Source organism: Bos taurus, chromosome 10 (assembly GCF_002263795.3).
Source record: "Bos taurus isolate L1 Dominette 01449 registration number 42190680 breed Hereford chromosome 10, ARS-UCD2.0, whole genome shotgun sequence".
NCBI classification, from domain to species: Eukaryota; Metazoa; Chordata; class Mammalia; order Artiodactyla; family Bovidae; genus Bos; species Bos taurus.
Genome location: NC_037337.1, coordinates 4,658,121 through 4,802,299, shown reverse-complemented (window position 1 = coordinate 4,802,299; position 144,179 = coordinate 4,658,121). Strand labels below are relative to the sequence as shown.

At 39.4% G+C, this 144,179-nt stretch overlaps 3 protein-coding genes across 10 annotated transcripts; 2 read left to right on the top strand and 1 right to left on the bottom strand.

Annotated features, from left to right (window-relative positions):
- Positions 1 to 23,689: 23,689 nt before the first annotated feature.
- On the bottom strand, positions 23,690 to 99,443 carry AP3S1 (adaptor related protein complex 3 subunit sigma 1). 8 transcript variants are annotated; one of them, XR_009496055.1, is made up of 8 exons: positions 99,243 to 99,419; positions 68,521 to 68,612; positions 65,104 to 65,215; positions 50,949 to 51,020; positions 33,616 to 33,723; positions 30,428 to 30,468; positions 25,689 to 25,736; positions 24,337 to 24,409 (listed from the first exon to the last, which is right to left on the bottom strand). XR_009496055.1 is itself a non-coding variant. In XM_059890525.1 (7 exons), the coding sequence occupies exons 1-7, from the start codon at positions 99,309 to 99,311 to the stop codon at positions 24,281 to 24,283; spliced, it is 630 nt and encodes a 209-aa protein (XP_059746508.1). In that variant the 5' UTR covers positions 99,312 to 99,419; the 3' UTR covers positions 23,690 to 24,280.
- A 339-nt stretch (positions 99,444 to 99,782) lies between these two features.
- Positions 99,783 to 122,090, top strand: ATG12 (autophagy related 12). Its single transcript, NM_001076982.1, is given in 4 exon segments — positions 99,783 to 99,961; positions 111,944 to 112,080; positions 120,292 to 120,354; positions 120,968 to 122,090. Coding segments are annotated over 4 exon segments (423 nt in total). The 5' UTR covers positions 99,783 to 99,798; the 3' UTR covers positions 121,028 to 122,090.
- Positions 122,091 to 131,057: 8,967 nt separating this feature from the next.
- On the top strand, positions 131,058 to 142,578 carry CDO1 (cysteine dioxygenase type 1). The gene is made up of 5 exons (NM_001034465.2): positions 131,058 to 131,438; positions 134,092 to 134,169; positions 135,723 to 135,877; positions 140,847 to 141,016; positions 141,855 to 142,578. Exons 1-5 carry the CDS (start codon positions 131,269 to 131,271, stop codon positions 141,882 to 141,884), a joined length of 603 nt encoding a protein of 200 aa, NP_001029637.1. The 5' UTR covers positions 131,058 to 131,268; the 3' UTR covers positions 141,885 to 142,578.
- The last annotated feature ends 1,601 nt before the right edge of the window (positions 142,579 to 144,179 follow it).

Here is a 144,179-nt window from a genome sequence, read left to right as displayed (position 1 = left end):
GCAACCCACTTACTCCAGTACTCTTGCCTGGAGAATCCCATGGACAGAGGAGCCTGGTGGGATACAGTCCATGGGGTTGCACAGAGGTGGACACGACTGAGCGACTAAGCATGCACTCACCAGTTGCTTAGGTGGCCCAGGCACAGCAGAGGACACAGAGGCTAAGACTCAGCCTCTCATCTCCTATAATTTGCATTTAGTTGGAAAGACAAGATTATGTCATTTAAAAAAGAAGCTTATATAAACCTATGAAAACTTGAGTTCAATATAACTCATACACATTGTTGTTGCTATTACTCTAAGAACCCACTCAGATGACTACACTGAATTAAAGATTCACGTCATCCTAAGAGCTCTTTCATGAGATGAATGGCTATGAAATGCTCAAGCTGACCTTCTCTTCTCTTCACACCTTCTCTCTCAGATTGTGGGCTCTTTCTAAACAAATCAGAACAGATCCATCAGCTTTCCACATATGATCTCAATGTTCCCCTCACAAAGTTTTATAGTCGCATTCTTGACGTTTGAATTCATTTTACATTTGGTTTCTGTGAGTCCATCATGGTTGTGAAATGTTAGGGGGCCTAGCTTGTGTTTCATTGACTTGCCCTCAAGCCTGCTGAGATTTCTAGTCTGCTTAGGGCATGTGGATGTGGGCCAGACACGCAGATAAGAGCTGTGTACTGACCCTTTCTAGAAAAAACCCAGGAGCATTCTCCACGCAGTGAGGAAGGCAGGTCTGACGGACAGGAAGAGGGAGGGGATGGGTGAGGCTGAACAGCAACAGGTCTTCCCAGAAGTGGAGGATTTGCCCAGGGCCTTCCTGGGACCCAGGGCCCACCAGGAACACGGTGCCCTTTTTAGCCCCGTTTATACCAGAAGGGCACACAGCCTCAGCATCATTCCCTCTGAATGAGAATGTGCGGGAACAGAGAGGATGTGGACGAGTTCTCATCTCTCAGAGAACTGTTGTTGGAGATTCCATGGGATATAATCCTGGCCACACAATCCAGGAGGAAGCTCCACCATCTGCTCCCTTTGTCTCTGGGCCCAGTCTGGATTCCGTGAAGTCAACTGGCAAAATGCGTCCTTTCCTCTGGCCAGAAACACGGCGTCTTTAGAAATCTGAACTCACCTTGACTCTTCTTCCCTCTTTTTGTTCTTGGGCTTTGCTTTTCTTAACTACTTCAGATCTGAAACTTGGACACCCACTAAACAAGAAAAACCCTGTCACTGCAGATTCTGTGAGGCTGGGAGACAGGAGCTTCAGGAATAGAACTGGGAACAGATGCATTTTGAATATCTATTATTTAGAAACGTACCTGGATGTTTTATAAACCTTTGAATCGACTCTCCACAAAGCTCCTGTTGGATCTGTCTGGATCCCTCCATCACCGTCACAGACCCAGGGGTAGCAGTGCTGTGGTGTAAGTGACGCTTTACTTTCATCATCACAACCCCAATTATCAGCCCTTTACAAACGATCACAGTCACGTGCACATGGTGTGCTGCTGCTGTAAACGAAGGAGAAATTACGCTATCTTTTCATTTTAGTCCTAGCCCTAGAGTTGGTCTGTTGGTTACAAATTCTCCAGGAACTGTGTCAGCCTGGGATCATCTGCAGGCAAACACCTTCTCAGGGTGGAGGCTTCAGAAGAGTGTTGGCTGACACTTAGGTGGGCTTTAACACCCTGCTAGTAAAATCTTAACATACTCCTAAGAAGACAAAGAGCAGAGTCATATCTAAACCCAGAATGTAACAGTTTCAATAATCTGGGTGAATTAAAGCATTAAGACACACACTCACTAAAAAGTCCAAAATAAAGGCCAATTGAAAAGTAAAAGATTTAGAAGAATTTTAATATTTTCTACTTTCAAATTCATTTCTGTGTAGGTTGGTTTATTTCCTTGGAAATATACATAAGCAAACACTTGACTTGTTCTAGCCAGACATTTGTGGGCTCTTGGCCTGATGTACAGACAGCCACGATGGGGAGGAAGGTGGGGACGCCAGGGAGTGGAAGTGACACTCAGATCCTGGTGGTTGTTCCTTGTGGATGGACTCTGATGATTTCTAGACATTGTATCAATCTGTCCGCAGGATCAGTGTTTTCTCCAGGGTCTCCTATTAGTTCACAGTGGAGCTGGAGTCTGCTTCTACCATGCTTGCAGTGCCTAGCACAGAGCTGTGTCCACAGGAGACATTCCAGGAATGAATTCTAAAGGTTGTGGGTGAATTCCACTTTTATAAGTTGAATTATACTTTAAGAACATACGCAGGGGGAGAACATATGGGGAACACATTTAAAGGAATACTGCATTGGACCATTTTGTAAAGTTAGAATAACTTCCTGATTTATTTGTTCCGTAAGCAGAATTGGGCTTATCAGGTTTCCTTAAAACTGAACACACAGAACACTCTGTTCCTCCATTGTAACGTAAAGGGATCAGGCTCAATGATTTTGAATATTTTTCTTTTTATTGAATATTTCTTCCAGTGCTAAAATTTTAAGGTTTTAGAATCTTCCTTCAAATAACATTGAAGTTTAGAAATTGAGAGTTTTGGCTGCCTTTTCTGCTTTGAGGGACAGAGAGAGAAAAATTGAGTGATTCTTCTCAAGTTTTGTCTTCTTTTCATTTATTCACAATCAACTCCTTATTGCAATTATATCCTCCTGAAATAGTTATTTGTATTATGTCAGCCCTACCTCTCCTATTAGGCAGAGCTGTATGGCACCCCACTCCAGTACTCTTGCCTGGAAAATCCCATGGACGGAGGACCTAGTAGGCTGCAGTCCATAGGGTCACTAAGAGTTGGACACGACTGAGCGACTTCACTTTCACTTTTCACTTTTCACTTTCATGCACTGGAGAAGGAAATGGCAACCCACTCCAGTGTTTTTGCCTGGAGAATCCCAGGGACAGGGGAGCCTGAAAGGCTGCAGTCCATGGGGTTGCTAAGAGTCGGACACGACTGAGCGACTTCATTTTCACTTTTCACTTTCATGCATTGGAGAAGGAAATGGCAACCCACTCCAGTGTTCTTGCCTGGAGAATCCCAGGGACGGGGGAGCCTGGTGGGCTTCTGTCTATGGGGTCGCACAGAGTCGGACACGACTGAAGTGACTTAGCAGTAGCAGTACTCTGGATTAAATGTATTGTTTGCCTTTAGATATGCTTTACTTCTTGACCACAAAAGAAACGAACCCTATTGGGTTGAAGTGGAAATAACAGAGCACACCACCTCCCACCCCCCATCCCCGCCCCCGCCTCTGCCCCATCGTGGCTGGCTGTAAAAGTCATGTATCTTGGAAGCAAAAATCACACAATTAAGACCCTTTGTGTGTGTGGGAGGGGTGGGGGGAGGGAGTTTCCACAGGAAAAATGTTTAAATGCTTTTTGTTTTTTTAGATTATGAAAGTAACAACAAAAAGGTAACAACATTAAATGTACCGATGGATTATGATAATTTAGCAAGCTCTCTCTTGAGCCAAGTATCCTATAAATCCTTATAGAAGGGAACTACGTTGGTTCCTTTCCTACCGTAACTAAGATAGCATCGAGTTCTTGATGACTGGTACTTCTCTCTTCAATGCCTTTATTTAAAAAACATAGTGACTTCAATACTTTGATAAAAATAACATGATTATTAAAAATAATTCAAGTAGTTCAGAACATCACCACAAATTTCATTAGTTAGAAACAGTAGTCCTTAAAATGTGGTGGACAAACCCTTGCGCGCTCTTGGAGAGAACGTAAACTGGCGCAGTCATCACGGAAACCAGTACGGCGGCGCCTCAAAGTTTGCAAATAGAATTTCCATACAATCTAGCGATTCCACTTCAGGGTATTTATCCGGAGAAAATGAAAACACTAATTAAAAAAATACATATATGCACCCCCACGTGTGTATGTGGGGCATTGTTTACCATCGGCAAGGTATGGACGCAGCCTGCGTCCATCGACAGACGAATGGATAAAGAAAAACAGATCACACACCAAAGCGAAATACTACTCAACCATATAAAAGAATGAAATTTTGCCGTTTGCGGCAACATGGATGGCCCTAGAAGGTATTATTATGCTTAGTGAATAAGTCAGAGAAAGACAGATACTGTGTGTGTTCACTTACATGGGGAATCTAAATATCTAAACGAAACAGAAACACACAGATACAGAGAATTATACATACAAACTTCCTTCTGTGGCTGCCAGAGGGAAGAGGGGTGGAGAGAGGGGCAAAATGGTGAGTGGAATCAAAAGGTACAAACCACTAGCTATAAAATAGCTGTTACAAGGATATCATGTATAACACAGGGAATATAATCAATCTTTCATAGTAACTTTTTATATGGGATATAATCTATAAAGTTATTAAATTACTGTGTGTATACCTGAAACAAATGTAGTATTGTCAGCTATATTTCAATTTTTTTAAGTGTCATTTCGCTGGTCAGAACAGTCAAAATCAATAAGTTTACAAATAATAAATGCTGGAGAGGGTGTGGAGAAATGACTCCTCCTACACCGTTGGTGTAAATGTAAACTGATGCACTGATGGAGAACGTTATGGAGGTTCCTTAAGAAACTAAAAATAGAGTTACCATATGATCCAGCAGTCCCACTCCTGGGCATAGAGCTGGTAAAAAGGGAAACTCTAATTTGAAAAGACACATGTACCTCAATGTTCACAGCAACACTATTCACAATAGCCAAGACAGGAAAGCAACCTGAATGCCCAATGACAGATGAATGGATAAAGAAGATGTGCTATGTATAAACAATAAAATATTACTCAGCCATAAAAAATGACACAAAATAGTGCCATTTGCAGCAATATGGATGGACCTGGAAAGACAAGTATATGTCACTTATTTGTGGAATCTAAAAAAGACACGAATAACTTACAAGACAGAAACGAGTCACAGACGTAGAAAACAATCTTACAGTACCAACGGCGAAGGCACGGGCGCGATAAATCAGGAGTGTGGGGTTAGCTACTGTATATGAAATAGATACACACTACAATACACCCTGGGCTTCCCCGACGGCTCAGCGGTCAAGAATCTGCTTGTTACGCAGAAGACCCGGGTTCCATCCCTGGGTCAGGAAGATCCCCTGGAGAAAGAAATGGCTACCCACTCCAGTGTTCTTGCCTGGAGAATTCCATGGACAGAGGAGCCTGGCGGGCTACAGTCCGTGGGGTCACAAAGAGTCGGACACAACTTAGCAACTAAACAAAAGCAAGAAGCAAGGATTGTACAGAGAGTTCCCTTATGCCCAGCTATCCTGCCTCCAGTCGTCCCCATTGTTAACAGTCCCCACTAGTCCCCATACTCCGTTAGTATCCTCCATTAGGATACTGCTGATGAGGGGGTAATTTGCCCCCTATCCTTCTTAAGTTCTTTCAGCTGGTCTGGTAATTAAACTGATACAAGACAGAAAAAAACAGGAGGAAAAAACAATTTAATTTGTATGCATGGAGGTCTCATAGAACTAGAATCCCCGAAGTGACCAAAGCAAACTGTTTATGAATCATATTTAGACAAAGAAACAGTTATTTGTGAAGACTTGACAAAACAAAGGGGCTTGTGCTTGGAGCAGCAGACTGAATGAAGAAGCAACAGTTTGTTTACACAGCTTTCCCAGCCCTGAATTCCCTAACTGGTGACCAGGATGCTTTCCATCCTCCTGGTGGGAGGACACCTTCACTTGGGAGATTTATTTCCTGCTTTCAGAAAGACGGGGTCAGAGTCAGTTTTAAAAAAAAAATTTTTTTTTTCACCAGCAGCTTCTCAAGTAACTTTAGTCCAAAGCAATCAATATGCCATTGAGGTATATTTTTGGACAGCGCTAAGTGTGCTCCGTCATGTCCGACTCTTTGCAACACCCTGGACTGTAGCCCGCCAGGCTCCTCTGTCCATGGAATTCTCCAGGCAGGAATACTGGAGTGGGTTGCCATTCCCTTCTCCAGGGGATCTTCCCAACTCAGGATTGAACTCAGGTCTCCTGCACTGCAGGATTCTTTACCGTCTGACCTACCAGGGGACAGCCCTGGACCTCAACAATACATTTGTCAAAACTAATGATAATTTGTCAAGGCTAATGAACATTATTACTGACAAAATTCCATACTTTATTCAAACTTCCTTAGTTTTCACTTGATGTCCTTTTCCTGTCCCTGGGACTCATCTGTTGGTCGGACACCACATTACAGTAAGTCGTCACTTCTCTAGGCTCGTGTGGTCCGTGACAAGTCCCTCAGGTTCTTCTGGTTTTTTAGACTTGAGAATTCTGAAGAACGTGGGTCAGAATACTTCATAGCTTGGCCCTCAGTTTGGGTCCGTCTGATGTTTTTCTCATGATTGGAGTTAGCATGCTTGGGAGGAAGACTGCAAAGATAAAGTGCCATTCTCATCCACCATGTCCAGGGTATATGCTATCAACATCGCCGATGATGTTAACCTTGACTACATCTGCGGCCGTGTTTGCGGTGTTTGTCAGATTTTTTTCCACCTTGTCCTCCTTTCCAAACTGTACCCTTTGGAGGGAAGTCACTCTAGGCAGCCCATATTTAAGGGATAAAGAGTTATGTTCTATTCATTTCAGAATATAGCCCCTACATAAATTATTTGAAATTGGTTTTTGTTTTTTGCCACAATGCTCAGCTTGTGGGATCTTTGTTCCCCAGCCAGGAATTGAACCCAGGCCCTCTGCAAGTGGAAGTGAGGAGCCCTAAGCACTAGACTGCTAAGGAATTCCTTGAAATTCTTTTGTGCAGAAAATTTGTCTGTTCTTATTTATTTACCTACTCATTTATTTGTGTCAGTATGGATTCAAAGGTATTTATTTTGTACTTTGAGTTATAATCCAATACTACATTATTTATTTTGCTGTTCCAATTGTTTCAGCTTTGGCCATGGATACTGCTTTCAGACAGTCCTTGACTCCCTTTGACATACACCCAGTGTCTTTTTTTTCTTTTTGAAGGATAATTGCTTTACAGAATTTTGTTCTTTTCTGTCAAACGTCACCATGAATCAGCCATAGGTACACATATATCCCCTTCCTTTTGAACCTCCCTCCCATCTCCCTCCCCAGCCCACCCCTCTAGGTTGATACAGAGCCCCTGTTTGAGTTTCCTGAGACATACAGCAAATTCCCTTTGGCTATCGATTTTACATATGGGAATGTAAGTTTCCATGTTACTCTTTCCATACATCTCTCCCCCTAAGTCAGAAAGAGAAAGATAAGTATCGTATTCTAATGCATATATACGGAATCTAGAAGAATGGTACTGAAGAATTTATTTACAGGACAACAATGGAGAAACAGACTTATGGACTGTCTTGTTTTTCTGAGCATTTCTTTACTTTCTGGCACCATAAGATGCTCCAGGTTCATCTTGTGTATTCCCGTCCCAGCCCTACGATCAGACATTTCTCCAGTGAGTCCTGTTCCCCTTTATGGAAAGATGGTATTTAGAATCCAAGATCTGGTGCTGGGTGTTCTCTTTGTTATTGGAATCTAGCACTTCTTTCCTTTTTGTTTCTTCTAGACCCTCTCAGCTGACAGAGTAGAGAATTTTTTCTGTGTATACTAACCAGTATATATACACATATCCCTTGGACTGCAAGGAGATCAAACTAGTCAACCCTAAAGGAAATCAACTCTGAATATTCATTGGAAGGACTGATGTTGAAGCTGAAACTTCAATATTTGGCCACCTCATGCGAAGAGCTGACTCATTGGAAAAGACCCTGATGCTGGGAAAGACTGAAGGCAAAAGGAGAAGGGGGCAGCAGAGGATGAGATGGTTAGGTAGCATCACCAACTCAATGGACGTGAGTCTGAGCAAACTCCAGGAGACAGTGGAGGACAGAGGAGCCTGGCGTGTTGCAGTCCATGGGGTCACAAGGACTTGAACAACAAAAATATACATATCTATAAATGTTCTTTATGCATCTGTCTATACAGTATGATAAACACGAGTCCATACTAATGTCTACAAGTCTAATCCATTACCATACATTTCAAAAATACTGCGACAGTAGAGAAATATAAAGCCAATGTGATTTTTTTCTCTGCTTTTATTTAATTCACTTTTCATAGCAATTTTATCTTTGGCATTCAGTAACTTTACCAGGCCCTGCATTAGAGTTGACCATTTTGACTGAACCCAGGCTCCATAAGTGGGACAGAAGTGTTCAGAGGACAAGACAAGGAGAGCACCCACCTTCTCCACAATTTCCGGGCTAAGCTCTACGGTGGTTGCTCCATTCCTGACACGAAGATTTCTCTTTGGCCTCTCGTATTGTTCAACAAGTGTAAAAACTCTTCCAGGGCAAGTAACTTAAAGTAAGGAATTGTAGTTCACTTAGTTTTAAAATATATGTTTACATTTGTGCAGAGTAAAAGTCACTATTTGTGATGCGTAATTCAGTGTCTTTTCACAAATGTATAGAGCTGTGTATCTATCCCAACAGTCATGATACAGAGCAGCTCATGCACCCTCTAAACTGCCCTATTTCCTTTCATGGTCAACCTTCCTTCCAGCATTTGATAACCACTGACCTATTCATAAGCCCTATAGTTTTGTCTTCTTCAGAATGTCATATAGCATGCAGTCTTTTGGATCTGGCTTATTTCACTTTGCAAAAAATGCATTTGAGATTCTTCAACATTATTATATAAAATCATAATTTTAATATTAATGTCTATATGTACTATATCAGCATAGCTTAGGTTTTTGCTCTAGTGAAACCCTAGAACACCTCTTCTAGCTTCCTTTTGCTACATAACAGATCAGCGCAGTCTTAGGAAGTCTAAACATCAGTCTGGACTTCCCTGGTGGTGCAGTGGATAAGAGCCTGCCTGCCAGTTCAGGGGACACAGGTTCGATCCTGGTCCAGGAAGATCCCACACACCGTGGGGCAGCGAGGCCTGTGAGCCACAACTACTGAGCCCAAGCTCCAGAGCCCGCCAGCGGCCATGACTGAAGGCCGCCCACCGAGAGCCCGTGCTCTGCAACGAGAGAAGCCACACCAATGAGAGGTCTGCGCATGGCCACAAAGAGCAGTCCCCGCTCACTGCAGCTAGAGAACGACTGTGCAAAGCAACGGAGACCCAGTGCAGTCATAAATTCATGTTGATGTATGGCAAAACCAATACAATATTGTAAAGTAATTAACCTCCAATTAAAATACATTTATATTAAAAAAATTAAAAAAAAATTTTAAAGCCCAATAAAAGTATATTACAAACCCTCCCCCCCCCCCCCCCCCCCCCCACCAGTTTATTAACTCAGTTTCCATGGGTCTGGAGTCCAGGCTCAGTGGATTCCTCTGCTCAGGGTCCACAGGCTGCAGCCAACATGTCAGTCTGGGTTGCCACCTCACCTGAGGCTCACAACCCTCTTCTAAGTTCACCTCCGGCAGAACTTCAGTTCACTGCAGCTACAGGGCTGAGGTCCTCGCCCTGTCAACACTTTGACTTCAGTGCTGTGAAACTGATTTTGGATTTCTGACCTCTCAAATTGTAAGAGAATAAACATGCGTGCTTTAAGCTACTAAACTGTGGTCATTTGTTATAGCATCAATGAGAGACTAAAACTGCGCACTAGGAGAGAAGGGTATGGCCAGAGGATGTGTTAACAGAACAGGGACTCTCAGGCTCTTCTGACTGTCAACTCTTGGTAAGAAATACGTTTTATATTATATCCAGTATGAGCAAACATACACAGTTAGACACAAAAACATAATGCAAAGTTTTACAAATCAATATTTATTCCACAAAGTATTACCGTGACATTTTCAGAACGGTTTTATTCTATTCCTTTTTTTTTTTTTTAAATGCTGGTTGAAAGTGAAAGTCAAAGTCGCTCAGTCGTGTCTAAGTCTTTATAGTCCATGGAATTCTCCAGGCCAGAATACTGGAGAGGGTAGCTGTTCCCTTCTCTAGGGATCTTCCCAACCCAGGGATCAAACCCAGGTCTCCCGCATTGCAGGTGGACTATTTACTGTCTGAGCCACCAGGATAGCCCAAGAATACTGGAGTGGGTAGCCTGTCCCTTCTCCAGGGGATCTTCCTGACCCAGGATTTGAACCTGGGTCTCCCGCATTGCAGGTGGATTCTTTACCAGAACCCACTAAATAGATTTCATAATCTCCTGAGTATCTTGAAAAACACTCCTGTTCAGGGAAGAGTCTACCACCTAAGAAACGTAGACTAGAACCTAATTGAGATGGGCTTTAAATGTCAACCTCTTGGGAATTCCTTGGGCGTCGAATGGTCAGGACACCACGCTTCCACTAAGATCTCACAAGCTGCACGGCACAGACGAATTAAAAAGAAATGTCATCCTCGTGACAGCATAGGACAAATGCTTATAGTTGGTGCTTACAGTAGCTTATAGTTGGTGCCACTGCCATCTGGGGCCCAAACAAAGTGCAGACTTTGTTTAGCTTTTCTCTGGAATTCCAAATGATTCTCTTCTCCAGTGGTTCTCAACTGAGGGTGATTCTGCAGCCCTGGGGACACGGGGCAAACATGTCTGGAGACGTTTTTGTTGTTGCAACTAGGAGAAAGACTGCTACTGGCATGAAGTGGGTGGAGGCCAGGGCGGACACTGCCGACCATCCCACAGCCCGCGTGACAGCCCCCACGACAATGAATTATCCAGGCCTCGTGTCTATGTTGAGGTTAAGAAGCCATGCTCCACCTGAACCTTCTCTTAGTCTGTGGTGTCCAAATCAGCTGTGTCTGTCTCCCGAGAAGCCCCTTCCAGGCCCATCCTCCCTTACTATGCCCTATGGTCTAAAATGTTGCCTTTCCTAGCTGGCCGAAGACAGTCACAAGCTCTTAAGAATTATGTTTGTGTTTTAGTCCATGAGGGCTGCTGTAACAAACACCACAAACTGGGTCGCTTATACACAAATGTGCTTCTCACAGTTCAGAGGCTGGGAGTCCAAATCGAAGTGCCAGCGTTACGGAGTGAGGTGGTCCTCTTCCGGCTTGAGACTTTCCAGCAGTCCTGGGTGGTGGAAGAGGAGAGGGAGGCCCAGGGTGCCACCTTTATAAAGACATGGGCCCCATCTGGGAAGGCTCTGCCCTCGTGACTAAGTGCCTCTCAAAGGCCCCGTATCCTGATAACATCACCTTGGGGGGGTTAGATTTCAACACATTAACGTTGGGGGAACACATTCAGACCACAACAGCTTGTGATAAACGGCAGCTGCCTTTAGAAGGGCTTACAAATGGAAAGCAGGGATTGGTGAAAAGTGCATGAGCTCTTCTTGGCACACAGCGGCTTACTCCAGACTGCAGCGCTCAGTGAATGACTCCACCACACCTACAAACTGTTTCAGACTTGCCAAACTACAAAACAGCTCATCTGGCCATCGTTTTGCTTTATTAGATTTTACTACAGTCAGACTTAGGGGCTTCCCTGGTGGCTCAGACGGTAAAGAATCTGCCTGCAATGCAGGAGACTCAGGTTCAATCCCTGGGTTGGGAAGATCCCCAGGAGAAGGAAATGGCAACCCACTTCAGTATTCCTGCCTGGAAAATCCCACGCACAGAGGAGCCTGGCAAGCTACAGTCCATGGGGTCACAAAGAATCAGACACAACTGGGCAATGAACACACACAGTCAGACTTTACAGTTGAAAGCCATCTGAATGGGAGACAAGCAGCACTGGTCCATTGAAAACTGAAAAGATAATGACTTCCATATTATAAAGCTGTTTAAGAGGTTTTTCATTCTAAAAATAACTTTACAGTGTCCCTAATTGTGTACGTTCCATGGGCAGGGCACTGGAAAGCAGTTTAAGAGTAGAAGGGAACAGTCAATAACCACCTTCTGTTGCTGCTGCAAGTAAGTGGTGTAAAGTATACCGTATGTTTAGGAAGTGACATCTAATTAGAGCTGATGGGGGACAACTTTCTAAGGGAGGTGCAGGCCATAATCGCAGGGCCTTGGGAGACATCAGGAGTGACATGCATAGAGGAGGGCGTGGTAGTGTCTACTGTAAAGGGTGGGTTGTGAAAATAATCTATTTCAGCCTTCATATTTGGGGTGGTCTTTAGGGAAAAAGTACCACATGCATTGTTAATTCTAGAATGAATGGTTCTGTGGTTTAAGTATGACTGTCTCGTCCAGTTTCAGAGAAACATGAAAGCACCTATAAAAATAAACTCCAGGAAGTGGAAGATACGTTACAAAGAGGGCTTTAAACATAATAATTAGAATTCCTGCCTTCCGAAACGAAGATAGCTTTACTGTGGAAAATACTCCGGCCTGAATTTCTGTGTTGCAGTATGCAGCCCTCCCCCAGCCCCAGGGGAATCTGGAATAGTAGTCTTGGCAAACCAAGCATCAGGAGCTTAAATGGTTAAGGAAGGTGTCTGAAAGGGAAAGTTCCAGAAGGGCACTGTTCCAAGCAGAACAAACCTTGAAAGTGAAAAATATTCTTTACTAGCCAGCCAGGATCCTTCTGCACTTGTATGTATTTCGCCCCCTGGAGCAAAAACACATTTTTTTTTTTTAACACAACCATTTCATTAAATGCCAATCTTGTTTGGCACTGTGCTAGGCACATTACATAGATTATTCATGGAGTTTTCTGCTGTGTAGTTGTCATGTCCGACTCTTTTGCAACCCCATGGACTGTAGCCCACCAGGCTCCTCTCTCCATAGGACATGTTGGGCAAGAATACTGGAGTGGGCTGCCATTTCCTTCTCCAGGCGATCTTCCTGACCCAGGGATCGGATTGAAACCACGTCTCCTGCAGCTCCGGCATTGTCAGGCATACCACTGAGCTACCACGTTAAGCCCAGTTCATATAGTCATCCCAGTAATTCTATAAGTACCATTGACATATTCTACTTACATGTGAGAAAACAGGCTTGGCCGCCTTGCATATTTGGTTTAACACGAACAAGCTAGAATTAAAAATCTGATGATTTGCGAGGAAACCAGAATTGAAAGAGACACGTGCACCCCAATGTTCATCGAAGCACTGTTTGTAATAGCCAAGACATGGAAGCTAAGAAAGCTGTGGTACATATACACAATGGAGTACTACTCAGCCATTAAAAAGAATACATTTGAACCAGTTCTAATGAGGTGGATGAAACTGGAGCCTATTATACAGAGTGAAGTAAGCCAGAAAGAAAAACACTAATTCAGTATACTAACGCATATATATGGAATTTAGAAAGATGGTAATGATGACCCTATATGCAAGACAGCAAAAGAGACACAGATGTAAAGAACAAACTTTTGGACTCTGTGGGAGAAGGCGAGGGTGGGATGATTTGAGAGAATAGAATTGAAACATGATGCACGTGAGTTTGGGTGAACTCCGGGAGTTGGTGATGGACAGGGAGGCCTGGTGTGCTGCGATTCATGGGGTCGCAAAGAGTCAGACATGACTGAGTGACTGAACTGAACTGAACTGATATATATTACCATATGTGAAATAGATTGCCAGTCCAGGTTTGATGCATAAGGCAGGGTGCTCAGAGCTGGTGCACTGGGATGACCCTGGGGGATGGGATGGGGAGGAAGGTGGGAGAGGGGTTCAGGATGGGGGACACATGTTCACCCATGGCTGATTCTTGTCAATGTATGGCAGAAACCACTACAATATTGTAAAGTAATTAGCCTCCAATTAAAATAAATAAATTAATAAATAAAAATCAGGTGATTTGAATCTAGAGATCATGAAATTAATCATTGTGGTACCTGCAATCTTTCCCCAGTGGCTCTCCTGCAAAGCAGGAGCTGCTGGAGGCATGGGTTTGATCCCTGGATTGGGACGATCCCCTGGAGGAGGTCATGGCAACCCACTCCAGTATTCTTGCCTGGAGAATTCCATGGACAGAGGAGCTTGGCGGGCTGGGTGCTCAGGGCTGGTGTCACAAAGAGTTGGACGTGACTTCTTACCCTTAAACATCTCTCATTCCCTCAACCCCGAGCACCTCCACGGGGTCACAGAGTTGGACGTGATCTTTTACCCTTAAAAAACATCTCTCGTTCCCTCAACCTCCAGCACCTGGTAACCACCATTTTACTCTGTTTTTATGAGTTCTGCTTTTTTTAGATTCCATCCTCAGGTGTTATCATACCTACTATTTATCTTTCTCTACCTGACGTATTGCACTTAGCATAACCTCAAGACCCACGGGGCTGTAAATAGCAGGATTTCCTCCTTCTCGTGGATGAGTAATACTCCACTTTGTGTGTGTGTGTTTCTTCTTTTCCATGTCCTCACTGACACACACCTCTTGTTGTCTTCATAACAGCCATTCTAACAGATACGAGTTGATATCTCACTGTGACTTTTTTTAACCTTTTTAAAATTGTAGTTAACTTCCAATGTTGTATTAGTTTCAGAGGTACAGCAAGTGATTCAGTTATATACATATATATACAAACATATTTTCCTCAGATTCTTTTCCATTATAGGTTATCATGAGCTACTGAATATATTAATAGTTCCCTGTGCTACACAGTCGATCCTTGTTGCTTATCTATTTTATGTACAGTAGTGTGTATCTGTTAATCCCAAACTCCTTGTTTATCCTATCCCTTTCCCTTTGGTAACATAAGATTGTTTTCTATGTCTGAGTTCCTTTTGTAAACGAATTTCTTTGCATCATTTTTTAAGATTTCACAAGTAAGTGATAGTGATACTCGTCTCTGACTTACTTCACTTAGTACGATAATCTCTAGGTCCGCCCTTGTTGCTGCAAATGGCACGATTTCATTGCTCTTTACGGCTGAGTGTGTGTGTCTGTGTTTGCCACATCTTCTCTCTCCATTCAGGTCTTGATGGACACGTACAGTCCTTCCGTGTCTCGGCTATTGTAAACAGTGCTGCTGCGAACACTGGGGTGTGATCTTTTTGAATGAGAGTGTCCACCCTTTTTGGATATATGCCCAGGAGTGGGATTGCTGGATCAGATGGTAACTCTGTTTCTGTGGAAGATGTCATTGGAACGTCCACAGTGGTCACTTTGAATCTGTGGGTGGCTTTGGGAATGGGGGGTTGCTGTCAGCATCAGGGCGCCACGAGCTGCTCCTTTTCCTCTCCCCTTTTATTTGCAGCAGGTTGGTCATTCACAAGCAAACGAGAGTGCCTCTTTATATTACACCAGGAAACAGAGTCGGGTGGGAGAGGGGAGGTGAAACTGAATGCAAAATAAGGCGGACCAGCAAAGGAAAACAGAGAAACCTGTGGAAGTCCAGAGAGGCCGTCAGGAGAATCAGGAATGGGATGAGAATGGAATGGGAGAGAGTCAAGTTTGGAAACAGAGGAGGAGAATCTCAAAAAGGCAGCCCTCCTTCCCGGGGTAACACCGCCCGCTCTGGGCTTTCCCTGCATTGACAATGGTGATTCCCTCACAGTTCAGTTCAGTTGTCTCTGACTCTTTGCGACCCCATGAATCACAGCACACCAGGCCTCCCTGTCCATTACCAACTCCTGGAGTTCACTCAAACTCATGTCCATCGAGTCGGTGATGCCATCCAGGCATCTCATCCTCTGTCGTCCCCTTCTCCTCCTGCCCCCAATCCCTCCCAGCATCAGAGTCTTTTCCAATGAGTCAACTCTTTGCATGAGGTGGCCAAAGTACTGGAGTTTCAGTTTTAGCATCATTCCTTCCAAAGAACACGCAGGACTGATCTCCTTTAGAATGGACTGGTTGGATCTCCTTGCAGTCCAAGGGACTCAGCAGTGGCCACAGGACTGGAAAAGGTCAGTTTTAATTCCAATCCCAAAGAAAGGCAATGCCAAAGAATGCTCAAACTACCACACAATTGCACTCATCTCATACACTGGCACCCCACTCCAGTACTGTTGCCCGGAAAATCACATGGATGGAGGAGCCTGGTAGGCTGCAGTCCATGGGGTCGCGCAGAGTCGGACACGACTGAAGCGACTTAGCAGCAGCAGCAGCATACACTAACTGCTGCTTAGTCGATTCGGTCGTGTCCGACTCTGTGTGACCCCATGGACGGAAGCCCACCAGGCTCCCCTGTCCCTGGGATTCTCCAGGCAAGAACACTGGAGTGGGTTGCCATTTCCTTGTCCAATGCATGAAAGTGAAAAGTGAAAGGGAAGTCGCTCAGTCGTGTCCGACTCTTAGCGACCCCATGGACTATAGCCTACCAGGCTCCTCCATCCATGGGATTTTCCAGGCAAGAGTAATGGAGTGGGGTGCCATTGCCTTCTCCGATACAGCAGTAAAGTAATGCTCAAAATTCTCCAAGCCAGGCTTAGCAATACGCGAACCGTGAACTTCCAGATGTTCAAGCTGGTTTTAGAAAAGGCAGAGGAACCAGAGATCAAATTGCCAACATATGCTGGATCATGGATAAAGCAAGAGAGTTCCAGAAAAACATCTATTTCTGCTTTGACTATGCCAAAGCCTTTGACTGTGTGGATCACAATAAACTGTGGAAAATTCTGAAAGAGATGGGAATACCAGACCACCTGACCTGCCTCTTGAGAAACCTATATGTAGGTCAGGAAGCAACAGTTAGAACTGGACATGGAACAACAGACTGGGTCCAAATAGGAAAAGGAGTTCGTCAAGGCTGTATACTGCCACCCTGCTTATTTAACTTCTATGCAGAGTACATCATGAGAAACGCTAGGCTGGAAGAAGTACAAGCTGGAATCAAGATTTCTGGGAGAAATATCAATAACCTCAGATATGCAGATGACACCACCCTTATGGCAGAAAGTGAAGAGGAACTCAAAAGCCTCTTGATGAAAGTGAAAGTGGAGAGTGAAAAAGTTGGCTTAAAGCTCAACATTAAGAAAACGAAGATCATGGCATCCGGTCCCATCACTTCATGGGAAATAGATGGGTAAACAGTGGAAACAGTGTCAGACTTTATGTTTTGGGGCTCCAAAATCACTGCAGATGGTGACTGCAGCCCTGAAATTAAAAGACGCTTACTCCTTGGAAGGGAAGTTATGACCAATCTAGATCACTTTGCCAACAAAGGTCCGTCTAGTCAAGGCTATGGTTTTTCCAGTGATCATGTATGGATGTGAGAGTCGGGCTGTGAAGAAAGCTGAGCGCCGAAGAATTGATTCTCTCACAGGGAGATGGAAACAAAAGGGTGAGTGGCTAACCAGTGGGCTGCATGGGTCACAGGAGGATGACCTGTTTCTCTAGCAGCATGGATTTCTGAGGAAGTCTCTGTGACTGAGGGGGAAAGTGGGTGAAGGAGGAAAGGGAAAGAGGCAGACAAGTAGAAGGAATGGCCTTACAGGAACAAGAGCCCTGCGATCTGCTTCAAGATTTTGGCAGGAGGTCTAACCCGCAATCAAGGCGCTCCCTGCTGCGGAATGGGCATCCACAAAGCCCCAGGTGCTAAGCCTACACTTCCCCAGTGCGCTGCTAGCTTTTTCTATGCCAGATTCTATTCTACCAGGAGCTCCGAAGTGCAGCCCCAGCGCTCGTTTAGGTAAGTGGAGCCGAAAGTTTGACCTATAGCGCCACCATGTGGAAAACAAAAGTTTCTAATCGCCCATCTGCTAAATTGAACAAAGGAAAACAAGAAAGGTGTGTGGTATTTCAAATGCAACCATACAGGCGCATTTCATCAAACACTGTAAAAAAAAAATCATGGTAATATGGTATAACAAAACGAAAACAATAATTCTGTAGCAACGGAGCCCACAGGTACAGAATATTGCAATCTGATAAAGAATTCAAAACAGTTGTTATGAAGAGATTCAATGAGCTACAAGAAAACTCAGAACAGCAATTAAAAGAACTCAGGAGTAAAATTAATGACTAGAAGGAGTTATTTACCAAAGAGACTAAAAAAAAAAAATTTTTTTTTTAACAAACAGACAAAAATTCTGGAGCTGAAAAAGTCAATGACTCTGATAAAGAATACATTTGAGAGCTTAGGAAAAGACACAGAAAGATAAAAAAGGAATTAGTGATCCAGAGGATAAGAACGTGGAAATGACTCTGAAGAGTAAAGACAAACTAAGATGTTTAAAAAGTAAAGAAACCCTATGAGAACTATGAGTTATGATGAGAAAAACAAATAGAATAGTTGGTCTACCAGAAAAGTGAAAGAGGGAGCAGAGAGTGTATTTAGAGAAATAATAGCTGAGAACTTCCAAACCCTGGGGAAGGAACTGGATAAACAAGTCCAAGAAACTAGTAGACCATCCTATTATCTCCATGAAAAAGAGAGCTTCCCAAGACACATTATAATGGAATTGCTGAGAACTAGCAAGAAGGAAAGAATCTTAAAGGCAGCCAGGGGAAAAAAGGAAGTAACCTACAAAGGAACTCCATTAGGCTATCAGCAGGATTTCTCATCAGAAATGCTACGGGATGGGAGAAAGTGACATACATATTCAGAGTGCTGAAAGATAAAAACTGCCAGCCAAGAACACTTTATCCAGCAGTTATCCTTCACAGATGAAGAACAAAGGCATTTTCAGACAAACAAAAACTGGCGGAGTTCATCACCATGAGACCTGCCTGGCAAGAGAGGCTGAAAGGGGTTCTTCAAGTTGAAATGAAACGATGCTAATTAGTGACATAAAAGTAAATCAAAGTGTGCTATACTCTAGCAATGGTGAAAAATAAACAGAATATAGATGACATTTTAAAGTTTTAATTCTTTAATTAAAATTTATTAATTCTATTAAACAATTCTTTAAAGATTAATTTTTAAAATTTAATTAAAAAATAATTCTTTAATTAAAGAATTACTCCAATCCACAAATTTCCATTTGTCTATGCCTTCTTTAGTTTCTTTCAACAGTCTTGTAGTTTTCATTCTAGAGATCTTTCACTTCGATTAAATTTATTTCTAGATATTTTTCTGTTTTTGAAGTTATTGTGAAAGGGACAGTTTTTTCAGATCTTTTGTTACTGTATAAATGCATCTGACTTCTGTATGTTAATCTTGTGTCCTGCAACTTAACTGAATTTGTTGATTAGTTCAAACAGCTTTTATTGAGTCTCTGGGATTTTCTCTATTTAAAATCACAGCATATCATCTGCAAATAATGTCAATTTTATTTCTTCCTCTCAAATTTGGATGATTTTATCTCTTTGTCTTGCTTAACTGCTCCAGCTAGGACTTCCAGTACTACATTGAACAAGAGAGTTGAGAGTGATACTTGCTCCTGATCTTAGGAAAAAAGCTTTCAATTTTTCTCCATTGAGTATACTGTTATAACGTTACCTGTGGATTTCTCATTTTGGTTTCGCTGAAGTATGTTCCTTCTATACCAATCTTTGGAAGGTTTTTATCATGAAAAGATGTTATATTTTGTCAAGCGCTTTCTCTGAATTTATTGGTTACTCTTCAGTTTTCTCTCTCATATATATATGGCACCCCACTCCAGTACTCTTGCCTGGAAAATCCCATGGATGGAGGAGCCTGGAGGGCTGCAGTCCATGGGGTCGTTAAGAGTCGGACACGACTGAGTGACTTCACTTTCACTCTCACGCACTGGAGAAGGAAATGGCAACCTGCTCCAGTGTTCTTGCCTAGAGAATCCCGGGGACGGTGGAGCCTGATGGGGTGCCGTCTCTGGGGTCGCACAGAGTCGGACACGACTGAAGCAACTTAGCAGTAGCAGCAAATATATATATATATAGAAATATTTAATATCTAGTTTTGGAGTCACACTGAATGAGCTGTGTTAAGTCAGCAACTGCAACACTAGCAACAGAATCCTAATGAAACTTGTCCTCAAAATAGCTGTGATTTTGAATCACTAGACAAAACATGATTGCTATTATTTTTGGTGCCCTGAAATATACTTTTTTTGGGTCAGACTTCAATGAGCTGAGGAGAAATGGAGGATGGGGACTCCTTTCTTTGCAAACAAGATGTTTTGATATGAGGATCCTGAAGTGAATGCAGGGCTGCTGTAGATGAAAGAGATACAACCCTTGTTGCACCCCTAGAGGAAGCATTTCTGGGACCCAAGACCTCTAGACCATAATAGACCCTAGAGTTGAGACGACAGGAAGCACACTTTCCCCCGGCAGGTCATGGGGAGTGGGGTGAGTTTGGCCGCTCCTACTTCTGCCCCGTGGCTCGCCTGCTGGGAACAGAGCAGCACGTGCTGACTGTCGCCTGAGGCACCCAGTGCCCCAGCTGTGCTTTAAAAAGGCCATGACGTGGCCCTAGCAGTCCAGCAGCTTGAGTTGGGCGGCAGGTAACAAAATCGGTTGATCAACTGTTCTGCATTCACTGCAGCACCTCCTTTGCTGTAAGGCAGATGCCTTGGTCCTTTGTGATGCTATGTGGGCCCTCCCGTGTGAGCTGATCAAACTCTTTGTAGGTCCTTCAATAGTGATGCTGGTTGAGGACATGCAGCCTGGAAACAAAAGCCCATATCCAGAATATGCGTCCATTCTGTCAGGATTAATTCACTCCGCTTTCTAAAACGGAAGGGGCAAAAATTACTTGCCACAAGCGGCTGCTGGGTTTCCTCAAGGGAAGGTGCTGCATCGGGGGCTCAGCACTGGTCTCTGTTACTGGTAGAAAGACATCTGACACAATCAGTGGCTAAGTTAGCCTTGATGAGCAGGAGCTCATGCTGCTGGGCCCACGTGTGGCCTCAATCCCTGGATACCCCATTCAAGCTCCACTGTACCAACCTGAGGCCGATGGCAGAAGCACAGGAACACTTTGCTGAGCCATTCTGCTGTATTTGTCAGTACAGCATTTCTTCAGATGATTTCTATCGTATTTGATGGTTTGAACGAATTCTAGCTTTTCAGATGATTTGAATCGTCTTTCTAACGATTCAAAAATCTTCACATTTTCATGCTTATTCCGATATAAATCTATCCACAAGCCTCCTCCCCAAGCTTCCTTACCCTGATCTTCCAATCTCTGTCCTTCTGGGGCTTTGGCTAGCCCCTGCATGCTCCCACCATAACGGGGACAGAGGCACGTGGTGAGGTTAGATTGCTAGCTGGCAGTGTCAGCTTGGGAACCGTGCCCAATAATCCTCAAAAGGTTGGGTATTTTCCATTTCCCAGTGTCTGGTTAGTCAAGTAAGTCCCTTTAAAGGAAGTCGTGGAAAAATAATTCATCTATGCCCTTGCCATGCTTTGCTGGGTTGTCCTCCTGGAGACTCGATCTTTCTGTGAATCAGTGAGTTCTGGGTCTGAGAACCGGCTCAGGATCAGAAACTGGACCACGAGTCATGCCTTTTTATTGTGGTGGTTACTCTCAACCTGGTCATCCGTTTTTTATTTCTTTTGATTATGCAGATTGGGCAATGCCCTCACTGGCTGACCACCTATCTTGCACCTTTCATTTAAAAGTACACACACACCACTCATTCTCCCTTTTTCTTGGGTAATTTGATAACATGCTGTGATGGTTAATTTTATGTGTCAACTTAATTGGGCCATGGGGTTTCCCAGACATTTGGTCAAACATTCTGGGTATTTCTGTGAGGGTGTTTTTGGTTGAGATTAACATTTAAATCAGTAAACTGAGTGAAGTATATTGCCCTCCCTTGTGTGAATGGGCCTCACCCAAACAGTTGAAAGCACGAGTAGAACTTAAAAGGCTGATCCTTTTCATTGCTCCTGTCGGAGTGCCTTCAAGCTAGGACATCAACCTTCTTTTCCTTGCCTTCTCATTTAAAAATGATCACCAACAAATGATGATTTTATTTAAAAATATTTATCATAAGGAACAGGCCCACATGAGTCCCATTCATTATAAGTTCCAAGGTCTGCAGGGTGAGTTGATAAGCTGGAGACCCAGAGAGCCTAAGGTGGAGCTCCAGTCTGAACGCTGGCAAGATTGAGATCCAGGATGAACCCTTGTTTTATTTCAACTCTGAAGGCAGAAAAAAGCCGATGTTCCAGTCTGAAGGCAGTAAACAGGAGGAATTAAAAGAGGCAGCCTTTTCATTCTATTCATGCTTTCAACTGACTGGGTAAGGCCTGTTCACATTAGGGAGTGCAACATGCTTTACTCAGTCTACTGATACAATGTGAACCTGTCACACACACACACTCACACCCTACTGGTTCCAGAGAACCCTAACTAACACACATGCCACAGATACAGATACCCTTTTTACCTAGATTTTTCTCACTTAACATTATATTCTAGGAATCAATTTTATCAGTGTTTAGCACTAGAGAGGGATATCTCATTGTGATAACTCCATAAGACATCCTAATGTGGATGCAATCCAACTTCTCAACCAGTCTCCTTATAAAGGACATTTGGGTCACTCCAGCCTTTTGCTGTTAAAACTAGTATGACAGCTACCATTATTTATTCAACCATTTCCTTACTGGTGGGCAATGAAGATATTTCCAGTTTATTATATAACTATTATTTTGCTTTAAAAAGGCGATGAAATAATTACCTTTGTATATAAAGATATCCAGGAATGCTACGAGAATACAGAGTCTCCAAAGTGAGTCACAGGGTATGTATGATATGTGTATTTTTAAGTTTTTAAAATTTTCACAGAACTTGGCATATACATTTAAGTTACAGTAAATTACATTCCCACCAGCAATATATGACAGTTTTCATCCCTCACATGCTCTCCAGCACTGGGTATTGTCACCCCTCCTAATTTTTGCTAGTATGACAGAAGAAGTGGAAGTGTCAGTCGCTCAGTCGTGTCCAGCTCTTTGCGACCCCATGGACTGTAGCCGCCAGGCTCCTCTGTGCATGGGATTCTCCAGGCAAGAATACTGGAGTGGGTTGCCATTCCCTTCTCCAGGGGATCTTCCCGATCTAGGGATTGAACTCAGGCCTCCTAGATCACAGGCAGATTCTTTACTGTTTGAGCCACCAGGGAAACCCATGACAGGTGAAAGAAAAATCTAATTGTTCTTTAAACTTGCATTCCTAGGTTACTAGTGAGATTAAGCATCTTTACATCTTAAGTGATCACTGAGATTTTGTTTTCTATGACTTGCTTATTTTTGTCATTTGCACATGACTGGGTTTCTTTCTCATATTAGAATATAGTGAGAGATAAAACCCTTTCCACTATTTAGGTTAAAGCATAATCTGGCCTGGAAGTTTCCCTAATTTTGGTACATTCTAACCAAACAAAAAATTTTTCCATAATTCACACCTCTCCCCCAGAAAAATGAAAAAAAGAAAACATACATATTGCCAGGCACTCTTGTGTGGTACTGCAGATAGCTCCATTAGGACAGGGACTTGTTAACCTGGCACATTTGTCAATCGACTGAAGAGCAGGGGCTTCCTTGCATGTTCTGCTTTGCATAACTTTCTTCAAGAACTTTGATACACTTCTGAACTGATGGAAATCCCAATAATCACAGACTGAATTTCCTGAATGGGGCTTAGAGTCAGATTAATTTTATTAAAAAAAAAATAGTGACTTTTCTTATACCCCAGACCTTGGAGTAAAATTCACACATGCCACAGACCTAAGGAAATATTTCAAAAAAAGAACATTTGGGGAGAGAGGACTATAACTACAGGGAAAACCTTAGTCTAACTGGAGGAAGAACCTCACTCATGGATCACAAGATAAGACTAAATATGAAAATGTGGGCAAATTACGTGATACACTGCTCTTGACTTGTGAAATAATTTAATTTTACAATGAGCTTCTGAATGTTAAAAATATAAATTAAATAAACCAACATTAACAGCTGCTTAACAGTGATAAAATATACTTTTATTTTTTTGTTGAGTCAGAGGGTCGTAAAAAAAATTATTGCTAAAGTAGATATCAGGCAAACAGAACAGTGCTTTGTAAGTCCGGTTACCTTGGAGTTTATTTAAACTAAGAGAAATAGGTCATAATGTTTTCATGCAATACATACTTCGTTCTTTAAATAACAATTGTGACAAATAACAGAAATTATTAAGGAATGTTGCACTTGTGATCCATACAAAACACCAACATTTTGGGTTGTACACAATTTAAAGAAATGTCCTGAACAGTTTTCGAAATACTGTAATAGCCAATACATACAGGCATGCCTTAGGTGGCCACAGGAATGCAGTTTAAAAAATGAAGAAAAAAAAATCACACTGGAACTACTTAATTTCTTCAAAACCACTGAGCAAGAAAAGCAACATTGAACTTCCACACTGATTTTATATAATGTCTATACAGTACCTTGACTTAAATCCAAGAGTAAAAGTTAAGACTCTCCTCCTTTATTTTTGGTAAACAACTGCATGGTAAACTTAGATGACTTTTTCCCCTGGATTTTACCTGGGAGTGGCCTTTTTAATTTTTTATTTAAAAGAGGGCAGGTTTGGCACTTTTATACTGATGTCACCAATGTTAATATTTCTTGGGATCTCAGGAAGATTCATATTCTTTACAGCTGATACAGCACGGGCTGGAGCTCCTGCTAAGCCAGCCTGTATACAGAAGCAAATAAAAGAAAAAGAAAATGAACAACTCAGGTGTAGCTCATCAAAACACACTAAAACTGGAGGACAATGGTAAAAGATTTTCATAGAACAAGCTTAGAGACCAGATGGTAGTTTGAATTGGTATGGAATGGTTACTTTGAAATACTAATCTATAAAGAGAAAACAGTTGACACATTAAAAAATACAGTGAGTACATGCAATGATAACAATGTAAAGATTTAAATACAAATTAACTTGTACTATGGAAACATCACACAAAATATTTAAATTGCATAGCTAGATCTTCACCTTTATCTTGATTTAACTGACTTATGATATAAACATGAAGCATATTTTACATTACTTTCCTTATTAGACACCTCTTGCAACAACTGTGATAGATTTTGGGTTTTTGCTTTTAAACTGTCATTTATTATTAATATATGCTGTGAAATAAAAATTGAAAGTAATAAATCATGTTTAGTTACTTAGGGCTAAACCCTTAAAACATTTCAATACAATAAAGCTTTTTAAAATATGTTTTACAACTGTAGAGGTTCTTCTAAACTTTTCTAGGAAAGTTCCAGAACATTAAAAAACAAAATCAGGCTTTTAAAGTGAAGCCTCAATCCAAAGAGAATGGTTCTGTCAAAAAATGAAACTGTAAGAGGATCAATCCAACCCTTCAATGCATTAGTAAAAATATAATGATTAAAAATATTTTGTCATATAAAGTAGATTCAACATATGTTCAGTTTATAATATACAAATTTGGAGAAAGAAACAGCATAAATGCAAAAGGTAGGATATATATGAATACATGAATTTAACAATTTCTTATGCCATTAATGTGTACAATATCTGGCTTTCATCTTAGAAGGACAATTTGTAATTTGTGAAAAATTTTGAGAGAAATTTTGAGAGAAAACATGCTTAAAATTATAAGAAAAATGCATATACATCACTTTTCTCAAAAAACTACATCAATCGTCATTATGTTTTTAAGGTTTAATTTATATATTAATTAGATTTCATCAATTTTTACTCAGTTTATATAAAAAAGTCAACAAACATATGGGAATTCAGTACCATACATTATCTTGCACAAAAGCAATTAAGTAACAAAAACAAATCTTCCACTTTGCTTAGGTTTCATATATGAGACAGTGTCCATGTTATTAGAAAGATGAGTTTTAATGTCCCTTTTTGTAATTTAGTTTGTTTTTTCTCTTATGTAATCCTACCTCTTTTGTTAATTAAAAAATAGTAATAATAAAGCTGTTACCTGAGAAAAATCTTGACTGATACAAAATAGGCCAGTGTAAACTATTAGCTGAATAAAGGATACAAACATTGTTAAGCAATGAAATAAAAGCCATGGATTATCAAGTCAGAATTGGAAATAATAGAAAAATCAGCAAAATAGTATTAATAATATATATGGTCCACACAGGCAATGATAAGGGTGATATGGATGAAAAACTCCATACCCAATTAAAGGCTAAACAGGGCCGGAGAATTCAATTTTTATAATTTAATGGAGGTTAGTTGTTTTTGATGTATAACTAAAAATTTGATTGACCTCTACATTTATACCTACCTGAAATAGTGCAGTTTTTGTTATACCCCACTTCTCTCCAACTGCCCCCCAAAAGATGATGGAGATACAGATGAATATTATTTGGGCTTCCCAGGTGGCCTTAGTGGTAAAGAACCCGTCTGCCAATGCAAGAGACATGGGTTTGATCCCTGGATCGGGAAGATCCCCCGGAGGAGGGCATGGCAACCCACTCCGGTATTCTTGCCTGGAGAATCCCATGGACACAGGAGCCTGGCGGGCTACAGTCCACAGAGTCGCAAAGAGTTAGACACAACTGCAGCGACTTAGCACACATGCCAACTTGGTGTTTTCAAGTTCAGTGTTTAGCTACCAGAATTTAGAATGGTTTAGAATCAGAGAAGACTCTAATTCAAAGAGCTTTTACCATGTTGTAGGCTTTCTTCCTTTTACTAAAAAGTATGCTGTTTTCTGAGGGAACAAAAATTATTTAACAAAATTACAGACAACCTGGAAATAGTTATCATTTTTCCAGGTAAAAAGGTTTTATATTTTTTTCTATTTAAATAAGCAACTTGCTCCTATTTCTACTCTGGAATTTATATACCAGGTGCTAGTTATGAGTAGGCTATAGGAAAGCACTGACAAAGTATTTAAGTATAAATACTTTAAAACGCATGAATTATTAGAGGATTTTTATTATTGAGAAAAAGAGAGAGAACAGGTAGGGGTGCATGTGTGTGTATGTGTCCATCTGTTTTATTGGATGCTATGCTTAACATTTATAAGTAGTAAAAATACATTTTTGTAGTATTAAATGTCATTGTCAAGAAGCTTTCTTTCCCTATAATACCCTGTATCATAAGCATATCTCTAAACTAGAGAATAAAATTGCATCCTGTTAAATTTCATTAGATTAAGTCGTTTCTTTGTGACCACAGACGGTGTTGACTGCTGGCTGCTAATAAGAATACATAAAGTCAATATAGCAATTGATTTAAATAGCATATATGTGCCAAATTCATATTACGTAAAACCAAAAAGTTTCTAAGTCAACAAACTACAATTCCTCTAAACATAAGCAGCAAGCCATAGACATGCAAAGGGTGGTAACTACTCAGAACATGCAAATGAATTTAGAGAATCAAATTATTTCTCAAGCATGTTCAATACTTCTGTGTAGTATGTCACAAATTTAAATGATAGAAAACTTAAAAATTATAATGTGTACTTCAATTAAGTTTTAATTAAACTAACATTTTAAGAAATCAGATTCTGTAGAATATAAAATGGAAAGAAAAACATGAGAAGGACTGTTGATCAGTAAGTAGACGCTTAGCAAATGAGCTGTTAATGTACAAAAATTCAGACTTTAAAAAATAATAGACCTCATGTCACTCAGATAGTTAACACCAGAACTGCTATAAACACATTTCAGTTTCAGACTTACATGAACGTGAAGTCTGAAACATTTTTATTAAAGAATAAAATGTAAAAGAGGTAATTTGCCATTAGAAAATCAGTTTGCCAACAAAAAGGTATAAAGGAATTTTCATCTGAGTTGAGCTCTTTTAGATATACTCAAAACAAGATAACATTTATTAACACAATTTTTTAACACTGAAATTTACAGAAATTAAGTTTACCTGTCTTGTTAGTAGTATGTACAGTTTAAAATGTAAAAATAAGATACTTCTGACAGTACAACATAGTTCTTATAGATTTAAGATTACACAGTTGACATAAAGCAGAAATAAAAAGAATGAAACTCTACTGGAGAAATAACTTGTTTCCATCTAAGCTGTTATACTCGAGCACCACCATAGCAGGTAAACTGCAGCAACTTCACTAACAAAACAAATACATGAATCCAAAGCAGTTAAGAGTATGAATTGGATGGAGGAATGAAGTACAGTATATAAAAGAATGATCATGTTTTCTCTCCCATGAGATTAAATAAATTAACAGAATTAAGAGAAAGAAAACAAAATGAAGTCTGCAAGTATACCAAAATGAGGCCAAACAGATAGAAGACTTATACAGACATACTCTCAGAAATTTCAAGCACTTGAATCACAAAGATAGTAATGGATGGATATGATTCGTTTTTGATTTTTTTTTTAATTGCCAGACCCAAAAATAAACAAAATGTGTGCAAGCAAAACTGAAAAAGCAGCATTATAAAATATATTTCATTCAAAGACTCTGAAGGCTCCCTTTTCCTCATGCAATAAGCAATTAGCTTTCTCCAAGGGAAAAGGAGAGAACCTAGATATTTACTTCATCTAACACATAAAACATTCTACCATCTTAAAATATTTTTTCAAGCTTGAAATAGACCATAATAAGATGGTAGTTGGAATAATTTTTACATACTAAAACCTTTACCCACCCATCCTGCTGGAAGTTGCTATATGCACAATTCATAATTTTGACCTAACAGCAAAGTGAAAGAACATCAACATTAATAAACACAGTATTAAATGGTTTCAGACTCAAAATCATTAACAAAATAATGGCAGGTTTTGAAAGCATGTTTTGAGCAGAATGGAAAATGTCAGTATTTTAATTTCTGATTTTAAGGCAGAATAACTTTTAAACTGGGGACAGGCTTGCTCTTTGCTTTAAAGGCAGTGTTTTAAAACTGCAATTATAAACAGATTAGAAATGCTGCTGACAGTCCTCTAGTGAGCAAGAACGATGGCATTTTATGAAAATTTTTATCAAAATGAGAATATTTAAAAATTGTAAACCTTTCAGGTCTAGTAATTTTATGTAATCTTAAATTATAGTTTTAATTTCTAGCATAGGATTTACCTGTGTGAAATAAATATAGCAGACTGACATCATTTATGGATTTAATATAAATAGTTTTGACCATGACATGTGACCTCCAAGGTCCTCACCATAATTCTGAAGGGGAGAGTAACTGGGCATGTCAAGGTAGAGGGGCAGAACCAACCCACAAGCTGACTTTCTAACATCTATATCTGAGGGCCACTTTTCTTGTTCTCTATTCTTTGAAAATAGATACTTGATTAAAAAAAAAGCAAATCAGTAGTTTTACTGATAGATGTTATAAGACCCAAGTTACTGATGGTTCTATGCTAGAAAAAACAATTTAACATAAATTAAAGGCTGGAATGTAGAAATTGGCAGTGATTTGAGATTAATGGAATAAACAAGACTGATTATGCATTTTCTGTCCCTGGGATACAGTAATACAGATCTGGGGTTCAAAAGTGTGTCCCCAGCTTCATAAGATAAGGCCCACAAGCTCAGGATAAGAAATTATAAAACCACCTGTATGGTGCTGCTTTCTAAACATATCCAGAAAGTAATAATCTAGTGTCTAAAAAACGCTGCCAGATTCTCAGTGGCATTTTTCTAATTACTAAAGTGGCTAACCTAAGTTTATATATTTTTCCCTGCATGAGACTCAAGAAAGCATTTTCATTTGAAATTTTAAATGGAGGTATGTAAACATTTTCATTTTTCCTGAAATGGCTCTGTACAAAAAGTTGTTCATTATCATCTCTATATGGAAATTCACACAGGTAACCTGTGGTGTGAAAAATTCACAGGAAATAGAGAAAATTTAGTTTTGTAGGGCTAGGAGTCTATTTAAAACATTTTCAATTTTTGCCAATATGCTTTGCAAAAATTTTCAAGGTTTACAATATCTTATTGAGTCATATTATGATATATTTAGATATCAGAAGCTTGCTACAGTAGAAATCCATTTTAGTTTGGTCAATATATTTAATTCCATGTTTTAGAGCATTTAGTTCAATTTTAGAAAATTTCTGATTTTACTTTGCTGGCCACTTTCAATATTCATCTGTCAGTCAAAACTGTAAAAGCAATTCTGTTAAGACTTTGGAACTGAAAACCATTAAGTGGGAGGAAAGGGACTATTTAACAGTCACTGTTCTAAGCCTTTGTGGGTTCCCACTTTGTATCCAAATCTCTAAAGGTTCAGCTTTTGGTTTTTAAATTCAGAGCTTCTAAAACCCAGCAGGCAATTTTATGTTATTAATAGAATCCTAATTTAGAAAGATGAGGGAAAAGTATCTGTGAGAGTTAAATTAAGATCGGTTCTGCCATATGGTGCTCAAAATAAACTCTATAATTTATATGCACAAAGTAAATTGTCATTTCTAGAAATGTAATTAATCAGTTAGATGACAATGTTTTTAAAAAAAGAACAAAAAATTTAAACTTTCCTTCACAATGCAGGCAGACAAAACAGAACAAAGATGACATCAATGATATACTAATAAAATACACTAAGTCCAATAAAAGATGAGTAACTACAGGGAGAAACGAGAATGGAAAATAGCTACAGGGACTATATGGGCTCATTAACACAAAGAATTTTTGAGTCTGGCCTAAATAATTAATTGCCTTTGACATCATTTTGCTTTCCCTTTGTTAAAGTACATTTTTCTCAAAGTCAGCAATACCTTGTCTACCTGTCCTGTCTGGGAGATTGAAAGATAAAGGTCTGTAAGAGAGAAGAATGGAAAGAGCTAGAAAGATCAGGATGTTCGGAAAAAAGAGGACTGACTTTTAAAAAGTAGTGACTAAATTCAGACCCATTTATTCATCTTGAAAATCACATGAAATACATATGTTCCCAGCCCCACCCCTCCACCTCCACACCCAGGGAGTCTTTCCACACCTAGGCAGATCCTGAGTGCCTCTTCCAGGTCCCCAAGTCCCAACAACCTCCCAGCTTAAACCCTCCTTTCCCAAGATCCCAACCTTATAGTAAACCACTTATCTATTAAAGCAGGAGAGAGGAAAATCTATTCAGAGCATTATCTTTGATTCTCATCTTTTAAAAGATCTGAGTCATCTTTGCTTCTACTTGTCTAGATAATTAAACTGGCTCACTTTTGACTGTTACTGGAAATACACTACTTTTAAAATAATAAAATCTTTTTATTTCTGACAAAGTTAAAGGGACCTTGAAACATCCATGTTATATTTTAAAAGCTGTACTGTAACTACATCCAGGCTTTTTAAAAGACACATGATATTCTAAACAATAGTCAATTTTTAGAATATGATAAATAAGTCTTTTCATCAATCATGGTTTTCTGAACTTTAAGATTTTCTTTGTAAATTTTTGCTTATATAGTACATTTTAACTAAAATTTTGTTAAGAGTAAGATTAATAAAAGCTTACAGTTTACTCACAAATAATTTTGGATTATTCTGCAGTCATATATTTGGTAGATATAACCAACTTAAATAATACGGAAATGAAACCCTTATGAAAATCTTTAACATTTCCCCGTGTCTGGAATAAAGCTGGCAGCCTTCCAAACACATTTAACATATATGAAAATTACTGGAAAATTACACAAAGTCAATGTTTCTTCAACACAATTTCTTAAAATGTGATCAGAACTAAATTATGGCTTCACTATGACTCAAAATTCTATCTTGTGAGTAAAATATTAGCAGACATCACATATAGGGAAATGCTTGATAAATACATAACATTAGTTTATCCCATCAGATTTAAAACATATTTCTCTGTAAAGAAGAAAAAGAAAACTAATTTGGCAGTAGACAACAATTGATTATACATGTTAAAAAATGATCAGTGGATGAAAAACGGAAGTATTCATTCCCTAGGATTCAAAACCAGTTTCAATAGCACTGTTTCGGTGAAAGGACATTTTACAAGTTGTAATATTCTTATAACCATTTCCACTGAAAACATCAATTCTGTATTTTACTGCTCTTTATAGATAAGAAAAACTGGCTTATTAACAAAGTTTTACTGGACAATCAAAAAGCAAATTTCCATTATGGAATAATTATAGGTCTCTTATGACTTCTATCAATATTACAGATGGCAAACTAAGGAGGAAAAGGGGTGAAGGGCACCACCAATGGAAAGGAATTAAATACCTGGAAAGGCGAAAATTCCAGACAAGAAGTTGATATGTTTTTACAGATGATTACATAGAATTTATAAATTACCACATACCACTCATTTTGGACTAGTTATTAAGGGACTGTATCACTGTCTGTGTCTTAGCATTTAAAATCTATATCCATACAGTTTTGCAAAGCAAAGTTTAAGATTACATAAATTATCATTTTAAGACCTTAAAAACTATAGCTTAGAGCTTATAGTAAATCTTTTGCCATACTGAAAAATCCATTGCAAGCCAACTCTAAATATTCTAAATATTCTGAGCCCTTTTCCTTGTCCTAAAATGAAATTTTTTCTATTAATCTAGTTTGTTTTCCCTTTTCAAAAACCAGTATTTTAAAAACTGGTTATAGAACATATAAAATATATACAATTACTTAGAAGAGTCATAATTTTAAGTTCTTCCCCATTTCAAGCCCTTCCTTTGGGAAACCAAGAAGGATAATAGACTGAGGTAAGGAGGAATGTAGGACTTACTTTAATTTAAAATAGAACATTGGAAAAGGCTTTTATACAAAACTTCAACTGTTTCTAATCCTCAGATTTCAGATTTATCCACCATCCTGTATTTCATTTAATTACAATGAGCACAGCATTTTGTTATGCTGATCCTTTAAAGAGCCAACAAGATAAAAATTCTTCACAACTCACCTGTTGTAAATCAATACTAGCATATTTTTAATATCTCTCTGCTTTTATAGTAATATTTACTTTAGATTACCTGAACACCTCTACTAATAATTATAAATAAAATTAGTTTTCTACTCTGAGTTATGACTATAAATATCAGAGGTAAGGGTATCCTCAAACATGTATAGTGCTAAATGAGGTATCAAGACTATTCATCCTTCTAAATTTCTTCTACAGCAATAAGAGACCACTAAAATAATGCCCACTTGAGTGGTTCAGCTTCAGCACCTGTTATATTCAGTCTTGTTATTGATAAATTCAGCTTTGTTATTGATATTCAGCCTTGTTATTGAGGGAAGAAGCATGCAATTATAAAGTAGTTTTACACAAGGCTAAAGTGCTGGTTGGTCCTCATTCACTCAACCTAACAGCACAAAGTCAGCTGTATATCACCAAATCTTGCTCTTCTAGAATTCAACAAAAGCCATGAATACATGTGTCATTGTATCAAGTATATATGATTTAGCTAACGTGTCAGTGACCTTTGACAAGGATCCAGAAATAAAAGATTAGAGTGCTGAATTTCTTTTTTTTTCAATGTACATCCAGGCCTACTAAGCACCTATTATTAATATTACTTCCTTATGAGAATTCCATTTTCTCTCCCTTCCTTTTTCAGAAATAGTTTTATAAAACATTAAATTCAAGTATCTTTGAAAACCAGTTCTAAGATTTCTTGGATAATTAATGACTAAGAACATAACAAATACTGATTCCACTATTCAAGTAAATGACTTCTTTTTTAAGCAATAAGAATTGGAAATTTTATTTATTACTCAAAGCAATTATGACTGTGGCTAAAAGAATACACAAAACTATTTGGTGGATAGTGGTCACAGAACATTTAACATACTAAAATGTGTATATTCCATTTATTTTCAAAACCGAATAAGCCTACCAGCTGTACTAAAGGGTGATACTGAAGGACAAACAGTGAAAACTACAAACCATGCATAGTTTATGATCACGCTCACTCCCTTCAGTAACTAGAGCACTTTCCATTCTCACCTCAGATTTCTCCAGTTTATTCTGTGCGTCAATTTGTGTAACAATCTCATTCATGTTGGTCTCCAATACCATTCCCCCCATCACCATTTCTGCAAGAATATTGTGAACCTAAAGGAAAATATAATACACATCCATAAAGAAAACTATGTTTCATGATTCCAGTAATTTTTCTTTCAAATACTGCTGTGTCTGTTTTATGAGCTGTAAAATAAAAATAATTTGGAGTGAGAGTTTATAATACACTATGTCACTGCTGTGAAGCCTTAGGTAATTATACAAACCTCTTTAAATCTTAGTTTAATGAGCTGTAAAACACGGATGATAATAATAATATCTCCTTCCTAGAGTGTTGAGAAGATTAAGTGAGGTCAACCACCATGGAAGTGCCCCCAAAATAAATAATCTACAAACATTAGCTACCATGATTATAGAATCAAAATTAAAGCTAAAAAAATGACCTATTAGGGCCTTATATACTAGATTCTTCATCAATAATTATTAAGTTGTTTTATGCTCGAGGTACTTAATAAGGCTATCTGGCCTTACTACTAGCTCTAGATTTAAAATGAAGCAAATTTTTTTTTTTTTTTTTATATTGTGCTTATTTGCTCCATCATGTCTGACTCTTTGCAATCTCATGGACTGTAACCCATCAGGCTCCTCTGTCCATGGAATTTTCCAGGCAAGAATACTGGAGTGGAGTGCCATTTCTTTCTCCAGGGGATCTTCCAGATATCAAACTGCTGTCTCTCCTGTCTCCTGCATTGGCAGGCAGATTCTTTGGCGTTAGTGGTAAAGAACCTGCCTGCCAATGCAGGAGATACAAGTGATGCAGGTTTGATCCCTATATTAGGAAGATTCTTCTGGAGAAGGGCATGGTAACCCTCTCTAGTATCCTTGCCTGGAGAATCCCATGGACAGAGGAGCCTGGCGCACTACAGTCCAAAGGGTTGCAGAGTCGGACAAGACTGAAATGACTTAGCATCCTGTTAGTATAGTGCTGAGTATTCCTGCCTGTCATACGGGAGACTGGGATTTGATTCCCGATGGGGAGGCAACACACCCTTTTTGAGTTCCTGGTGGCTCAGATGGTAGAGTCTGCTTGCAATGCAAAAGACCCGGGTTCGATCCCTGGGTCGGGAAGATCCCCTAGAGAAGGAAATGGCAACCCACTCCAGTACTCTTGCCTGGAAAATCCCACGGATGGAGGAGCCCGGTAGGTTATAGTCCATGGGGTCACAAAGAGTCTGACATGACTGGGCGGCTTCACTTACTTTTCTTTCTAGCATAGCATAGCATAGCGCCACCTGGGAAGTGGCGCTTTTGTTATTTTATAGGAAGTGGTGCTTTCTTTATATTATAGGTACTTTAATGATACTTTTGGGCTTCTCTGATAGCTCAGTTGATAAAGAATCCACCTGCAATGCAGGAGACCCTGGTTCAATTCCTGCGTCGGGAAGATCTGCTGGAGAAGGGATAAGCTACCCACTCCAGTATTCTTGGGCTTCCCTTGTAGCTTAGCTGGTAAAGAATACTCCTGCAATGCAAGAGACCTGGGTTTGATCTCTGGGTTGGGAAGATCCCTTGGAGAAGTAACAGGCTACCCACTTTAGTATTCTGCCTAGGAGAATATACAGTCCATGGGGTCACAAAGAGTTGGAAAGACTGAGCACCTTTCACTTTTAATAATACTTTTACCCCAAAGCTCTCTCTACATATCTAATTACTCAGATTTTTCATGATCAAAAACATTACAATGACAAAAATATCATTTTCCATTGGGGAGAAAAACTATAACCCAGATGTTTTATCATAAGGAATTTACTGAATCAAAAATCACCAATTCAAAGCTGAAGTGGGTGTCAAGAGCAGTATACTGTGCTATAATACACATTTTTTAAAATAATGTGGCAGCATTAAGAATGGAGACTGTGAAATTAGATAGGTGTAAATACCGACTATCACTTATTAGCCATTCACCCTTCAGTAGTTACTTGACCTCTCTGTCTGTTACCTGTAAAACAGAGTTAGAACAGTATGCACTGACTTTTCATAGGGATTCAACAAATTCATGAATGGTACTGTAGCACAGTACCTTACAGGGTTTTCTTTTTAAACAAAAACTTTAAAAAAGTTAAATATAGAATTAAGCTATTCAATTTTCATTCTTTTAGGATTTCATGCAAATATATTCATGATTTTTAAAATATCTTATCATTATTTACTAATGTTTCATTTTGGAAAGTTGGACACTTCACACTCCAATTCTGAAAAATTCTACAAATTATTCTTCCTTAACAAACAAAATAAAACAAGAAGCTACAGAAGCTTTAAAAAATAGTACTAAATATCATCACTTCAACTAATATCCTTTCTGTTACTAGATAACATTTATTAAAACTCTGTTTTGATGCTGCTGGACTTACAATATCTGACTTAATTCTCACATTAACCTGTTACACTGAGAGAATAAACCAGCTTACTCAAGATACATAAGCTAATACGTAGCAAATTAATGACTCAAACCTAAATCTGATTGATTCAAGTCCAATACCTTGTTTTCTTCTGTTAACAATAATAAATGAAATAATTTATTCATAATAAGTACTATTTTTTAGTCAATCTATGAAAATCAGTTAAAGGTTAAGAAGGTAACTAGGTGATAAAATTACCTTATAATAGCTAATAAGAACTGTATGTGTAAAAAGTGTTCAGAAAGAAAAGTCACGGCAGGGAGAAATATCAATAACCTCAGATATGCAGATGACACCACCATTATGGCAGAAAGTGAAGAGGAACTAAAGAGCTTCTTAATGAAAATGAAAGAGAAGAATGAAAAAGCTGGCTTAAAATTCAACATTCAAAAAATGAAGATCATGGCATTTGGTCTCATCATTTCATGGAAAATAGACGGGGAAAAAACAGAAACAGTGACAGAATTTTATTTTCTCGGGCTCCAAAATCACTGCAGATAGTGAGTGCAGCCATGAAATTAAAACACGCTTGTTCCTTGGAAGAAAAGCTATGACTTAGACAGCATATTAAAAAGCAGAGATATTACTCTACCAACAAAAGTCCGTCTAGTCAAAGCTATGGTTTTTCCAGTAGTCATGGATGGATGTGAGAGTTGGACTCTAAAGAAAGCTGAGCACCAAAGAATTGATGCTTTTGAACTGTGGTGTTGGGAGAAGCCTCTTGGGGGTCCCTTGGACTGAAAGGAAATCAAACCAGTCAATCTTAAAGAAAATCAGTTCCTGAATATTCATTGGAAGGACTGATGCTGAAACTGAAACTCCAACACTTTGGCCACCTGATGCTAAGAACTGACTCACTGGAAAAGACCCTGATGATGGGAAAGATTGAAGGCAGGAGGAGTCGGGGATGACAGCGGTGGTTGGATGGCATCAATGACTTGATGGACATGAGTTTGAATAAGCTCCGGGAGTTGGTGATGGATAGGGAAGCCTGGCATGCTGCAGTCCATGGGGTTACAAAGAACCAGACAGGACTTAGTGACTGAACTAAACTGAGGGGAAAGAGATTCATTAAAACTTCTCTTTTAGCAGTAGAAATTCCTCTCTTTTTTGTAAAACAAATTCTCATGAGACAGCATGACTTCTAACAGTGATAAACGTGTAGCAATTCCACCAGTCCCGTTTTGCTCAGGCTTTCTTGTGGCTTCATCCCTACACACATTGTTCTACTGCCTTTCAAAACATCTTAGATCACAAGCACTAGATTGGTAGAACTGTAGATTTCAGTAATACTGAAACGTCTGCTAAGTTTAGAGGTATCAAAATACGAGCAGCCTACCAGTGTGAGTTGTAAGCAACAAATTCTAAGAATGTATGCAAATTTGTCCTCAAAGTTAAAAAAATCCTTATGAAAGCAAATTTAGATCCTGAAAAGACAGAAAATACGAGCTAAATTCCTAAACATAATCTCAGTCATTACAAAGATAATAAATGCATAAAGATGGTATTCTCAGTGAGGAGGTACCATAAGTTATGTAGAAATCCAAGGAGATGAACAGTTTGGGAAAGAGAACTATCAACTTGGAGGCTGCTACTGCTGCTAAGTCACTTCAGTCATGTCCGACTCTGTGTGACCCCATAGACGGCAGCCCACCAGGCTCCCCCGTCCCTGGGATTCTCCAGGCAAGAACACTGGAGTGGGTTGCCATTTCCTTCTCCAAGGCATGAAAGTGAAAAGGGAAAGTGAAGTTGCTCAGTCGTGTCCGACTCTTAGCGACCCCATGGACTGCAGCCCACCAGGCTCCTCTGTCCATGGGATTTTCCAGGCAAGAGTACTGGAGTGGGGTGCCATCACCTTCTCCAAACTGGGAGGCTACTCCAATACTATCCAGGTTGCTGTTGTTAGGTTGCTAAGTCGTGTCCAACTCTTTGCAACCCCATGGACTGAGCATGCCATGTGTCCAAAGTAAGGTATGGCATATGAGGAGAGGAAATTTAGAAGGTGAACATGTCCAGTGACAGAAAAATTCATGTTCCAAGAATTGGGAAGAATTTTGGCTGACTTAGTAAGAAAAAGAGGATAAGCTCTGCCTTCAGCTTAGCCCTAACTCATATGGATGACATGTTTCAGTATTTTGTTTTATAAATCTTACTAAAACCAGATTTTTAAGGAAATAAAAGGGTAACAATATGCTTATAATACAACTCATCTACTAAACTGCTTTGATGTTCACCTAAAAGTTCAATAAGTTTTCATTCTCTTTTATGAATTTTTTTAAGTGTTTAAAAAGTGGCAAATACCACATTAACGATGTATTTTTGCTTTAAAGAAAAAAATGCCCTATCTACCCAACCACACAGCTTCTTCTGGACATAGACCATAACTTTTAAATTTCATTTTTACTTTTTAAAAAATTCACCATATAAGAAAAACATAAACATATATAAAAACAGTCTCTACCACCCTCTGCTTCTGTTATTAGGTCCCTCTATTCAAAGATAATCACAGTTACTTGTATCTTATATATCCTTCCAGAAAACTGACGCACATACTCGTTATATGTGTGTGCATATCTAATGTACACAAATGAGATTACATTGTACACACTATTCTCATAGTTCTACAAGAGAATAAAAATTGAATTGAAAGTTACAGGCAAGAGAAAACGAGCCTGTCACTTAATAAAGTAATAAAACTTACTGGAGCCAGATACATGTATAAAAACGATCAATGAAACTGTTGGTAAGAGCAAACAAAAATATAAAATTAAAATGGTGAGTCTACCATATTATCACACACCTTATAATGAGAGAAATATACAGATTCTTCAGGAATATAGTTATTAAATGAACAAATGAGTGGGACAGAACAATATCTATAATACAGTCCCATTGAGGTACACTAAAAACATTACATACATTCACACACTTGGATATACCCAGAAAAATTCTGGAAAGGCACATAAATCATTTTTAAAATAAGACTTTATCTTTTAAGAGCTGTTTTAGGTTCAAAACAAAATTAAGAGGAAGGTACAGAGGCTATCCCACACATACAGCCCTGGCCTCTGACAGACACTGCCTACTGAGAGTGGCGAATCTGTTAAAGCCAATGAACCTACACTGAGACAAGATCACCCGAAGTCACAGTCGCTCTCAGAGCTCTCTTCTGCTGTTCTACATTCTATGATAAACAGCCATCACTGTTGTGTCCCGGAGAGTACCCAAAATACCCTCTATGGTCCATGTATTCATCCATTCCCCTCCTTCCCCAGCTCTGACAACCACTAATCTTTTCAGTATTTGCATAGCTTTGCCTTTTCCAGAATGCCATACCGTTGGAATCATACAGTACATAGCCTTCTCTGATTGGTTTCCTATACTTAGCAATATCTATTTTAAGGTTCATCAATGTCTTTTCATAGTTTGATAATTTGTTTTTAGCACTGAATAAAATTCCACTGATTGCATGTAACACAGCTTGTTTTTCCATTTACCACTGAAAGACATCTCGGTTACTTTCAAGTTTTGGCAACTGCAAAAAGAGCTGCTATAATCATCCATGTGCATGCTATTGTATGGACCGAAGTTTTCCACTCTTTTGGGCAAACACCAAGGAGCACAGCTGCTGGATTGTATGATGACAGTAGGTTTACTTTTTTGAAAAGAAACTGCCAAACTGTCCTCCACAGTGACTACCTTTTTGTATTCCCACCAGAAATGAATGAGAATTCCTGTTGCTTCACATCCGTACCAGAATTTGATGTTATCGATGTTCTGGACTTTAGCCATTCAAATAGGTGTACAACGTGTTATAAATATTTTTTAATAGATAGTAGTTACCTAAGCAATGGGACTGGAGGACTGAGGAAGAAAGAAGACTTACTTTCTTCTATAGATTTTATTCATTTGTCTTGAAAACTTTTAACACAAGCATATATTGCTAGAGGAAAAAAAAGCTTCTCTTTGGAAGCTTTTTGGAACTCTTTGGTTCAGAGGAACAATATTAAAGGCAACAGCCACGTATGTATTTAAGTAATTTAAGAGGTAACTCAAAGGTGCTGAATATTTGTGAGTGATAAGAGAAGACAAGCATGCCACCTTTTACATTGTTGAACAATAACTCTTTTTATGAGTCAATGAAGAACATGACATCATGAGAAATGCTGGGCTGGAAGAAGCACAAGCTGGAATCAAGATTGCCAGGAGAAATATCAGTAACCTCAGATATGCAGATGACACCACCCTTATGGCAAAAAGTGAAGAGCCTCTTGATGAAAGTGAAAGAGGAGAGTGAAAAAGTTGGCTTAAAGCTCAACATTCAGAAAACGAAGATTATGGCATCTGGTCCTATCACTTCATGGGAAATAGATGGGGAAACAGTGGGAACAGTGTCAGACTATTTTTTGGGCTCCAAAATCACTGCAGATGGTGATTGTAGCCATGAAATTAAAAGACACTTACTCCTTGGAAGGAAAATTATGACCAACCTAGATAACATATTGAAAAGCAGAGATATTACTTTGCCAACAAAGGTCCGTCTAGTCAAGGCTACGGTTTTTCCAGTGGTCATGTATGGATGTGAGAGTTGGACTGTGAAGAAGGCTGAGCGCTGAAGAATTGATGCTTCTGAACTGTGGTGTTGGAGAAGACTCTTGAGAGTCCCTTGGACTGCAAAGAGATCCAACCAGTCCATTCTGAAGGAGAGCAGTCCTGGGTGTTCATTGGAAGGACTGATGCTGAGGCTGAAACTCCAATACTTTGGCCACCTCATGTGAAGAGTTGACTCATTGGAAAAGACCCTGATGCTGGGAGGGATTGGGGGCAGGAGGAGAAGGGGACGACAGAGGATAAGATGGCTAGATGTCATCACTGACTTGATGCACATGAGTTTGGGTAAACTCCGGGAGTTGGTGATGGACTGGGAGGCCTGGTGTGCTGCGATTCTTGGGGTCACAAAGAGTCAGACACGACTGAGCGACTGAACGGAACTGAACTGAAGAACATGAGACTTCTGCTTAAAACTACTACAACATATACGTTTAAGTGGTCTCTGTATTATTTTATTATTATTTATACAGCATTATAATGTCCACTCGGAGAAGGCAATGGCACCCCACTCCAGTGTTCTTGCCTGGAGAATCCCAGGGATGGCAGAGCCTGGTGGGCTGCCGTCTATGGGGTCGCACAGAGTCGGACATGACTGAAGTGACTTAGCAGCAGCAGCAGCATAATGTCCACTGTTGGCCTCTAATAAGTGCATCTAACAAGTATTAGATGACAATATGACAACACTTTTTCTTCTTCAAAATCATTTATCTCAATTATCTTAAAATTTAAAAAACATGGCATTCTTTTTATATGTAACAGTTTACCCCATCAATAAACCACATTTATTAGATATTTATATATAGTGCTACAGACAGCAGCATCTTGGTTGAGTAAAGCCTATATAATCATTGGAGAGTAAATGAAGATTAAATCAAACAGATTTCACTTTTTAACAGTTACAAGTCAAGTAGAAACAAGCATCTAAAACCAAAGAAATGGAAGGAGGTCAAATTACATAGAGTCCTTTCTATGGACTGTCACTAGTTTTCAAAACATAAAAGCTACTTTGTTGTAATTTATGCTAGAAATGAGGTCCTTGGCACCAAACGTCTTTTAATTTGACTACACTAATATCTTACTACAGGGGTAGTCAAGTAAAACATGGTATATACAATATTTCACTTAAGAATGAAGCTGATACATATATATTGATATGGAAGGATCAGAGAAGGCAATGGCACCCCACTCCAGTACTTTTGCCTGGAAAATCCCATGGACGGAGGAGCCTGGTGGGCTACAGTCCATGGGGTCACTAGAGTCGGACACGACTGAGCGACTTCACTTTCGCTTTTCACTTTCATGCATTGGAGAAGGAAATGGCAACCCACTCCAGTGTTCTTGCCTGGAGAATCCCAGGGACGGGGGAGCCTGGTGGGCTGCCGTCTCTGGGGTCGCACAGAGTCAGACACGACTGAAGTGACTTAGCAGCAGCAGCAAAGAGAGATGAAGACAAAAGCAAGGCATAGAACATTATGTGAAATAAAAACATAATCATTCACTGAACCAAGAGAACTATGCATATCCTTGAAAATAAATACAAAGTATTTATTTTATAAATACACTATTAAGAGGAATGACTTCTGGGAGCACCGTGCGGTAGGGGTGAGTTGGTGCACGGAGGGGATGAGGGAAGAAGAGCTTTCATGTTTAATCATATAGCCTTCAGTGTTATCTGACTTGTTTCTAAAGGAAGGTAAGCATTATTATTTTAATTTTAAAATAATGAAACATATGAGTAACACTGCAGTGTTAATGGCTGTCTGAGTGCCTGTGAGAAAAAGACAGAGGCACACAGGTATCACACGTCCTCCTAAAACAAGTGTGAGCTACTTGAGGACTGGGGTAAGGAAATAGTTTTCACATAACCCTGCAAAGTGTGAAGGACTCAATAAATATTCTGTCAAATGTGTTTTGCAAAGAACATCTTCTTCTCCTCTTGCAAAAGGAGCAGGAGTTTTGAAAAGGGGTGAAGAGGAGGCAAAGCAGAGTTACAACTCTACTCTAAAAACTATAGTACTGTTTAGATTTTTTAAGTGAGACAGAATAGCCAATTAAGATGAAATGACATATTTAAGATATGCTAGAACATTTCCACCTATGTACTTACGTGGGTCATATGCTTACTAATTTGATAATAAAATGCTAATATACATATTTGCTAAGACAAATTTAAACAATGTACCTAAAGTCATCTTTAATACCTGTATTTATAATTCTAAGTGGTCTAAATAAATCTCACTTCACATTTTGGTATTTCTTCAAATGTAAGTATAGCTCAGTTCAGTCACTCAGTTGTGTCTGACTCTTTGTGACCCCATGGACTGGAGCATGCTAGGCTTCCCTGTCTATTACCAACTCCGGGAGCCGACTCAGACTCATGTCCATCGCGTCAGTGATGCCATCCAACCATCTCATCCTCTGTTGTCCCCTTCTCCTCCCGCCTTCAATCTTTCCCAGTATCAGGGTCTTTTCCAATGGGTCCATTCTTCGCGTCAGGTGGCCAAAGTGTTGGAGTTTCTGCTTCAGCATCAGTCCTTCCAATGAACACTCAGGACTGATTTCCTTTAGGATTGACTGATTTGATCTCCTTGCAGTCCATGGGGCTCTCAACAGTCTTCTCCAACACCATAGTTCAAAGCATCAATTCTTCAGTGCTCAGCTTCCTTTAGAGTTCAACTCTCACATCCATACATGAATGCTGGAAAAACCATAGCTAGACTAGATGGACTTTTGTTGGCAAAGTAATGTCTCTGCTTTTTAATATGCTGTCTAGGTTGGTCATAACTTTTCTTCTTTTTAAGCACCTTTTTATTTCATGCCTGCATTCACCATCTGCAGTGATTTTGGAGCCCAGAAAAATAAAGTCTGACACTGTTTCCACTGTTTCTCCATCTATTTGCCATGAATTGATGGGGCCGGATGCCATGATTTTAGTTTTCTAAATGTTGAGTTTTAAGCCAACATTTTCACTCTCCTCTTTCACTTTCATCAAGAGGCTCTTTAGCTCTTCTTCATTTTCTGCCATAAGGGTGGTGTCATCTGCACGTCTGAGGTTATTGATACTTCTCAAGGCAATCTTGATTCTAGCTTGTGCTTCATCCAGCCCAGCATTTCACATGATGTACTCTGCATTAAAGTTAAATAAGCAGGGTGACAATATTCAGTGTTGACATACTCCTTTCCCAATTTGGAATCAGTCTGTTGTTCCATGTCCTGTTCTAACTGTTGCTTCTTGACCTGCATACAGATATCAGGAGACAGGTCAGGTGGTCTGGTATTCCTATCTCTTTAAGAATTTTCCACAGTTTGTTGTGATCCACACAGTCAAATGCTTTGGTGTAGTTAATAAAGCAAAAGCAGATGTTTTTCTGGAACTCTTGTTTTTTTTGATGATCCAGTGGATGTTGGCAATTTGATCTCTGGTTCCTCTGCCTTTTCTAAAACCAGCTTGAACATCTGGAAGTTCATGGTTCATGTACTGTTGAACCTGGCTTGGAGAATTTTGAGCATTACTTTGCTAGTGTGTGAGATGAGTGCAACTGCACAGTAGTTTGAACATTTTTGGCATTGCCTTTCTTTGGGATTGGAACGAAAACTGACCTTTCCCAGTCCTGTGGCCACTGTTGAGTTTTCCAGATTTGCTGGCATATTGAGTGCAGCACTTTTACGGCATCATCTTTTAGGATTTGAAATAGCTCAACTGAAATCCCATCACCTCCACTAACTTTACATTTGAATACTAAAAACATCATTACTTTATGAACCACTGAAAAGGAAAAATGCTGCTAATTAAATTATGACAAGCTATAGAATTGTAAATGTATATTGATCTAAATTAAAAGACACTTGCTCCTTGGAAGAAAAGTTATGATCAACCTAGACAGCACATTAAAAAGCAGAGACATTACTTTACTGACAAAGGTCCATCTAGTCAAAGCCATGGTTTTTCCAGTAGTCATGTGTGGATGTGAGAGTTGGACTTAAAAGAAAGCTGAGTGCTGAAGAATTGATGCTTTTGAACTGTGGTGCTGGAGAAGACTCCTGAGAAGAATCCATCTCTTGGACAGCAAGGAGATCAAACCAGTCAATCCTAAAGGAAATCAGTCCTGAATATTCATTGGAAGGACTGATGCTGAAACTGAAGCTCCAATACTTTGGACACCTGATGGGAAGAACTGACTCATTAGAAAAGACTCTGATGCTGGAAAAGACTGAAGGCAGGAGGAGAAGGGGATGACAGAAGATGAGATGGTTGGATGGCATCATGGACTCAATGGACATGAATTCGAGCAAGCTCTGGGAGTTGGTGATGGAAGGGGAAGCCTGGCATGCTGCAGTCCATGGGGTTGCAAAGAGTCAGACACAACTAAGTGACTGAACTGAACTGATCTCAAAAATGTGAAAGAAAATCAGCATTTTAGAATCAATGAAATATGATATTTTCTTATCATGCTTTAGCTCCACAGGTATTTATAAATAAAAGAAAAGCTATAATGAAAAACTTTAAGTAAGAAAATGGATGTCTTTGGGTTTTACTGGAGTCACACCAACATTAAAAAAAGAGCTTACCTTCAGAAATAGATCTTCTCAAAATGTACTTATCAGAACTTTATTAAATCTAAAAATATGTTAAATTTTTGTATAATTAATTCTCCAACAGGTTAGCTGACATTACAAAGTATTATACAAATCAAAACTTTCACTTGGTAATGTCATTAAGCTGAAGAAAGTACTTGCTTGTTTGCCTAAGGAAGTACCTGGTTCTACAGGCATGTGGTCAACATTGAGATTGATGCAACTGAGCAGGTTCTGCTGCTCAAGAGCACAGTCTCCACATAGACTTCTCTCTTCTTTAACATTATATCGTGAAAGAAAAGTCTACAGTATGATAACTTTGAAAATGATTTTGAAAGGAATTAAGAGTATATTTTGCTAGTCCATCAAAATTTTGATACAATTTTCAAGGCAAAATGGACAGGGAAAGCATACAACATACTTTAATATATTATAACATACTACTAATTAATACATTTTTAAAATTGCTGAATATGCCTCAGTCTTTCTCTCTTCTATATTGGATATTTCTTGTTCCATTTTCCTTGACCTGTAAACTATCTTTCCATTTTCAATCTTTTTGTCTCTCAAAATATATTAATTAGAACTTCATTAAATCTAAAAATACATTAAATTTTTGTGTAATTACTCTTCAGGAGGATAGCTGACATATCAAAGTGCTATATAAATCAAAACTTTCACCTGATAATGTCATGAACCTGAAGAAAGTCTTCGCTGAGGAAGTAATTGGTTCTGTAAGTATGCAGTTAATACTAACCACATATAACTTTTAACCATGAACATATAACATTAACCACAGATAACATTTTCAGTCTTTCTTGACTTTTTATGCTACAATATGGACAATGGGTTCTACCTTTCTATTTACTCAGACGTGTCTGTTTAAATTTATCCGTTGAAAATTTTAATTTTGATATTTTTTTCCTTTTTCAGAAATTTCATTAACTCCTCTAGTAGTTACACATGCTTTCTCATGGAGCATATTTACTGATTGTTCAGCCTATTTTTCATTTCTCTTGTTGAGATGGCTTTTTTTTTTTAAAGAAAACAAGCAATGGACATCAGTGTAAGATTTTGTGAAATTTGAGCAAAATCTGTTAAAAATATTGCATCACATGTTAATTTTCTATTTTTTTTTATAACATAGTATTTCTATTTTTTTTTTTTCTCTGCTTACTCACTGGTACTTAGGCGTGGTTGCTGAAATCTCTTAAAGGTTCATTTCTTCTGTTGGTGGAAGGAAAAGAAGACTCTCATCGTATATCCTGTGGTTTAAGGACTGGCTATGAAACTCCTTAAGTGAGAATGGGCTAGAGGAAACCACCTTAGCTCTTAATTCTTCATTCTTCTGGCCCGAAGGGTAGGAAAGATACTGAGGCCTCCAATCAGATCTCCCTTACTCTGATCTTTTTCTTTGCGGGGTGGGGCGGGTAAGAAGCAGGGAGAAATAGAGCATATTACAGCTGTCAATGTCAAAGTCATACATGTTCCAAACCAAGCTCTTTATAAATCTTCAGCTCTACCATCTTTGCCCTGGGATTTGATGGTGTGTTGCGGTAGCAGCAACAACCTGGGGCTGCTCAATTAGAGCCAGGCTGTGCAGGAAATGGGCAGGTAACACAACTGAGCAAATAAGCAGACCTTCCTAGTAAACCCACAATGGCCATGTAAGTAAGAAATAAACCAAGTTACTCATATTTTAGATCTTATGACTGCAATATAACTAAACTGTAATAAAGAGTCTGACTCTATTTTTGATGTCTGCCTGCTGACAGCTTGCAAGCCCCACTGTTCTCCCTTCTCCTCTCCTGCCCACATCTGGGAGAACTGATAAGAAAGTCCATGTGCTCCTTCCTTTACACTGCCAGGAAATTCAAACTGTGCAAGACCTGAGCTACATGTGGAAACCCTCATTCTAGTCCCAACCCGCTAACCACATAAAACCTCAAGATAGTCACTGTTCTTGTTCTCCCCCTAAACGCTTATTATGTGACTGATAAACCTTCTCATATCAGATCTTCTTGGTGTACATGTGGTATCTTCAGTCTCTACATCCAAATAAATTTGGGTTGGGGGTACTGTTCCATTCTTCAGGGTGACTACAAATATTAGTTTATGTGACTGATAAAGAAACTGTTACTTAAAGGCTGGTAACGAGAAGCTCAACAACAATCACAATAAAGGAAAAGACAATGGCTTAGGGGTTGGTTGGTAGATCACGTGGAAATTATCGTATGAAAGTTAGTGATCCAAGTTTGTAGTGGTAAAACATTGGCAAAAAAGCAGATAAATTTACCCATGAAAACTCATTTCTCTCTAACATAAAAACTGATACTGTTACCATGGATCCCAGAGAGACAGCATGTAGCACAAGATAAACATACTGCATAAATTAGAAATAATCTGGTATTTGTTACTGCAACATAAACTAATCCATCTTGATTGATAACAGAATGGGTATTCTTTACAACTTCCTTCTTTCCTTTACCCAAATGTGGTCTAACAGCACTCACAGGGTTGTGCAGAATTTGCCCCTAAGAAGAAATGAGCTAAGATATTTAGGAGATCCCTGACTGCTAGAAGGTCCAGGGCTGCTTGGCAGCTGAAAACAAGCCTACTTTCACAGAAGTGATTAAAAAAAAGACTAGCATTGTTTTAGATAGAGAGTATTGGGACAGAAAAAGACCCTGATGCTGGGAAAGACTGTAAACAAAAGGAGAAGGGGGCAGCAGAGGATGAGATGGTTGGATGGCATCACTGACTCAATAGATATGAGTTTGGGCAAATTTCAGGAGACAGTGGAGGACAGAGGAGCCTGGAGTGCTGTAGTTCATGGGGCTGCAAAGAGTTGGACACGACTTAGCAGCTGAACATCAACAACTAATAGGGACAAGAAATGTCTACTTGACTGGTCTGTAACTTCTGCTAAACTGAAACTTTTTCTCATTGCATTGAAGAAAAATTAAAACAAGATTTGAGGCCAGAAAGAAGAGGCACAGCTAATTTTGGCAGGTTCCAAAACAGTGATACATGGTTGTGTGATATGAACAGGCTACTTACTATATATATGATCCTATAAAGACATATTTGCTTGTGTACTTAATTGTACCAAAAAATCTAGAAATACACATACTCTAAAATGCTAACACTCTTGAGAGTCCCTTGGACTGCAAGGAGATCCAACCAGTCCATTCTGAAGGAGATCAGCCCTGGGATTTCTTTGGAAGGAATGATGCTAAAGCTGAAACTCCAGTACTTTGGCCGCCTCATGCGAAGAGTTGACTCATTGGAAAAGACTCTGATGCTGGGAGGGATTGGGGGTAGGAGGAGAAGGGGACGACAGAGGATGAGATGGTTGAATGGCATCACTGACTTGATGGACATGAGTCTGGGTGAACTCCAAGAGCTGGTGATGGAAGGGAGGCCTGGTGTGCTGCGATTCACGGGGTCACGAAGAGTCGGACACGACTGAGTGACTGAACTGAACTGAACTGAGTGTCAATTAAACAAGGAGGTGATTAGACCGGGGTGGTTCTAATACATTAACAGTCTGCATGAGCAAAGTGAAACCTAAGCCTGAAATGCCTCAAGGTTAAGAAATCAAAACCTAAGACCAACCAACATACACAGCCAACCTGGCTTTCCCAAATAATGTAACTGCTTAAGCAACAGCCAGGGTTTCCCTGATAGCTCAGTTGGTAAAGAACCTGCCTGCAACGAGGGAGACCTGGGTTCGATCCCTGGGTTGGAAAGACCCACTGGAGGAGGCAAAGGCTACCCACTCCAGTATTCTGGCCTGGAGAATTCCATGGACTATGTAATCCATGGGGTCGCAAAGAGCAACTTTCACGACTGAGCAACTTTCATGCAATAGCCATTCACTTTCACTTTCAAGCAACTTTCATTTTTTTCACTTTCATCAGATAATTCCCTTGCTTTGCTTCTGCTTCTTCTCTATAAACGCCTTTCATTTAGCTTGCATCAGTGGAGTGCTCATAACCAATTCTGGTTAGGTGCTGACCAATTTGAATCCATTTTTATGCAAATAAACTTAAAATGTTTAATGTACCTCAACTTATCTTTTAATACTAGACAATCTCTGAAATTGAGATGGCTTCTATTTATTTTCTTATTTGCTTTTTCTGATTTTTCTAAAATGAATGTATATTAATGTAAAATAGAAGTTATAAAAACACCGTGTGTCATGTATGGAAGGTATATATATGTAAGAGTTTAATTTTTCTATTAAGGAAAATTTTTCTATTACAAATGCAACAACTTTATTCCTACTGCAACATTTTACAATAGAATCCTCCATTTTCTCAAAAAATTGCTACATGTAACATATAATGATTTGAGCAGTCATTTGATCTAATGATCTCTGAGCAATCATTTTAAAAATAGAATTTTAAACATTTTAGCCATGTACCAAAACATACTTTAGAATATTGTGAACCCTAAGGCCTAAAAATAACAGGAGTCTTTGTAAGTGCAAATAGCATAAGATAGATAATAGAAAAAAGCAATAGAAAACTAAAAAGAATTCTCTTAAAAATATCCAGGTTAAGTTCTTTATGCAAAATGAGTCAATATATGAAAGTAAATGACTTAGATGAGAAATGTGACCTAAAGGACTGGCTAATGGTAAATGTATTCTTCTGATGTTCACAAATAATAAAATGCATTTTTTTGTTATGTCTTCATTGTGGTAGTGTACATAACTAAATGCATTTGCCAAAACTCAGTAAAATGTATGCTTAAAGCTGCTGAATTTTAATGTATGTGAATTACATTTCAATGAAGCTTCTAAAAATCACAATTTTTTGTTAAAGTTTTCATATTTCCCAACAATTTTATTCAATGATTTAGCCATTCAAAACAATGTTATATTTTATCAACTTAACAGAGAAAAAAATCCATGTATAGTAGAAGTGGAATCTCTCATAAATTCCCTATCCCCAACAGCCAGTAACACTAAAGAATTCAGTCATTCTCCCTCGCTCTCACCTCCTTTCAATAGACCATCAAGTCCTATCAATTTACCTTCTTTCATCTCAGCTCTACTGCCTTAGTTCATTTCTTTCTGGACTACTGCAGTACACTTCTAATTGATTTCCTTGTCTTTACTCTCCCACCTACCAATCCACCACCCTTAAAGCAGAAAATTATTTTGTTTTGTCCCTCCCAAAATGAACAAACAAAGCAACAAGGCCAAAAAACACTTGTTTTAAGAAATTAAATTGGTTCAGAATGAAGTCCCAAATCCATGCGAGTAAAGGTACTTTAAAATTAGATTTCCTGATCAATATCAAATCTTCCCCTCATAAAAAGCATGTATTTTATATTTCTGCCTGTAGAGTCATCCCCTCCTTTTCTGTCTGTGAAATATCTATGAACCCTTTAACCTTTTTTTCTAAAACAAAACAAAAAAAATCCAGTTTAAATGTAATTTCCTTCATTCTCATCTCATCCTCTAGATATGAATTCCTCTAGGTCAGGGTCTGAAGCTTCTTCACTAAACACAGTGCCTGGCTCGTAGTAAACACAACTAATGAACTGAATAAAGGATTAAAAATAGCATTATTCACTGAATTTATTTTTACTTTGACAAATATAAATTAACATTTTTCTAAGATAAAAATTTTAGAAAATTTGATACTACAGAAGCTGTACCTTGTCTACATGGAAAATTAAATCCAGTTCACAGACGTTTTCAAAACACTTGTCTAGTGTTTCCACAAATACCTAAAGAAAAGAAAAAAGGTTAAAAGCTTTTGAGAACTATACAAGTTCATTCAAATCTATTACCTACAAGGCAGACAATTTGTAACTGAGAACTAAAATGTCTAACTCCACTATCACATTTCTCTTTTTTAAAATGAAAACTGTATTAAGTACAAAAGGAATAATTATAGACTACTCTTCTAAACTAATTTTCAATATGGTAATAACCAAAATAAACTTCACTGAAAATTATTAAGAACCAGAAATTGTTAGCACCATTACTTACAAAACTACTGACAAATACTCAAATCAGGCTCCCTTTCTTCACATGAGGAAAAAAGAAAACCTGTCATAAGTGTCTGTCAAGCTGGACAGGCACGGTCCAAGTCTCAGCCACATCTAACAGAGCCAGCAGTTTTTAATTAGCGAAGCAGGATAAAAGATTATTAAAATTCAAACTCACGGACAGAGCACAGGCTTTTAGAATCAGACTGACCTGGACTCAAACTCTGGCTAGAATTCCTGTATGACCTTGTATGGGAAAAGGGTAACTCAGTAAGCCTGGCTTGGTCAACCCTACCCATTCCCCAAAATGGACTGCTTACAGACTAGTCTCTGACTAGTTCCTGGGACCCCAGCTCTGAGCCCTTGGAAGGTTCTGTTTGATAAGAGTGTTTCTGCATGCCTGAGAACCTGGGCCACACTGTACCAGCATGACCAGACAGTTTATGCTGACAACGTGATTTACGATGAACACATTTTTTTCTCTCAGGTTCTGAAGCTTAAGTAGTTCAGTCACAGAGGTATCACACGCCTATGTGACTGACCCCTAATAAGCACCTAACACTGCCCAAAACACATCTACTAGCCAAAGTCACTACTATTTACCTGTTTGTTTAACATATATGATGATTACAAGTTAAAACAAAAATAGAAAATTCTAATTCTGCTAATAAACATTGATATAAAAGTAGGGAAATTATGTGGTTGCCAAAACTTTGGAATTTGCTTATAACTTAGAAAAAATGTTGTCAATATTTAAACCAGAGTAATACCAACTATTGATTATATTCTTTGCAGCCAAAGATGGAGAGACTCTATACAGTCAGCAAAACCAAGACCGGGAGCTGACTGTGGCTCAGATCATGAACCTTTATTGCCAAATTCAGACTTAAATTGAAGAAAGTAGGGAAAACCGCTAGACCATCCAGGTATGATCTAAATCAAATCCCTTATGACCATACAGTGGAAGTGAAAAATAAATTTAAGGGACTAGATCTGATAGAGTGCCTGATGAACTATGGACGGAGGTTCGTGACATTGTACAGGAGACAGGGATCAAGACCATCCCCATGGAAAAGAAATGCAAAAAAGCAAAATGGCTGTTTGGGGATGCCTTACAAATAGCTGTGAAAAGAACAGAAGCAAAAAGCAAAGGAGAAAAGGAAAGATATAAGCATTTGAATGCAGAGTTGCAAAGAATAGCAAGAAGAGATAAGAAAGCCTTCCTCAGCGATCAATGCAAAGAAATAGAAGAAAACAACAGAATGGGAAAGACTAGAGATCTCTTCAACAAAATTACAGATGTATGGCACAACCAATACAATATTGTAAAGTAAAAAAAAATAAAAGAAAATCAGAGATACCAAGGGAACATTTCATGCAAAGATGGGCTTGATAAAGGACAGAAATGGTATGGACCTAACAGAGGCAGAAGATATTAAGAAGAGGTGGCAACAATACACAGAAGAACTGTACAAAAAAGATCTTCATGACCAAGATAATCACGATGGTGTAATCACTCACCTAGAGCCAGACATCCTGGAATGTGAAGTCAAGTAAGCCTTAGAAAGCATCACTACGAACAAAGCTAGTGGAGGTGATGGAATTCCAGTTGAGCTATTGCAAATCCTGAAAGATGATGCCGTGAAAGTGCTGCACTCAATATGCCAGCAAATCTGGAAAACTCAGCAGTGGCCACAGGACTGGAAAAGGTCAGTTTTCATTCCAATCCCAAAGAAAGGCAATGCCAAAGAATGCTCAAACTACCGCACAATTGCACTCATCTCACACGCTAGTAAAGTAATGCTCAAAATTCTCCCAGCCAGGCTTCAGCAATACGTGAACCGTGAACTTCCAGATGTTCAAGCTGGTTTTACAAAAGGCAGAGGAACCAGAGATCAAATTACCAACAACCACTGGATCATTGAAAAAGCAAGAGAGTTCCAGAAAAAATCTATTTCTGCTTTACTGACTGTGCCAAAGCCTTGACTGTGTGGATCACAATAATCTGTGGAAAATTCTTCAAGAGATGGGAATACCAGACCATATGACCTGCCTCTTGAGAAACCTATATGCAGGTCAGGAAGCAACAGTTAGAACTGGACATGGAACAACAGACTGGGTCCAAATAGGAAAAAGAGTATGTCAAGGCTGTATATTATCACCCTGCTTATTTAGCTTATATGCAGAGTACATCATGAGAAACTGTGGGCTGGAAGAAGCACAAGCTGGAATCAAGATTGCTGGGAGAAATATCAATAACCTCAGATATGCAGATGACACCACCCTTGTGGCAGAAAGTGAAGAGGAACTAAAAAGCCTCTTGATGAAAGGGAAAGAGGAGAGTGAAAAAGTTGGCTTAAAGCTCAACATTCAGAAAACTAAGATCATGGCATCTGGTCACATCACTGCATGGGAAATAGATGGGGAGACAGCGGGAACAGTGTCAGATTTGACTTTTCTGGGCTCCAAAATCACTGCAGATGGTGACTGCAGCCATGAAATTAAAAGATGCTTACTCCTTGGAAGGAGGGTTATGACCAACCTAGATAGCATATTCAAAAGCAGAGACATTACTTGCCAACAAGTCTGTCTAGTCAAGGCTATGGTTTTTCTGTGGTCACGTATGGATGTGAGAGTTGGACTGTGAAGAAGGCTGAGTGCCGAAGAATTGATGCTTTTAACTGTGGTGTTGGAGAAGACTCTTGAGAGTCCCTTGGACTGCAAGGAGATCCAACCAGTCCATTCTAAAGGAGATCAGTCCTGGGTGGTGTTCTTTCAAAGGAATGATGCTAAAGCTGAAACTCCAGTACTTTGGCCACCTCATGCGAAGAGTTGACTCATTGGAAAAGACCCTGATGCTGGGAGGGATTGGGGGCAGGAGGAGAAGGGGATGCCAGAGGATGAGATGGCTAGATGGCATCACTGACTCGATGCACATGAGTTTGAGTGAACTCCGGGAGTTGGTGACGGACAGGGAGGCCTGGCGTACTGCAATTCATGCGGTCGCAAAGAGTCAGACACGACTGAGCGACTGAACTGAACTGACTGAATACCACCTATGAAAAATGTAAATACTTTTTTTAAAAGTGTCTTGCAGCAAAATATCATTATAACTATATGCTCCTAACTTAGGAAAAGAATTTTTAAGATTAAAGCTAAGTTTAGTTGAAAACTTAAAAACCTGTTTCAAAAAACTCTTCCTTAACTTTAAAGTTAGCAAGAATTACTTATAATTAGAATCGAAAGCCCCAAGGCAGACACATACTGCGAATCTGTTACATGGACAAGGTCAATAGAAAACTAATAATCTACAAACTGAAATTAAGAAATTAAAAAAAAAAAAAAAACAAGTTAATGGGCTTTGGGAACAGTAAAAAAATAATACAGTTGTTGCTGCATTGTATTTCACAAAGAGAAAGATAAAAAGTAAAAAACCAGAAGTGGCATGGTAAATGGCACCCTCTTGTGTTTCATTTTTAATGATAAAAGTTTAAAGTCAATTTCAAGGTAACTGTTATCTTCTAAGTAGCTACTCATTAATCTCTGGCCTTAGAAATTCAAAAGCTGGTGGGAGAAAAATTACTTTTAATTTACTAAGAATAATTTTTTAGGTTTTCCCACATTTTAATACTTGTATAGCTTTCTAAAAATAAATATAAACATAAGATATTCAGAAAAATGCCACATTCACATATAAACTGAGTCTCCCTTACCAGTGCCCTTCTAACAACAAAACTTCCTTGGGTCTCCTCTCTCTTTAATTACAAACTTATATGCCTGGGTCTGTATTTCTTGGGCTCTAAAATCACAGCAGATGTTGACTGCAGCCATGAAATCAGAAGACGTCTGCTTCTTGGCAGGAAAACTATGACAAACCTAGACAGTGTTCTGAAAGCAGAAACGTTACTCTGTAGACAAAGGTCTGTATAGTCAAGGCTACGGTTTTCCCAGTAATCACAAACAATTGTAATAGCTGGACGGTAAAGAAGACCGAGCGCCAAAGAAATGATGCCTTCAAACTATGGTTTTGGAGAAGACTCTTGAGAGTCCCATGGACAGCAAGGAGATCAAACTAGTCAATCTTAAGGGAAATCAACACTGAATATTCATTGGAAGGACTGATACTGAAGCTGAAGCTCCAGTATTTTGGTCATCTGATGCAAACTGTTGACTCATTTGAAAAGTCACTGATGCTGGGAAAGATTGAGGGCAGAAGGAGAAAAGGGTGTCAGAGGATGAGATGGCTAGATGGCATCACCGATGCTGTGGACATGAACTTGGGCAAATTTAGGAAGATGGTGAGGGACAGAGAGGCCTGGCGTGCTGCAGTCCATGGGGTCGCAAAGAGTCGGACACAACTCGGTGACTGAACAACAGCAGTAATGCCTGGGTCACAAAGGGTAACAGGAATCTATCACAAGCTTAGTACCTAAGAGTGCTTAGTACGCTACTAAAATTACAGCTTAGCCTCTAACAATGAAAACCAGGGCAAGTTATTCAACTCCAAGCCTCATTTGGGCATAATAATGGTGCCTATGCCACAGAGTTGTTTTAATGATTAAAAGAATAAATATAAAGGGCTTAGAACAGTATCTCACCAAAAAAAGTATTTGATATATGTTAGTAAGGATTAAAATATGATATACAGATGCAGAAATAAAAATGTGCACTAGGTAAAATAAATGTCATGAAAATTTCCTTAAGCAGTATCACTGATTTGGCAGGCCCTTCTTTAGACTATCTAGGTAAAAATATAAAGAATTTCTAGGCTTACGGACTTCTGCTAAATTTCAGGAGGAACCAATCCTACTGTTTCTAATCTATAATATTAAATAAAATACATAAGTGTTAAATACATACATAAATATGACATACATAAATATCATGAAAATTTCCTTAGGCAGTTATCACTGATTTGGCAGGCCCTTCTTTAGACTATCTAGGTAAAAATATAAAGAATTTCTAGGCTTACGGACTTCTGCTAAATTTCAGGAGAAACCAATCCTATTGTTTCTAATCTATAATATTAAATAAAATACGTAAGTGTTAAAATACATAAGTGTCATGTTATAAGACAAGAAATGCCTTAAACCCAAGAATACAGGGCATAAATTTAAAAATATGCCGAGATCAAAAAAATAATAATTTTGTTCAGTCAGCAGCGAGATGTTCTAGAGAAACACTGGCTTAGTTCAAATAAAGAATCAAAAAACATCAATAAAAATGTACTAACAAAGCTAGGGAAGACAGACTGAACTTAAAATCTGACCAATTACCCTTGAAGAACAACTATGAATACAGGTGCACATAAGATCCAATAGAAAGTATGATGTTTAAAGTACGTAAATAGCACTTGAGTCAGCATATGACTGGATTCTGGAGTGGACTTCCACTAAAGCTGACCTAGATACTAACACGTCAATGATTATAGATATTTTTTCTATCAGTAAAAATGAGACATTTATTGTGCATTTACCATGTAGCAGTTAATTGAGACAAATTAAACTCTTGACTTCAATATGAAAAAACTGAGTTGATGAAAGGGCTGTTTTCTGTATTCATGTCATAATGATTCTTTAAGAATTCTTAAAGAACTCAGTGATTCTTACTGTGTGATTAGTTTCTATTTTTTTAAATAAAAATGAAAAAAAACTAAAGGCTAATGATGATAATAGCACACAGTGGTAAAGAATCCACCTGCAAAGAAGGAAATGGAGGATACAAAACGCGGGTTTGATCCTGGGTTGGGAAGATCTGCTGGAGGAGGAAATGGCAGCCCACTGCAGCATTCCTGCCCTGGAGAGTCCCATGGACAGAGGAGCCTGGCGGGCTACAGCCCACGGGGTCGCAAAGAGTCAGACACAACTGGTATTTTTAAAATATGTATTTACTTATTGGCTGTGTCAGGACTTAGTTGTGGCCCACGGGCCTAGCTGTCTCGCAGCATGTGGGATCTTTTCAGTTCCCTGACCAGGTATCAAATCGGTAACCCCCGCATTGGAAGGCAAATTCTTAACCACCCGACCACCAGGGAAGTCCCTACAACTGGTATTTTGAGCACTGATCTAAAACAAAATACAATGAATAAAAACCTTAGCTTTTCCTTATAGAATATCAACTAGTAAATATAAAAATCATGAAAAAAATCACCATTTGGCAAACACCACAATAATTCAGGCAGGAATCATCAAAAGATGCTAAAAACTGATGACCAAATTATGATTAGAAAAAATATTATTTATATACTATCAAAATTATTCTCCATAAGATAACTCTAAGCACAAAGAGGCAAGAGAAGTTTAAGTAGGTAAATCTGGCAGGCACTTTATCACAAGTAATGGGACAAAATGACATCATGAATATCCTCATATGATGCATTTGAGAAGGACATAACATTACTTGTGATATTCAAAAATATATAACCCAAATTTAAGCATTAAGAAACATCATATCCAAACTGAGGAATACTCTGTGAAATAACTGGCTAGTACTCTTCAAAGGATCAAGGTACAAAAGACATGAAATGAATGGAAGACAAAGGTGAAGAACTACTACAGAGTGAAGGAGACTTAGAAGACAGAAAAACTAACACAATACATGACCTTAACTGTACACTTAACAAGAAAAATTACATTAATGGCACAGCTGGCAAATTTTGAATACACTCTGCAGATATTAGTATTTTATAAATGTAAATTTCCTGATATTAACTACCTACTTGAAATTATGGAACATGTTAAATTTGAAGAATCTGGATGAAGATATGGTATTGAAAATTCTTTGTATTGTATTAATATTTACCACTCTTTTAAGTCTAAAATAATTTCAACATGAAAAGTTTTTTTTTAATTTTAAAGAAAAAAATTTTTGAAAAACCAAGATGAAAAGGTACTCTTCTCTTGTATATCCAATCCCCCCTGAAATCTACTATTCTATGCCGACAAAGAAATCACATTATTTCAAGGAAAAATATTAACATAAGCTGAGTTTTTCTTTCAATCCTACTGTGAAGGGGAAAAAAATAAATTTTAACTTCTAGCTCTAAAATTCTGACTTTACATACTTGAGTTCTTCACCACTATAAAGTAATAACCATGTGTCTGCTACATTCCGGGCCCTGGGCTGACTACTTTATGTACACTAGCTCCAATTCTTATCACAATGCTGGCAAGGCAGGTATGGATATTAGCATCTACAGACAAGAAAATTTGGGATGGATAAGACTAAGTAATTTACTCAAAGTTACAGAACTGTTAGATGACATAACCAATACTTAAGCCCATATCATCAAACTCCAAAGACCAACTTGACACTATAATGCCTCCCAAGGGGACTGCTGAGAGGTCAATAAAACATGTAAATTAGAATAGGGAAAGGGAAAGAGAAGTCGCTCAGTCGTGTCCAACTCTTTGCAACCCTAGCACGCTCCTCTGTCCAAGGGCTTTTCCAGGCAAGGGTACTGGAGTGGGTTGCCATTTCCTTCTCCATAGACTAGGGAGCATCATCAAATTTGACACCTGGATTTATCATGAAAAAACAGCAATGGTAATAACTGAAAAATGCATTACTTCAATTATTATATTGAAGTAATTTCAATATTTCAACAATGAAAATAAGACAGGAAAAGGATTTTAGGAATGCTGAATCACCCTAACAGTGTTGATTCAAATTGTTTACAGAACTATTTTTTGGTTTCCTACATACATAAAAAACAAGTCTTATTAAAAACAGAAATTTCTAATACTCTGGTAACACAGTCTAGTGGAACAAGTAGAATTTTCCTAAAATGATCCTGGGTGTGCCTGGATCACTGTGGATTGCCCAGAAAAGAAACAAATCGCGCCAAATCGTGCCATGGTTCCCACTTTCTCCAGCAGGAGGAACTGCACCAGAATTCATCTCTGTCTGGAACCAGGGGCTTATCCTTCTCAGTCCCCAAAAGGGAAGCTGCAACTTCCCACAGTCCTCAAGAGCTGGTCAGTTAGGCTTCCCAGACAATTCTTAAAAACAGGTGGCACCTCAACATGTACAGCTCAAAGCTTAAGTAATGTATATGCCACCCTATGGACTAGGATACTTTCAATGAAGCTGATCTTTGTAATAAGAGAACAATGATGTGGTGGAAGGTGTGAGCTCTCCGTTGGCACACTATTCCATGTGTAGTGGTATCTATATCAGCACAGCTTCCTATACGATAGTGCAAAGACCAGAGAATCTTCAGCTGAGTGTTCTTGGCTTATGTGAAAGTTGCTCAGTCATGTCCGACTCTTTGCGACCCCATGGACTGTAGTCCATGGAATTCTCCAGGCCAGAATACTGGAGTGGGTAGCCTTTCCCTTCTCCAGGGCATCTTCCCATCCCAGGGATCGAACCCAGGTCTCCTGCATTACAGGTGGATTCTTTACCAGCTGAGCCACAAGGGAAGCCCTCTTGGCTTAAAGCATGTATTTATGAGGATAGTGTATAAAGTATTATTCATTAATACACAAACTGAATTGGGTAAAGAAGTCTTATTTTTCTTTTTCATTTTTACAAGAATTTGGGCTTTTTTTTTATCCTATGTGGTCTTAGATGAAGTCTTAGGAGGAATTCTGCTTTGTGATAGAGTTATGTGGCTTAGAGGGATAGGCTTATGCCCAAGAATTCCTCCTAAGACTTCATCTAAGACCATATAGGATAAAAAGAAGCCCAAATTCTTGTAAAAATGAAAAAGAAAAATTAGACTTCTTTACCCAATTCAGTTTGTGTATTAATGAATAATACTTTATACACTATCCTCATAAATACATGCTTTAATGATAATGTCAGCTAAAAAAATTGACTGCTATAAGTCAGTCATTTAGCAACAGGCTTCACGTACACTATATATTTTTTAATGCTTGCACCTATTCTATGCGCTATTGTTATTATTATTACTACCCCCATTTTGCAGACAAGCAAAATCAGGGTTAAAGAGGGCCTGAATGGTTTTAATCGCCACTAGCGTGCTTTAATTGACTGATATTTCTAACAACTCATAAGGTCTATAGGAAGTATACTGAAATAGGCATACTTTACAACTGAAAAAAATTCAAGGTCTGTAAGCATTAAATGACTTGCTCACTATCATATTAAATTAACCTTAATAGCAATAAGTAAAATAACCTCACAAACGTCTGTGTAACAGTACTACATATATATAATGCTATATATAGATGCTACATATATAAGAACTCTAGTTTATATACATATTCTAACACCAAGGTCAAAACATATCTTTCTAAATTTAGAGACAAGTTTAGCAGTTTATTCTCCATTTCTTCCTAACTATAACTGAACAAGATTGACACTGAATAACTGCTACATGTGACATCATGCAGCAGAAAGCTGTTACAAAATTTGGAATGACTGAGTAAACTTCTATGCCTCCATTATCAGCGTGGCATACTAAATTAATTGAGGACACTGTGCTTATAAATAACTCACACAACCAACATGAATATTTAATGGAGTCCTATTCTCACTCTGTGTAAATATTTCAACACTTCCAATGAAGATATGCTACAACAGAAAGGACTTCAAAAAGGCTAGCTTACAACTCTGAAACTGGATTATACTGCAGTCACTATCACACTAAAATCGCACACACAAGAAAGAAAAAAAGGCCATCTTTTCCCTCTAACAAAGAATTAAAAGAAAATAGAAGCTGATTATTCAGCTTGCTGGCATGCTTGTATAAATCTCACAAGGAAGGTACTAACAAGCCATTCTTTCGGATTTTACGTAAGATAAACAGTCAAATTTGACACAGCACACTGGTGCCTTAGAAACACAAAATCTTTGCATGAAAGTACTAATATGAGTGGCCAATGAGCATTTGAATTGTATCATTTTTAATATTCAAAAAACCACAATGAAACATGTATTTAGTCATCACATACCGATGCTGATTAAGTTTTCTTGACCCATTCTCTAACAAAAATATAAAACCAAGAGGTTTTGATCTAAACTCTCTTGATTTATATAATTTTCCACTTTTACTTGTATTACACTTGCCTTTCTCAAAACTAGAGGATGAACAAGGCCAGAAAATCATTTCTAAATAAGCTTTGAAAGGCTGTTTGTTTCATGAGACAGAAGCAGAAACAATAAGCTACTCCCTTCCATTTTGTTTACTCAATTTTTTTTAATGACTAACTTGTGCATACTCAGCAGTCCCTCTTCTTTAAAGATCTGTAATAACCACAGGGGCAAGACAGTAACTACAGAACTTCCAACATGTTCACGGGAGTTGATAGAACCTATCTCTGTAAGGCAAATTATACAAAGTTTCTTTTTTTGTGACATAACAGATCAACATGTAATAACTCAATAGGATCTTCTTATAAAAACAGCTCAAGTCTACATTACAAATGGAAAGATAACACAATTCTCCTGAAATTCTTTTCTCTGTATTTTATTTAGGATCAAGACATATTACCAACATTTCAAATAGTCATGGCTAAGAAGTTTTGCAAAACACAAGACACAGTTTCCACTTTTCATAAATACATGATAGACTTCAGATATGACAAAGGATATTTGGTTTTTAATTCCCATCCAAGCAGTAACAACCATGCTGTCATATCCATTAAGATCAGCAATAATATCAAAATAGTAATCAGTGATGGATGAACAATACAGGTAGGAAGATCAGAAAGTACAAAGGTTGTAAGGTAAAAGCATAACCTGGTGTATCTGAGGAACACCGAGGCCAGGGTGGGTGAAGCGAAGGGGAAAACACTAGAAAATGGAGATGAGTAATAAGGCATGGGGAAGAGAGTCAGATTATGTGATTCATGGGTCATTTATAAGGAATTTGGCTTTTACTGTGAGTGAGAGGGGAAGCCATTGAGAATTCAATATGGAAGAGTGTAAAACACAACATATTTGAACACTATCACCCTGGCTGTTATACTAAGAAAAGGCAAAAAGGAAAAGACAGTGGAAGCAGGAAGACCAGTCAGAAAACTACTGAAATAACCCAAGCAAGAGCTGATGGTGGCATGGACCATGTAGAAGCAGTGCAGAGTGGATTCTGTATACTCCAGAGTTTTTGCCAGAGAAGATATGAGAGAGATCAAGAAACTAAAATGAAGCAACTCAAGTAGGAGGCTGCAAACCAGACAAGCATGGTGTCCTGGAAGCCAAGTGAAGAAGATATTTCATGAAGAAGAGAGTGCCAAATAATCTTGATCTAAAGGAGGGCTGAGAAGCACCTTTAAAGTTAGCAATAGCGGAGCTGAAAAACCTGATTGGGACATGTTCAAGAAAGATGGGAGAAGGAAAATTTAAGACACTGCATATAGAAAACATTTTTAAAGTGTTTTGCTATAAGGAGAGGGAAAGAAATAAGGCAGTGGCTAGAGAAGGAAGGAGGGACAGGATTTTTAAGATGGAAGAACATATTAACACATTATAGACTAGCGGGAATAATCTAGAAGAGAAGAAAAAATGATACAGAAGAGAGAAACATGCCAGAGCAATGAGGAGGAAGTAGACTAGTTTATATGGCACCCCACTCCAGTACTCTTGCCTGGAAAATCCCATGGATGGAGGAGCCTGGTGGGCTGCAGTCCATGGGGTCGCGAAGAGTCAGACATGACTGAGCAACTTCACTTTTACTTTTCACTTTCATGCATTGGAGAAGGACATGGCAACCCACTCGAGTGTTCTTGCCTGGAGAATCCCAGGGATGGCGGAGCCTGGTGGGCTGCCGTCTATGGGGTCGCACACAGTTGGACACAACTGAAGCGACTTAGCAGCAGCAGCAGCAGCAGACTAGTATATAAGTGGGGGAGCTGGCCTTAGCTAGGAGCAAAGTTCACTCATCTCTTACAGAAAGGACAGAGCGCAAGGATGCAAATACAGAGTCTGTGGAAGTTCCCTTCTGGTTGCCTAACAAACTAGGAAGCTATATGCTGGAGAAGTGCTAGAGGTTTGAGAAAGGAGGAGAATGTATCAGCCATTGTCTAGGAGTGTGGGAGAGTGAAATGACCGGGGAAATATAATATGATTACTGGCTAGCATTAAGGACTCCCTAAGGTCTGGGACCATGAATTTAAAGTGAGGCCAGCATGTATGGTTATCTTTTTTTTCTCAGATGTGTGGGTATAGGCAAAAAGCTGAGTATATGCGAGCCTCTGACTATCAGGATTGACCATGGAATTTAAGCTGGGCAAGGAAAGTCAGACATCAGGAGGATCAGGGACAGTGAGAAAAAGATAGATTTAAAAGAGAAGATCCCAAAGATCCACTGAAAAGACAAAAAACACAGGAAGAGAATACAGGATCCTAGAAATATCTATTTTTCTAAAATTGCCATTTATTTATTAATAAACATTGAATAGTTTAGAATATATAACTATAGCTAGAAAACTGTCAATAAATATTTTTATCCTAAAAAAAACCACAACAACCAAAGAAAAGGACTGAGGGTCCCAGTAGGCTCAAAGAACCATTGGAGTAACAGAAACTGATATCAAAAGATAAGAGATGGTAGCACAGAGTGGAAACTGTGAGGGACCGAAGTCTGGATAAACACAAGGTCTAGAAGTGAGTACTGGAGTGGGATAACAGGCAAAATTCATTGGAGAAGAGGAATTTCAGTTTGAAGATACCAGTGTACTGAATGAATTACCCACATGAATGTGGAAATACCTAAGAATTATAATACAAGTAGTACTGGAGTGAATGTCATGGGACTAAGAACTAGTATCTGTTGGAGACAATTCTCCATGGGTCTTCCATTCCTCTACATCATGTGAACAAAGGTACTAACTACCTTTATTGTGGATTAACTTTCCAAGCAAACTTGTATAGCCAACCGCCTTGGAAAATAGTGTTTCCCTCCAAAGCAAAGGGTACTGTTCCTTTGCTTGGAAGACATTCTCTTCCTCTAGGACTTGGGCAGACATGCTTAGTGTCTGTTACGAAAAGACACCTTATCGAGTCACACTTTAGGAACTGGGACTTGAGTAACCAGTGAAAGCAGATGCTGTCACTCTGGCTACTGCTTTTGCTGTTAGTAATAAAGTCCTTTGTTTCGACACCAGAAACACCACTCCCCTCCCTCCATCTTTTGTTAGCATCCATGAAACCGTGGTAGTTTTAGCTTGCAGGTAGAGTAAAATCTCAGACCACGGAAAGTTTCTGACAAAATCTCCCATGAATAGGGAGTGAGAGGTTACTGCAATGGGTAGAAAGGATGGGTAGAAAGAGGTATGGTTTGAGAACATGAGATAAAGTCTGGAGATGTTTTAGAAGAGAAAAAGGTCTAGAAAAAGTAATGAAAAGCAAAGAGAACACCCTTCAGGCTCAATGAAGTGAAGAAAAGAGGAGAGAAAACTACTGTTAGAGAAGGTGGCAGGTATTATCATCAGGGAAGCCAGATTTAACTGACAGCAAAAAGATGGAAGGCAATATTAACAGAAGAGGCTGAAGGAATTTGCTGATAACTGACCTTGAGTTTACAGGGACATTGAGGCAGACTTGCAGGAGACAGGAAGGGGCAGGTTTGGGTTAGATCTGGATACATGTGGTAAAGGGCTTCCTCTGGTGACTTACGTGAACAGGAAAACGGGCACAAAGACGTTAGCTGTCGTCAGTTCCCATCAGGTTAAACCAGTCTGTGTGTTTCTACATCCCCCACACTTCTTTTACACACTCAACATCTACTATGGGATACTTTATTTCTTACCAAACAAAACATCACTATAGAAAATTTAAGAACACAGAAGTTTTATAAAACAAAAATGCCAAAGTTGTTTTTTAAGATAGTAAGAGGCAAGTGTTAACTTACTTGAATTAGATCTAAAATGCCAAGTTCACTTTCTGAAGAATCCACACAGAAGACAAAATATAATGTTGCATAATGTCTATAAATCAGTTTGTTGTCAGATCCTCCGATTAATCTAAATGACAAAACAAAACAATTGGAATGTTATAGAAACAAACTGAAAAACATTTTCGTTAACTCAAGCAAACTGATCATTTTTTTAAAAACTTTCTATAAAATGAAGGTATCAAGTGAACTAGATGGCTGTTATCTTCAGAGAAGTCAAGTAAAAGATGCCAGTGCTTAATCTCAGTTCATTCACTCAGTTATTCACTGAGTACTCACTATGTGTCAGGCACTGAGCGTGGGTAAGCAGCAATGAACAAATAAGAGAAAGTGGAACTACGTAAGTGGAAGGAACTACTTAGAGAATCAAAACAGGACAACGGCACACCGACAGATTTGCTACTTTCTGATTGGGAGTTAAAAGAGTTGATATTTAGGCTGACATTTAATGATAAGAAAAATTTAGAGATGAGCATTTCAGACATAGGCAAACTAATAAAAAAGCAAATTAATCAAGAATGAAATATCTATACTCAATAAAGAAAAAGAAAGCTTCAGTCAATGAAAGATAAGCACATGATTAGGCCAGAGAAGTAGGCAGAAATGAGTCCATAGTGCATTTTTAAGTGCTTACTAGATTTAATCCCATAGGTCACAGTAAGTTACAGAGCTTGAGATTGATTATCAACTAGGAAAAAAAAAAAGGACATTTCTTCTTCAGTTTTGGACAGACTTACTATCAAGTTCTTCTCCAAAAGCACATTTTGTTTTGGAGTAGAAGAGTTAAGAGATATTCAATTCTTTTGCCAAAAACTTTTTTTTACTGATTGGAGTTTCAGCATTTTAAAAATACAGAATCATTATAGACACCTTTTATTTTTCTAAATATAGTTTAGCTATTCCATAGTTAAGTTTACAAAAATCAAAGCTAAACATAATGAGAGCTAACTGAACATTCAAAGATGACATAGGAAAATAACAACTATTTCTTTTCTTTGGCCTCACCTTGAGGCTTGTGGGGTCTCAGTTCCGCAACTAGGGATCAAACCCATGCCCCCTGCACATGCACCTCCAGGGAAGCCCTTATTTCTTACTCAGTAAAAGTAATACTAAATTCACCAGTTTGTAGAAACAATTTCCTTAAGTATATACTCATTTATTATTTTATATCCTTTAATACCAAAAATGAAAATTATCTTGGACAAGAATGCAAACGCCTACTATCTAGACAAGGCACGCAATGTAAAGGCTCCCTGCGTGTGTACGTGCACTGCCCTTGCATGTGACCCTTGGAAAGGACAAAGAGCACAAACAGCAGGCCCCTCCTGGCTCTGCAGGGTAGCCATTCACCTTACGTTTCTGCCTGGCTCTGCTGTAAAAGAAGACCGAGTATTTAAAAAGTATACGTTTTAAAATGGCAATTAAAGTTATTGAAAGAAAATAAAAATATTAATATAAACACATTTTATTATAATTTCATCTTTAAGCTCTATAGTACAATACTGATTCAAATTCTTGTATAGAATGTAACACACAATACAAAAAGCACAGAATTCTAGAAATCCTTAGTCCAAATATCTCATTTAACGTAAGAGGAGAAAACTGAGGTACAAAGAATTTTAGTGACCTAACCAAGAAAACCAGCTTGTTAGTAACAACACTAGGATTAAATCAGATGTGCAGCCCCATTTCTGAGGCAATATTTACTTTCTACTTTTTATAAGGCTGAAAAGAATAATCACAAATTCAAGTCTTACTTTCTGGTTCAAACAGTGCCCTGGTTAGACCAATCAATTTCTTGCACATGTACCGCAGGCAGTACACTGTGCTGGGTGATAAACTTCCTACGAGATTAGAAGATCAAGAGACTGAATAAAGGGAAATGATGGTACTGGCAAACCCAAGTCAACTACAGAAGTTTAAGCAAGATAAGTGAAGTTCAATTAAAATACAAAAACAGAAAGCAGGCACATCTATTGAAATTGGAGGCCTCAAGTTAACAGCAAAAAATCATATGTGTGTATTTGCAAATTTAAGTGCAACATGATATAACCTTTTAAGAAATGCAAGTAAACTTTCTACATGATAAAAAGTAATTTATGGTCAGGTATGAATGAATTCTCTATTATGAAAACTATTCTTTATAATATACATCATCTACCTTAACAATACAGAAAAGTGTAGGTTTCTCTGACTAATTTCTAATTATTCACAGTGAAGTTCAGTTAAAGTTGAGTTTTTTTGAATTGTCAGTGAGGAAATATCCTGGTAAGAAATTAAACATATAAGCATGGAAGGGAACATCTATGAAACCATTTGAGAACAAACTGTTTTCATGAAACCCATTAATTTAAATTTATAACAGTTAGCAAACTAATTATATGCAATTTTATTTATTCATTTTAAAAATAGAAAAGTCTGTTATCTGAATTTGAACTTATTTTATCTAGACACATACATATATAATATATGAAAAGCAGACTTCAGAATTGTTCATAATATAAAATAAAATATACTATCTAAATTTTTATGAAAGCAAGTTCATTCACCCTAAGGAGTACTCTGTAGTCATTAAAAAAATTGAGATTGCTCTAGATGGGTTTATATGCAAAGCTTTTCAAAATATAAGTGCAACGTGATAAGCAAAATACATGTGTGATCCCATAAGTAAAACTTTTTAATGTTATACTTGTATGTGCTGTGTTTAGTCGCTGAGTAGTGTCCAACCCTTTGTGACCCCATGGAGTGTAGCCCGCCAGGCTCCTCTGTCCATGGGGTTTCTCCAGGCAAGAATACTGGAGTGGGTTGCCATGCCCTCCCTCCAGGGGATCTTCCCAGCCCAGAGACTGAACCCAGGTCACTCACATTGCAGGTGGATTCTTTACCATCTGAGCCACCAGGGAAGCCCAAGAATACTGGAGTGGGTAGCCTATCCCTTCTCCAGGGGATCTTCCCGACCCAGGAATTCAACTGGGGTCTCCTGCATTGCAGGCAGATTCTTTACCAGCTGAACTACCAGGGAAGCCTTACATTTTTATATGTTAGTGCAAAACTAATTTTCTAGAAGGATACACAAGAAACCAGGAAGAAGGACTAAAGTTGGAGGAGGAAGACTTGGTTTATGTTTTATATTTCTGTTTGAATTTCTGCCATATGAACATATTACCTTTATATAAAATGCCTTTATAAAAATTTTAAAAGAAAATGATTAAGTATCTTAAAATTATTTAAGTTAGATTTATAGCTAATATAAGAGGCAATTAATTCCCCTGATCCAATTAATCAAATTAGGAAATTTTACAATATAACAATTAAACAGTGATACTCTACTCATACAGTCAAAGATTAGAAATGTCCATGAAATGCTTTACTTACAATCCTCCTTCTAGGAAATTACAAACATTTTCATCTCTCTTAGATACCAAATGGAATGTCTCCCTGATGATTTGCTGTTGTGTATCTTCACTCTGAGAAAGAATAATTCATATATGTTAGAGTCCAATTTCTAGGTTTAACAGTTTTATAAGAATTTGAAAATAAAAGACAGTAATCTGTCTGGGAAATTCATTTAAAAGTATAGTCCTTGGAGAACTAACCTATTATATCTTAATAGAAACAAAACCCAACATTTCAAAATTAAAAAAAAAAAAAGCAAAAACATAACAAAAAAGCAGCACTTAATATTTTCCAGTAAAACAAAACTTATTTCTCAGCTTCAAAAACCAACAAGAAAAATATAAGACACATGAATTATAGACACTGGTAACAGGGATACTAGATATCAACTAGTCAAAGTACATTGTACAAGTGGGTAAACTGAAACAAAGAGATAGTGTTATAAACAATTCATGGAGCTAATCTATATTTTAATAGAAGAGAGAACAGAAGTTTGGTGCTCTCAATTAAGTAAGTTTCAGTGCAAACTGAGGTAAGAGTTTATCTAGCTTACTTATCTTTATGTAAGCACAGCTTAAAACCAAGAATTGACTCAACAAATATTTACTAAATTCACCAAGCAATTCATATCCCAGTAAAAAAAGAATCAACTTCTCGAACACTTCAATATAAAACTGGGCAAAATCATGAACAAGAAATTTCCCAGGAAAGAATACATGATGGTCCATAAACAAATGAAACGATGCTGCTGCTGCTGCTGAGTCGCTCAGCCGTGTCCGACTCTAGCGACCCCATGGACTGCAGCCCAGCAGGCTCCTCCGTCCCCGGGATTTTCTAGGCAAAAGTACTGGAGTGGGGTGCCATTGCCTTCTCCGGAAAAGATGCTAAACCTCATTAGTTATGAAGTGAAATACAAATTAAAGCAACAGTGAAATAACTCGACATGTACCGTATGAGCAAAAATATAAAAGTATGACAATATCAAATGTTGAAAAAGATACGGAGCCAAAGAAATTCTCGTGCTACCAGGGGAAAGGTTAATGGTATAACCACTCGGGCAAGAAGTTTTACAATTCAGCACTCTACTCTTAGGCACAATGCTAACCCACATGAAACCATTGTTTCTGAAAGTCAAAAACAGTAGAATATTGACAACTACATATACATAATAAATTCTTAACCTGTATACCAAGAAACACATAGAAGAATGTTCATAAAGGCACCATACCACAATGACAACAAAAAAAGCTGAAAACAACCCAAATGTTCACCAATCACGTAAGTTACAGTATGCTTATATAATGGAATCCTATAAGTAGTAAAAATTAAGCAAATTATACCCACCAATATGAATGATTCTCAAAAAATTAATGTGGAAAAATGGAGTTACCAGAGCTCATGTTGCTATTTTTAAAAAATACCACAAACAGATGACTTAACTAACAGAAAGAAATGTATTTTCTCACAATTCTGGGGGCTAGAGGTTCAAGACTGAGGTGCCAGGATAGCTGGTTTCTGGTGAGTGGCATCTTTTTGGCTTGAAGACAACCACCTGCTGTTGCATTCTTACATATCCTTATGGGGAGAAACGGCAAGAATAGGCTCTCTGGTATCTCTTCTGGTAAGGGCACTAATCACATCATGAGGGCCCCGTGGTCATCATCTCATCTAAACCTAATTAAGTTCCAGAGTCCTAACCCCAAATCAAATTGAGGGTTTGCACTTCAACAAGTACATGTAGGGGGTACACAATTCAGTCTACAGTAGGGGAGAAAAGCAAGTACCAGAATAATATGTAATCACTCCATTAGTATAAAATTCAAAAACATGAAAAACTAAACATTATGTCTGACAAAAATTTGGGGCTGATAAAAATAAAACTATAAAGAAAATCATGGAAATGATGAACAGATTTCAAAGGCCTATTTTCATAGGAAGAAACACAACTGTCATTCATAGATGAAAAGATTTTCCACATAGAAAATCTAACATAATTTACACAGAAGTGATACAATTAATAAACAGTTATAATAAGAACACAAAGACATTACATAAAAATCCTACTGCCATTCTAAACTTCTGCAAGAATGAGTTGCAAAATGTAATTTTAAAAAGAACCATCAAAAACCATGCATCGCCTAAGAGTAAAGGAAACAAAATAATTGCAAGAAAAAATGTAAAACTTTACTGGAAAAAGTTAAAGAAGATCTAAGTAAATGAAAATATGTATAATGTTTACAGAGTGAATGATCCAATATTATACAAATGCTCAAACTCCCCAAAATGCTCCAAAGACTTAAGGTAATTCTAATCAAAATTTCAACATGGGTGTGGGAGATAAACTTGAAAACCTGATTACAACTCAAAATATGATTTATATATGAGAACAGAGGGCTAGAATAACCAGACACTCAAGTAGAATATAAGAGGACCTGCTGGCCAGGTGAGAATTATTATAAAGCCACAGTATTTAAGATAACATATTGGTGCAGAAATAGGGAAAATGACTGATGAAGCCAGAAGCACACCCACACATAAGTACAATAATTTAATTTTAAACATAGTATGCACTACAGATTGGCAGGGATGGAAGGGCATTTTCATAAATGGTCCCAGGATGAAAATTTTTGTTTTTTTTCCAATACAGTGAACTTCTAGGTCTCATATTATACTCAAAAATCAGTCCCAGATTGATTAAAAATAAATGTCAGTGCAACCTAAAAGTCCATCAACAGAGGATTGGATAAAGAAGATGTGGTACATATATACAATGGAATATTACTCAGCCATTAAAAAGAATGAAATACCCTTTGGACCTACAGAGTGTGATACTGAGTGAAGTAAGACAGAGGGCAAAATTATTATATGACATCCCTTATATGTGGAATCTATAAAGAAATGATACCAATGAACTTACTTACAAAACAGAAAGAGACTTACAAACTAAGAAAATGAAATTAAGGTTGAAGGGAAGGAAGGAAGGGAGAAAGGGATAGTTAGGGAGTTTGGGAAGGTCATGTACACACTGCTATATTTAAAATGGATACCAACAAGCACCTATTGTATAGCACATGGAACTCTGCTCAATGTTATATGTCAGCAGAGATGGGAAGGGGTTTCGAAGGAATAGACACATGTACATGTATGGCCGAGTCCCTTCGCTGTTCACCTGAAACTACCACAACACTGTTAACTGGCTATACCCCAATACAAAATAAAAAGTATAAAGTTAAAAAAAATGTCAGTGATGAAGCTACAAAAATCTAAAAATACAGAATACCTTTATAACATCGTAATACTGTTGGACTTTTAAACAAGACACAAACGATAACTATAAAGGAAAAGATAACTATAAAGGAAAAGGTTTGCAAATTTGATCACATCAAAAGTAGGCACTTTTAACGCTGAAGTGACATCACAAAAAGAATTAAGAGAGCTACAAACATGACAAACATTTCTACAATACGTAAAACTGACAGAAGGAATAGTACCTAGCACACAAAAAATACGTAAATGCCAACAAGAAATAGATAAAAATTCCAACAGAAAAATAACTTACAAAAATAAGACTTGGAATATAGTAAACTAATAAGTTTCTCTATAGCAACGAAAACCATCAACAAAATAGGTAACCCGCTGAATGGAAGAAAATGTCTGCAAGCCATATATCTGATCAGAGGTTAATACTCAAAAGATATAAAGACTCCATACAACTGAATAGCAAAAAAAAAAAAAATTCCAAAGAATCCTAATTTTAAACCTTAGGACAGAAAACCTAAATAGACTTTTCCAAAGAAGACATACAGATGGCCACATGGTACATGAAAAGATGTTCAATATCAGTAATCATCAGGGAAATACAAACTAAAACCACAATGAAGTATCACTTGACACCTGTCAGAATGACTATAATAAAGATGCTCAAGTGTTGGCGGGCAGGTGGAGAGAAGGGAACCATGGTGCACAGTTGATGGGAATGTAAATTGGTGCAGCTGCTATGAAAACCAGTATGGAGGTTCCTCAAAAAAGTAAAAACAGAACTACCACATGATCCAGCAATTTCACTTCCAAGTTTTTATCTGAAGAAAATGAAAATACTAACTTGAAAAGATAAAGGCATTCTCATGTTCATCTGAGCATTATACACAATAGCCAATATATGGAAACAACCTAAGTGTCCATGCGTAAAGAAAACAAACGTGGTGCATATAAAGGCATACCCTGGAAATATCGAAGGTTTGCTTCCAGACCACAGTACAGCAATAAAAGGAGTAACACAAAATTTTTGGTTACCCAGTTCATAAAAAAGTTATGTTCATTCTATAATGTGGGCTACTAAGTATTCAACAGGATTATGTATATATAAAAAAAGTACATACCTTAAAGAATACTTTATTGCTTAAAAAAAATGTTAACCATCATCTGAGCTTTCCCTGAATCATAATCTTTTCACTGGTGGAAGGTCTTGCCTCAGTGGCTGCTGACTGATCAGGGTGGTGGTTGCTGAAGGTTTGGGTGACTATGGCAATTTCTTTTTTTTTTGGGGGGGGGGGAGTGCCAGCCATGATCATAATTGTCCTAGATCCCTCAGGCTGCTACAACAAATTACCATAGACTGCATGGCTGCAACAACAAACACTTATTCCTCACAGTTCTAGGAGCTGAGAAGTCCACGATCAAGGTGCTAGCAGATCTGGTATTTGGTGAGGGCTTCCCTCTTGACTTGGAGAGGCTGTGGTCTTGTTGCATCTTCACATGGAGGGGATCAGAGCTTTTGTGTCTCCTCTTATAAGGACACTAATACTTTTCATAAGGCTTCCACCCTCCTGACATAATTACCTAAGGCCCCATGTCCTAATACATAATCCTCATTGTGGATTAGAATTTCAATGTATGAATTTCGGGAAGATACAAGCATTCAGTCCATAACAATAGTAAATAGCTTGGTTTATCACTTCAGCCTGTTTTCTCCAGGCACCTAGAACCTGCTCTCTATGGGTGGTCACTAGGGATGTGGGAGGGGCTGCTGCTTCTCTGGGCAGCCCGGGTCCTGTGGCCTGACCTGTGTTTATGGAGACCCTGACTCCACTGACATGGGATTGCCTGTGCATCTTTTAAAATTATCTTTTATCAAAGTATAGTTGAATTACAATGCTAATAATTACTGCTGTATAGCAAAGTGATTCGGTTATACATATACATATATGTGTGTATATATATATATATACACATCCATTTTCATACTCTTTTCCATTATGATTTATCATAGGATACTGAATGTAGCTGCCATGCTATACAATAGGACTTTGTTTTTTATTCATTCTATATACACCAGCTTGTATCTGCTAATCCCAAATTCCCACTCCTACCCTCTCCCCTAACTCCCACCCCTGGCCAACCTTGGCAACCACCAGTCTATTCGTATGTATGATTCTTTTTTTTTTTTTTATTCAATTTTAATTAAAAAAAAAATTATACATGTGTTCCCCATCCTGAACCCTCCTCCCTCCTCCCTCCCCATACCATCCCTCTGGGTCGTCCCAGTGCACCAGCCCCAAGCATCCAGCATCGTGCATTGAACCTCATATGAACCTCTCATTTCATACATGACATTTCACAGGTTTCAATGCCATTCTCCCAAATGGCAATTTCTTAATATAAAACATATTAAATAATTAAATAATAAATAATTAAATAATAAAAAATAATATAAAACAACAGTGCAGTTTGCCACATTGATGGACTCTTCCTTTCATAAAGGAGCAATCATGCAGTGCTGCTTGACAGTATTTTACCCACAGGAAAATTTCTTTCAAAACTGGAGTCAGTCCTCTCAAAGCCTACAACTGCTTTATCAACTAAATTTATGAATTATTCTAAGTCCTTTGTTGTCCTAACAACACTCTTTACAGCATCCCCACCAGGAGTAGATTCTCTCTCAAAATATCTCAAAAAATATCTCATTTCTTTGCTCATCATTATGAAGCAACTCCTCATCTGTTCAAGTTTTATCATATTGTTGTTGTTCAGTCGCTCAGTCATGTCCAACTCTTTGCAACCCCATGGACTGCAGCACACCAGGCTTCCCTGTCCTTCACATCTCCCAGAGCCTGCTCAAACTCATGTCCATTGAGTCAGTGATGCCACCCAACCATCCAGTCCTCTGTTATGCCCTTCTCCTCCTGTCTTCAATCTTTCCCAGCATCAGGGTCTTTTCCAATGAGTCGGCTCTTGTATTGGAGTTTCGGCTTCAGCATCAGTTCTTCCAATGAATATTCTGGATTGATTTAATTTAGGATTGATCTCCCTGCAGTCCAAGGGACTCTCAAGAGTCTTCTCCAACACCACAATTTGAAAGCATCAATTCTTCGGTGGTCAGCCTTCTTTACATCCAACTCTCACATCCATAAATGACTACTGTAAAAACCATAGCTTTGACTACACAGATCTTTGTCAGCAAAGCAATGTCTCTGCTTTTAACACTGTCTAGGTTTGTCACAGCTTTTCTTCAAAGGGGCAAGCATCTTTTAAATTACATGGCTGCAGTCACTGTCCCCAGTGATTTTAGAGCCCAAGAAAATAAAGTCTGTCATTGTTTCCCCATCTATTAGCCATGAAGTGATGGGACTAGATGTCATGATCTTCATTTTTTGAATGTTGAGTTAAAACAAAATGAAAAGCCAGCACTTTCACTCTCCTCTTTCACCTTCATCAAGAAGTAAAAATATTTCCTCTTTGCTTTCTGCCATAAGGGTGGTATCATCTGCCTATCTGGCATTGTTGATATTTCTCCTAGAAATCTTGATTCCAGTTTGTGCTTCAACCAGCACAGCATTTTGCATGTATACTCTGCATATGAGGTATATAAGCAGGGTGACAATATGCAGCCTTGATGTACTCCTTTCCCAATTTGGAAACAGTCTGTTGTTCCATGTCCAGTTCTAACTGTTGCTTCTTGAGCTGCATATAGATTTCTTAAGAGGCAGGTCAGGTGGTCTGGTACTACCATCTCTTTCAGAATTTTCCAATTTGTTGTGATCCACACAGTCAAAGGCAATCAATGAAGCAGAAGTAGATGTTTTTCTGGAATTCTCTTGCTTTTTCTATGATCCAGCGGATGTTGGCAATTTGATCTCTGGTTCCTCTGCCTTTTCTAAATGCAGCTTGTACATCTGGAAGTTCTTGGTTCCAGTACTGTTGAAGCCTAGCTTGGAGGATTTTTGAGCATTACTTTGCTAGTGTGTGAAATGAGTGCAATTGTGTGGTAGTTTGAACATTCTTTGACATTGGAATGAAAACTGACCTTTTCCAGTCTTGTGTCCACTGTTGAGTTTTTCCAATTTGCTGGGATACTGAGTGTAGCACTTTAACAGCATCATCTTTTATAAGAATCTGAAACAGCTCAGCTGGAATTCCATCACCTCCAGTAGCTTTGTTTGTAGTGATGCTTCCTAAGGCCCTCTCGGCTTCACATTCCAGGATGGGCTCTAGGTAAGTGATCACACCATCATGATAATCCAGGTCATCAAGATCTTTTTTGTATAGTTCTGTGTAATCTTGCCACCTCTTCTTAATCTCTTCTGCTTCTGTTAAGTCCATACTATTTCTGTCCTTTATTGTTTCCCTCTTTGCATGAAATGTTCCGTTGGTATCTCTAATTTTCTTGAAGAGATCTCTAGTCTTTCCCATTCTATTGTTTTCCCCTATTTCTTTGCACTGTTCGCTTAGGAAGACTTTCTTATCTCTCTTGCTATTCTTTGGAACTCTGCATTCACATCCTCAGGCTCTGCTCCTAATTCTAGTTCTCTTGCTATATCTCACACACATCTGCAATTACTTCCTTCACTGGAGTCTTGAATCCCTCCCCTGCAAGTCATTCACAAAGGTTGGAATCAACTTCTTCTAACTCCTGTGAATGTTGATATTATCACCTCTTCTCCTGAATCATAAATGCTCTTAATAGCATTTAGAATGGTGAACCCTTCCCGAAAGGTTTCCAACTGACTGCCCACATCCATCAGAGGAATCACTGTCTGTGGCTGCTATAGCCTTACAAAATATATTTTTTAAAGTAGAAGACTTGAAAGTCAAAATGAGTTCTTGATCTGTGGCCTGTATACTGTATTAGCAAGCATGAAAATGACATGAATCTCGTACATCTTCACCACAGCTCTTGGGTGACCACCTGCATTGTCAATGAGCAATAATATTTTGAAAGAAATTTTTAATTTTTTTTTATGAGCAGGAAGTCTTAACAGTGCACTTAAAATAAATTCAGTAAACCATGTTGTAAACAGATGTGCTGTCATCTGGCTTTGTTGTTCCATTTATAAAGCACAAGCAGAGTAGCACAACTTTAGCATAACATTAGCATAATTCTTCAGGGCCCTGGGATTTGGGGAACGGTAAATGAGCGATCCCCCAAATCCCAGGGCCGATGGCTTCAAATGAAAGTCACCAGCTGCACTAGCCCTTAACAAGAGTCAGCCTAGTCTTTGAATCACTGATGCCAGGCCCTTCCTAGATGGCATCTTCTTCCAATAGAAGGATGTTCTGTCTACACGGAAAATCTGTTGTTTAGTACAGTCACCTTCGTTCATCATCTTGATTATTCTGAATAACTCAATGTAGTTTCTATATCGGCACTTGCTGTTTCACCTTGCTCTTTCATGTTACTAAGCTTTCTTTCCTTAAACATCATGAATGAACCTCTGCCAGTTTCAAACTTCTCTTCTGCAGCATCCTCACCTCTGTCAGCCTTTACAGAGCTGAAGAATTAGTCATGCTCTGGATTAGGCTTTGGCTTAAAGGAATGTTGTGGCTGGTTTGCCCTTCTATCCAGACCACTGAAACTTCTCCACATCAGCAGTAAAGCTACTTCACTTTCCTATCATTCGTGTGCTCACTGCAATAGTACTGTTAATTTCCTTCAAGAATGTTTCCTTTGCGCTCACAGCTTGGCTATCTGTTTGGTGCAAGAGGCCAAGCTTTTAGCCTACCTTAGCTTTCAACATGCCCTCCTCACTAAGCCTAACCACATCTTGCTTTTGATTTAAAGTGAGAGATGTGGGACTCCTCCTTTCATTTGAACAATTTATAGACTATGATCAGGTCATTCACTGCTGTAATTTCAAAGCTGTTGTATCTCAGGAAACAGGGAGGCCTAGAAGTGGGGGAGAGAAGGGGACTGGCTGGTCAGTGGGGCAATTAGAACACACACATTTGGTTTGCTCTCATATATGTGGGTGGTTTGTGGCATCCCCAAAATTTACAACAGTGACATCAATGATCACTCACAGACCATTATAACAAAGAAAATAATAATGAAGATATTTGAATTTTACAAGAATTACCAAAATGTGACACAGAGACACAAGTGAGCAAATGCTGTTAGAAAAACTGGAGCAGTCTTGCTCGAGGTAGGGTTGCCACAAACCTTCAATCTGTAAAAAATGCAAAATCTGGGTTAAAGTGTGATAAAACAAAGGGCAATAAAATGAGGTGTGCCTGTAAATCTGTATTATTTTTAAGTCACTAAGTTTGTGGTCATTTCTTAGGGCAGCAATAAAAGTAAATACCTGGCCATACTGAAAACAGGGGCAAAAAAGAAAATGTCAATAAGCCAGATGCTGAAATCCCTAGTTCTTTACTTTGATCAGCTCCCAGAATTCTATACCAGAGCTGGCACAACTGAAAGTCAACTATACATATCTCTTCCAAATTCTGCATTCCATCACACGATGTCACTACATCATGTTGAGAGCATGAAACTGACCATAACGGAGTACTTATACCATGTAGCAAATACTACAACATAGAGCTCTTTCCTCCCAGGTAAGCCAGTTGTTAAAAAAAAAAAAAATACTGGCCATATGTATGTCTTCCTTAAATGCAAATCAAAACTTCAAAGAGGTATCATTTCACACTGGTGAGAACGGCTACCATTAAGAAGTCTACAAATAATAAATGCTGGAGAGGGTATGGAGAAAAGGGAATCTTCCTACACTGTTGGTGGGAATGTAAGTTGGTGCAGTCAACTTACAGGAGGTTCCTTAGAAAACGAAAAACAGAATTACCATATGATCCAGTAATCCCACTCCTGGTATATACTCAAACAAAACTATAATTTGAAAAGATACATGCATCCCTATGTTCATCGGTTCAGTTCAGTACAGTCGCTCAGTCGTGTCCTACTCTTTGCGACCCCATGAATTGCAGCACGCCAGGCCTCCCTGTTCATCACCAACTCCCGGAGTTCACTCAAACTCATGTCCATCAAGTCGGTGATGCCATCCAGCCATCTCATCCTCTGTCATCCCCTTCTCCTCCTGCCCCCAACCCCTCCCAGCATCAGGGTCTTTTCCAATGAGTCAACTCTTTGCATGAGGTGGCCAAAGTACTGGAGTTTCAGCTTCAACATCAGTCCTTCCAATGAACACCCAGGACTGATCTCCTTTAGAATGGACTGGTTGGATCTCCTTGCAGTCCAAGGGACTCTCAAGAGTCTTCTCCAACACCACAGTTCAAAAGCATCAATTCTTCAGTGCTCAGCCTTCTTCACAGTCCAACTCTCACATCCATACATGACCACTGGAAAAACCATAGCCTTGACTAGATGGACCTTTGTTGGCAAAGTAATGTCTCTGCTTTTGAATATGCTATCTAGGTTGGTCATAACTTTCCTTCCAAAGAGTAAGTGTCTTTTAATTTCATGGCTGCAGTCACCATCTGCAGTGATTCTGGAACCCCAAAAAATAAAGTCTGACACTGTTTCCACTGTTTCCCCATCTATTTCCCATGAAGTGATGGGACTGGATGCCATGATCTTCGTTTTCTGAATGTTGAGCTTTAAGCCAATTTTTTCACTCTCCACTTTCACTTTCATCAAGAGGCTTTTTAGTTCCTCTTCACTTTCTGCCATAAGGGTGGTATCATCTGCATATCTGAGGTTATTGATATTTCTCCCGGCAATCTTGATTCCAGCTTGTGCTTCTTCCAATCCAGTGTTTCTCATGATGTACTCTGCATATAAGTTAAATAAACAGGGTGACAATATACAGCCTTGACGTACTCCTTTTCCTATTTGGAACCAGTCTGTAGTTCCATGTCCAGTTCTAACTGTTGCATTCTGACCCGCATATAGGTTTCTCAAGAGGCAGGTCAGGTGGTCTGGTATTCCCATCTCTTTCAGAATTTTCCACAGTTTATTGTGATCCACACAGTCAAAGGCTTTGGCATAGTCAATAAAGCAGAAATAGATGTTTTTCTGGAACTCTCTTGCTTTTTCCATGATCCAGCAGATGTTGGAAATTTGATCTCTGGTTCCTCTGCCTTTTCTAAAAGCAGCCTGAACATCAGGAAGTTCACGGTTCCCATATTGCTGAAGCCTGGCTGGGAGAATTTTGAGCATTACTTTACTAGTGTGAGATGAGTGCAATTGTGTGGTAGTTTGAGCATTCTTTGGCATTGCCTTTGGGATTGGAATGAAAACTGACCTTTTCCAGTCCTGTGGCCACTGCTGAGTTTTCCAGATTTGCTGGCATATTGAGTGCAGCACTTTCACAGCATCATCTTTCAGGATTTGAAAGAGCTCAACTGGAATTCCATCACCTCCACTAGCTTTGTTCGTAGTGATACTTTCTAAGGCCCACTTGACTTCACATTCCAGGATGTCTGGCTCTAGGTCAGTGATCACACCGTAGTAATTATCTGGGTCGTGAAGATCTTTTTTGTATAGTTCTTCTGTGTATTCTTGCCATCTCTTCTTAATATCTTCTGCTTCTGTTAGGTCCATACCATTTCTGTCCTTTATCGAGCCCATCTTTGCATGAAATGTTCCCTTGGTATCTCTAATTTTCTTGAAGAGATCTCTAGTCTTTCCCATTCTGTTGTTGATTGCTGAGGCAGGCTTTCTTATCTCTTCTTGCTATTCTTTGGAACTCTGCATTCAGATGCTTATATTTTTCCTTTTCTCCTTTGCTTTTCACTTCTCTTCTTTTCACAGCTATTTGTAAGGCCTCCCCAGACAGCCATTTTGCTTTTTTCTATTTCTTTTCCATGGGGATGGTCTTGATCCCTGTCTCCTGTTAAATGTCACAAACCTCAGTCCATAGTTCATCAGGTACTCTGTCTATCAGATCTAGGGCCTTAAATCTATTTCTCACTTCCACTGTATAATCATAAGGGATTTGATTTAGGTCATACCTGAATGGTCTAGTGGTTTTCCCTACTTTCTTCAATTTAAGTCTGAATTTGGCAATAAGGAGTTCATGATCTGAGCCACAGTCAGCTCCTGGTCTTGTTTTTGTTGAATGTATAGAGCTCCTCCATCTTTGGCTGCAAAGAATATAATCAATCTGATTTCGGTGTTGACCATCTGCTGATGTCCATGTGTAGAGTCTTCTCTTGTGTTGTCGGAAGAGGGTGTTTGTTATGATGGATAAACAACAAACTCCTACTGTATAGCATAGGGAACTATACTCAATATCCTGTGATAAACAATAATGGAAAAGGATATTTTTAAAAAACAATGTATGTGTATTACTGAGTCACTTTGCTGTATAGCAGAAATTGGCACAACACTGTAAATCAACTATATGTCAATAAAATTTTTTTTTTATTTTTAAAAATATACCATCCAAACCTCACTTATAAAAATTCCTATACTATCTTCCATGGTAACTAGATGCAGAAGTTCCTTTGACACCATTTCAAGAATGACAAATAAATGCCCACAAAGAAGGTTCTAGCTGATCAGGAACACTAATACTAGACTTAATGGGAGTGAAAAATAAATCTTTATTGTATTAGGCATAAAGACTTGGGGAGATTGCTGTTATAGCAGTTTTATCGTTACACTAGTGAAACTGCCTAGCCTGACCATCTCAAGTAAAGCTCATATAGACAACCTCTATGGATTCAGTAGTCATGTATGGATGTGAGAGCTCAACAATAAAAAAGCAGTGCCAAAGAACCAATGCCTTCAAACTATGGTGTTGGAGAAGACTCTTGAGAGTCCCTTGGACTGCAAGGAGATCCAACCAGTTAATCTTAAAGGAAATCAATCCTGAATATTCATTGGAAGGACTGATGCTGAAGCTGAAGCTCCAATACTTTGTCTACCTGATGCAAAGAGCTAAGTCATTGGAAAAGACCCTGATGTTGGGAAAGACTGAAGGCAGGAGGAGAAGGGGATGACAGAGGATGAGATGGCTGGCTGTCATCACTGACTCAATGGACATGAGTTTGAGCAAACTCCAGGAGATGGTGAAGGACAGGGAAGCGTGGTGTGCTGCAGTCCTGGGGTCACAAAGAGTCGGACACTGAGTGACTGAACAACAACAACCTGGAGTCAGGGTCTCCAGTTAGCTTTTCGTATCCTACTTTTACAAAGAAGTCGACCAGAGATCAGTGGACATCCGATGAAAGCTCTAAATAAAAGCTAAGGACAAAACTAGGGGTGAAAAGCAACCGAAAGGAAATAAACCAAGTAGACTGAAGAAAAAATTTAAGTATATGTCATTAAAACTAGTGAGGTAAGAAAAATAATCCAACTATGAACAGGAACAGCATAACATTCAGAAATTTTTTAGAAAGAGTTCATGTAAATTAAAAATATGAGGATAAATTTTAAAAATCAGGGGAAAGACTGGAAAATAAAGTGAGAAAACCATTCAAAAAATCGGACCAAAGGGCAGAAAAATAGGTGAGAAAGAATAACAGAAGTAGAACAACAATCTAGAGGAATGCTAAATAAAAAGAGATTCAAAAAAAAGAACTGAGAAATTTTTCAAGGACAGAAAACAAGAATTTCCAGAATTAAAGGGCCCATCAAGAACCCAGCACAGCTAATGAAAACAGATTCATGGCAAGGGTCCGTGAAACTTAAGAAACTGCAGACAAACAGGAGTCTATGTATTTTCTGGAGAGTAAAAAGAGGTCTATACACAAAGAATAGATACTTTTAATTTCATCAGGCTTTTTGATAACAATAGTGGAAACTAAAAGGCAATAGAGCAATGCCATCAAAATTCTGAGGAAAGGTTATTTCCAGCAAGAATTCTATTGCTGGAATCTATTGCTGGTTAATGTAAAGTTACAGTCTCTTCAGACTTGCAAAGTCTCAAAAAATTTTATTAATATCTCCCATGATCTTTCTTTCTCAAGAAGTTACTGGAAGATATGTTCCACCATGGTAAGGTAATAAACCAAAATAACCAAGCAAGAGGAGATCCAACACAGGAACAGGAAAAATGAATATCTACAATAACAAAGATTCTAACATGACTGCCATAAAGCAGGTCCAAAGGATTTCAGGAGAGATTTCCTTTCTTTTTTTTGGTGGGTTCCAGAGTCCCCCTGTGGATAGCTGTTCAACAGCTAGTTGTGATTCTGGTCTCTCACACGAAGAGATGAACGCATGTCCTTCTACTCTGCCATCTTGAATCAATCTCTCCAGGAGAGATTTCTTCAGGAATAAGAAACTGAGAGAAAATGTATAGAACTGAGACAACTGACAAAGACATGAATTAGGGGTAAGTAAACTTTCTTTCAAACAAAAGATTAGATCAAAGGAAAAGGCAACTGTATCTTCAAGGAAAAGGGAATGTCAGGAAACACTAATCGACTTATGGTTCAGATGAGGATGGTGTTCACAAAAGAAACTAATGTAAACACCAAATACTGATCTAACCAAAATTATGAAATAACTATGAAAGGATTGGAAGGATACAGATGTTGAGAGGGAGAGGTCGAAAAAGAGCTAAATAATCATTTTCAATAGCAGAAGTCAACAGATCATGCCTACAAGTGAAAAATGCCCATTGCCTACAGGCAACGAAACAAGCATGTTATTTAGAGACATGTAATAAACACCGAGTTATCAGATAAATGTATGTACCTACAGGAGGGGGGGAATAAGAGCATGTTATTTTTCGTAATAAATTCTACAGAACTATATAATAGCTCTTTGTGTGTTTGTGTTCAGTCGCTTAGTCATATCCGACTCTTTATGACTCTTTACGACCCTGCTAGGGTCCTCATTCCATGGGATTTTCCCGGCAAGAATAATGGAATAGGTTGCCATTTCCTCCTCCAAAGGATATTCCTATCTCCTGCACTGCAGGCAGATTCTTTACTGCTGAGCCAGTGGGGAATCCAGTTACATTCTATAACCTATGCTTATGTATACAACTTTGATAAGCAAGCTAAAAATAAAAAAGGGAGGGAAGAGAGTATGGATTCTGCAACCAGACTACCTGGGTTTATTCCTGAATATGGTCTTTATTAACTGTGTAACTTTGAGCAAATTGCTTTACCTGCCTGAGTTTTCCTCTGGTAGCAAGAATAATAATATTTACTCACAGAGTTGTTGTGAGAATTGAATTAATACACATAATGCTCTAAAAAACAACAGCTGGCACATAATAAGCATGGATTAACATTGACTTACTCTAGAATATTCATTTAGAGGCCTTGTCATCATCCATTAAATAGCTCTAGAATTCTAATGATAGTATAAAGGTCGTACAGGAGTTTTAAGAAAAGTTATCTTTTTGCATTACATTATTGTTTATAAACAAATAACAGGTTAAATATGTTAAACTTTAATTACGTTTCACTGTTTTAACAGTAAAAAGAATTTCTCATACAAACTTCAAGACTGCTACTTGGAATCATCTTTCTTAAAATACCAAGCAATACTCAACTGAGAAAATCAATACTAGAAAGAAGCCCTGAAATTTTATTCAAGCAACCAAAGTCTAAGTTAAGATTAAACAAATCAAGTCTCTACAGACAAAAGACAATTTCCCTTTCTTTAAAAATCAACTTAATTTAACAGCTTTCATAAAGAAGCCTGGAGCTTGCTTCAGGCTGATCAGATTTCCTAATGCTACAGTTTCATAACAGAAGTCAAAAGATACACATACATTTCAGTCAGTCACATCTCCTAGATTACATCGGTCTAAAGACAACTAGAATTACATAAAGAAAACAATGCTTATTATTTTTAATACTTCTTAATCCACATTGAAAATTAAATTTTAAAAATCCAGTAGCCCACTAATAAAACCTTACCTTTTTCTATGTTCCTTCCTTGATTCTAAACATATATCCCAAACAAAAGGCGACTTTAAAACCCAAACTTTTCCCTAATCAGACAGTAAATGTATCATTATCCACTTCCCTGCCTCCCACAAATAATTTTTTTCTTAAAGTGCATTCATTTACTCCACTGAATGTCAGAATATCAACAATTACCAACACAAAAAGAAAGTTTCTTTTCCAAAAGAGCTTAAAACAAGAAATAAAATGAATATATCTACTTAGCATATTTATTTCATATGCTATATTTTGCCTTTTTTATTGTTCAAAAAAGAAATAGACATCTTTATGATAAAAGGGGATAACCTCTGACATAAGAACAGCACAAAAATTATATTCAATACTGTAAGAAGCCAAGGGGAACACATGATTTTCAGCAGCAAGATTATTTTCAAAGAAAAGTGACATATATCTAGGGATGGACTTACAGAACAGACAGAATTCAGGAATGCAGAGAAGGAGGAATGTGATGCTACTTGATATTGGAGGCAGAAGGAAAAGTCTGGGCCAAAGCAAGGACCAGAGCATGACCCAAGTGAGCAGCATATATGAGGAATAATAATTAGTTTACTTTGCATTAAAATGCAGAAGGGAGAGAAAGACTGTCTTTTTCCTAACGGGAAAAGAAATTTGCAAACTAAGCCACAGAGCACTCCAACATTTAGAAAACATGAAAAAGAGAAGCCCTCAACAAAAAAAATTCAGTTACGTGGGTTTTTTTTTTTTGCCAGATCTCGCCCAAGTTGGAAGTCTGCCTGGAAACTTGGTATATGTGAGTAGGCTTCACTTTTAGCCTGAGTGTATAAAGAACAAGCAGTCATCATACCCCTAAATCCCAACCAACAAGGAGAGAAGACAGCACCTGCAACAGAAATTATACTAGCGCTTGCCCAGACAGTTTATTAAATTTCTTTGAACTCAATGGTGTTTCCCCCTACAACATATAAAAATGTACTAATAATGCTTAGCACAAGAAAGCACTCAATATGTGAAAACTATTATCAACACTCTAAAATTAACATCTATCATACTAAGAAGTTTGCCACTTTCAGTGGCAAAAACCCTATTATTTAATTTAAGTAAAAAACAGCTGAGAAGGTGATAGACTGAGTCTGAAATATTTAAAGAGAGAGCCTGAACTGTGGTGGAAGCTGAAAGGTCTGAGAACTAAAAATCAAAGTAAAATTGGGGGAGGAAAGTTGGAGTAAGGTACCTAGACAATTCAATGGGAAAAGAATAGTCTTGTCCATAAATGGTGAGAGGAAAACTGGATAGCTACCTGCAAAAAATGACATTAACCTCTTACCCCACACCATACACAGAGCTAACTCAAAAAAAGATCACAGACCTAAATGTAAGAAAACTACAAAACTCCTGAAAGGAAATATAACCTATATGATCTTGGATTACACAAAGTTTTCTTAGATATGCCAAAATAACACAGGCAAAAGGAGGGGGGAAGGGAGGATAAATTGGACAAAATCAAAATAAGAAACCTTTAGGGACTTCCCTCAGAGAAGACAATGGCACCTCACTCCAGTACTCTTGCCTGGAAAAATCCCATGGTCAGAGGAGCCTGGTAGGCTGCAGTCCACGGGGTCGCTAAGAGTCGGGCACGACTGAGCGACTTCACTTTCACTTTTCACTTTCATGCATTGGAGAAGGAAATGGCAACCCACTCCAGTATTCTTGCCTGGAGAATCCCAGGGACAGAGGAGCCAAGTGGGCTGCCATCTATGGGGCCGCACAGAGTCGGACACGACTGAAGCGACTTAGCAGCAGAAGCAGCAGGGACTTCCCTTGTGGTCCACTGGTTAAGAATCCGCCTTCCAGGGCAGGGAATGTGGGTTTGAACCCTGGTCAGGGAACTAAGTTCCCACATGTCACAGGGTAACAAAGGCTGGGTACTGCAACAAAGAGGTGATGTGGCCAAATAAACACAGACTTTAAAAATCACAAACCTCTGTGCCGCAAATGACACTGTCAGGAAAGCAGAAGCAACAACAAAGATGCACAACTCATGTATCTGCAAGGTGTCTGCGTCCAGAGTAAATCAAGAACTCTTACAAACTCAATAACCAAAAGACACATAACCCAACTTAAAAAGGGATTAAGGATTTGAATAGACTTTTCCCCAAAGATATACAAATAGCCAATAAGCACATGAAAAGATGCTCACTGTCACTGTCATTAGGAAAATATAAACGAAAATCATGAGACACCATCTGACATCTACCACATTAACTAGAATCAAAAAGACATGTAATAAAATAAGAATTAATGAAGATATGGAGAAATTGGAACCTTCATACATTGCTGATGGGTATTTAAATCGGAATAGACAATCTGGAGAACAATCTGGCAGTTCTTTAAACAATTAATAAACATTGTTACCATATGACCTAGTCATTCCACTCCTAGATACATAACCAAAAGATATGAAAATACATGTCCACAGAAAAAATTTGTACATGAATGTTCATAGCAACACTATTCACAGTAGTCAAAAAGTTGAAACAGTTCAAACATCATCCATCAACTGATAAAGGGACAAACACATGTGGTATGTCTATACAATGGAATATTATTTGGCCATAAAAATGCAGTACTGATACGTGCTACAATATGGGTGAATCCTGAAAATATGCTAAGTGAAAAGACGTCAGCCACAAAAGACTACATATTTCATGATTTCATTTATATGAGATGTCTAGAATAGGCCAATCTAAATACACAGAAAATAGATTAATAGTTGCCCAAAGGCTGGGGGGAGTAGAGATTAGGGATTGACTGTTAATGGGTATGAGGTTTCCTTTGGTTTGATAAAAATGTTCTAAATATATATTATGCTGATAGTTGCATAATACAGCCATGAATAAAAAAATTTTTTTTAATCACTGAATTATATATACACTTTAAATGAGTAAATTTTATAGTATGTGAATTATAAATTATACCTTAAAGATTTTTTTAAAGGTTAGGTAATTCTTTAAAATTAAAAAAAAAAAAAAAAAAGCTAGGGCAAGTTTTTTAGCTTTCTGTTTAAAACACCTCCCAATGAAACTCTCTTCTCTGGAAGAATCTTGTAGAACTTTGCATTTTGTAATTAGAAGGAAGTTCACTCCAAAACAAGGTCTACAAAGAGACGATTCATTTTGAGGAAATAGAAAGAACATCCAGGAACAATCTCTGGACTGTTCTATAGTCCCTTAGCTATATAACTTTCCAACCAAGGATAGGAAGTAACAAGAAGTAGTAATAATAAAAGTAGCAACGAAAGTTATTATTAATTTAGGTAACAAGTACTGAGTTTTTATTATGCATCAGGTTTTGAAAGTATTTTCTTACCCAATATTCACTTTAAAAAACCTTTTTCAAAATAAAAGTCCACAGCAGAAGACTGGTTAAATAAATTATGATATATGATTCAATAAACTATTATATAGTCATTAAAAAATCATTTTCTGGATATGATACCAAAAGCACAGGAGAAAAAAAAAAGATGGACCTCACCAAAAGCAAAAATTTTGTGCATCAAAAGACACTATCCTTTGAAAAGGGATACCACTCCTTGGGTGAATAAGCAACTCACTGATTGGGAGAAAATATCTGCAAATCATGTATCTGATAAGAAGCAACTCAACAACAAAGAAACCAAATAGCCTGATTATAAAATGGGCAAAGTTCTTAGATATTTCTCCAAAGAAGATATACAAACGATCAGTAAACACACTAAACGACGCTCAACATCACTAGTTAACAGGGAAGTGTAACCTAACACCCAGGTTCACAGCAGCGTTATTCACAACAGTCAAAAAGTGGAACCCAAGCATCCATTAATAGACAAATGGACAAATAATGCATGGCACGTGCATATATACATATTATTCAGCCTTGAAAAAGAAGGAAAAGTTGACACATGCAATAACACTGTTAAATCTTTGAAGACACCATGCCAAGTGAAGGGCTTCCCAGGTGGCACTAGTGGTAAAGAGCCCATCTACCAATGCAGGAAAAATAAGAGACACAGGTTCAATCCCTGGGTCAGGAAGATCCCATGGAGGAGGTCATGGCAACCAACTCCAGTATTCTTGCCTGGAGAATCCCATGGACAAAGGAGCCTGGCAGGCTACAGTCCATGGGGTTGCAAAGAGTCAGACACGACTGAAGCAACCTAGCACGCATGCATACCACGTGCCTGCCAAGTGAAAGAGGCCAGTCATGAAAGGACAAACATTGCGAGATTTCTCTTTCATGAGATTCTTAACCAAATTCATTGAGACAGAAAGTAGAATGGTGGTCGCCAGTGGCTTTCCAGGGGGAAGGGGACAACGGGGGGTTAAGTGTTTAACAGTGTACAAAGTTTCAAGTGGGGAAGATGAAGAAGTTCTGCAGAGGGATGGTAGTGATGGTTACACAACACTTAATGCCACAGAGCTATATACTTAAAATGGTAAATCTGTTACAAATGTTTTATCACCATAAAAATCATTTTAGAACAATCACACTAAGAATTACCAGTGACAGGTAATGGCAGAATACATGTGCGGTGGGATGAACTCAAAGTCTTTCCCACTTAACTGGCGAGCACACAGTCATCAAAACAAAACAGTGGGTCTGACACCAATCAAGAGCCCTTTGCTCCTGGCTAACAAAGAGAACAGCGACTGACAGCCATGGATTCCTGCATTGGGAGGCTCCAAGCAAAGCAGAAAAGATGGAAATGCTTCCTGGCACAATAACAGAGCTGGTCTAGTAGGCATCACAGAGATTTTGCTCATCTATAATTAAGGCTGTGAGATGTCTGAGAAAGATAAATACTTTTCTTCTTGAGCTGTGTTACTTCACAGGTTACTTAGGAAACGAAACCAGCTTGATCACTGGTCTCATTAATATAGAGGCTGCACAGAATTGAGTGCTCACTTTTACCTTCATTTGCTGGGCGAGCTCTCCTGCCTCTCCAAACCAGGTAGAGAAGAAAATAATTGAGCAGAGGGGAGCATCACTACCTCTCCTGCATAGGCGAGAGGCAGTGTTCAACCATGCAAAATACAAGTGGGATTCAAGGAGAAACGCCTCTTCCTGTGGAGAGCACGACAGGGATGATGTCATCTGACTGAAAGACTCGAAGAAGAGAAGGCGCGGTTTGACACAGGCATGAGTCAGTCTCTCTCTCTCTCTCTCTCTCTCTCTCTCTCTCTCTCTCAGTTCATCTCCGGTCACTCTTCCCTGCGATCACTCCGCTTGCCTTCTCGCTATTCCTCCACACCAACTGTGGACCCGTCTGAGGGATCCTACACCTCTTTCTGCCTGAAACGTTCTTTCCTGAGTTTTTCTCAAACACTCCCTCATCTCATACAGTTCATCTTCTCCAACATCAGGTTTGTAAGGAGTCTTTCCTTGATGATTTTATTTAAGATAGCTTGTCCCCATCATTCTTTATCCCCCTACATGGCTTCATTTTTTTTTTCACAGACTAATCACACAGTTTGACATAATTCATTTATTGTTTATTTGTCGTCACTGGAAAGTATTAATAAACCCATAGGGCAGGGAGGCTGTCAGTCTTACGCATTACAATATTACCAGAGCTTAGAACAGGGGCATACAAAACAACATATAAACATGTGTTGAAGGAATATGGGCAGGGGAGAAGAGAAAGGAGAGTGCAATGGGCAGGTCAGATAGTATCCCAAAAGGACACTCTTACTTTCAAAGGACTAAGCCTGGAAGTGTCTCCCCTTGGAGTCTTAAGAATTTAACACCTGATAGCGAGAATGTTGGCCTTTACTCCTCTTACACAGCTTGAGAGTTTCCTGACCCTTTAGCAAAGAAAGCTGAAAATCTGTATTGCAGTTCAGATGAGTTGGTGAGAGGAAGGCTGACAGGGCCAGAATTGCCTTGGCTTAGCAGCAGCAGTGAAAAAATCAGTAACCCAAAAGTACAAAGACAATTTCAAGTGCTAAAGAAGGAATCCCTTGACTTTATCACAAAAATTAGCAAAGATTTCCTTTCAGAATCAAAAAAAGGGAAGGGCCCTGATACACTCAGGTTACTTACGTAAGTTCAATTCTATGGGGGGAGGGAGGAAGATATATATGGAGGAAAAAATACATGCAAGTTATTAAAATACAATTAACATACATTATGCATTTTTAAATATTTAATAATCAAACAGCTAGACATGAGATGGTTGGATAGGATCACCAACTCAATGAACATGAATCTGACCAAACACTGGGAGATAGCGAAGGACAAGGAAGCCTGGTATGCTGCAGTCCATGGGATTGCAAAGAGGTGGACATGACTTAGTGACACGACATTAACAGCAAGACATTAAAATATTTGGTTATCTTAAAGCCACAAGTGTTCTATAAATCCAATGACAGCTTCAACGCATTCTTTGTGTTATTAGTGTCTAAAAGGGATATACTCTTCATTGGGATACTCTAGAGAAAAAATTTAAGAAGACATAGAGAAGAAGTACATTAAATAGCAACAGTTATCTATGGGTGGTGAAATCAAGGATGACCTTAGTGATCTTAATACTTACATATTTTTCATGTAATCACAATAAATTTACTTAAAAATTAAAACAATAAATAATTTAGCAATCAGCTTAACCAAAGAAATATAATACTGCCACCTGATACAAGGCCTTTTTCTGTTCTGAAAGGCAGAGGAGTGGACTATAATTTTTCCCCCAAACCAAAAATCACTGTGATGGTGAACATTTTATTTCTTCCTTTCAACACAATTGGCAACAGGTTTATTAATCTTAATTTTTTAAAAAGCAAGTCTTTAAGCATACTACCTACGAAAATTGTGATTATATTAGGATTTGAATTTTTCAATATTCCACTGGTATAAGGAATACCTTGAACTAAGTACTAAGTATGATTTTTTGTGTCACGTGTTCAGAACCACATAGTACCAAGAACTAGTCTTGACAGTAACATCCTCAGAAACAATCTAAAATTACTGAGAAGGGGGCTTCCCTGGAGGTCCAGTGGTTACGAATCTGCTTTGCAATGCAAGGGACACGGGTTTGACCCCTAGTCCAGGAGCTCCCACATGCTGCACAGCAACTAAGCCCACGTGCCACAATGACTGGGCCAGGGCTCTAGAGCCCGGGAGCCGCAACTGCTGAGCCCACTCCTGCAGCTACTGAAGCCCCTGTGCCTCGAGTCTGTGCTCCTCAACAGAAGACGCCATGCAACGAGAAGCCAGCACACCACAGCAAAGGGAAGCTCCGCTTGCCACAACTAGGGAAAGCCTGTCTTTGGCAATGAAGACCCTCCAACCAGAAAATAAAATAAATCTTTAAAAAAAAATAAAATAAAATTACAGAGAAGAAGAAAATATCTATTCAAAAGAAATAACATGAGCCCTTATGATTATACAGTGGAAGTGAGAAATAGATTTAAGGGCCTAGATCTGATAGATACAGTGCCTGATGAACTATGGAATGAGGTTCGTGACATTGTACGGGAGACAGGGATCAAGACCATCCCCATGGAAAAGAAATGCAAAAAAGCAAAATGGCTGTCTGGGGAGGCCTTACAAATAGCTGTAAAAAGAAGCGAAAAGCAAAGGAGAAAAGGAAAGATATAAGCGTTTGAATGCAGAGTTCCAAAGAATAGCAAGAATAGATAAGAAAGCCTTCCTCAGCGATCAATGCAAAGAAATAGAGGAAAACAACAGAATGGGAAAGACTAGAGATCTCTTCAAGAAAATTAGAGATACCAAGGGAACATTTCATGCAAAGATGGGCTCGATAAAGAACAGAAGTGGTATGGACCTAACAGAAGCAGAAGATATTAAGAAGAGATGGCAAGAATACACAGAAGAACTGTACAAAAAAGATCTTCCTGACCCAGATAATCACGATGGTGTGATCACTGACCTAGAGCCAGACATCCTGGAATGTGAAGTCAAGTGGGCCTTAGAAAGTATCACTACGAACAAAGCTAGTGGAGGTGATGGAATTCCAGTTGAGCTCTTTCAAATCCTGAAAGATGATGCTGTGAAAGTGCTGCACTCAATATGCCAGCAAATCTGGAAAACTCAGCAGTGGCCACAGGACTGGAAAAGGTCAGTTTTCATTCCAACCCCAAAGAAAGGCAATGCCAAAGAATGCTCAAACTACCGCACAATTGCACTCATCTCACACTAGTAAAGTAATGCTCAAAATTCTCCCAGCCAGGCTTCAGCAATATGTGAACCGTGAACTTCCTGATGTTCAAGCTACTTTTAGAAAAGGCAGAGGAACCAGAGATCAAATTTCCAACATCTGCTGGATCATGGAAAAAGCAAGAGAGTTCCAGAAAAACACCTATTTCTGCTTTATTGACTATGCCAAAGCCTTTGACTGTGTGGATCACAATAAACTGTGGAAAATTCTGAAAGAGATGGGAATACCAGACCACCTGACCTGCCTTTAGAGAAATCTGTATGCAGGTCAGGAAGCAACAGTTAGAACTGGACATGGAACAACAGACTGGTTCCAAAAAGGAAAAGGAGTACGTCAAGGCTGTATATTGTCACCCTGCTTATTTAACTTATATGCAGAGTACATCATGAGAAACACTGGGCTGGAAGAAGCACAGGCTGGAATCAAGATAGCTGGGAGAAGTATCAATAACCTCAGAGATACAGATGACACCACCCTTATGGCAGAAAAGTGAAGAGGAACTAAAAAACCTCTTGATGAAAGTGAAAGTGGACAGTGAAAAAGTTGGCTTAAAGCTCAACATTCAGAAAATGAAGATCATGGCATCTGGTCCCATCACTTCATGGGAAGTAGATGGGGAAACAAAGGTCCGTCTAGTCAAGGCTATGGTTTTTCCAGTGGTCATGTATGGATGTGAGAGTTGGACTGTGAAGAAGGCTGAGCGCTGAAGAATTGATGCCTTTGAACTGTGGTGTTGGAGAAGACTCTTGAAGAGTCCCTTGGACTGCAAGGAGATCCAACCAGTCCATTCTAAAGGAGATCAGCCCTGGGATTTCTTTGGAAGGAATGATGCTAAAGCTGAAACTCCAGCACTTTGGCCACCTCATGCGAAGAGTTGACTCATTGGAAAAGACTCTGATGCTGGGAGGGATTGGGAGCAGGAGGAGAAGGGGATGACAGAGGATGAGATGGCTGGATGGCATCACTGACTCGATGGACGTGAGTCTGGGTGAACTCCGGGAGCTGGTGATGGACAGGGAGGCCTGGCATGCTGCGATTCATGGAGTTGCAAAGAGTCGGACACGACTGAGCGACTGAACTGAACTGAACCGAACTAATGAAGAGGGAATAGTGGATACTTTTTTGCCTACCCACATCCATTCCTCTCTTCCATTTTTCCAACAGAATACCAATTTTCTTCATATTTCCACCCTCATCCTCAGCTGTAAGTGAAAGTGTGAAAGTCGCTCAGTCGTGTCTGACTCTTTGTGACCACATGGACTATACACTTCATAGAATTCTACAGGCCAGAATACTGGAGTGGGTAGTCTTTCTCTTCTCCAGGGGATCTTCCCAACCCAGGGATTGAACCCAGGTCTCCTGCATTGCAGGTGGCTTCTTTACCAGCTGAACCACAAGGGAAGCCTGAGCTGTAAGGGTGGATCCCAGTTACTCTAACCAGACTGGGTAGAACCACCCAGACTGAAGGGAAAGATATAGTCTAGGATTATAGGAACAGATCTCTCTCTCCTTGTTGATTTTATTAATTATAACTGATTTCAAGGAGGAAATCAACCTTTGGATATCAACTTTGTAAAGTGCAGGGCAGAGAAAGAGAAAGAAACTGGATTTATAGTGAAGTCATTGATTTGCTGAATCAAATAATTTTGGAGTTTGTCTATTAGTCTGCATTTCCTATTCTGTATCCTAACAAAGTTCCTTTTAAAGCAAATTGGAGTCAGGTTACATAAAACTCAATTTGTATAGCCAAAAGTGTCCTAACTCATGTGGAAGGAAATAAAATAATTTTGAATTATCTTGTTAACAAACCAGTCAAATACTATGTGTTAATATGTGATAATACCTAAATTTAAACTTAGAATTGTTGACATACAATCATAAAAATAAGTTTAACTATCCCACTTGCCACAATGTCTTAATAGCTGCAAAAAAAGACATCAGTCAACACCAATGCATCTTTCTCAAAGAACTTTTTGAAAGAAAAATAGTTATATATACTTATACTTTATATTTTTTATGTAAACAAATTCAAAAAAAGGAAAGAACAATATAAGCATTCTATCTAGGGCTTTCATTTAGTTGAAAAACAACTTAATAATCAGATATAGTTTATAAGAATGTTGAGACAACTCATGTATGTAATAGTTTGAAAACTTTCCTCTTTGTACTTTGTGTATACCCTTATAAATACACAATTGCTTAAATCTGTAGACACCATTACAATAATTCATATAAAAGGAAAACACTTTTATTTTATTACAGATATTCACCAAAGGATATGCCATGGTGCATTAATAACATGAGAATCATAACCCAAGGGTTTTTTTCCTTGCTTGATGGCTATATAAAATATATATATGGCTTATGAAATATAAATCTCTTTAGTGATTTATAGTAATATACAAATATTGCCAGGCAAATATTAAAACACTAAAGTTTACTGTTGCCAAGTCGCTGTGGCTAAATGTCAATTAAAGAAGTAAAGCAAGAAAAACATTTGAATTTCTGCAGTCAACTTCAAGGATGTGCTTGCGTGCTAAGTTGCTTCAGTCGTGTCTGACTCTTTGCAACCCTATGGACTGTAGCCTGCCAGGTTCCTCTGTCCATGGAATTCTCTAGGCAAAAATACTGGAGTGGGTTGCCATGCCCTCCTCCAGGGGATGTTCCCGACCCAGGGAGAGAAGCCGCATCTCTTACGTCTCTTTCATTGGCAGGTAGGTTCTTTTATCACTAGCGACATCTGGGAAGCCCAGTTCAAGAATACAGGAGGGAAAAACAAAAGTGAATGAATTCTGAGTCCACTTTTTAAATCTTACATGTCTGATTCTAGCAGAATGAACCAAAAACATCAGTTTAGAAAACCGAGGGTGACTTTATATGTCCCATACATTGAACAGCAGGTTGGAGGCACCATCAAATCTAAATATTTATTACAGCAAGAACTGGAAATCTGTATTATTAAAGGGTAAATACAAACTGTTGTATCATAAGGGAGAATAAATGAGAAATAGAAATTCAATGCAGTAAGGGAAACTGGTTGGCATGGTTAAACAGTTTTCAAACTCTTCGGTGTCAAATCATTATTGCTGGACTCAAAGCTCAGCATCCTATCAGAGTACAGGAATGATACCCAAACCACATCCCTAGATATCCCTCAATAAATTAAGCTCAAAACTCTCAATGTTATTGGATATGTACTTCTTAAAGCCTCTTTCAACTAAAAACCAAAACAGCTGCAGCAACAGCTGTTTCCTCATTACTTCCGTCCTAAAGACATGGATTCTTAAAACTTTCAGTTAATAAAAAGACTAAATTTTAGAGTTGGAAGGAATAAGAAATACAGAGTTCTTTATATTTAAGGCTTAATGTTGATTGCAGAGGGTAACACTGCTACTGCGGCTAAGTCACTTCAGTCGTGTCCGACTCTGTGCGACCGCATAGACGTCAGTCTACCAGGCTCCCCCGTCCTTGGGATTCTCCAGGCAAGAACACTGGAGTGGGTTGCCAAATCTGTTTAAAACCTGATACCTTCCATTAAGGAATGTATAGGATGCACCAAGGAATTATGCAATCTGAAACAGAATAGTATACCATCATAAAATAAAAACAAAATCCTAAGAACCAAGAGGAATCTTTAAGCAAGACAAAAAGGCTTCAACGGATGCTTAAGTGATGAGGTACACCTGGAACCTGGGCATCTGGCAATGGTAGGGAAGGACACCGCAGGCAGTGAGAATAGAATAAACTCTGTTGCCCCATACACACAGGCCTTGCTTCCTCCTTCTGCAGACAGTCTGTTCTTGCCATGCTAGTCCTGGTGTTCTTCCAACAGGACACGTTCTTCCATTCCCTCCTTAGGACTTTTGCACCTACTTCTCCCTTTGCCTGGAAAGAATTTCCCCCAGATAATTGCAACGCTGCCTTTCTCACCTCTTCCAAGTCTTTGCTCAAGTATCACCATCTCAGCAGAAACTTATCTGACTATTCTATTTTAAAGTGCCACCTTTGCATTCCCTATCACCCTTCCCTGCTTTATTTTTCCCACAGCACCTATTACTATCTGGCATGGTATATATTCTACTTATTAGCTTTGTCTATGTCCCAGCTGAAAAAGCATAAGTTATCTGTTTGTTCACCTCCAAATTTTAAAACACTGCCTGCACACGGTAGGCATGAAATCAGTATTTGTTGACAAACTGACTGATGGAATAAAAACTGAATAAATGAACTGATTGAATGAAAAGGATTTCTGCCATCAAATGGCAAGCAAATATACAAATAATCTCAAATTATTCCTGAATGACAAAAATAAATAAAAAGCTGGCAAAACTCGAGTTATGAAAGAGTAATAACATTTCCTGGCATCCCCCACTTCCTCATGTTCAGTGACCACTAGATTCTTCTTTTACATCTCTTAGCAACCTACTCCCAGCCACACCAGTCATTTAGCAATGGACATGAGTTTGAGCAAATTCCGCGAGATAGTAAAGGACAGGAAAACCTGGAGTGCTGCAGTTCACAGGGTCGCAAAGAGTCAGACATTTCTTCACGACTGAACAACAAAATGACACCAGAGCTGCCACTGTTCCACATTAACCTTACTGCTACCTCCTGAGTAAAGGTTAAAGATATTTCTGTTGCCAGCAATGGACAAGAGAAAAGAGGTATTTCTGCATTTCAAATTCGACACATTTTTCTGCACATAGTTAAAGTCTACACTACAGGAGTAGTTACACTGATATTATGGATTAGCCACAAAACCTTCTACTTTGAATAGCGCTTAATTATTAAGTGGAGATATGGAGAAACACATGTTAAAATTCTGTTTCACAACTGGAACATACTGTTTCTACACTGCAAATGGATGGCAGGACAAAATGGCTCAAAGAAAGATACCTTCAGGAAAGGCTAGCACAACAATGTATTTAAGGCAAATGGGTAACAATGTAAAATCAAGGGGATTTTTTTCCATTCAGAAAAATCAACTAGAATTTTATCCTGGATTAAAGAATGATGTAGAATTCTTAAACGTATTAGGATGGAAATTATACTACACTAAAATGAAACAGGAGTAGTAGAAAATATTCTTTTCTACTTATCGCCAGCAAAAGCAAAATTACTTACGGATATGAGAAATGAGCTCAAGATTTCTCACTTCAACTAACACCTCCACACAGACTGCATTATCATTTCAGGCAAAGTGAAACTGTCACATTTAATTTTTAAAGGCAGGAATGACTTCCATCTGGGATTTATCTGCATAAAAGTGTTAGCCGTGGCACAGTTTCAATATTTAATTGAAAGTTCATTTTCTGGCTCTAAGCAAAATGTCCAATACAAACTTATATACAACAATAAATAATGCAACAATAAACAAGAGTCATATGTCCACATTAATCCTATCACTGAGAGCCTAATTTTGTGTTTCCACAGTGGTAAATTTTGCCCTCAGATAGGCACACTGGTCTGTAACCCTCCATCAAACAGTGATAAATTACTTGTAAATTATTACCGTAAAACCTGCGTTTTCCCACAATATTTACACTTCTGAAAGAGTTGAACAAATATTACTATTCTCTGCAAGCAGAAGAAAAACTATAAATTAGGGCAAACTCCCTTACGTAGAAAAATGACAAACCAGTCGCTGAAATGGTCACTTTCAGGTATAGCATCGCCGTTCTACTTGATCAAACAATCCTCGCCAGTTAATGCAGGAGTAAATAAAATACAGCCGCTAGGGGAAAAGCCACAGAGAAACGTTAGGTCCTCACTTATCTTTGTCGTTAAAAAGGAGACACCGGAAAGTCACACTGAGCACTCGATCACGTATGGCAGCCTACGGGAGAGACTACAGAGCGTGCAGGTCTCTCCAAACGCAGGAAGCCAAAGTTCCTGCGCGACAAGAGGATTACAGCGGAAAAAAAAAAAAACAAAACACTAGCCCATCTGTCCACACAGGAGAAGAGAAAGAAGTCAGGCAGGAAAGGCTGGGAGTCGGGGAGGTGGGGCTGCCAGACCAACCGGCTCTAACAGTCTCCCTCGGCTGCTAACAGGAGCGGGCTGCAAACCCGGGTGGGCTGCAAACCCCGCGCGCTCAGGTGGGCTGCAGCCGCCGGACCCGCTTCGGCCCCGCACCGGGAAGTCTCCAGGGCCTCGCCCGCACAGCCGGGAAGCCACCCAGCCCACAGACAAGCGGAGGAGCCGCCTGAGAAAAGCCACGTCGGAGGAAGGGAGCGCGGCGGGAGGTGGGCACCCGGCACACCCACCCGGAGGCTGACAGCCAGGAGCGCGCGGCGGCCGGGGCGCCAGAAGGGCCGCGACGCGCCTGAGGGGGTCGCCCGGAGGGCGCTGCCGGCCGCCAACGACTCCCCCCTCGCCCGGATCGGCGGCGGCGGGCACTCACATAGGGCTGGTAGAACTTGGAGAGCCGCGGCTTCCCGTGGTTGTTAAAGATGAGGATCGCCTTGATCATGGCTGAGCCGGGCGGACCGGGTGGGAGCTGGGGGCCAGGGCGGGGGCGGGCGCGCGAGCCTCGCCTCCGGATCTCGCCGGCTGTCCTTCCCCACCCGCCCCCTCGCGCACACGCGCGCGCGCGCGCCCCCGAGATTCGGGGCGGGGCTTGCATGGGGCGGGGCTTGGGAGGGGTTGGCACGGGGGGAAGCGGAAATAGCTCCAGGACCGGGGCGCGGAGCTGAGGGGCGCGTGCGCACTCGGCGGCTGACGGAGACGTCGCCCAGAGACCTTTTCCGGAAGCTTGCTAGAGTGAAATAGTAGTTGCTCTGTCAGCGATCTAGGGACCACAACAGATTCGACGCAGAGGACCAACCTGCGATTCCGAGTCAGGGTTGGGTTCTCCCCCGCCCCTACCCCGGTGCCTCTCTAGAGATGTTCTTTGGAGCAAGGCCCGCCCACTGCACTCGCTGAGCCAGCGCTTCCGCCCTCCCTTCCCTCCAAGCAAGATGGCTGAGGAGCAGGAGTCTGCGCTGCAGCTCCCTCCCTCAACTGCTCCCGAAGCTGAAGTGCCTACCGAGGTCTCCCCAGAAACAGCCACTCCGGAGCCCCCTTCTTCTGCTGCAGTTTCTCCGGGAACAGAGGAACCTGTCGGTGACACCAAGAAAAAAAGTAATTTTCAGAGCACTGTCTCTCTGGGCAGAGGCGGGAGGTTGAGGTTGTGTTCGAAAAGGGATGGAGGCTAATAAGCAAAAATAGGGTAGGGCCGGTTCCAGACGAGGTTCTTGACCAGTCAGGAGAAAGGAAGTATACTTTTCGGCTTTCGAGACGTTTGAGTTGAGTGCCTCGAAAGAAAAGCTATCCCTAGAGGCGCCGTCGCGATGTGGTGCTGGGTTTTAAAACCGTGTACTCTCATCTTCCTTTAAAATAGCCAGACTGCGAGCTATGTGAGGATGGGAGCACTGTGGGATCTTGGTAGCTCCGAGTACTTAATGCGAGATCTAATTATTTGAATAGTGACTTTAGCTGATACGGATTGTTGTTGTTCAGTCGCTCAGTCGTTTCGGACTCTGTGCGACCCCATGGACTGCAGTACTCCAGGCTTCCCTGACCTTCACCATCTCCCGGAGTCTGCTCAAACTCATGTCCGTTGAGTCGGTGATGCCATCCAGCCATCTAGGTGGTAAGGATAGTCTGTAGCAGATCTGAAGTAGAATCCACACCTTCCAACTAGGTCACCGGTTTTTTTATACCAAATGGGTGTGAGCTCATCTTGGACCAAAAAACGGGTTTTGAACACTGCTAAGGGAAAACCGAAAACATTAGCATCGCCTTAAAAAAAAAAAAAGCAACACCATTTTGGAATCTTTGTAACGAATTACATTCATTACAAATCATTTCATTGCTTGAACTCGCTGTCCTCAACCCTTTATTGCTTGAGAATTAGTTCACCATTGTAAAATACAGAAATTCCTTTGTAAAATGCAGAAATTCCTAAGTGGAGCACTCTATGTAGAGTTGCCTATGAGAAAAGCAGGAAATCATTTTCTGTCCCGAGTCTTAAAGTGTAGGTATGGCATTTAGTGCTTACTGATCTCTAGGCCTTTCATCCAGCTTCATTTTCTGCTACTGTGGAGTGTAATTGTCTGTCCCATCATTGTCCCTCTTTTAAGTCAGACTGACCCTACATTTGAGGGAAGTCTTCTCTGTCATTTCCAGCTGATGCACAGTAGGGGAACAAAACCCTGTAATTATTTCTGTAGATAACCATTAAAATCGTCCTTCAGATGAATCCCTTGAGTTTTACAGATCCTCTTATTTTTTTGGAGTCATTGTGTTAGTTTCAGCTGTACAGTGAAGTGAATCAGTTATACATATATCCACTCTTTAAGATTCATTTCCCATGTTGGTGATTACAGAGTATTGAGTAGCATGCCTTATGCTATACAGTAGGTCCCTGTTAGTTATCTGTTTTATATATAGTAGTGTTGTGGAGAAGGCACTGGCACACCACTCTGGTACTCTTGCCTGGAAAATCCCATGGATGGAGGAGCCTGGTGGGCTGCAGTCCATGGGGTCGCAAAGAGTCGGACTGACTGAGCGACTTCACTTTCACTTTTCACTTTCACGCATTGGAGAAGGAAATGGCAACCCACTCCAGTGTCCTTGCCTGGAGAATCCCAGGGACGGGGGAGCCTGGTGGGCTGCCGTCTATGGGGTCGCACAGAGTCGGACACGACTGAAGCGACTTCGCAGCAGCAGCAGTGTTGTTCCCTTTTTTAAAATTTAAATTTATTTATTTTAATTAGAGGCTAATTACTTTACAGTATTGTATTGGTTTTGCCATACATCAACATGAATCCCCCACGGGTGTACATGTGTTCCCAATCCTGAACCCCCCTCCCACCTCCCTTCCCATACCATCCCTCTGGATCATCCCAGTGCACCAGCCCCAAGCTTCCTGTATCCTGCATCGAATCTGGACTGGCGATTCATTTCCTACATGATATTATACATGTTTCAATGCCATTCTCCCAAATCATCCCCCTCCCTCTCCCACAGAGTCCAAAAGACTGTTCTATACATCCGTGTCTCTTTTGCTGTCTCGCATACAGGGTTATTGTTACCATCTTTCTAAATTCCATATATATGTGTTAGTATACTGTATTGGTGTTTTTCTTTCTGTCTTACTTCACTCTGTATAATAGGCTCCAGTTTCATCCACCTCATTAGAACTGATTCAAATGTATTCTTTTTAATGGCTGAGTAATACTCCATTGTGTATATATACCACAGCTTTCTTATCCATTCATCTGCTGATGGACATCTAGGTTGCTTCCATGTCCTGGCTACTATAAACAGTGCTGTGATGACAAAGACAGAAATATAGATCAATGGAACAAAATAGAAAGCCCAGAGATAAATCCACGCACCTATGGACACCTTATCTTTGACAAAGGAGGCAAGAATATACAATGGAGAAAAGACAATCTCTTTAACAAGTAGTGCTGGGAAAACTGGTCAACCACTTGTAAAAGAATGAAGCTAGAACACTTTCTAACACCATACACAAAAATAAACTCAAAATGGATTAAAGATCTAAACATAAGACCAGAAACTATAAAACTCCTAGAGGAGAGCATAGGCAAAACACTCTCCGACATAAATCACAGCAGGATCCTCTATGACCCACCTCCCAGAATAGTGTTGTTCCCTTTTATTGCCTTCCAATTTACTCTAAGCCAAAACAGACTTTGAAAGGGTTTGTCTTAATATCTAGCAGTCTCAGTCAACAGTTTACTATGTACTTGACCCTGGAGATCGCTGTGAGAACTGTGGCTAAAAAATAACTGCTCACAACCTCGATATGGTCTGTTTTCTTGGGTCTGCTCAATTTATGATTTTTAACCATCCTTTAAAAATCAAATTTTCATTTTCTGGGTCCTGTGAATATTTGAGTTAGCTTCTCTGATGTCACACTTACTTTCTAGCTATTGAATTTCTACCCTGAAATTGTCATCCTTTTTTGAGGACCTTTTTTGATAGAAAAAAGCCTAAATATTTCATATATTCCACATTTGGTTTAATCTACAGCTTATTGAAGCAGACCCAGGTTGTTAGTTCTTGCAGCCCTTTAGGATCATCTGAGGGAGCTTTTGAACTACCAGTGCCAAGGCCCTACTTCCAGAAGATTCTGATTTAATTCATGTAGGCATCTGTATTCCTGTAAATGTTCTTCCAGTTGAGTCTTATGTGTAGCTATGGTTGAGAACTACAAGCAAATTACCTTTTATAATTTTTTTTTTTAATGTATAGCTTTAATTATAAATATTTTTCTTCTGTAGTTTCTTGCCCTTGCCTTCTTCAGTAATACAGCTTACTATTTTCTGCTTCACATTCTTGGAATGTGCAGTTGCAGTTGACTGATTGATAGCCCCAGGGAATTTAGGGAACAGGGACCAGGTGGTGTGGAAGATCAGTTAACCAAAATCCCCTTAGTTATCTCCCAGTTCATCTTTTTTCCTTGGATAACTGAGATCAGAATTACCAAGTGGAAGAAGAAAGATAAGCTTTAGTAGAAAGATAAACAGTGCATGATGGGTTCCAGATGGCTTCATTCCAGGGATAAACTTGAATAAATTGATCTCAGTAAACTCATAGTGACCCAATTTTTTAATACCAAGGAATGGGACAAGAAGGATGTAACAGAATGGAGTTGACTTTAGGGGGCAGCAGAACACTTCTGCTTTCAGTCTTTCTTTTGATTTAATAGTTAATTTTATTTTAATTGAAGTATAGTTAATTTGGGCTTCTCAGGTGGTGCTCTGGGTAAAGAACCTGCCTGCCAGTGCAGGAGGCTTAAGAGAGTCGGGTCAGGAAGATCCCCTGGAGGAGGGCTTGGCAACCCACTCCAGTACTCTTGCCTGGAGAATCCCCTGGACAGAGGAGGCTGGAGGGCTACAGTGTGTAGGGTTGCAGAGAGTCAGCTATGACTGAATCAACCTAGCAAGCATGTGCATAGTTAATGTACAGTGCTGTGTTAGTTTCAAATGTCCAGCAAAGTGAGTCAGTTACATGAGTGTGTATTGCTCAATCATGTCCAACTCTGTAACCCTATAGACTGTAGGCCACCAGGCTCCTCTGTCCATGGGATTTTCCAGGTGAGAATACTGAAGTGGGTTGCTATTTCCTACTCCAGGAGATCTTCCTGACCCACGGATCCAACCCAAGTCTCTTATCTCCTGCATTGCCATGTGGATTCTTTACTTCTATGCCACCTGGGAAGCGCCTATTCAGCTAAACATATATGTATAGATTCTTTGTCATATTCTTTTCCATTGTACATTATCACAAGATAATTGAGTATAGTCCTATTTACCTGTTTTATATCTGCTACTGCTAAGTTGCTTCAGTCATGTCCAACTGTGTGACCCCACGGACTGTAACCTATCAGGCTTCTCCGTCCATGGGATTCTCCAGGCAAGAACATTGGAGTGGGTTGCCATTTCCTTCTCCAATGCATGAAAGTGGAAAGTGAAAGTGAAGTTGTTGAGTCGTGTCTGACTCTGTGCAACCCCATAGACGGCAGCCCACCAGGCTCCCCCGTCCCTGGGATTCTCCAGGCAAGAACATTGGAGTGGGATGCCATTTCCTTCTCCGATACATGAAAGTGAAAAGTGAAAGTAAAGTTGCTCAGTCGTGTCCGACTCTTAGCGACCCCATGGACTGCAGCCTACCAGGCTCCCCCGTCCATGGGATTTTCCAGGCAACAGTACTGGAGTGGGGTGCCATTGCCTTCTCTGTTTTATGTTTAGTACTATATGTTAATCCCAAACTCCTAATATATTCCTCTCCGCTTTGCTGCTGCTGCTAAGTCGCTTCAGTTGCGTCCGACTCTGTGCAACCCCATAGACGGCAGCCCACCAGGCTCCTCTGTCCCTGGGATTCTCTAGGCAAGAACACTGGAGTGGGTAGCCATTTCCTTTTTCACCTCTCCCCTTTGGTAACTATAAATTTGTTCTTTATGTTTGTGACTCTGTTTCTATTTTGTAAATAAGTTCATTTGTATCATTTTTTTAGATTCCACATATAAGTTGTATCATATGATAATTATCTTTTTCTGTCTGACTTAATATGATCTCTAGATCCATCCATGTTGCTGCAAGTGGCATTATTCTGTTCTGTTTTTCGCTGAGTGATACTCCACGTCTTTTTTCCCATTCGTCTGTTGATGAATACTTAGGCTTCTTCCATATCTTGGCTATTTGAATAGTGCTGCTGTGAACATGTGGGTGTGTTACTGTTTTCTCCAGATACATGCCCAGGAGTGGGATTGCAGGGTTTTATGGTAACTCTATTTTTAGTTTTTTAAGGAACCTCCATACTGGTCTCCATAATGTCTGTTAATTACATTCCCACCAACAATGTAAGAGGGCTCCTTTTTCTCCACACCCTCTCCAGCATTTATTACTTGTAGACTTCTTAATGATGCCCATTCTGATTGATGTGACTTCATGGTAGCTTTGATTTGTATTTCTCTAATAATTAGCAGTATTGAGCATCTTTTCAAATGCCTTTTGACCATCTGTGTCTTCTTTGGAGAAATATCTGTTTAGGGCTTCTGCCCATCTTCTAATTGGGCTGTTTGGTTTTTTTTGATACTAAGTTGTAAGAACTCTTTGTATATTTTGGAAATGAATCCCTTGTCTGTTACATCATTTGTAGATATTTTCTCCCAGTCCATGGGCTGTCTTTTTGTTTCCTTAATGGTCTCTTTCACTGTGCCAAAGCTTTTAACTATTAATTAGGTCCTATTTGGTTACATTTGTTGTTATTTCCAGTACTAAAAGAGACAGATTCAGGAAAATGTTGCATTTTATGTCAGTGTTCTGCCTGTGTTTTCCCCTTGGAATTTTATAGTATCCAGTCTTACATTTTAGGTCTTTAATATATTTTGAGTTTATTTGTGTATGTGGTGGTAGTGGATGTTCTGATTTCATTCTTTTACATGTAGCTGTCTAGTTTTCCCAGCAGCACTTACTGAAGAAACTCTTTTCTTCATTGTCTATTCTTGTCTCCTTTGTAGTGGATTACTTGACCATAAGTGTGTGGTTTCATTTATGGGCTTTCTCTCCTGTTTAATTGACCTGTGTGTCTGTTTTTGTGTCAGTACTGTCTTGTTTTGGTGATTGTAGCATTGTGCTGCTGCTAAGTCACTTCAGTCATATCCGACTCTGTGCGACCCCATAGACGGCAGCCCACCAGGCTCTCCGTCCTTGGGATTCTCCAGGCAAGAACACTGGAGTGGGTTGCCATTTCCTTCTCCAGTGCATGAAAGTGAAAAGTGAAAGTGAAGTCACTCAGTTGTGTCCAACTCTTCGCAACCCCATGGACTGCAACCTACCAAGGCCCCTCTGTCCATGGGATTTTCCAGGCAAGAGTACTGGACTGGGTTGCCTTCTCCAGACGGTAGCATTGTAGTATAGTCTAAAGGCAAGGAGTGTGATTCCTCCAGCTCTGTTCTTTCTCATGGTTGTTGAAATACTTGTTTTAGTTCTGTGAAAAATGCCATTGGTAATTTGATAGGAATTAAATTGAATCTGTAGATTGTCTTGGGTGGTGTAGTCATTTTAACTATACTGATTCATCCAATCCAAGAACACAGTATATCGTTATCGTTCTTTTGTGTTGTCTTCGGTTTCTTTCATCAGTGTCTTACAGTTTTTGGAATACAAGGTTTTTGCCTCCTTATTTAGGTTAATTCCTAGCTATTTGATTGTTTTTCATGCGATGGTAAGTGAGATTGTTTCCCTAATTTCTCTGGTATTTTGTTGTTAGTCTGTGGAAATGCAGCAGATTACTGTACACTAATTTTGTATCCAGCAACTTAAAGGAATTCATTGATGAGCTTTATTAGCTTAGTATCACTGATTGATTTGCAGATGTTGAAAACTCATCATACCCCTGGGATAAAACCCACTTGATCATGGTGTATGGTCCTTTTAATGTATTGTTGGAATCAGTTTGCTAGTATTTTGTTGAGGATTTTTGCATCTGTCTTCATCAGTGATACTGGCCTGTAATTTTCTTTTTTTGTGATACCTTTTTCTGGTTTTCCAACAGGGTGACCTCATAGAACGAGTTAGTAAGTGTTCTTTCCCCTGCGATTTTTGGGAATAGTTTGAGAAGAATAAGCATTAAATCTTACAAATATTTGGTAGAATTCACCTGTGGTCCTGGACTTTAGTTTATTGGCAGTTTTCGAATTCCTCATTCAGTTTTAGTACTGGTAATTGATCTGTTCATATTTTCTATTTCTTCCTGGTTCAGTCTTGGAAGATTGTACCTTTCTTAAAATTTATCCATTTCTTCTCAGTTGGCCATTTTATTGGCATATAGTTGCTCAGAGTAGTCTCTTACGATCCTTTGTATTTCTGTGGTGTCTATTGTAAACTTCTTTTTCATTTCTGATTTTATTGATTTGGGCCCTCTTCCTTTTTTTCTTGATGAGTCTGACTAAAGGTTTATCAAGTTCGTTTATCTTTTCAAAGAACCAGCTTTCAGTTTATGTAATCTTTGTCTTTATTTTATTGACTTCTGCACTGATCTTTATTTTTTCTTTCCTCCTACTAACTTTGGATTTTGTTTGTTGTTCTTTCTCCAGTTGCTTTCGATGTAAGGTAAGGTTGTTTGAGATTTTTCTTGTTCCCAAAGTAAATCTGTATCACTGTCAACTTTCCTTTTAGAACTACTTTTGCTGTGTTTCATAGGTTTTGGATCATCGTTCGTTTTCATTTGTCTCTAGGTACTTTTTATTTCCTCTTTGATTTCCTCAGTGATGCATCGATTGTTTAGCTTCCATGTGTTTGTGTTTTTTGCAGTTTTTTTCCAGTAGTTTATTTCTAGCCTTGTATTGTTGTGGTCAGAAAAGATGCTTGATATGAATTCAGTTTTCTTCAGTTTACCAAAGCTGGCTTTGTGGCACAGCATGTAATCTATCCTAAAGAATGTTCCCCGTGCATTTGAGAAGAATGTGTATTCTGCTGCTTTTGGATGGAACACTATAAATATCAGTTGAGTCAGTCTAGTCTAATGTGTCATTTAAGACCTATATTTCCTTATTGATTTTTCTGTCTGGATAACCTGTCCCTTAATGTAAGTGGGGTGTTAAAAGTCGCCAACTATTGTTGTGTTACTGTCATTTACTCCTTTTATATCTGTTAACATTTGCCTTATACATTGAGGTGTTTCTCTGTTGGGTGCATGTATATTTACAATTGTTATGTTATATCTTCTTGGAGCGATCCTTTCATTCTTATGTAGTGTCTTTGTCTCTTGTAACAGTCTGTATTTAAAGTGTATATTGTCTGATACAACTGTTGCAGCTGTGGCTTTCATTTGATTTCCATTTGTGTGGAATACCTTTTTCCATTCCCCACACTTTCTGTCTATATGTATGTTTAGATCTGAAGGGTTTCCCTGGCAACTATACAGATTTTGTTTTTGTATCCATTTAGCCAGTCTTTTTTGGTTGAAGCATTTAGTCTGTTTTCTCTTAAAGTAATTATTGATATCTATGTTCCTATTGCCATGAACTTAAAAAACACTTACTCCTTGGAAGGAAAGTTATGACCAACCTAGATAGCATATTAAAAAGCAGAGACATTACTTTGCCAACAAAGGTCCGTCTAGTCAAGGCTATGGAGAAGGCAGTGGCAACCCACTCCAGTACTCTTTCCTGGAAAATCCCATCGGTGGAGGAGCCTGATAGGCTGAAGTCCATGGGGTCACGAAGAGTCAGAGATGACTGAGCGACTTCACTTTCACTTTTCACTTTCATGCATTGGAGAAGGAAATGGCAACCCACTCCAGTGTTCTTGCCTGGAGAATCCCAGGGATGGGGGAGCCTGGTAGGCTGCCATCTATGGGGTCGCACAGAGTCGGACACGACTGAAGCAATAAGGAAAGTCAAGGCTATGGTTTTTCCAGTGGTCATATATGGATGTGAGAGTTGGACTGTGAAGAAAGCTGAAGAATTGATGCTTTTGAACTGTGATGTTGGAGAAGACTCTTGAGAGTCTTGGAAGAAGAGACTCCCTCTTCTTCCAAGGGGACTGCAAGGAGATCCAACCAGTCCATCCTAAAGGAGATCAGTCCTGGGTGTTCATTGGAAGGACTGATGCTGAAGCTGAAACTCCAATGCTTTGGTCACCTCATGCAAAGAGTTGACTCATTGGAAAAGACTCTGATGCTGGGAGGGTTTGGGGGCAAGAGGAGAAGGGGACGACAGAGGATGAGATGGCTGGATGGCATCACTGACTTGATAGACGTGAGTCTGCGTGAACTCTGGGAGTTGGTGATGGACAGGGAGGCCTGGTGTGCTGTGATTCATGGGGTCGCAAAGAGTCGGACACGACTGAGAGACTGACCTGAACTGATTGCCATTTTGTTGATTATTTTGGGTTCATCTTTGTAGGACTTTTTGTTCGCCTTCTTTCATTCTCTTGTGATTTGATGAGTATCTTTTGTGTTAAGTTTGGATTCCTCTTTCTTTTTTGTATGAATGTCTGTTAATAGATTTCTGTTTTGCAGTTACCTTGAGGTGTTTATGTAGGAGCCTATACTTATAGGTACTTGTTTTAAGTTGCTGATCTCTTCATTTTAAATGCACTTTAGATACTTTACAGTTATACTTTTCCTCTTTTCATAGTTACTGTTTTGATATTATATTTTACATCTGATTTGTTTTATGTATTGTTTAAACTGCCTATTATGGATACAGATGATTTTACTATTTTTGTCTTTAAACTTCCCTGCTAGCTTTGTGTACAAATGATTTCCTGCCTTTATTGCATGTTCGCCTTTACCAGTGAGCTTGTCTGTGTCATAATTTTCTTATTTCTAGTTGTGCCCTTTTCTTTTCCAGCTACAAAAGTTTCTTTAGCATTTTTTGTAACGCTGGTGGTACTGAGTTCTTCCAGCTTTTTTTTTTAATCTTTAAAGTTTTTTATTTCCTCATTATATCTGAACGAGAGCCTTGCTGGGTAGTGTGTTCTTGGTAGTAAGTTTTTCTCTGTCATCACTTTAAGTATATCATGCCACTCCCTTCTGACCTGAATTAAAAAATCAGCTAGTAGCCTTATGGAAGTTCCCTTGTATGTTTTATACATACAAGTATTTTGTTTATCTTCAATTTTTGTCATTTTGTTTACAATGTGGTGTTGTATATTTCTCTGTGAAGTAATCCTGTATGGAGCTTTCTTCACTTCCTAGACTTTGGTGACTGTTTGCTTCCCTAGTTTAGGGAAATTTTCAGCTGATATCTCTTCAGATATTTTCTCAGGCGCTCTCTCTCTCTCCCTGTTCCCCTTCTAGAGTATAATGTGAATATTACACCTTTAATGTCCCAGAAGTCTCTTAAACTATCCTCATTTCTTTTCATTCTTTTTTCTGTTTGGCAGCAGTGATTTCCCCTATTTTGTCAGAACTAATCATTCTTCTGCCTTATTGTTAAAAAAACTTCCAATTTTTTTTGTTAAGTGAAGTAACTTCTGGAGAAAAATTCATAGTCTTTCTATTTGCATCTTTGTATTTTGAATTACTGAAACGTTTGATTTCTCTGAAACCTTTTTGGCCCTAGTTGATATATTTTCTTTTTAATAATTTGTATTGTTTTCCTTCATTAAAATGTTTATTGTAGAAAACTTGGTAATTACAAATAGCACAAGTAATATCAAGTAATAATCACCTATAATACTCCTACTAGGAAATACTATTTTGGAGCATATTCTACACTTACATGAATATGTGCCTGTGATGGTTTTAATGAAATTGAAATCGTTTTCAGTTTTATATGTAATTATGCTGTTTTATTGGAGAAGGCAATGGCACCCCACTCCAGTACTGTTGCCTAGGAAATCCCATGGACGGAGGAGCCTGGTAGGCTGCAGTTCATGGGTTCGCTAGAGTTGGACATGACTGAGTGACTTCACTTTCACTTTTCACTTTCATGCATTGGAGAAGGAAATGGCAACCCACTCCAGTGTTCTTGCCTAGAGAATCCCAGGGAGGGGAACCCTGCTTGGCTGCTGTCTATGGGGTCGCACAGAGTTGGACACGACTGAAGCGACGCAGCAGCAGCATGCTGTTTTATATGTAATACTTTTTGATAACTTTTAATACTATGAAATATGCTTTATAATACTTATCTTTAATGGCAGCTTAATTATCTTATGGTTTAATGAGTGAGTTATATGATACTGCTGTAAATACTCTATACATAATCATTTAATCTTTATAACAATCTTACCAGGTTTCTGCTATTATCCTCATTTTATAAGTGGAGAAAGTGTAGTATGGAGAGATTAAAGGGCTTACCTAGATACATGTATACGTACCTGGCAAGTGGCAGAGCCGAGACTTTGAACTCAGGGAGCTCAGAGTGTGTGTTAACTTTAGTATATAACTTCTTTCATAGAGTATAATATCTTTTATTTAACCAATCCCCTCTAAATATCTTTGTTGGAAATTTAGATGTATCTTTTTTAAATTAAAAATAAATGTTTCCATGAAAGTGAAATTCTTCTAAATGAATCTGTTCATATCTTGTATTTTTAATCTCAGGCATGCCTCCAGGATCATGAGTACATAAACTGTGTATTGAATGAAGATTTCAGCTTTCTAACGCCTTTTACATCCTATCCTCTTTAGGCGCGTCAGCGTACTTGTCAGTCTAGTTCACCATTGAACAGCATGAGTTTGAACTAAGCGGGTCTACTTATATCTTCACATGTGGCTCAGTGGTAAAGACTCTGCCTGCTGATGCAGCAGATGCTGGTTCAGTCCCTGGGTCGGAAAGATCTCTGGTTGAGGAAATGGCAACCCACTCTAGTATCCGTGCCTGGAAAATCCCATGGACAGAGGAGTCTGGTGGGTCCATGGACTAACAAAGAGTCAGACGACTTGGCAACTGAGCAGCAAGTCTACTTATACATGGATTGTTTTCAATAAATACCTACCAGAGTAATAGATAATCCATTGTAGGTTGAATCTGTGTATGCATAAGTTATAGGTGGATTTTCAACTCTATGGACATTGATGCCCTCAGTTCCTGTTTTGACCAGGGTCAACTGTTTGTTTGTTTTTCCTTTACAGTTGACATTCTGCTAAAGGCTGTAGGAGACACTCCTATAATGAAAACAAAGAAATGGGCTGTAGAGCGAACCCGAACCATCCAAGGACTCATTGACTTCATCAAAAAGTTCCTTAAACTTGTGGCTTCAGAACAGTTGGTATGAAACCAGTGGTGGTCATTTCCCTACAGAAACTCACAGAGCATTCATCTCTCAGTATCCGGGGGGAGGGGATTGATTCTAGGACCATCTTCTGTAGATGCTCAGGTTCCTTATATAAAATGGCATATTTGCATATAATCTGTACATGTTCTCCCATATAGTTTAAATCACTTTTAGATCTCTTATGTATTACCTTATACTATGTAAATAGTTGCCAGTACCCAACAAATTAAAGTTTTGCATTTTGGAACTTTATGGAATTTTTCTCTCCAAATGTTTTTTCATCACAATTGGGTGAATCTGAGGGAGCATTCAGAGCCCATGGATTCAGAGGGGGAGCTATAGTTCCTAGGCGACAATAAATAACTTGTATAGAAATACATATGGAGCCACATATGTTACTTCAGTAATATCCTTTTATTTCTTTTGTTAGTGGAATTTCTGTGCTTTATTGAAGGATTCTCTGGTGAACCCTGAAATGAAATTAATTTTTTTAGCCTACTGTATTGGTTTTCCTCAAAAAGTCACTGAATGTCCATGCAGAAAGATCTATCCTAGAATATCGGTACAGAGAGTTCTGGAGTTCTCTTTGTTCTGGTGTCAATATTGCATTCTTCCCGTTCTTCTCAAGGTAAGCAGTGCACCTGTGCCATGTGCTGTGGAAGAACTAAGAGATGCTCAGTTCTTCCTTCATGAGTTTGAACTGCAGAAATCTGCTTATACGCAGCCGTTGAACAACATGAGTTTGAACTGCAGAAATCCATGTATACGTGGATTTTTTTCAAATACGTAGTGTACTGCTACACAACCAACAGTTGGTTGAATCTGCCTTGTATACCTAGGTTTTTGACTGCTCAGAGGGTTGGCATCCCACCCCCTTGTTTCTAAGGGTCAGCTGTATTCATTTCATACTGTGGTACATGTTAAGCATTTCATGCCAGATTGTTAGGATTACAATTTTAAATGCCACTGGTTTTGAATTTGGTATTTGACCACAGAAACTTAAACGTCTGCATGGACTTGACTTTTTGTCACATATATTAATATATAAAATACCTTTATCTTCAGATCACACTCTTGGTCCGTGTTAACACATAATGTATAAGTGGATAGGTAATTGAAGAATCATTAACTGTTTTTTGAATACAATTATGTATATGGATTGGGAAGGGATATAGTTGCTGTGAACACAGGAATGAGAACTGGTAAAATGAATGAAGTGATTATTAAGTGAGGTTTGTTGGAATTTATCTCTTTTTGTCAATGAAGAAGAAGAAACTACTCTGATCTAAGATTTTGGTGGTAATTGCTTTTCACGAAAGTGTCATGTCATGAGTACAAAAGTTAAGTGGAAGATAGGTTAATCACTACAAGTTACTTGAGATAAGGATAGCATAAAGCCAGGGATTCCTCCAAAGGAAGTTGCAAGGGGAAAGTGTTGGAGATTTTTGAGTTTTACAGGTGAACATCTCCACTTGTGATCACTTGGAATGAGAAAATCATGTTTTCTAAAGAGTGCCATAAAGAATTTGATTAAATTTCAAAGATGGGCAAGAAGAATATAGTGTCATCTACTTGCATATGGTAGCTAAAACCTGAGGAACAGAGAACCTTGCCTAGAGGTCAAGTCTAAATGGAATAGTTAGGGGGATGAGGACATACACTTAAGAGATTACTAAGGGTAGAGCATGAAGAGTTGGAGGTAACTAGAGGAGAACCAAGTAATTCAGGCATTACTTTTAGAATTTGTAGATAGAAGAAAAGACAAAACAGTGCTTTGTTCTATGTTAATGTTAGAATTTTGACAGTTTGTATTGCCTATATTCAATAATCTGAAAGGACTTGGTTGCATTTTGTATTGCCTGTATTCAGTAATCTGAAAGAACTTGGTTGATGTCAACATGTATTTGGTTGAACCACGTAAAGTTTTCATTCATGAATCGTTTCGACTCAAAACCCCAGCAATTTCATATGGTCCAATTTTAAGCTTCTATAGTGAATATGACTATCTCTTCCCTGTTAATCAATAGAAAGCATAAAAGTCATCTTTTAATCACTTTTCTAGATTAACCTAGAACTAACGTCTTCTAGCTTCATGGAGCTGCTGCTGTCGTTCAGTTGCTGTTGTCTCTTACTATTTGTGACCCCATGGACTGCAGGACGCCAGGCTTCCCTGTCCCTCACTATCTCCAGAGTTTGCTCAAATTCATATCCACTGAATCAGTAATACCATCCAACCATCTCACCCTCTGTTGCACCCTTTTGCTGCCCTCAGTCTTTCCCAGCATCAGGATCTTTTTTAGTAAGTCGGCTGTTCACATCCAGTGGCCAAAATATTGGAGCTTCAGCTTCACTATCAGTTGTTCCAGTGAATATTCAGGGTTGATTTCCTTTAGGATTGACTGGTTGGATCTCCTTGCTGTCCTAGAGACTCTCAAGGGTCTTCTCCAACACCACAGTTTGAAAGCATCAAATCCTTTGGCTCTCAGCCTTCTTTATGGTCCAACTCTCAGATCCATTCATGACTACTGGAAAAACTATAGCTTTGACTATATGGATCTTTGTTGGCAAAGTTACGTCTTGCTTTTTTAATATGCTGTCTAGGTTTGTCATAGCTTTTCTTCAAAGGAGCAAATGTCTTAATTTCATGGCTGCAGTCACCATCTGGACCCTACATTATTTTAGCAAAATAAATGTCAAAAGAAAAAGTAGTGCTGGGGATTCTGGGAAGATAGCAGTGGTGTCAGAAGGCATGAATTCCCACTAAAACAGTCAACTAGAAAGTAAAACCAAATCCCCGTAGTCCGTATACTTAAGACTCAGATGACAGTATCCTCGTGAACACTAAGATTCAAGTTGATAGAAATTCCCAACAACTACAGGATCTGTGTCTTATTAGCAGATGTGCTGCCAAGATATGCAAGCAACTTATCAATAGATAAATGGATAGAAGATGTGTACACCCACACACACACAGCACAGTGGAATACTCGTTCAGTCGCCAAGTTATGTCCGACTCTTCACGACCCCATGGACTGCAACACGCCAGGCTTCTCTGTCCCTCACCATCTCCCTGAGCTTTCCCAAGTTCATGTCCATTGCATCAGTGATGCCATCCAACCATCTCCTCCTCTGTTGTCCTCTTCTCCTTATGCCTTCACTCTTTATCAGCATCAGGGCCTGAAGAGTCAGCTGTTCACATCAGGTGGCCAAAGTATTGGAGCTTCAGTATCAGTCCTTGCCAAATATGGAAAAGGTGTATACAGTCAGCAAAAAGAAGACCTGAAGTGACTGTAGCTCAGATCATCAGCTTCTCCTAGCAAAATTCAGGCTTAACCTAAAGAAAGCAGGGAAAACCAGTAGGCCAGCCAGGTATGACTTAAATCCCCAGAGAATATACAGTGGAAATGATGAATAGATTCAAGGGATTAGATCTAGTAAACAGATCTAGAATCTAGTGCCTGAAGAATTATGGACAGAGGTCCATAATGTATTCAGTTAGTCGCTCAGTCGTGTCCGACTCTGCGACCCCATGAATCACAGTGTGCCAGGCGTCCCTGTCCATCACCAACTCCTGAGTTCACTCAAACTCAAGTCGATCGAGTTGGTGATGCCATCCAGCCATCTCATCCTCTGTCGTCCCCTTCTCCTCCTGCCCCTAATCCCTCCCAGCATCAGAGTCATTTTCCAATGAGTCAACTCTTCGCATGAAGTGGCCAAAGTATTGGAGTTTCAGCTTCAACATCAGTCCTTCCAATGAACACCCAGGACTGATCTCCTTTAGGATGGACTGGTTGAATCTCCTTGCAGTCCAAGGGACTCTCAAGAGTCTCCTCCAACACCACAGTTCAAAAGCGTCAATTCTTCGGTGCTTAGCTTTCTTCACAGTCCAACTCTCACATCCATACATGACCACTGGAAAAACCATAGCCTTGACTAGACGGACCTTTGTTGGCACAAGTAATGTCTCTGCTTTTCAATATGCTATCTAGGTTGGTCATAACCTTCCTTCCAAGGAGTAAGCGTCTTAATTTCATGGCTGCAATCACCATCTGCAGTGATTTTGGAGTCCCCCAAAAATAAAATCTAACACTGTGTCCACTGTTTCCCCATCTATTTCCCATGAAGTGATGGGACCAGATGCCATGATCTTAGTTTTCTGAATGTTGAGCTTTAAGCCAACTTTTTCACTCTCCTCTTTCACTTTCATCAAGAGGCTTTTTAGTTCCTCTTCACTTTCTGCCATAAGGGTTGGCGTCATCTGCATATCTGAGGTTATTGATATGTCTCCCGGCAATCTTGATTCCAGCTTGTGCTTCTTCCAGCCCAGCATTTCTCATGATGTATTCTGCATATAAGTTAAATAAGCAGGGAGACAATATACAGCCTTGACGTACTCCTTTTCCTATTTGGAACCAGTCTGTTGTTCCATGTCCGGTTCTAACTGTTGCTTCCTGACCTGCATATAGGCAGCAAACAAAATCATCCCAAAGAAAAAGAAAGAAGGCAAAATTGTCTGAGGAAGCTTTACAAATAACTGAATGGAATGCTACTGAGCCATTAGAAAGAAAGAAAATTTGCCATTTGCAGCAACATGGATGGACTTGAAAAGCATTACGCTAAGTGAAATAAGTCAGAGAAAGACAAATACTGTATGATATCACCTATTCATGGAAACCAAAAAATACAAAAAACCAGTGAATATAACAAACTAGAAGCAGACTTAACAGATACAGAGAACAAACTAATGGTTTCCATTGGTGGGAGTAGGGTACAATATAGGGCTGGAGAAGTGGGATGTAAGACTATTGGATGCAAGATAGGATGGAAGATGTATTGTACAACATGGGGCACATAGCCTATGTTTTGTAATAACTGTAAATAGAAAGTAACCCTTAAGAATTGTATAAAAAAATTTTTTTTAACTTAAAAAAAGAACTTCAGCCTGGAGTGTTTGGTTGCTCAGGCTCTGGGATGTGTCTTGGGGAGAGGTGGAATGAAATGTTGAAAGAATTTGAGGGACTTCCCAGGTGGTCCAGCAGTTAAGAATCTGCCTTGCAATGCAGGGAACATGGGTTAGATCCCTGGTTGGGGACCTAGGGTCCTACTTGCCATGGAGCAGCTAAGCCTGTGTGATGGCAAGTGCTGAGGTTGCACACCACAACTAGAGAGTTCTGTGCACCACAATGAAGAAAAGAATGAGAAGACAATAAATACTGAGTATGAACAATGGAGAGTAAACATACAGATACCAGGAGTCCCTGAAGAAGAAAACCAAAAGCAAAGGAACAAGACAAATACTTAGAACTATAACTCAAAAGAAATTTCTTCTAAAAAGATTTGAAACTACATAATGAAAAAACTTACCAAGATCCTGGGAATACTAACCCAGTGCAACCATCACCGAAACACATTCTGGCAAGATTACTGGACATGAAATAAAAAGAAAAATCCTTTGCACATCTAGGGGGAAAAGATCATAGCTTAGAATATTAGGTTACTTCCAGATTTGACTAGTAGAGATACAAAGAAAGTGTTGAGATAATGGATTTTATATACTATTAATGCAAAGCTGGCTTTTAAGGTAGCAACTATTAGCAGTGTGCAAGACCTGAAGAGTATGCTGTTGCCATGAACCCTTCCTGCATAATCTAATTGAGAGGTTGTAACAAACCAAAACGACTAAAGAGACATGACTTAAAAACAAATCATTAGTCTTTAAAATTTTATCCTCCCACATTCTAGCATTTAGTTAAAGATTGCATTTTGAAATTTTTACCTCCATGTATCCCCCATATAAACTACCTTAATTGCTTTTTATATTAAAGTCATTTTCAGTTGCTAACTCCTGCTACAGAGTTACATAGGTTTCTTATAGTTCTCTATTATATCTGCTGTATTGTCCCTTCGACAACTCACAACATCGTTTGTTGCTTTTGCCTACAGAGTCCTAATTATTACTCTCTTCACCTAGTTAAGTCCAAATTTGGTCCTCAACTTTTTTCTTCCAGAAAGTCTTTCCTAACCAAACGGCTAGGCTAAACTAATGCCACATCTTTGTGCTACACACCTTCTCAGATGCATCTTGCCCAAGTATATATTCTTATCTGCGTATGTTTGCTTATGGAAGGTGGGAATCAACGTTAATCCTCATTTTTGTTCCACACCTTATGCGTTTCCTAGCACATAATAGACACTCAGAGTTTGTCTACTGAAATAAACTAAATTTCATCCAGAGTCTGTTTCCTAATTTAAAGTGTACCAAAATATAATAAAATCTGTGTTCACTCAGAGTTGAACTGTCAGGAACCAAACACAAATTATTATGTCTCTATCATAGGAAATTCATGTTAAAATGCACACTGATTTCTGAAATTCTGTTAGAACCTTACTCAGTCTTAATAGTGAGTTGATATTTGATTATTTTAAATAGTTAAATAAGTATAACTATTAGTCTATTGACTACATCTACCAAGCGCTTACACTTGATGTGTACGATCTCATTTTATTGTTCCCAGCAGCTTCAAGAAGCATAGGTCCTGTTAGTTTCTGTATTTACAAACAAGCACACAGTTTGAAAAAAGTTACTTGGATTTAGAGCCAGAATTCAAACCTGGATCTCAGTAGAACCCCTCCTCTTACTTGTACTTAGTCGCTCAGTCGAGTCTGACTCTGCCAGGACTGTAGCCCGCCAGGTTCCTGTGTCCATGGGGATTCTCCAGGCAAGAACTCTGGAGTGGGTTGCCATGCCCTCCTCCAGGGCATATTCCCAACCCAGAGGTCAAACCCATTGCGCGTGGATTCTTGACCATTTGAGCCACCAGGGAAGCCCAAGAATACTGGAGTGGATAGCCTATCCCTTCTCCAGGGGAATTTCTGACCCAGGAATCAAGCTGGGGTCTCATTGCAGGCAGATTCTTTACCAGCTGAGCTACCCAGGAAGCCCTCTCTTCCTTACTTAAGAAGTACTGTTACCACTCTATATTGTCTGAAGGAGAAATGTACGTGATATTTATTCTTGTTCTAGCTGGTATCCCAAATAGTGTCTAGTAACCAACTATTTGTGTGTGTGTGTGTGTGTGTGTGTGTATTTAAGGACAGTGTGTGTATATATATATTTAAGGACTAAAAGATTAGTACCACAGTTACAACCACTGGAACTCAAACTGTCATTAAATGATAGGATTGAAAAGAGTTAGATGACTCATTTGTATAGAATTTGTAAAATTATTTGTTTCCCAATAAAACAAACTGAAACCACAAATTTTCTCTAAAGCCATATACTGTGAGCGTATTTCTTTCATATTTCTTCATAGAATATGCTCATATATGAAACCCAGGAAATTTTAGTCTTAGAATTTAATATAGATAAAGGAAAATTGTGTTAACCTTCAGTGTTTTGTTTTATTAAAAGGAAACTATGAAAAGTCACTTAGACACTATGATCTTTTGCTTCAGTATCTTCAGGAATTTTTTTAAGTACTAAAATGTTTTAGTAGAAACAGACTAGACTGAAACATTTAACAGTGAGTCCTTTAAGGAACAACAAGATTGTAAGGATATTAGATTTCAATTTTGTTACATTTTTTTTCTGTGTCATTTGGCCTCAAGTGACTTTAGGTGATGCAATGGTTAAGAATCCGCCTGCCAGTGCAGGAGATACAAAATACGCAGGTTTGAGCCCTGGATCCGGAAGATCCATTGGCGTAGAAAATGGCAACTCACTCCAGTATTCTTGCCTGAAAAGTTGCATGGGCAGGGGAACCTGGCAGGCTACCGTCCATGGGGTCCCGAAGAATTGGACACAGCTGAGCACACAGCACACAATTAGATGTTTTGATTTGGGGCTGTGTGTGTAAAACTTTGTTAAGAGAAACTTTCTTTAATTATTAATAAATGAGAATATTGGTATTTTTTACGAATGTAATTTCTTGAATAAGTCTTTAAAAGCTATTGGTGAAAACAAACGTTTCTTAGTTATAAAAAGCTGGAAACAAAAATTCTGTTACTCCTCCAAGGGAAAAAAATACTGTTCCAAAAGATCTTATTAATTACTAATTTATGAGAATTAGAAAGAAGGAGTTTAGGGACACTTTGTTCACTTCTGAAGACAAAGAATTTGAGGTAGCTGACTGGGAATCAGAAAAATGCAGATTAATCTGAATACCTTTAAAAATGAATCACCATAAATGTTCTTCTTTCTTGCAGTTTATTTACGTGAATCAGTCCTTTGCCCCCTCCCCAGACCAGGAAGTTGGGACCCTCTATGAGGTAAAACATTCCTGCTTTATTTTCGTCATGGAATATGCTCATCTGTGTATAATGTGACCATTAACTCACATCATTTAAGAGAAGGAAATGGCAACCCACTCCAATATGCTTGCCTGGAAAATCCCATGGACAGAGGAGCCTGGTGGGCTACAGTCCAGGGGGTCGCAAGAGTCTGACATGACTTAGTGACTAAACTACAAGTTCATAATTGTCTATCAAAAAAGATTACTTTGTTGTGTCTCAATAAATGACACAGTGATTGAAAAATTAAGGAATGAATAATACAAATAGAAGATGACTGAAATATGACCAGAAAGTGAGATCTCCTTGTTTGCCTGCAGGGAGTATCCTCCACATTGTTTATATAATCAGTAATCCAGATCACCCTCCAAGAAATTGAAAAGGAGACTATGTAAGAATGATTTAATTTAGCATCTTTAACGTTTATGATGACTAGTATTTTTCCAGTAACAGCTTGTATCTGTTGAAGGAAATAGCCTTTATAGATACATGTACAAGGATATTTATGATACACATAACAATTCTTTCTTAGTTTCATCTAAAGATAACAAAAATTGAGTTTAATTTTCACTGCATTTTTTTCTTTTTGTAGTGTTTTGGCAGTGATGGTAAACTGGTCCTGCATTACTGCAAATCTCAAGCATGGGGATGAACTACAGAGGAAAAGATCTTGCTAACTTAAAAGGAATCTTCACAAAGGAAACTGCTCTGAAAAGTTTTCGTCTTGTGGTTGTAATCTGTTCAGCATGTATCTACTATGACCCACGTTTATTTAAAATATCCACAGAGTAAATGGACTTATAAAAATGTGATTTGTATTAATACAAAAATCATCATAAAAGATTGACATTAGTATATACCCATTACTACAGTTATTCCTTCAGAGGTATCTTCAAGGTATTGAAAAGGAGACTAAGATGATATAAAGCTGCTTTTGTACTACTTCTCAAAATAACTGAAATTGTTTACTTGAATAATTAGCACTCTACTGATCCCCCCCCCACAAAAAGTCAATTTACTAAAAGATTCTTTGGGGGCGTATTCAGGGAGTCAAATTTGTTTGTGGCAGTGATAGGCCTTTTCTCATTCACATTTCTGTCAACTGTTACCTTGTGAAACAGATTTGCATCGACCAGCTGGCTTTATTACCTTAGTCAGTCAGTAGAGGGCAACCCAGCTGCCAGAAAGAGTTAAGCAGCTTGGTTCTACATCTTTACCAGAAGATAATAGCTATTCCTGCTAATTTCTAGCAAACATCTAGCCAAGAGAGCACACATGTTGACACACTGGAAAACTGCTTTAGAGAAGAGTCATGGTTTTGGTTTGTTTTATTGGGAAACAGAAGTAATTTTACAAATTCTAGACAAATGAGTCATTGAACTCTTTCAATCCTATCATTTAATGATTCTTGAGTCCCAGTGGTTATAACTGTGGTATTACGCTCTCTTTCATTTCAAAGTGTCAAAAACACTCATTGAGTAAGCTTGGAAGCATCTTTCAGTTTTTTATAATGTATTTTCCAACTTGAAAATGCTCAAAAAATAATTGGAAAATAGCTAGATTTTATGCCATGAATAAAACTACTATTTTTTTTTACTGATGCTATTAAACTGATAATTGCTTTAATAAGATTTAACTTTTTTCTTCATTCTGTATTATATTTGTGATGCAGCATTTTTATAAAACATTCTAATAAATTGAATGGAATGTTCAAACAGGATCTAAGGTGTGTGCAAGAAATCTAAGTGTTTATTTTCAAAGATAATGAGAATGATATGATTTTGTCAAAGACAAAGTCCTTTGAGTCCCAGAATGTACTTTATGGTTAATTATCTGCCGTACATTATCATTAGGGAATGCCAAGGAACAATTCAGTTTAAGGTAAGGAAATCATGTTCAGTTCTCCTTTTCTACTTGAGAAAAAATTTCTAAGCCCCCTTATAATGATGTCCCTGTTTAATAAATTAATGCAACTAATATTTAGCCCTGAAATAATACAGGTTGAATTGTGTAAATTTATTTTGTAAGGTGAATTAAGAAATCAGTATATGTGTTGAAAGTTGGAAAAGTATATTATTTTCAGATCAAGTAAGTTGAATATGGTGAAGATCTGTTGTCTAGTTTTGTGCTCTTACAGTTTACTGAAGGATGTATATATATTTACCTACATGCATTTATATTTAACAGATGGCAAGAATGTGTTTAACCTCTGTGTATATTATGTTTGCTGCTAAGGTTTCAAAATGATAGACTGTTTACTTAATACTTAACATCAAAACTACTTGAGTTTGAATTGTGTCATCAACTTATTCTTTTTTGATCTGAATAATTGATTAATTTATTAAATCTGAGGTTAGTTAAATATGTATACTTTGTTTTCTTCCCTCACAACCTTTAAAAATAGGGCTTTACAAGTTTTTCAAACTATATTTGCAACACTTACTTGGAAGCCTAGATCCCCTAAGTTATTTGCTTAATTAGAACCTAGAATGCAATTCACAAAAATATTTTTGCAGATGTTTGAACTCTTGATTGACATGAGCTTGGGGTGTTGGGGGGTACCTGAACCTTAAGTTTTCCATATTTATGAGAAAATCAGTGTCAGTAATGTCATGCTTTACCTTACTGTACAGAGATTACAGTGTATGTAATGTTAGACTGTGGGGCTTCCCAGGTGTGCAGTGTAAGGAATCCCGCCAGTGCAGGAGATGCTGAGACTCGGGTTCGTTCCCTGGTTCAGGAAGATCCCCTGGAGAGGAGAGTGACAACTCACTCCAGTATTCTTGCCTGGAGAATCCCATGGACCACAGAGCCTACTGGGCTACAGTGGGAGTCGCACAGGTTCGAACACCACTGAACAACTGAGCGCACACAACGCAGTGCTGTAACACTCCGCTTTATCTTTGAAGCTGCCTGTGCCAAGGACTTCACGGTGAGTTCTCCATATTTAGGGTATAAGGTAAGCTTAAGAATGTCTATCTGGAATCAAAATAAGATGGAACAGTTTCTGGAATAATTATTATTTTGGATATTGGGGGGGGGGGCGTGGCAGAGTTTTAACCCTGAAGGGACCTTTAATATTATCTATTCTGATAAGATTAGAAAACTCAAAGAGAAGTGCAGACCCAGCTTAGATCACATAGCATTAGATTACACTTGCTTTAGATGACACAGCCAGTTTAGTTGTGAGTAACTCACACTGGGAAAGTGCAGTGTTCAGGGGTATAATAATGAAAACCACCTTTTGTGCAGCTTCTGCTTCATTTCCCAAGGATTATAAATATACTTAGTGCAATATGCCTTAGTAAGGCATAAGGGAATTCAGCTACAGACCACATAATGAAAGGAAAGTATTCAGAAAACAGTACAGCAGATTTAGTTTTACAAATAACTCTTTTCCTTCAAAATTGTTCAGCCTGCACTAGATTATTCACTATTCCCTGAACATGCATTGTGTGTGTTTTCTGTTTCCTCCACTTCAGCCCCTTCAAGTCTCACCTCTCTGCCTAATTCATTTTTTATCTTTCTTAAAAATTACCTGAATCTCAGAAGGAGGAGATAGTCTCATAAGAACAGTGAACTACCACGCTTACAGCAGTTACTGCACTTACAACCTTATAAGCATGCTGAACACCCTTTCATCATTGTAATATCCCTAAAAATGGGATGTTTGGGGGCCTTTTATTTGGTACCCACTATGTAATACTTAGTACATTGCCTTAGCCATAATCAGTAATTTATCATATATTGAGTTTATGAAATTAAGTGTGGTTTGCAAAATGATTTGACTTAAAGCAACAAGTAATTTGTTTTTAATTTTTCATGGCATAAGATAAAAATGCAATATGACAGTTTTGATGTCCAATAATTGAAGAGCTCATTTCAGTTGATAGGAAAAGACCATTGAAAAATGGGCAAAATACATTAAAATGCAGTTCACAAGAATAAAAATATTGATGGCTAATGGGGCATGAAAAGTACTGGACATCACTAGTTATAAAAAGTACAAGTAAAATCTATGAAATGCTGATTATCACCTCATTATCAGTAGTTAAAAACAATTACCAGTATTAACAACACGGGGGAAAATAAGCCCTATCATACTCTTGGTGAATGAAATATGAATTAGTACTGCATATTTAGGGGACATTTTGGCAATCTATCAAAAGTCTTGAAATTGTAAATTTTCATTTGTTTATTTTGTCTATTCACTTATAGAGTGCCTACTATATCCTCAGCATTGGAATAAAGCATAAGATCCCTGTTCTGGAACTTTATAGTTGGGAGGTAGATTGTCAGGTGTGAATTTAATTCTTGAAATTTTAAATTGATTTGTTTAAATAATAGTAAGATACTTGATACCAAATATTAGATTTACCTTTTTTTTTTTTTTCCTTTTTGGTCATGCCACTCAGCTTGTGGGATCTAAGTTCCCTGACTAGGGATTGAAACTGGGCTCTCAGCAGTGAGAAGGCCAAGTCCTAACCACTGGCCTGCCAGAGAATTCCCTTTGCTTTCTTCTGTGATATTGATGAAGGAAAGATAAAACGGGTATGTGTATGAATATGATTAGAATCTTGAGTTAGAGGAATCCTTATAAATCAGCTCCCATGGTTCCCTATATGTTCTCTCATGAAGCAGATATACCTGAAACTCATTGGTTATTTACAGTGACACCCTATCCATTTGGAGCTGGATCTATTCTTTACAGAACTCTCTTTCCCTACTGCCTTCCTCCCTACCTCTTAAAACTGTCTCTTCCCAGTTGTACTAAGTACGAAGCATATCTTTTCCCCTTTCCCACCTCAATTCTCCCAAGTCCTCTAATTTAATCATGGCAAATCCATTCCTTCCAATTCTTTAACTAACTCCTCTCTAACAACCCACTTCCAGTCTGTCAGCACATCTTGGCAACTTTACCAAAAACACGTTTGGAATTCAGCCATTTTTCATCTCTTCTCTGACTCTAGCCAAGGCTACCATGATTTTCATGTGAAATATAATAGCCAGCTAATTGGCTTCCCTTTATCTTCTCTGTGGCCAAAATCCCCAAGTGGCTTCCTGTTTCTGAGTAAAAGTCCTAAGTGATCTAAAGTCCCCATTTCTACAGCTTGCCACCCACATCCGTGTTCATCTGTGTTATTCACACACTGGGCTTGCTTCCATCCCAAGGCTTTCTGCTTACCATTTCCTCCACCTGGGAACTTCCCTAAGACAACCACATTTCTCACTAACACATCCTTTAGTTCCTGCTCAATCATCACTTCATCAAGGAAGTGTTCCCCTGAGCTCCCGCTAAAATGACACCTCCTCACCACTTTCTATCTTCTTTCCCCTGCTTAATTTTTCTCCACCGTGTGTTGTATATAGTAACAATACCATGTGTCCATTTCTGTATGTATACTGTGTGTAGTATTAGTTGCTGTAGCTACCCCCATGAACACTAGAACATAAGTCTTCTGAGGGCAGTCTTAAGTTTTATAGTACATGCTTTTAAATATGTGTTGAATGGATAGATAGGTCAATATTGTAAGCCTCTAATAATTCTAGCTCCTTTCTCTGGATATCTACCACATGTCAATGTCTTTCTTAAATGGTCTTAAATCTATCTTAAGCATGATTATCATTGCCCTGGGCCATGCACAGTGCAGTAGAACTACCACCTTTGAATCTAGGTATTCTGCTTATGTTCATAGAGCCTGTATTGGCAGTCACCTGGGGTAGGGCGGGCATGAGGGATACTACCATTACAATGTGCAGTTCTTTGTGGAAGAATATACGCTTACTCCTTGGAAGGAAAGTTATGACCAACCTAAACAGCATATTCAAAAGCAGAGACATTACTTTGGCAACAAAGGTTCGTCTAGTCAAGGCTATGGTTTTTCCTGTGGTCGTGTATGGATGTGAGAGTTGGACTGTGAAGAAGGCTGAGCGCCGAAGAATTGATGCTTTTGAACTGGGGTGTTGGAGAAGACTCTTGAGAGTCCCTTGGCCTGCAAGGAGATCCAAGCAGTCCATTCTGAAGGAGATCAGCCCTGGGATTTCTTTGGAAGGAATGATGCTAAAGCTGAAACTCCAGTACTTCGGCCGCCTCATGTGAAGAGTTGACTCATTGGAAAAGACTGATGCTGGGAAGGATTGGGGGCAAGAGGAGAAGGGGACAACAGAGGATAAGATGGCTGGATGGCATCACTGACTTGATGGACGTGAGTCTGAGTGAACTCCGGGAATTGGTGATAGACAGGGAGGCCTGGCGTGCTGCGATTCATGGGGTCGCAAAGAGTCGGACACGACTGAGTGACTGATCTGATCTGATCTGATCTGATGGGTGTTCTTTGCAAGAAAATTAAAAGCCTGCCAAGAAACAAGTCTACTGCATTTGAATGTACAGCCACAAGGATCCTTAAAGAAAAAGCCAACAGTTGAATTACTCTAATCAGTTAACGGTATGTTTTTACTGAAGCCACCATTCATGTACACTCAAAGCACTGTGCTAGGCACAGAGGCGAGGATACAAAAATAACACGTAATTGAAGTGTATCCCAAAGGTTCTCATTGTCAAAATAATCCACATAAGTAACTACAGATACCTGCTACAGGGTGGTAAGTACCATAAGAAAGATACTGATTATTGCTCTAGTTGTTCAAGAGGAGACATGAGAAGAAAGCATTTGAGCTAAGACCTTAAGTAGGATTTGGACATATTAAAATGTCTTTCTAGTATCTAAGCAGAAGGAAAAGCTTAAGCAGAAGAATGGATTTGGTAACCACAAGACATACTAACTAATACAATCTGGCTGGAAAGTGAGAAAAGTAAAGGTGAAAGATGAAAAAGATATTGTAGAACCAGGACATGGAGCATTTTAAGTGCCAGACTGACAAACCTAGTGTGTAGAAAATAAAGAGTTACTGAAAGGTTCTGACCAGGAGACATCATCAGTCTGGAGTTTAAAGGATAGTTAGCGTGTATAATAAGGGGTCCACAGTGGGGAAGGCCAGCACAATAATTCACCCAAAATGATAGTAGAGGCTTGACCAAGTGGAGTAGCAATAGAAATAGGTGGGAAACCATAAAAGATATTCTGGGGATTTTAAAAGTTATCTATTGGTTGAAAAGGCTTGAGAATGAAGCAATGAGGTCAAACCAGTCAATCCTAAAGGAAATCAGTCCTGAATATTCATTGAAAGGACTGATGCTGAAGCCAAAACTCCAATACTTTGGCCACCTGACGCAGAGAACTGACTCACGGGAAAAGACCCTGATGCTGGGAAACAAAGTTGGACGCGACTGAACTGAATTGAGAATGAAGTTGGAAAGAGTAGGCAGTGGTGGATGAGGTTCTTGAACTTTGGTAGCCTCATTGTGGAAATAGAACCTCCAGGAAATGAAAACCATGTTTGAAAGGTGTTTTAAATATGGTATATTTCATTTGTGGTACTAAAAGTTGTTAGAGATTGCTCTCAGTGTGTGCGCTTAGAGAGATGTAGGAGACATCCACATAGAGGGGATCAATCGTGATTTTGGGGGGAGAGTTTAGAGAGGCAATGAGTATGAATGTGTGGATATAGCTATATTACATAGATCCTTGATTATAGATACATATAATATTTTATATATACATATGTATATACACACACATATATATATATATATATATGTGTGTGTGTGTGTATATATATATATATATATATATATATATATATATATATATCCTTGAGGTCTCTGAATGTCAAGAGGAGCTAGAAAAAGAAATACTGTCTGAAAAATTTAGGGAAGTGTAATCCACTATGAAATGCAGGAAAGTTAAGCTCGTATCTGATTTTTGTTTTTCATTCCCAATATTTGTGAGTTAAAATGGCTGAAATGAGGTACTCAGTAATGAAGAGACAACAGGAAATTCAGTAATAGCCACAGGACTGGAAAAGGTCAATTTTCATTCCAATCCCAAAGAAAGGCAATGCCAAAGAATGTTCAAACTACCATACAATTGCACCCATTTCACATACTAGCAAGGTAATCCTCAAAATCCTTCAAGGTAGGTTTCAACAGTACGTGAACCAAGAACTTCCAGATGTACAAGCTGGATTTAGAAAAGTCAGAAGAACCAGAGGTCAAATTGCCAACATCCATTGGATCATAGGAAAAGCAAGGGAATAAAAAAAAAAAAAAATCTATTTCTGCTTCTTTGACTATGCTAAAGCTTTTGACTGTGTAGGTTACAACAAAATGTGGAAAATTCTTAAAGGAGATGGGAATACCAGACCACCTTACCTGTCTCCTGAGAAACCTGTATACAGGTCAAGAAGCAACAGAACTGGACATGGAACAATGGACTGGTTCAAAATTGGGAAAGGAGTATTTCAAGGCTGTATATTGTCACCCTGCTTATTTAACATATACAGAGTATATCATGTGAAAGGCTGGGCTGGATGAAGCATAAGCTGGAATCAAGATTGCTGGGAGAAATATCAACAACCTCAGATATGCGGATGATACCACTCTAATGGCAGAAAGTGAAGAGCAAGTAAAGAGCCTCTTGATGAGGGTGAAAGAGCGAAAAAGCTGACTTAAAACTAAACATGCAAAAACTAAGATTATGGCATCTGATCCCATCACTTCATGGCAAATAGAAAGGGGAAAAGTGGAAACAGTGACAGATTTTACTTTCTTGGGCTTCCAAATCACTGCAGACAATGACTGCTGCCATGAAATTAAAAGACACATGCTCCTTGGAAGAGACATCACTTTGCCAACAAAGGTCCGTTTAGTCAAAGCTATGTGTTTTCCAGTAGTTGTGTAAGGATGTGAGAGTTGGACCATAAAGAAGGCTGAGCGCCAAAGAATTGATGCTTTAGAATTGTGGTGGTAGAGAAGACTCTTGCGAGAGTCCCCTGGACTGCAAGGAGATCAAACCAGTCAATCCTAAAGGAAAGCAACCCTGAATATTCACTGGAAGGACTGATGCTGAAGCTGAAGCTCCAATACTTTGGCCACCTGATGCAAAGAACTGACTGATTGAAAAAGACCCTGATACTGGGAAAGATTGAGGGCAAGAGAAGGGGGCAACAGAGGATGAGATGATTGGATAGCATCATCAATTCAATGGACATGAGTTTGAGCAAACTCGGGAAGATAGTGAGGGACAGGGAAGCCTGGTTGCTGCATTTCATGGGCTTGCAAAGAGTAGGACTTGGTAACTGAACAACAATAGGAAACACGAGAAGAAAAAATTTTGAGATGATCAAAAGGCTACAAGTTTTTAATACTTTGTCCTATAATTCTTTAACCACCTCTGCAACACACACCACAAAAGGTTGGCTTCTGGAGTACTAACGTATACAATATATACAGATATTCATACATATGTATATATGGCACCCCACTCCAGTACTCTTGCCTGGAAAATCCCATGGACAGAGGAGCCTGGTGGGCTGCAGTCCATGGGGTCGCTAAGAGTCAGACACAACTGAGCGACTTCACTTTCACTTTCCACTTTCATGCATTGGAGAAGGAAATGGCAACCCACTCCAGTATTCTTGCCTGGAGAATCCCAGGGACGGTGGAGCCTGGTGGGCTGCTATCTATGGGGTCGCACAGAGTCGGACACGACTGAAGCGACTTAGCAGCAGCAGCAGCAGCAGCATACATATAAATACCTTGGAGCAAAATCTAGGAAAAACAAACCAGTCTTCCAGAAGTCTAGACCTTAAATAAACCCCAATCTATCTATAGTGAGAAAGAAGGATTCTCTACTGGCATTTCTTCTGTCCTTCACTTTTATTTTCATTCATACCTAATTTGTGTTCATCTCAAAGCTTGCTGTGTGCTACGCACAACATAGAAATGCATTTTCTTGTGTGTATTACTGGTACAAACAAGTACCAGTAGTAGTATCCTTCAAGCACAAGCCTAAAATTGAGAGATTTAAGTAACTAGAATGCTTTAAATTTCTTTGACTTGAAACATCAGGTCTTTGCATTGAATACATTATTTTTAAGGAACTGTTTTATTTTAAAAATCAGAGGGATACCCGGCCTTCTTTTGTTTCACTAGGTTGTTCTAGACACAAGCCTCCCTTGTCAAACTGTAATTTAAAGTACAACACATTCAGATTTTTTTAAAGAAGATTTTGATTTATTTTCACCTAGCCTTGGAGCACATTATCGATGGTTTTAATCGGCAGAACAGTAGCTCTCCAGCCTTAGGTGTGCAATCCCTCCTCAACCTTTGCGAACTGTTCAGAATCCCTCGGCTCCATTTGGAAGAAAACCCCCTTTCTTTCCCGTTTCTTCCTCCCCGTCGTCCTCCCCTTCTCCAGACCCCTTCGGTCGACGTCCTAGCATTGTGAACCGAGGCTGCAGAGCGGAGCCTCAGGGAGCTGGGCGGGGGAGAAGGGTATGGATGGGCTGCCAAAAGGCGCCCTGCTCCGGGGGGGAGAGACTGCGCGAATCCCACCCCAAGCGCTGGGACCGGCGAGGACAGCGTTCCGCCAGGACGAGGCTGCCGAGGGAGCCGGGGTCGTTTGCATGGGCCTTACCCGCACACGTTCTCGCCGCTCTAAGCACCCTTCTCAGGTAGCTTCCCGCTTCTCCCCACACCCCGAGAGACGTTGGTACATTCCCGCCGACTCCGAGAGCTTTAAAAGGGCCCTGGGAGGCTGAACCTACAAGGTTTGGTCCCGATTTGTGTGCGCAGCGCGTACCCAGACCCGCCAGGGCGGGTATCTTGGCACGGGCTTCTTTACGCCGTGGCCCTCGTGCATTCGGGGGCTTTGTGTCGCGTGTAACTGTCTAGCCGGCGCCTAGGAACTCTCGCCTCCGGCTCCTCGGCTCGCTCAGTTCCTCCTCCATCGCAGCCCAGCAGCGAGACGCGTGCCGCCAGTTACTCGGGGGATGGAGCGGACCGAGGTGCTAAAGCCCCGCACCCTGGCCGATCTGATCCGCGTCCTGCACCAGCTCTTCGCCGGCGAGGAGATCAACGTGGAGGAAGTGCAGGCCGTCATGGAAGCCTATGAGAGCAACCCCGCCGAGTGGGCAGTGTACGCCAAGTTCGACCAGTACAGGTGAGCGCGCTCTCGCCCGGCTCTCCGAGGCTCCGCGGCGCCGGCCTCCCGGCCCAACGGCGGACAGCACGGGAGGAGGGGGGTTCCACCGCCGGAGAGCGCAGGCGGCCGGGCTCCCGCCGCGCCCACCCTCGCTGTGCTCCCAGCCGGCTCCCGCACCCCAGCGCCGCGCCACCATGCCCGCGAGCCCTGGGGCTGCGCTCGGCGCTTTGGGCCGAAGCTGGGTCCCACTGGCCCGAGACTGCGACAGGCTCCCGGGGGGGCGACAGGGACCGCGCGGCTGCAAGTTTTCTGTTCTCTTCTCGTTGATAAACCCCTCGGCTTCCGAACAGCCAGTCCTCCCAACCCTGGCGTCCAAAGCAGCAGCCCTCCGCCCGCCCCCCACCCCGCTCTGGAGCCTTCGCTCGCCTAGTCCGCGGAGGAGATGCGGGAAGCCCGTGGGGGCTGGACGCCCTCAGGCTCGGACTGGCTGGACTAACCCGGGGCGCTCCTAGAAGGTCCAACAGCGGCCCGGAGAAAGGGGTGACTGTGGCAGACACAATTAAGCGACAGGAATTCTCGCACTTCTCCCTCGGTCGCCTGCAACCAGGCGTCCGCCGGCAAGCGTTTTTGCTAATATAAAATAACGACCTGGGGGTGTCAGCTGCTGTTTTTCAGTCTATGCTGATCCTTCTCTCAAAGCAATTTGTCTCCCCCGACTGCGGGTTTATTTAAACCCACTGTTTGGTTCTCAAATGAGTGCTTCTCTTTCATCCCCCAAGCAATATACTGTTTCTTATCCTTTAGATCTGAGAGTCTGGAATGTAAATTGAAGACCCCTCGCTCCTCAGCTGTGCTAGAGTGAGATGAACGGGGTGGGTGCTCATTGCAGCCCTGGCTCGGAGATTGAGTAAAATTGAAACGTGAAGCACTACAAATCCTCTGGGGAGAGAAGTAAAATTTAATCACCCGGAAGAGTGAGGATTGCTTTTTCCGAAGGGTAGCCAGCGCTCCGGTCATAATGGTTGGTAGTGTTGAGGGTAGGGAGGGCTCTGGTACTCTTCCCATGACTTGACACGTGAGCTAACAGGAGCTACCTCACAACGGTTCTGTGACATAGTTGCGGTTCTTATCCCTATTTTACAGGGGAGGAGGAGTAGGTAATGAGAGGGTTGGATTACCTGCATAAGAACTAATGTCCAGGATTCAAATTAGCATTCTTGTTCCCGAGCCTACACTAAACCACTACTAAACTTCCTATGAACATAACGTGCCATCATAGCTTTCTTCTACCTAGATTTTTTATTGACCAAATGAAATCAATTAACCAGGGTAGCTTGTAAGAGCTTTTAATCTGTAGAACAAGGGCATTTCCAAGGCCTTGAATTTACCTTGATAGACAAGCTCGAAACCACTTGATACCTTTGGATTGACCTATTCCACGGGTTTCTGAAGCACCCCTCAGTAAGATAATGGGTGCAGTCCTGCAGTTGGAGGAGGGAGGGAGATGGGAGAACAGAAATCAACGCCATCATATTTTGTGCATGTATCAAGTGTCCCAGTACAGGGAAGGAGTCTGATCTCTGGCCTTGGGAAGGCCAGTGTAGAAGAAACAACACCGAGTTAAGTGCCAGGCAGTAAATTCTCCTGAAGAAGCCCCAGCAAGAGGAGGACCCTAGGACTGATGGAAGAATAGGACCCCTAGTACAGAAACCGTTTCCCAGGGTCGCGGGCGATGTGCACGGCCCCTCGCAGATCATAAAGGGCTGCGAAGTGAGGATAACTGTCCTCTAATCCACTAATCAATCTCAGAGATCCTGCTCTGCCAGCACCTGGCCTCCAGCCGAGGGGAGGAGGGGGGTGTGTGGGGCGCAGTGAGCAGATGACCGTGTGAACAAACAAAATGCGATAGAGTCCTTTCCTTAAAAATGAGTTTAAATAAATGTCTTAATTACCTAACTTTGTTAATTAGATGGCGTCAAGAGAACCCACTAGACCAACAGAAACTTTAAAGTTGATTTTTTGAGGTGGGGTGGTGTGGGTGGGCTTGTTTTGGTTTGAGATTTTTGGAGGCCAATTGCTAATTTCTCTTCACTGTAAAAGGTTTAGGGTATTATTTTACTTCACAAGTATAGAGACTTTTGTCCTGGTACTTAGGTCCCTCTGTGGAGGATTTTTCATTATGATGCTTTTGAATGTGGATGTCGTTTGTGTCTTGGCTGTAGTAAAACTAAGGAGAGTTCCAGAACAGCTATTTAATAAAACCTTGTTTCTCAAATTCTGGTGTAGCTACAGGGAGGAGAAAAAAAGATAATAGCATTCTTGCTTAGAGCAGTAATGTACTTTGAAAATGCTTTCTGTGAGAAACTTCTTTTATCAGTTTGAGGCTGTCACATGAAAAATCAAGGAATTTGATTTTTTTTTGTTACCTTTTTCATTGCACTGATTGAAACTGAGCAACTGTGAACAGTGATTCAAAATACAAAAATGTCTAAAATGAACCATAGAAAAATATTTGTTTTCATTTGTGCTCAATGTCTAACTAGACAACCACATTTAAAGTTGCTGAGAGGTTAAAAACATTAGCATTTGTAAATTAATGATACTGTATGACATTTTTCTCCCAGTGCTTGTCTCATCAAACAAATTCAAACTTCTGATATGTTCTTTTTAGGTATACTCGAAATCTTGTGGATCAAGGAAATGGAAAGTTTAATCTCATGATTCTATGCTGGGGTGAAGGACATGGCAGGTAAGACAGCTGCTCGTTTGGGTATTTATTACAGTGTTTGGTCCAGCATATGAAAAGCGCCGTGCGGAGTGGCCACGTGTCTGTGAGCACTAATGCATCCCAAATTGCTCACAGTGCTCCCTGACCCCAGCAAAACTCCTCATGGGAATTAGCATGAGCGGTTTAGCATACACCATGTATGAGAGACCTGCGCCTCAAATGAATGGTAAATCAAAGGAGGTGGTGGGAAGTAACCAGCTTAATTTAACCTCTGTGTTCTCTGGAGTTAAACTTTCTATGGAATTATGCTAAAACTTGACCTTTGTGGTGCTTTGAAGTGTGTAAACAATTGTCGGGCCAAAGACCAAAGCATCCAGATGTGAAACTAGAAAAGCAATGTGGAAAATTTCTTTCTACTTCAAGCTGATTGTTTCTTTTCTTTCTATGTAGATAAGGTAACTTAGACTAATACCAATTCTTGGTTCTGTAATTTTTCCTCATGTATTTCCTCATTTTTCCGCTTATGTATTTGCAAGTCTTACTACCAGTCAAGTATGATTACCTCTTTAAGCAGGTCCTCCTCAGTCTTTTGAAAATGGTAAAACAAACAATAATCCAGACCCATTTTTGGTACAAAAAAGAAAACATGAATTTATAAGATTTTGGAAACTTAGGTTTATACAGTGCATTTACTAATCTATCTAGAGTGAAGTTGTTTTCATCCTCTCAAAATTTTTTGAAAGCAGATTATATGTTTAGGAGTAGGATGACGCTCTGTGACTTAGGAAGCAAGTTCTTATGGTACATTTATGGGTTAACAGAATTCAACATACGAAATAAATGCTGTAGTGTATACAAATTCATACCTTTTAATCAACCCTATAGCTAATACTACTTAATAAACTTAAATACTCTTTACAGGAATAAACTCTTTCCCCAAATCCAATTTGCTTTTTTATTCTCTCATCAATATTGGGAAGCAATCACAGGTAGGATACTCTAAGTCTATAAAATGGTAACATTTTATATACTTTACAGTGTAGTTTTCAGTGGGTAGCACACACGTTCATACTTTTGTCCTCCAGAGGAAAGAGAGAAAAGCCTGAGGAGGAAAACACTGTCACATGACCTTCAGCCTTCTCAATATGATGCCGTTATTACAGTTATTATCGTTATTATCCTTTATACAATTACTCTAATGTAGTTTTTAAATCAAGTTCTAACCCAGCTTAATTGAGTTATTAAAAGCTGTATCTTGGAAAAGATAAATGGTTACTGGTTTTGTGTTTGTTATCAAAGTAGTTTTACCACAGGGTTTTAAAAAGTGAACTATTCTTCAGTAGGGTTATGGATCAAAACTATACCTCTTATATGCATCAGCATGGAAAATATAGTGTTGTATTACTTTGCCCTGAACAATGTTGAATTATAAACTGATGACATTTAAAAATCCAGCTGAAGTGGATATTGGCCTGGGAGATGCCCTACTGACAGTTACAGCTGTAAGCTCTGGACAGACTGTTATAGGTCTGAGTTCATCTACTGAGTTCCATTGTTGTTTTGTGTAAATATAGCAGTATCCATGATCACACCGACTCCCACTGCTTTCTGAAGATGCTGCAGGGAAATCTAAAGGAGACATTGTTTGCCTGGCCTGACAAGAAATCCAATGAGATGATCAAGAAGTCTGAAAGAATCTTGAGGGAAAACCAGTGTGCCTACATCAATGGTAACATCCAATACATTTTTCTAACAAGTGGGGAAAACCTTGCACACCCATCTGAAATATTGCTGTCTTACATTTGTGCAGTAGAGCATGGATCCTGGAGGCATGATCTCATCTGCTTAGGAAGTAACCTAAAAGTGGGTTTTGCTTTCTTTTCTTAAAGCTTTGCATGTGGATGCTTGCCAAGAGTTGGACACGACTGAGTAACTAAACCATCCCCATGTGTGGATGGGAATCACTTATTAAAAACATATGCATGCAGGCTAGCATCCATTGAAGAGTCATTTACCTACCAAGTCTTAGGACAGTTAGAATCAAATAGGAATTTACATAAGGAGAGTCTTTTAATAAAGGTGAGAGGCCAAGTTGGAAGTATTCTTTGGTTAGAAAATGGAAAGAAATGTTCTGGAAGTGATTAAGAATGCTAGCTAGTCCCTGTTTTCCTAAAGTGCATACAACTTACTTCCAAAGAGTATTCTCAGGAGAAACTTTATGAAGCACATTATTTAGCAATGATTTCTAGATCTCTGACAATTCATTCTTTCTCCTGAATGTAATATGGGAGAGCTGAATGCTCTTCAGTAGAGGCAATGATTAACATCTGTGTTCCTAAAGGGCTTAGTAACTGCAAAAAGCTCCTCAAAGCTTCTGTGAGATAACTTTTTTATTCCCATTTACAGATGAAATTGCCAACACATAGGAAGATTAAGGTCACTCAGGATTTTAACCCAAAGAATTTGATGCCAAAGCCCACACTCTTAGTTGGGATGCTATCCCACTTATCTAAAATAAAGTATTACAGAGGTTTTTCTGGAAAAGCAGGTTCTTTCTTCTTAAATCTTCAAGTTAAGTATTGGCCTTGGTACGTAGCTTAATTTTGTCCATTAGTTTAAGAATGCAAGTCACTTACAAAGGTCAGATTGTGTAGGAACTTTTCCCCCATTCACATAACACGAGGGGGTTAGTTCCTCAAGTGGCAGGAAACTCTTATTTGAGGTGGACTTCCTGAGTGGCACTAAAGAAACTGCCTGCCAATGCAGGAGACATAAGAGATGTGGGTTCAATCCCTGGGTCAAGAACATCCCTTGGAGGAGTGTGTGGCAACCCTCTCCAGTATTCTTTCCTGGAGAATCACATGGACAGAGGAGCCTGGCGGGCTACAGTCCATAGGGTCGCACAGAGTCAGACACGACTGAAGTGATTTAGCACACACATAAATAGCACGCACACGAGACTCCCAAGAACAAGATCACCAGTACTCTTCACAATAAAGCCAAAGCCTTTCAGAATAATTACTTTCCGCTAGAATCACAGTCATTATGAAGCTACATTAGATCTTGGAGAACACTTAAGAATTTTTTCAAGGGTCTTCAATGCAAGAGACTGTGGGAATTGGTGTGCAAGCGGTCCTGTCTAAAGGGACAACATGACTACAGCTCCAGTGAGATCATCCTGGCTTTTTTCCATAGAAGTGGGACATTCTGATTTTTTTTTTTTTTTTTTTGCTGCATCTCATGGCATGCTGGACTTCCCTGACCAGGGATTGAACCCATGTCCTGTGTACTGGAAGCTCACCATCTTCACCAGTGGACCATCAGAGAGGTCCTGGGAAATTCTGATTTTTATGGGAAATTTTGCTAACCAGCAAAATACTGGATAAGATAAGCTAAATATTTCTGTAGACGTATTACTCAAAAGCCACAAACTTTTAACCTTTGATTTTTACATGCAGGAGGAATGCTAGATATGGATAGTGATCAGAGGAAAGATGTTTCAAGTACAGGAAAGAGCATGAGAGAAGGCACAACCATTGCAAAGAATGAAAACTATGTGGGGATGGTCTAGCTGGAAGGGAAGAATAGACTTGGATAGGAGGGGGAGAAGAGTAAAGCAAGATCAGGGCCTTAGCCTCCAAGACAAGCTTCGAGTAAGAGCTTTCTTTGGTCAGCAGAAGTTTACTGGGAATGTCTTGATCAAGCAGTATGCATCACAGGGTGAAGAAGAGGGAAAATGGGGCAAGGAAATCAAGTTACCTGTCTTAATAGGCAGAAGGTAGACATTGCCTCGAACAAGCTGGCATCCATAAGTATCACCAAGAACGGTCCAGTATTAGTGTGACAGAGGGTATATCATTGGCAAAAAGGGAAGGAGGGAAAGACTAATAATAATAATATTGCTGGAATCACATCAGGGATCAGACATGAGCATCTGGGGCTTCTAAAGAATGGGTGAGCTGTTTTTGTGGGATCTTTGCTTGCACTGGGTGGTCTATGCACTTGCAATTGGAGGGGAAAGGCAGTCAGTTCTTCAGAATGTTTAACTTTTGTTCAAAATTAAGCCAGTGTTTTATAAAAGCTTAGGCTATAAAATGGAAGGGTTTGCGTATCTGAGAACTAGGCCCCATTTTTTTAAATGAGGATGACAGAAGATCCTGGAAGTTCTGAGTTGTTCAAAGGTAGTCAGTCTAACTGGGAGTAGAACCAAAATCTTGTTTCTGGGCTACGTTGTTCTTTGTCATGCAAGCTCCTGGAGCTAGATGCTAAAGCGTAAGGCCAAATTAAGTGCCCTAAGGAGAAGATGGTAAAGCGTCTGTCTACAATGTGAGAGACCTGGGTTCGATCCCCTGGGTTGGGAAGATTCCCTGGAGAAGGAAATGGCAACCCACTCCAGTACTCTTGCCTTGAAAATCCCATGGATGGAGGAGCTTGGTGCAGGCTACTATCCGTGGGGCCACAAAGAGTCGGGCATGACTGAGCAACTTCACTTTCAAGGAGAAGAGGGTGGCGGAGGATGAGATGGTCGGATAGCGTCACCAACTCAATGGACATGAACTTGAGCAAACTCCAGGAGACAGGGGACAGAGAAGCCTGGTGTGCTGTAGTTCGTGGGGTCACAAAGACTCGGACATGACTTAGCAACTGAACAACAACTAACTCACTAACACACTGAACTCCTTCCTTGATTCACCTTCCAACTGTCTCTCTACTATATGAATTTCTTTATCCACATAGTTATACAAATACTTTGTTTTGTTTATTTCCGTCTTCTTGAAGACACCTCCCCCAGGCCTTTTGACTTCCTTCAGTGTGGACTGGTTGGCCAGGGCTCCCCCTGGGTCCCCTCACACCACCCAGGCTTTCCCTTTCCTCTCTCTGGGCGCCTATCCCCTCGTTTCCTGAGCTCATGTCTGCTTTCTCTTGGGTTCATATGCTTGTTTTGGTAGCACATGTCTTCCGACGGCCCTGTGAGAAAGGGTACATGGAAGATAAATTTTTGAGACCTCTTATATCTAAAAATCTCTGTCCAACCCTTATGAAATCATGACCTGGCAGCTGCTTTTTCTCAGAACTATAAAGGTAATCCCTTGTCTTCTAGTTTCCATTCTTCTCGTTGAAAGCCTGGTTCCTTTCTCTATGAATCCTATTTTTTCTTTCTAGGAACTCTTGAGGCCTTCTCTCTGGGTGTCTTTTGATGCACTTTGTTTCATGACACTCATTGTGCTGGGAGCTCAGGAGGTCCTTATGCTCTAGGAATTCGTGTTCTTCAAAATAATATTCTCAAGTTGTTTCTTTGATTTTGCTGTTGTTGTGTTTCTGTTTCTGAAACTACTATGGATCAGATATTAAAGCTTCTGAACTAGTCCTCTGGCGTTTTGGGTTTTTTTTTGATCTTCCCTATGTTCTGTCTTTGGCCCTTTGTTCCTTGAGTCTTACAGGTTTTTCTTCTAGTGCTTCTATTCATATTTTTATTTCTTCTCTTTATATCTGTGAAAGCTCTTTTTTACTCTCTAGCCCTTTTTATGGTATCCTCCTCTTATCTCTGTCTCTCTCTGGCTGCACCAGGTGGCTTACAGGATCTTCGTTCCCTGACCAGGCGTTGAACTCAGCTCATCACAGTGAAAGCGCTGAGTCCTAACCCTGGACCACCAGGGAACTCCCTTTCTCTTATTTCTATGAGGGTACTGATGTTTTTGGTTTTGTTTTTTAAGCCTTCTCATGAGTCGTGTCTGTTTTATGTTGCCTTTTTCTCAGGTTGCTCTTGCCTCTATTATACTAGCAGCTCTGCTCACGTGTCTGGTGGCCTTGACTGGGTGCTAGCATTTAAAAACCAGGGACACAAAAGTTAATTGGAAGCTTTCACACATGGATGGTGTTTGTCAGCTGGACTTCATTCTAGATCATCTAGTAAAGCTTTTCCTTGAGGAACAACCAAGGGCCATATCTTCAGGACTTTTTTCTTGAGCTGATCAGATTCTCAGAGAAACAACTTCCCAATTCTTATGTGGAGAAGAAATTCCCATTTGGCAGCATTTTGGCAATTTTGTGATGAAGAAAGTGGGGATCTTACCACTCAATGTGTAAATGTTCACTTTAGTCACCAGTTTTTCACTGAGTATCCACCAGTCCTGAGTTCATCTGCTGTACTCTTTCTAGAGAATAAGTAGATCTCAGACTTCTACCAGGGTTAGAGGGGAGGTGAGGGAAACAAGATGAAAAGCATTTGAGGCTAAACTTAAGACAGACTTCAACTACTGCTTATGTTTGAAGCCCGTCTTTACCTTCATTTCAGGAAGTGTCTGTGCTGCCAGTTTCAGGATATAAATCAGGTTATTTCTTGGTCATGTCCAGGCGTAACTGAGGATTTAGCTTTCTCTCCTCTGCAAAGCCATCCGTCTACTTCTGTACTTTCAATTTTTTTAAGAGTTTTTTTTTTTTACTTTACTAAAGAAGTTTTTTTCTTTTCCTTTTATCTTTATATGTTGATGCCTTTTTAATTCTTCTACTTCAAGAAAGAGTGTCTTCAGGAAAAAGCAGAGTGTCATTTACTCTTTAACTGGAACTTCAGTTATAACTAATTTTTAATAATTCCATATGTATTGGTTGATTTAAGATCTTGGGTGATTGGCAAAACTTTTACCTAAGTCTATCATCTAAGCCCCTTCCTCTCTCCATCCCTCTTGGATATTGTTTAGATTCCATTGGCTTACATCGAGTAGAGAATATTAGCCATACAGAGCCTGCCGTGAGCCTTCACTTGTATAGTCCGCCTTTTGACACATGCCACGCCTTTGATCAAAGAACAGGACATAAAAACAAAGTCATCATGACATTCCATAGCAAATTTGGAATCAAGACTCCATTTGTAAGTATAATTTCTCTCTCCTATGTTTAAATGCTTTGTAGGTTGACAGCATTACATGGATACATTGCTTTTTTTGTTCTAGATATTATTTGAATATCTTAAGTATTCTTAAGTTGAAGTATGAGATGAGCCTTAACTTGGGGAAAAGGCCCACTATATATTCTCTTATTTTCTTTAATTTCAGAGACTATACTTCCATTTATTAAAAAGACAAAGCTTAAATTAGATGAAAGAATTGATTATTGAAAGATTTCAAAATTTAGTAATAACTAAAGAAAATATCATAATTAGGGAAATAAGAGTGAGAACTATATTGATAAATCTGTCACTGCCATGACTTAATGTTCATGGTCTGATCTGCTGAGACAGCATAAATAACTTGCATAGTTAACCTTTGCACAGTTGAGACCCTGTTCTGGTAACGTGAATAAGGAAACTTGCCTGTTCTGGTTCCCAAGTCGCTTTGTCTCTGAGTATGATGGCAACCCACAGTGACACGTTATGGCAGTCTCCCACCTCTGAAGCCAATGGGCCACGTAGGCGAGTGGTCTTCAGTTAGTCGTGGGAATGCCCAGAAATGCACAGTGCATGAAAAGACTGAATATCCTTATCCATCTTACGAAAGTACAGCCTTTGCGAGAAGCCAGGGCAGAATTTTCTCAGCTGATTGCCCTGCTTTATTTCCTGCATTCCGATCCCCAGGAGATAGATAACTCTTATCACAGGAACAAAACAGCAGAAGCCCCACTGCCGTATACTGAATTTTCAAACGCTGCTAGAGAAGCAGAAACGTCTCCTGTAAAGGTCTTACCCTGCTTTCTTTCTTTCTTTCTTGCAGACAACTTCAGGATCCCTGGAGAACAACTAAGGGGCACCAGGCCCTCTGAGGTTTTACTTTAAGGTCCAGCGAATTCCGCCTTGGACAGGAAGATCTGCTACCACTTGCCTGTCCAGTAATACACTTTACAAGGCCAATATGAGATCTACCATAAGGCAGATGCTAGTTATAAGGCATTAAGTAAGCAAATAGTGCCCCGAGCTACTAGAGAAGAAAAATCCCACTAAAGATGAAAAGGCTTATGATTTTCAAGGTCAAATCAAGCAGGTTTTACCTGTTAAACCCATCAGAACCATACTAGGAATGTCAATGATAGTTTTTATAGTTTTTGGAAACACTTTGGTCTCTGGATTGTAATTAGCAATAAATAAAAGCAAGATATCAAACCACCCGCCTTGTTACTTGGAAGGCTAAATGTAGATGTCTTCAATATACTTTATATGTTCTTAATACTTGAGGAGAACTTTTTGAATCTGTGCATTTTATTTTTCCAATCTTATTTTACAAATTCATATTCTATAAATAATAGAGTAGTAGATAGATAAACTTAAGGCACTTTGCCATTTGGTAATTAAATGAAGGGCAGAAGATTTCAAAAAGTACGTGTACCCAAACCCACAACAAACTAAAACTATGAACTCAATTTCTAATGTATCCGGTGGTCAGAGACTCTGTACTGCTGCCAGAATTGCCAAATAATTTTAATAAAGTTGGGTTTGAACATAATTCAAAGTTGTCTTTCTCTTTAGCTTGATCAGATTTTCATATAATTCATGACTTCTTAGATTTAGGTAGACTACCAAAAACGCTGCAGAAGATGCTTTTACGACACAAGAATATAAGAAGACCGAAAACCGCATTCAAGAGGAACTTACCTTTGGGGGTTTTTATATGTGTTCACCAACTGGCCAGAGATAGCAACCCAAGGGTCTCTGGCCCTAGGGCAGTTCATAGACATGATCCGTTTTGCCTGAAAATTGTCTGTGGGGTCTGTATGTGTTTATATATGAATTGGATTTCAACAGTTAAAAACTGGGGGTTTCGCGGAAGGAGGAATGGACTTTGAAGTATCTGGCAAGACTGGACCTGCACTGCCTTTTCACTGACAGCAGTTAGCCGGCTGGGCTCTGCCCCTTGGGTGGGGCCACCTCCCGGATCTGTGGCAGTCCCCATTTTGCCTGTGCCTTTGTGTGTGTTTCCTGCAAAGCCCACTCATGCCTTTGAGTTTGCTGCGCCCACTTTAGGCAATTTTCTTAGGAATAGCTGTCATATCTTGGGTTTTGTTATCTTGTAACTGAATTAGAAAGTAAACTCCTTTGAAGATACTTCTGGTTAGGCCATTGATTGTGGAGTCTCATAGAATTATTTACATCTTTATACCTTTGCTTCCTCTCACTTTTGAGAAGGATATCAATGTTTACTGAGTTTCTAGTTGGTGCTAGTGGTAAAGAATTCGCCTGCCAATACAAGGGTTACTGGTTCGATCCCTGGGTTGGGAAGACTCACTGGAGGAGGAAATGACACCCCACTGCAGTATTCTTGCCTGAAAATACCATGGGCAGAGGAGCCTGGTGGGCTGCAGTCCATGGGGCCACAGAGTCAGATGAGACTGAACATTTAAAACATACTTGGCATTATTATAAGTTGTTAAGATGTATGTACTAACAAACTAAATTCCAGAACCTTCCTTATGAATTAGATACTGTATTGATTTCATTCTGCTGCTATACCACAAACTTATTTTCCTGCAGCTCTGTTGGTCAGAAGTCAGAAGCTTCATGGCATCATGTGCAAGGCCCATGTCAGAGGCTTATCTTTTGGTGTGGGTTCATTGATCATGTACTTGGACGAACTGGTTGATAAATGAAGGGCTTTTACCTGTGTTTCATGCGAAGGGATATCATTACATTTAGTAATGGGGCTTAGTCTTTTTTTTTTTTTGACTCCTACCACTTTGAAATCTCAAATGCTAAAGAAGTCTCCAGAAAGGCCAGCATACAACAGATTTGTTTACAATTTGAGAAAAGATTCCTAGACCCTGTGAAAGCCCTTAGAAGCCCCAGTTAAGAGCTTTGCCATGTATGAGGCTTTCCCAAGGCTCGTGGCAAATGGTGGCTATTTCACTTCATTTTCTGAGCAAGCTGGGTTACTAGTTAACCTGTTAAAATTAGGGGAGGCTTCTAGGAATCACCAGAGGTTGATGCTACCTTGTCTGAGGCACGTCCATGTAGTTCACAAGGTCAGTTCTCTCTGAAGACATGAAAGGCTCTGGAGTCTTTCACAACTTCAGTTATCTAGCTTTTAGGTGTTTTCTTTAAAGTGTAC

Bases quoted from the DNA above. Each gene is read 5' to 3' on its own strand.
- AP3S1 (XM_059890525.1), bottom strand. From the start codon at position 99,311: ATGATCAAGGCGATCCTCATCTTTAACAACCACGGGAAGCCGCGGCTC. The intron at 65,216-68,520 runs GTAAGTAAAGCA...TTTGTCATTTAG, and splicing joins AATTTCCTAGAAGGAGGATT to ATTAATCGGAGGATCTGACA. The intron at 25,737-33,615 runs GTGAGAATGGAA...TCCTTTATTCAG, and splicing joins ATAAACTGGAGAAATCTGAG to CTAATAGTTTACACTGGCCT.
- CDO1 (NM_001034465.2), top strand. From the start codon at position 131,269: ATGGAGCGGACCGAGGTGCTAAAGCCCCGCACCCTGGCCGATCTGATC. The intron at 131,439-134,091 runs GTGAGCGCGCTC...TGTTCTTTTTAG, and splicing joins GCCAAGTTCGACCAGTACAG to GTATACTCGAAATCTTGTGG. The intron at 141,017-141,854 runs GTAAGTATAATT...TCTTTCTTGCAG, and splicing joins TTGGAATCAAGACTCCATTT to ACAACTTCAGGATCCCTGGA.